The sequence below is a fragment of the Crassostrea angulata genome, chromosome 3, assembly GCF_025612915.1.
Source record: "Crassostrea angulata isolate pt1a10 chromosome 3, ASM2561291v2, whole genome shotgun sequence".
NCBI lineage: Eukaryota > Metazoa > Mollusca > Bivalvia > Ostreida > Ostreidae > Magallana > Magallana angulata.
This window is the reverse complement of record NC_069113.1, coordinates 18,625,664-18,766,712: the sequence shown is the minus strand read 5'-3', so window position 1 is coordinate 18,766,712 and position 141,049 is coordinate 18,625,664. Positions and strand designations below refer to the sequence as shown.

General features: G+C 32.3%; 12 protein-coding genes across 24 annotated transcripts in view; 2 read left to right on the top strand and 10 right to left on the bottom strand.

The window, feature by feature from the left end:
* Window positions 1-2,029: 2,029 nt before the first annotated feature.
* Window positions 2,030-20,636, bottom strand: LOC128175154 (elongation of very long chain fatty acids protein 4-like). 3 transcript variants are annotated; one of them, XM_052840581.1, is made up of 8 exons: window positions 20,480-20,636; window positions 18,121-18,181; window positions 5,838-6,025; window positions 5,489-5,572; window positions 4,438-4,494; window positions 3,915-4,029; window positions 3,695-3,822; window positions 2,030-2,432 (listed from the first exon to the last, which is right to left on the bottom strand). In XM_052840581.1, exons 2-8 carry the CDS (start codon window positions 18,176-18,178, stop codon window positions 2,253-2,255), a joined length of 810 nt encoding a protein of 269 aa, XP_052696541.1. In that variant the 5' UTR covers window positions 18,179-18,181; window positions 20,480-20,636; the 3' UTR covers window positions 2,030-2,252. The 3 variants fall into 3 exon arrangements, with proteins under 3 accessions (XP_052696541.1, XP_052696540.1, XP_052696539.1); XM_052840580.1 differs by lacking the exon at window positions 20,480-20,636 and adding an exon at window positions 18,586-18,606; XM_052840579.1 differs by lacking the exon at window positions 20,480-20,636 and having other exon boundaries at window positions 18,121-18,223.
* A 6,896-nt stretch (window positions 20,637-27,532) lies between these two features.
* On the bottom strand, window positions 27,533-29,900 carry LOC128176153 (bcl-2-related protein A1-like). The gene is made up of 2 exons (XM_052842256.1): window positions 29,198-29,900; window positions 27,533-28,651 (listed from the first exon to the last, which is right to left on the bottom strand). The coding sequence occupies exons 1-2, from the start codon at window positions 29,762-29,764 to the stop codon at window positions 28,535-28,537; spliced, it is 684 nt and encodes a 227-aa protein (XP_052698216.1). The 5' UTR covers window positions 29,765-29,900; the 3' UTR covers window positions 27,533-28,534.
* Window positions 29,901-29,985: 85 nt separating this feature from the next.
* On the top strand, window positions 29,986-34,272 carry LOC128176154 (uncharacterized). The gene is made up of 2 exons (XM_052842257.1): window positions 29,986-30,152; window positions 33,505-34,272. The coding sequence occupies exon 2, from the start codon at window positions 33,508-33,510 to the stop codon at window positions 33,934-33,936; it is 429 nt and encodes a 142-aa protein (XP_052698217.1). The 5' UTR covers window positions 29,986-30,152; window positions 33,505-33,507; the 3' UTR covers window positions 33,937-34,272.
* Window positions 34,273-43,270: 8,998 nt separating this feature from the next.
* Window positions 43,271-45,787, bottom strand: LOC128177830 (uncharacterized protein DDB_G0287625-like). Its single transcript, XM_052844700.1, has 6 exons — window positions 45,640-45,787; window positions 45,209-45,268; window positions 44,883-44,960; window positions 44,745-44,786; window positions 44,360-44,629; window positions 43,271-43,413 (listed from the first exon to the last, which is right to left on the bottom strand). The coding sequence occupies exons 1-6, from the start codon at window positions 45,704-45,706 to the stop codon at window positions 43,328-43,330; spliced, it is 603 nt and encodes a 200-aa protein (XP_052700660.1). The 5' UTR covers window positions 45,707-45,787; the 3' UTR covers window positions 43,271-43,327.
* Window positions 45,788-49,492: 3,705 nt separating this feature from the next.
* LOC128178166 (uncharacterized) lies at window positions 49,493-51,843 on the bottom strand. The gene is made up of 5 exons (XM_052845208.1): window positions 51,717-51,843; window positions 51,229-51,291; window positions 50,706-50,948; window positions 50,119-50,346; window positions 49,493-49,624 (listed from the first exon to the last, which is right to left on the bottom strand). The coding sequence occupies exons 1-5, from the start codon at window positions 51,784-51,786 to the stop codon at window positions 49,542-49,544; spliced, it is 687 nt and encodes a 228-aa protein (XP_052701168.1). The 5' UTR covers window positions 51,787-51,843; the 3' UTR covers window positions 49,493-49,541.
* Window positions 51,844-53,917: 2,074 nt separating this feature from the next.
* LOC128177093 (tripartite motif-containing protein 2-like) lies at window positions 53,918-56,234 on the top strand. The gene has a single exon (XM_052843643.1). It carries the CDS (start codon window positions 53,924-53,926, stop codon window positions 55,841-55,843), a length of 1,920 nt encoding a protein of 639 aa, XP_052699603.1. The 5' UTR covers window positions 53,918-53,923; the 3' UTR covers window positions 55,844-56,234.
* A 3,905-nt stretch (window positions 56,235-60,139) lies between these two features.
* Window positions 60,140-74,177, bottom strand: LOC128177905 (uncharacterized). 2 transcript variants are annotated; one of them, XM_052844814.1, is made up of 15 exons: window positions 74,092-74,177; window positions 73,369-73,494; window positions 71,531-71,644; window positions 71,021-71,092; window positions 69,205-69,320; window positions 65,971-66,054; window positions 65,613-65,705; window positions 65,333-65,446; window positions 63,815-64,016; window positions 62,026-62,178; window positions 61,806-61,891; window positions 61,438-61,508; window positions 61,253-61,350; window positions 60,690-61,047; window positions 60,140-60,579 (listed from the first exon to the last, which is right to left on the bottom strand). In XM_052844814.1, exons 2-15 carry the CDS (start codon window positions 73,478-73,480, stop codon window positions 60,501-60,503), a joined length of 1,752 nt encoding a protein of 583 aa, XP_052700774.1. In that variant the 5' UTR covers window positions 73,481-73,494; window positions 74,092-74,177; the 3' UTR covers window positions 60,140-60,500. The 2 variants fall into 2 exon arrangements, with proteins under 2 accessions (XP_052700774.1, XP_052700775.1); XM_052844815.1 differs by having other exon boundaries at window positions 74,088-74,135.
* A 3,638-nt stretch (window positions 74,178-77,815) lies between these two features.
* On the bottom strand, window positions 77,816-80,006 carry LOC128175787 (uncharacterized). The gene is made up of 3 exons (XM_052841627.1): window positions 79,991-80,006; window positions 79,819-79,896; window positions 77,816-79,608 (listed from the first exon to the last, which is right to left on the bottom strand). The coding sequence occupies exons 1-3, from the start codon at window positions 80,004-80,006 to the stop codon at window positions 78,980-78,982; spliced, it is 723 nt and encodes a 240-aa protein (XP_052697587.1). The 3' UTR covers window positions 77,816-78,979.
* On the bottom strand, window positions 79,892-92,079 carry LOC128175139 (uncharacterized). Of its 3 annotated transcripts, none has more exons than XM_052840561.1 (14): window positions 91,729-92,079; window positions 91,428-91,555; window positions 91,119-91,232; window positions 90,869-90,940; window positions 87,801-87,916; window positions 87,542-87,625; window positions 87,283-87,375; window positions 86,977-87,090; window positions 85,945-86,146; window positions 85,425-85,580; window positions 85,226-85,311; window positions 84,738-84,820; window positions 84,014-84,102; window positions 79,892-82,558 (listed from the first exon to the last, which is right to left on the bottom strand). In XM_052840561.1, the coding sequence occupies exons 2-14, from the start codon at window positions 91,537-91,539 to the stop codon at window positions 82,212-82,214; spliced, it is 1,668 nt and encodes a 555-aa protein (XP_052696521.1). In that variant the 5' UTR covers window positions 91,540-91,555; window positions 91,729-92,079; the 3' UTR covers window positions 79,892-82,211. The 3 variants fall into 3 exon arrangements, with proteins under 3 accessions (XP_052696521.1, XP_052696523.1, XP_052696522.1); XM_052840563.1 differs by having other exon boundaries at window positions 84,750-84,820; XM_052840562.1 differs by lacking the exon at window positions 91,729-92,079 and having other exon boundaries at window positions 91,428-91,706.
* Window positions 92,080-94,533: 2,454 nt separating this feature from the next.
* Window positions 94,534-110,497, bottom strand: LOC128178484 (uncharacterized). The gene is made up of 15 exons (XM_052845679.1): window positions 110,469-110,497; window positions 109,648-109,771; window positions 109,366-109,479; window positions 109,160-109,231; window positions 108,722-108,834; window positions 108,503-108,586; window positions 108,276-108,368; window positions 108,000-108,113; window positions 107,344-107,545; window positions 106,784-106,939; window positions 106,591-106,676; window positions 106,045-106,115; window positions 103,986-104,077; window positions 98,365-98,698; window positions 94,534-95,427 (listed from the first exon to the last, which is right to left on the bottom strand). The coding sequence occupies exons 2-15, from the start codon at window positions 109,760-109,762 to the stop codon at window positions 95,349-95,351; spliced, it is 1,725 nt and encodes a 574-aa protein (XP_052701639.1). The 5' UTR covers window positions 109,763-109,771; window positions 110,469-110,497; the 3' UTR covers window positions 94,534-95,348.
* Window positions 110,498-116,541: 6,044 nt separating this feature from the next.
* Window positions 116,542-128,418, bottom strand: LOC128178481 (uncharacterized). 6 transcript variants are annotated; one of them, XM_052845671.1, is made up of 15 exons: window positions 128,360-128,418; window positions 127,159-127,282; window positions 126,880-126,993; window positions 126,662-126,733; window positions 126,204-126,313; window positions 125,951-126,034; window positions 125,720-125,812; window positions 125,495-125,608; window positions 124,809-125,010; window positions 124,241-124,396; window positions 124,036-124,127; window positions 122,523-122,593; window positions 120,344-120,435; window positions 117,230-117,563; window positions 116,542-117,113 (listed from the first exon to the last, which is right to left on the bottom strand). In XM_052845671.1, exons 2-15 carry the CDS (start codon window positions 127,271-127,273, stop codon window positions 117,035-117,037), a joined length of 1,728 nt encoding a protein of 575 aa, XP_052701631.1. In that variant the 5' UTR covers window positions 127,274-127,282; window positions 128,360-128,418; the 3' UTR covers window positions 116,542-117,034. The 6 variants fall into 6 exon arrangements, with proteins under 6 accessions (XP_052701631.1, XP_052701634.1, XP_052701637.1 ...); XM_052845674.1 differs by having other exon boundaries at window positions 117,261-117,563; XM_052845677.1 differs by lacking the exon at window positions 124,241-124,396.
* A 2,223-nt stretch (window positions 128,419-130,641) lies between these two features.
* The window catches only part of LOC128177081 (uncharacterized), a 10,984-nt gene continuing 576 nt past the window's right edge, over window positions 130,642-141,049 (bottom strand). For 2 of the 3 annotated variants that reach the window (XM_052843614.1, XM_052843615.1), the window contains exons 3-17: window positions 140,847-140,960; window positions 140,605-140,676; window positions 139,680-139,783; window positions 139,429-139,512; window positions 139,219-139,311; window positions 138,580-138,693; window positions 138,080-138,281; window positions 137,497-137,649; window positions 137,180-137,265; window positions 136,939-137,009; window positions 136,736-136,863; window positions 135,950-136,063; window positions 135,435-135,548; window positions 134,981-135,112; window positions 130,643-131,116 (exon numbers count right to left, since the gene is read on the bottom strand). In XM_052843614.1, the coding sequence (XP_052699574.1) occupies window positions 131,106-131,116; window positions 134,981-135,112; window positions 135,435-135,548; window positions 135,950-136,063; window positions 136,736-136,863; window positions 136,939-137,009; window positions 137,180-137,265; window positions 137,497-137,649; window positions 138,080-138,281; window positions 138,580-138,693; window positions 139,219-139,311; window positions 139,429-139,512; window positions 139,680-139,783; window positions 140,605-140,676; window positions 140,847-140,960 (1,592 nt within the window). In that variant the 3' untranslated portion in view covers window positions 130,643-131,105. Of the gene's footprint in view, window positions 131,117-134,980; window positions 135,113-135,434; window positions 135,549-135,949; window positions 136,064-136,735; window positions 136,864-136,938; window positions 137,010-137,179; window positions 137,266-137,496; window positions 137,650-138,079; window positions 138,282-138,579; window positions 138,694-139,218; window positions 139,312-139,428; window positions 139,513-139,679; window positions 139,784-140,604; window positions 140,677-140,846; window positions 140,961-141,049 lie in introns of all 3 variants that reach the window. The other variant, XM_052843613.1, reaches the window with a different exon arrangement.

Here is a 141,049-nt window from a genome sequence, read left to right as displayed (position 1 = left end):
AATCGTTACACGCGTGTTAATGTTTATTTTAATGAATGGAATGAAAAACGATTGAATTCTTTTTAAAACAAAGATAAGTACTTTGTTTAAAAGGTGTGATCCCGTTTTGAACACATTTGATAATTGGGTATAGAACAATAGGTGTGATTTGTGTTGTGATAGCAATTATAGTCTGTTTTCAGTCAAAGATTTTACCTGGATTTTTACTTGTATTTTATCATTCATTCATCAGCGCCTTGAAACAAGAAGAATATAGATATTTTGTTGTGTTTTAGTCTTATAACTAATTACTATCACCTTTTTTTCATTTGATAAAATAAAGATCATATTAATATTTTTAGTCTTAAATTTCTGCTCACTGATAAAAATAATAAGGATTAGATGATTTGACTTTCAATTTTTTTGCCCATTTACTTTATATATAAAAGTCAATGAATTGAGGAAAAATTGCTGGTCCCAAGCCAATTGGAAGCCAATTCAGTGAATAGTCATGTAATAAAGGGGAAAAATACACGGACAGTCATATGTGCTACTCCGTGTCTCTTTTTACAACTTACATTGTAGCTGCAAAATATGTAAAACGCGTGTTTATAATTGGTTGTTTGGTATCAACAGAAAGATTATTAAGAAGAGAAACAGTAGATCTTATGATCGACATCACCGCTTTAATATATTGCGGGTCACTTTTCTAGTTTTTCAAATCAGTAGCTCAATTAATTCCGACAAAAATGATAATTAAAATATTGATTCGATATACCTCAAACTGAAGAAGGTTGAAAATGTATGAATTAGGTCGACAATTGATAGGTTTTGTGAAAAAATGTTTTCAGTTTTGAAGCATAAAGGCCCATGCATATAAAATTGCCTATTTATCATTATATCATCATACAGTTTGTCTATTTTCTTCGATTATTCAAGCCACAGCATAAATGAAAAATATTTAGTAGCGTTTTCACTAGACACATTTCCTCCCTATATGTCAGCAAAAGCAATTAATAAATGTTAATATATGATATTTTCTCTTCAAACTTGTAGCGTGTACATGTCCTTCCTTAAGGCAGGGAGATAAACAAAAGGACTACATACACAACATTTTTGCAATAATCTGTTTTGTTTAAAGAAATTAATGAAATTGTTCATGACCAAAATCGATGTTTATAATTAAATTCAAGAACATGGATGTCAATTATTATGTAAATGTGCATATTTATATTGTAACAGAAAATAAATGTACATATCAATCGAGAGTAGATATGTTTTATTTATTTCATTGTCAATTGCTCTTACAGGAACTGTGATATAGACTATAGCAATTAAGCAATTATCTCACCTGGTCAAATTTCCGTTTCGCACACATTTTTTCGATACCTAATTTTCAAATGTGTGCAAAACGGGAACAAACCGTTTAAAATTGTTACTGTGTCAGTCTTTAAATTATAGTCTGTCCCAAGATATCATGAATTCAGATTTTGCTTAATTGCTTGATATTTATAAATACCTAAGGGTTAAGACGATGTTAATTCAAAAGTAGGAAAAATTTCCAAGATTTCTCAGTCGAAACGCCCCTGTTAGCTTATCAGATTTCAATATAATGCTAAAAAATGTGATGTCTACGGAGCAAGCCCGGATGATACCGTTGAAAAATTGCGCAGTGTATTTCGAGTGTATTCCGAATGGAGAAAAGATGTAAACATTCCCCATTATAAATTTCCGTAAGGAATCTGTTTTTGTTCCTGTGAATTTTTCAGAGTGAAAGATGATAGTGTGTCAATGAAATTATCTAGGAAATTATCCCTTTCAACTATTCCAATTGCACTTCTTTCACAAGTATGTGTATTTTTATTAAAAATCGTCCAAATGTGCTGCATGAATATCTTGGGACAGACTATAAATATGAAGCTCCGGCATTCTTATTTCGACAGATGTCAAATACAGTGCTGTAAAGGCAAAGAAAGAGATTGAATTATGAAATATAATGAACGTCCTTATAAAAGAAAACAGGAGGGAAAAGACAATATCCAAAATCAAGTTATTTCAAATATATGTATTGAGCAGATATTAAACACAATTTAAGATCCATGCATTCCAAAAAAGAATATACACGTACAATGTAATCTCATATCTATTTTAACAGTCAAATAGCGATAATTCGGAGAGTTTGAGCATAATGACAGAAAATTCACAAAACTCGACTCCAGAGGTATGTAGCAGTATCAAGTAACATAAGATATGCAGGGATCGCGGCCCATTCCCTACTTTTGTTTCCCCGTTTCCGTTTTATTTGATTTTGTATAGGTCTGTTGGTAAAAGTTAAGGAAGAGAACAAATTGTGAAATAGTAAAAAGGCACTGACACACAATGTACGCTCTTGGAAACCCGCATCCTACGTATAACACTTGTATACTATGAAGAAGAAACCAGGCAAACTGCACCTGTAATGACAGCGAAAAAAAATTAAATATTCATAAGTCATTTATTTGTTTTCTGCTAGAAAATTGATTGTTAGATAAAAACTCTCATACATTTAGTCCAAGTCTATGGGAATTTAATCTTATATTTGATAATAATTTATTAACTCGTGTTTGTTAACTTGGGTTTCCAAATACTGGTTAATAAATCATCACTCTTGTGTTTGTTATTCATTTAGAACAATTTGTATATAACACCATCTGTATTCTGAATTCCACCATACATTCAAATTTGCACTTCAATCGGGTAAAAGTATAAAAATGAATTTCGAGAAAATATTTTATCTAACCTAGTAATTACATTCTTTTAAAGATACAATGATTTTGTGATGGTATAGTCACAATGTAAATTTCAAATTTAATGGATGGGTGTAACTACAAAATTTACAATATGACAGTATTCTAACATCTGAATTTAATTACCCGTCACCATAGACAAATCTATTGGTATTTCTAGACAAATCTATTGTTATTTCTATGTTACGTAGCTTCATACTATAGTATATCAAATAGTTCAATTATAGGATATTGGTATATACTGCTATATGTACTAGTTATACTGTATTACATGTAAATTATAAATGCATAACATCGACCGTGAACATTATTTAGCACTGATCAGATTCCCTATATTAAATTCGTAATACAAAATAATACGGTTGTCCCTATAACTTCTTGTGCGATAATCGTAGGAATATTAATCAAATATATCAACTGTCAAATATCAAGTAAAACGAACAACGTCATTTGGAACGATGTTTTTAATTAGAGCCATTTTAACAAAAGCTTGGACTTAGGGCAGTACGTGACAAACTCTGATTTGATGAAGGCAGGGTTTACTCATGATAAACTGTCCAGTCATTGGCTAATACATGTATGAATACATTGAACGCAATAACATTTGTCCGACTTATATTTCAGCTGAAACAGTGTCAATTTCACACAGCAGAGCAGTTCGTTGGAATCATAACTTTCTGGTTTTGACAGTCTGTGAATATTAATGAGCTTCTCCTAGGGAATTAGAAGAAAGAAGGTCAATATTTGACAGCTTATTTTGATGATCAAACTAGACAATAACGTCTCACCGAAAAGTCCAAGCTCTTGTTAAAACGGTTCTTACTTGATATTTGGTCCGGTCAACCTTAGTTCAATTTGTAGTTTTTACTTGAGTTTGTGAGTGGGATTGGGTATAATATTGGCATGGGGTCTAAGACGTGTTCCCTTACCAACTGTAGCTTTGTCATGTATTTTTTCCACCATAGATATTTCTGCATGGACGGCCCAAACGCTGCCAGCAGGTAATAGGTGTACATGATGGTATGTATGAAACTATTTAAGCTCACTACAAGGTAACCTGTAATGACAATTAAAAAAAAAGAAGGGGAAACATACATTTTGAGTAAAAAACAGAGAGATAGACGTTTCCAACAAGAAATAATACTGTACTCTCTCCTCCAGGAACAAATTTCGCTCCTAGCCAGTACCAGAAAGGCATAGCAGCATGGTGGTAAACGTGAAGGAAGGTTACCTGGTTGTTTTTCTTCCTCAAAACGAAGAAGGCCTGCAAGTCGATTATATTCATTATTATTTCTTAAAACCAGATCACAGGCACATGTACACGAGTTACAATATTCAAGGTCATATTTTATCAATTAAATGTTATTGATTAGTTACGGTAATTATAAGCTTACTATAAAATACGGAAAAAAGTGAAAAATATAATTCAATTGTATATGAGTGAAGAGAAAAAATTTGAAAAAATTCGGGTACATTAGTACATATGTAATACATTAAACATTTTCTAAGGTTTTAGACACTATCGTTGTATCCCGTGGTATAAGTTGTTAGCGATTAAAAACCATTACTTTGGCTAACTTAATTGTTTCAATATTGTACCATATTGTATACCTATCAAGGTAAAAAAAAAATTCATTGGCTTTTTGTGAATTATTTGTTCTTTTTAACTTACCGTATCAAGGAACTCGACTAGTTTAGATATATAGTAAACCCAAATTACATTGGCAATCTGCAACATAAAAAATCAAAATCTCTAACAGAGTTACATTTACATATAAATGAAGTTTTTCTCAAATGAATAGAATTTTTAATTTTCAATTTGTTCCAATTGAACACCAAGAAATTGTTTAAATCTTAAAGCGTATCAGAATCAGCAACTCAGCACAAGTCATTTAATGGAGATTTTGTTTAGATCCTTACTCAATATAGAACCTAACTCCAATCAAAGATAATTGGTACATAAAAGAAAAGAGTTTGCTTATGATTAGTTCACTGAAATTAGATGGAAATGTCATATTTTTTGTTAGCCGATAAACTTTTCATCTTATTATTTATTTCATTTTTTTCCAATGAGAGTCTTGCATTACATATTCAAGGAATCTCGATTTTAATGACGCAACTTATGACGTAAAGAGTATATGTAATCAATTTAAATGAAGATAATCTCGTTCAAAGGATCAACAATTCAAATACATATAAAGAAAATGAAGCATTATTACCAACTTTAACAAAATGGTTTATTTAATTCAAGATCATACAATGTTGGCAGGCAGCTTTTCAACAATGACCAACCGTATATCCGTTTTTTCTTTCCGCGTATCAGAAAATTTGCAATAATGTGGAAAATGTGTAACATTTATATATTTTGCGTGTGTCATTTTTTTTTGCGACTTTAGAAGTTTTTTTTTAAAGGAAACAATACACGATATACTTTCTGCGTATTAGATATTTTGCGATGTAAATGTGGTCGCGAAAAAAGCGAAGAATTACATCATCGCGAAAAATACCGGATATCCAGTGCACCAGTGGATGCACTTTAGACGTAATGTTTAAGAAGAAAATTAATGTTTTCAACATGCAATTTTATAATGCATTTTAAACCTACTTGCCTTTCAGACAAACCTATCATCACCAGAGCGTTAAATTGATGTGAATTACATTTGCAAGAAAGCTACATAAATCGTTAAAAAAAAATTAAAATAAATACTTATACATGTACCTACTCTTAAAGCGTTCGGGTCATTGGAGTAATCCATTGGTTGGCATTGCTTACTGAAGTCTGTATTGAACCATGCCGCCATTAGAGTCTAAAATGAAACATGTTTGATGATGTTTGCTTCTATATGATTTAAAATACCCGTAGGATAATGAAAAAATAGAGAATCATTTACTATATCGTCATTTTTAGACATTGCTCTAACACTTTTTAGGGCGGAATTTATGGTTTCGTTTTTAAAAATTGATCCAAAAAGACAAAAACGATTATATTTTTATTTTCATATTTCATGCACTCTATAAAAAAACATAAATGCGGACATATAAAATATCGACCTGTCATCACTCAAACTATACCTCATAAAACATATACATGCTTAGCAGAACCATGCAGCAGTTGTAGACAATCATTGGATTTTTTAGATCGTAGGCCTTTCTTGATTTCATCCAAACGGGGCCCAGTTTTACTAGGTAAAGATACACGCCAATACTTAGAAGAATCGGCGCCGGGGATCGAACCATGAACCAATCCTGTGTACGAGGATCTGTGATTGTAAAATAACAAATATTTGGGAAAATAACAAATATACATGGGAAAATAACAAATATACATGGGAAAATAACAAATACATTTAAACAATAAAATGCTTTCTTTGGGGATTCATTCGGGATATGAAGGTAGTGACATTGCAGAAAAGATACATAACCTGCGTTAGCGGGTTATGTAATTTTTTTAACTAATTAATAAATTGATTATGAAAAGTAAGTAAAATTCACTAAATTACTGTTAATGTACATAAGTACGTGAGATAAAAGAAACAGCCAAATCGTCTCCTGTGAGACTTTGAGTCTGATATCATCATGATTATTTTGTGCAGTCCGTGATTTTTCTTAGGTTGCTGATGGCTTTGACCAATCGATAAACAGGGCGTGTCCATTTTATTCCTGTCAGTATCTTGTCAGTTTCAGCCGTTGTAGATTTCGACCAATCGATAAACGGGGCGTGTAGATTTCAGTCTGGCTGTTTCTATAGAGCTATGAATTAACTATATTTATGTTTCCGTAAGAAATAGAGGAAATAATGTGTAGTAGATGTAAATATATACACAAAAAATTTAATGCATAAAATAATACATACATGTAAAGTCGAAAACCAGTATACATGATACAGTTTTTGGTTTGGGGAAATTTTTTTCATGTAATTGTGAACGCCAAGAATCAACGCCATGATGTCATGCACCTTGTGTTCAATTCAATACAGTTCTTTTGTTGCTTTACATTTTACTAAAACTTTAAAACGAAAATTCTGTTTTCGTTTGACATTGTTTTATCACGTTTAAATCTAGTATTCATTGTGATTCTAGCTATATTTGTGTGCAAAGAACTCGTTTGTCTTATTTCCTTAATACTTGATAAGAAATCTCGTTACAACTGACTTTATTGTTTTGAAATTAATTGCTGTGAACTTGTAGTATCACAAAGGTTGATCGTTTATATTATACGCATGACGGGATGGCAGTAAGCGGTAGACATCTCCTTTTTTGTCTCCTATCTTTTGCATCTTGTTCAAGGATCTGGATGTCGCTACCTTGGGATTTAAAGAACTTTTCGAAAAGTTAATTGTCAACGAGGTTAATGGATCAAAATGATTACTAATAAATTAATTGGCTTTACATTGGACACAGCCCGATCGCAATATGTCAAAACTTTAAAGTCATCAGAAGTTGAAACAAAAATTGGAATTTTAAATTCTTTATCTACAATTCTTGTACCTTTTGATCAAAGAATTTGACGACATTGCATATTACTGGTGCTGGTATCTGGTAAGTTAATAACCTCAATTTATCGACCTTGGGGGGGGGGGGGGGGTATTGACACATCTATTCAAGTTCAAATTCATTCAAGATTTGCATGCAGAGCAAATACTTAAGTGTGTTTTTTTTCTGCAATGATCGCTTAATTTTTAAAAAATTATGAACTATCAAATAAACCTTTTTAATATTTATATACTTTTCTCTTTGACTCTGTCTTCAGTTAAAGGGCTAAATTAACGTCATTGTCGTTCAGTTCGTTACATTGAGGGAACAGCCAGTTTTTCCATACATGGAAAACTATTACGAGTCCGTGTAGTTCGTTCTCTCAATAAAGAACACTGTGCCGGATAATTATGCCAGTGCCAAGGTGGCATTTTTGCGCCCGCTTAAGGCGCATTTCTCTAAAATTTCATTTATGTCAAATGATAGACCATAGCCTAGAGAGATAATAACCACCTTTGACTCAGGTGTACCTCACCTGACAGGTGAGATATTCACCTTTAAACATAAATATCCCATAGGAAAAAAAAAATTCCCCTAGGAGAAATCATGTTCCTGTGGGAATTTTACAAAATCCTATAGGATAAAGACAATTCCTACAGGATTTCAAAGTTTTCCTGTAGGAAATTTTCCTCCTGTGGGATATTTATATTTCCTATGGGAAGAAAAAATCCTATAGGATAAAGAAAATCTCCCATGGGAAAAAGAAATCCTATAGGATATTATAATTTCCTGTAGGAAAAAAATCCTCTTTAATATTTCCTCTAGGATTTTTTTCTCTCCTACAGGAATTAGTTGGCCACAGTAACATTTTTCTGTACTCCTATAGGAAAAGAAAACTCCCATGGGACTTTTTATAAAACATTAATTATTGATATATTTGTCAGGCTGTTTTACTCTACAAGATATATTAGCCTCTATAATTCACAAAAATCTTCAACAAATATATTATTTCCAAATTTCATTTTGATGTGGCAATTATTTATTTTTTTATAAAGACGATGCCATGGGATTTATAATTATATAGGGTATTTACACCATTTGTTTAAAGGAAAAATTATTAATATTTTGCCTTTCAATTAAAATACTCACAATGCTGAAAATTTAAGGTGGTGTTAACTAAACTAATTCAAGCACATAAATCAGATTCTCAATGATAAGTTACTCGAGACTGACTTATAAATGTTTGCATTAGTTCAATGTCTCTAGATTTTCTCCAACCGGCTTTGAAGAATAATCCATTGATGGTGGCATTGTCTTCCAAAAACATCTCTTTTTCTTATGACAAGTGTGACAGTCAGCACAAGAAGGTATGCACTGTCTCTTTCGTGTGCCTAAAATATTATAGAAATTTTGTAGGTAAATCATATTAAGAAGTAATATCTGAATTAAACACGATCCTTGTCCTGCTTAGTGCACAACTCTTCAAAAACTGACAGGTTGTATATAAAATTGACAAATAATTAACTGTTCAAAAACAAAAGTATTGTTTGTATATACCAACATTATATAATCTTATTAAATAAGACATAAAATTACGATAGATCTATATGCGATCATACACTTTAGATTACACATTAAATCTATTAGACAGCTCTCCGACACTGTAATTCGAGAAAATTCGGACCACAAATAAATCTCGCTTTTTTTTACTATAAGTATCTATTTTTCATTTAGCATTCAATAAAGAACAAAAAGATGTATTTTAGATTTAGAGTGCAACTGAGTTGCAATCAGTTGAATTACCTTTAAAACTGGACAGAAATACAAACTTCGCAACACAAGTTTGCCCGAGTTGAAAACCGGATGTAATAATTTATTATTACAGACAAATCGGGGCACAAACGTTTCGGTTAGAACAGTCGATCTGTGGTGTTCTATAAGAATAATGCCATTCAAAAAACTTGAAAATCTGAAGAGTTACTTTCTTTGTCCATATGAACACCGTAATATTATCAATTTTACATCTATAATTATGAACACGATGGATTAGGGGTAGATCGGGGGGGGGGGGGGGGGGGGGGGGCTTTAAAATAGCATATAACGTTACATGCAGTACCAGAGTGTGTAATGCTTCATACATCTTTATAGTAAAACCAATATTTAGTTCTAATTGACTTTAGCTACTTGACTTTTGATACTATTAGTATTATAAATATTTATACCTTGATCTCAGATGGAGAGAACTAATATAGGCTAGTGTTGCCTGCTGTTCAATCCAGATTCATTTATATACTTATATGTATATTTTTGAATAAAATACTTATTTAACTATAATTGACTTTAGCAGGAGGTTGTTACATTGCGTCCGCGGCAATATTAAGGTATAAATATCGGTATAAATATGTTGAATTATCGGGGGAAAGGGGTGTGTGTGGGGGGGGGGGGGGGGCAGGATACTTAATTACTTGATGGATTTTTGCTTTTCATTAGAGTGTTACGATGTGAAAATAGATAATAGAATGCTCAGAAACTATTATAAATAGATTACTTTGAATATAAAATGTTTGAAGTGAAAAAAAAGATATCATGGCTGAAAAAAATTACTTATATACAGAGGTGAAGCAAAGAAACAAAGCCGATCCGAGGCGTGTGACAATTTAATTTCAACACGTGTATATCTATACGAGGATTGTTAGAGAAGTTCGTGGACAAAGTAATTTACGGCAAAATTACTGTGTACAGGATGAAGTATGTTTTATGAACTGCCAAATGAAAAAAAAAAGTCTGCAAAAAAACACACGAATTTTTTCACACTTTATTTTTTTTTTTACTTTGCATGATTTAGATTTAGAACTTGTCTGCGAACTAACAATTCTCATGTGTATATATATATATCAACGGAAGGCTGTGTATACTACATATTTCAATGCATGCTTGAATTTATTTGTCAAATTTGTATCGAGCCGAGAATTGAGAACTGTTACTGGGCATTGCTGGATTGATATAATTCTGATTTTTGTGGCATTTTACAGAAGTAAAATTTGGAGAAAAATCAACGCCGGCAATGAGAATCGAACCTACGACCCTTGGGTCCGTAGGCGCACGCGCTACCATATGCGCTACGGCGCAGTTTATTATGGCATATGTAATTAAATATTTGAATGATATCATAAAGGACCATTAACTGATTATTGAAAAAATGAATGTTGTTGGGTTTTTTTAACTAGTAGATTTTAAAATCCCATTACCTATTTTTATACTCATCAGTTATGATTTATTATTTTATAATCGTTTCTCGTTTAATTACCCAGGGGCGTCGGAAGGTACATGTATTCATACCCGGGCGGTAAATTTTAGGGGGGGGGGGGTTAAACCGAATTTGACTGGAAATGCATGCATATATTCTGTATTCTTTTTTGCTTGTTAAGATTTTCTGGATGAGTCTGCCCCGATTTTCAACTACGATGCTACGAGTACGTGTCTGTACTTGTATGAATATTTTGTGAGATCCAACAATTAAAAAGACATAAATTAATTAAATAATGGCTCTGAGTGCCGAATTATTTTTTAGAGGAAATGGGTGCACTGGTCAACAGCGATACATCTTTGCAGAAAAATCCGACGAAGGCCATACAATAGATGATCAACATAACATGTCGTTCAACCATTCAAATATCGCTCTTTTTAAAGTCCCTATATCAAGAGGGTGACCAAAAGGAGAAAAAGTTCAACTAAATAAATACTGGAATTAATTTCAATCGCATACTTGTACCAAGTACAAAATTATTTAAAAATTTAAATCTACTTCCAACCCCCATTGCCTTAAGGTGGAATAACACACCTTGAAAAAGTCATTCGAATTAACTTTAAATTCTTTGATTATGAAAGATATAATGATAAATAAACTATACATATGTCAAATAAGCGAACAATTTGCAAATTGGGGATAAAAAAGGAATATCTTAAAAAATCAATTCAGTAAGTAACAACAAAAGCCCCTAGCTGCGGGATTCGAACTCGGTATGTACGGATCACAAGCCCGACACTTTATCCACTCGGCTGTGAAGTAGGTTACATGATGCCGTCGATAAAATCCTTTTAATAAAACAACATGTCGTTTTGATCAGAGGTCAGCCATTTTATGACGATGTGTTATTCCACCTTAAATCCCAATCCCCAATTCAGAAGTGATATGCTTACTGATCAGAGCCGTTTGGATTTGTTCACAAATCAAGATTATATGAAAAGGTCAAAGTGTGCATATTTTTAATATCCATTATGAATGCAAGTCTAGAATGCGTCGCCCTTTTCATGCCTGAGATATCAAAAGCTAGAAGTCCATTATAAACTACCCAAAATCACGAAAATCTTAATCCGTGGGGGAGGGGGGGAGGGGGCGGTAGCGCGTAGTCTCCCTACATGTATAAAACTTCATTTTCTCTCTTAATTTCTTTATTTTAATTCAATGATTAACATACTCCCAAAAAAAAGTGGGGGAGGGGGCGGGGGCAACTCCATGATAATTCAATTTTAACAAAATCTTTGCTGCGAGAAAAAGTGCCCCCCCCCCCCCCCCATGCTACGTGCCTGATAAATAAATTGGTGATGATGAAATAATTATGGTACGCACACTGCAAGAATGTGATTGTGACTTACATGTAGTAAATTAAAATTGGAAGAAGGTGGTCACTTTCTCTTTTCTCATATATGTACAACAATTAATTCAATAGAAGTGTATAAATCATTCTTTTTTTACAAAAGGGTATTGTTTGACATCCAGAGTAATGGCAGACCCCCCCCCCCCCCCTTCAATTACTTCGTTCCTGCTTTCACGTGCACTGCTCGATCGGACACCTGTTCTCACGAGTCGTGTGTATGTACCTTTGCTCTGTTGATTGTAGCATTAGGAGAACAATAGGGTGGTTAATTGGTATACACAGAACGTGCCCGTTACAAAGACACTTAAGAATTCTTAGTTAATTGCAAGGTCTGTGAAAGAACAAAAGGTACTAATGAGGTATACACAGTGTGTCTCCTTGGCTTATCTCAGGCAAGCCCACTTTCATCTACGTAACAAAAACACCCAGGGCTACTAATTAAATTATTCAATCAAACACAATATTGAAAGACAAATGTAAAATTATCAAAACGCACATGGAGCTATTTCTTTGCTGCATTTTCCTTCATTTGGGAAGGGTCTATGGATTTTTTTTAACTTGTTTACTCTAATTATTTAGATATTATAAAGGTACAAACGCCAAATTCTGCACGTTAATTTCACCTAGGTCCACTTTTCAATGATAGAAAATCTTAGATTATTAGAATATTAGACTATTTAAAGCAATATGAGCTGTATTTTTTAGAGATTTATTTTACTGCAAAAACCTGTTAGTATAATAAGTCTGCCTGTAACTTAAACTTTTATGATAAATAAGATTCGTGAATATCATTAATTTTTGTCAGGAGAAATATTTCACTTATAAGGAATATATATGGCAGAGCAATTTTTGTACAGGACGACAATAATTTAATTTTGCTCCAATTAAGGCTTCTTAATGGCTTTTCCTAAAAAAAACAGAGCTTACAGAAATTTAAAAACCATGATATTTTTTTGTCATCTTTGATACATGTATATGCTATCATACAATGCATTAATTTGTAGTGATGAGGTTATTTCTTAAAATTATTAATATTTTCATAATCTAATTATTTATATATAATACTATAAACTGACCAAGTTAAATTTTCAAAAGTCTATAAACTTGATCAGCTATAATTAACTAAGATTTGCATGTATCTTTAGCTTTATTTGGGCACACAAAATTGTAGATCATAATTAAACACATACTTTTTGCAATAAAACAAAACCTCCTATATGCTATTATGTCAGGTAATCAGTAACAGGCTATTGGTGAATTTGGATGGTACATGTAGATGAACATGTACATGTATTATCACAATAGAACTTCATAATAAACTAAATACTTGTCACTCAGATTTATAAAATTGATATTCCTGATTCATACCAGTAGGATTACTAGATAGTGAAATTCAAATAATGACTATGCATGGTTTTATCCATTAAGTAAACATACATGTAAATGTCAAGGAGAAGGAAAATACATTCAATGACATAGTGGCTAGCTTTTTTATCAATCTTTTTAGTTGTATTAATACCAATCAATTTAAGGTACTTCATTTTTTTAATATGAAGATTGAAATTTGTAACTACCGGTTTTAGAAGTTCTTGATCAGTTAAGTTGTATTTGATAATTTAAATATAATTACACCTCAGAATATATTAAAGAATATAAAGGGTTGTCTGAAGCAATCTACATTTAACTATACAAGTATATAGAACTAGTTGTACTTTTTTAATACAGGTATAATTTTATCACATACATCATATATACATATTGAGATACAATGTATGTAAATTTTCTAAATACCACTGTGACAGTTTTTTCTGCTGATTAAAGAAATGTCAATTAGATATACATGTAGTGGCCCGGGTAGTGTATTCTTACATGTGCGTTGGGGGGCAGGGTTGTTAAAAATTGTTAAAATTGTTCTGCATGCAAAGGTAAACATAGTCCTGACTCTTAAGATTTCCATATGATTACATTTACTAGAAGAGCCCCATCTCAATTTGTTTTCTAAAAATTTTACATTTTTTACCTTTCACTGGCAGGCATGAACAAGCCCCAAGCAACTGCTAGAAGCAACTGTTCTCTGGATATTGTCTACCCATGCAAAACCTATCGATTATTTGAGGGGACCCATGCATCCTCTTTTTCAAGCACAAATCCAGAAGTGAAAATTTTGACAACATTGTTACAGTAGCATTTTCTTTCCCTATTTGATAAAAAAAAACTACCAATACTAAAGTGTAATTATACCGGTATATTGATCAACAATGGACATGTGCCCCACTCCCCAACAAATGATTGCAATTAATTAAATTTATATGTATGTTTTAATGTTATTTTTTTCCTCATGTAACATATGTTTGAAATGGTTTTGAGCGAATAAATGAACTGAACTGAACAATAATTAATATGACTATATATGCCCCTAAAGTAAACATTCAAATGTCAGGTCCCCCCCCCTTTTTTCAAAAATTTGACCGGTCTTTCACACAAAACTATAAATATCCACTGCCACCTTTGACATTTAATTAGTCTTTCTAACAAAAACACTTTACAATCAGAAAGCTAGGTTGTGCAATTTAAAGTAGAAATTTTTAAATTTGATCATATTTAATTGAAAAATAAAAAAGTTAATTTAATTCTGATTTAGTAACACCCCCATTCCCGGCTGAACCAATCACCTTGTATGATTAAACTGTTTCTGTAAGGTTTTCAGGATAATAATGACCACTTTTAATTATTCAAAAGTCATTTTTGTTACAATCAGTTATATCAAGAATTCGTAAATTCCTGTAAAAATGTAAAAACATTGACTATTCCCCTTCAAATGAAATGTTTCATGTTATATTTTACCCCTTGTCTGTAATTTAATTGCAATGTCACTGTGTAAAGCCAACACAACAGTCATAGCTGCAAGATGAAAAGTTTTCCGGTACTTTCAGGATTCTCATGAACTTAATATTAGTCATTAGGGACCCATATGTTGCATACCAATTTCAACAGAAGACATCTCTCTAACTAATTATAATCATTAAAAACTATTTCATGACTTTTAGCAACACTTATTCTTCACCAAATACAGCTAGTTATTAACATGTATAAATAATCCGAAACTGACCCTTGCTACCTTTACCTTACACTAACATCCTATAAAAGGGAATTTTGAATAGAATAAGAAAGCATATGCGGTTCTAAGAAAAAGTAAACACCATAATTCCAATTTCATTGAGGTTTAAGAAAAAATATAACCATTTAAGTGAACCCACCATCTCCACTTCACTAGTATATACACAGATTCATGAGGCTTTCCTTCAGTAAAACATTTTTAATTAATAATCGTTAAGAGGTCAATTGCCATTCAGTCTCCTCTGATAAGAAACCTGCAATACTGCAAGTATCTTCATGATATCATTATGATAAAAGCATCACATCACAAAGAAATACCCTTGCATCAATACCCTCCCTGTATCTTTTGATTTTCATAAAGTGCAGTTTAATAGTGGTTAAAAATCTTTCACATATAGTATCATAAAACCTATGGCAATTAGTTTCCTTGAATCAGTTCTCACACATTTTTGAATATGATCATCAATACTAAAAATTTACCATAAATTTTTAATAAATTGGATGATTTGTAGCATTTTCAGTGAAATATATATATTCCATGAAAGGTGAGCCAACAATCATATCTATTGGATATGTTATCGATCTAAACTCTGGTTTCTAGTACTTAATTCAATTAAAACTCAAACACACCCCAGTAGCCATGGTAGCTGGAGATTTGGATTGGGGGGGGGGGGGGGGGCGCTGACGATTTGGAATGGGGGGGGGGGGGGGGGGTTTAAATATTTTCATTGGGGTTTTCCTCTTTCCTTTCAACTTTGGTATAAATACATGCACTTACACTAGAGTGGAAAGTACGTAAAACAGGGTTTTAAAGTTGTAACCTCTTGCTAAAAAGTAAGATAAAATTTTACACCTGATCAAATAACAGAATTGCACGAGTGCAGTTATTGCTAAAATATATCCAATGTGTAAAATACCAGGTTAATTGTCAACATACGCTAACGAAGTATGACTCCCTCTTCACGTTTGTGTATACAACAGAGTTCATAATCGCATTTTGCTGCTCCAGCCCTGAACAATGAATACACTGCAATAGACTAAGTATTCTATAATAAACACATGTAATTTATGTAAAAAAAAAAAAATATAAAAAAAAAAAAAAAAAAACAACTGTTTTTTATTACGAAGACGACGAACGCCGCTGCTCTCCCGACGCCTTCGTGACAATTTGTTCATTGATTATTATGATATTTTAAAAAACGAAATAACTGCAAAACAGATAGTATCGTGCATTAGCTCCCCCAATAAAATGTTCGGATTTTAGTCAACACCTGTCGTAGTCTTTTAAGCGCTTACTGTTACGTTATTATTAGTCTGGAAAGAACGATCTGAAACAAACACGATGCAATCTTCTGACACACTGTCAACTGTTTGGACTGAATCATGCATTTGTAAATTGTTTCTCGTGTTGATGATTTTCCGAGAATTTAATTTTCGATGTCGTGAATCAGTTCTCTAAACATCACCAAATATAACTCATTTGCTGTAAGTATTTTGGATCTTATGGTATTGTAAATGTAAGACACATGTGTACTGAATAATTTGCAAACTTTGCTTGAAGGATTGTAGAAACTTGGTTTCGTAGTTCATTCTCATAATATCATGGGTTCATCATCTTGATGGACAGAAAATCTCAGACACTATGAGTAATTCCGAAATATCTGTTGTTTACCTGGCCTTTTTGACGAAGTTGAAATTTACTTTCCAGGTAGGCCTATTCCTGACTATTGAAATAAAAAAGCCACGAAAATGTAAGATATTTCGGACTAACTACTAGTATCTGACTATGGGTATGCTGTAGTTGAACATTGCATAATTGACCCAGTTTCTTTTAGAATTAAAAAAAAGTGTTTTCCTTTAGAAATATTGTCTTCTTTATTTAATTGCCAGCATACTTTTTTATTGCAACACTACAGACTACATTTACTTAGACAAAAACTTCAATGAGATATATAAATTGTCCAATTTAGGACTAAGTCATGCTAAGGATGTATAAATTAACCATGTACATCGTTGGATAGTATAATAATTCCTATAGGAATTTTTAATTTCCTAAGGGAGAATTTACTCCTACAGGATAATATTTTTCCTATGGGAGAAAAAAAATCCCTTAGGAGAAAATAAAATTCCTAGAGGAAATTATTTTCCTACAGGAATATATTAATATCCTATAGGAAATTATTTTTTTTAAACTTCCTATAGGATTTAATATTTTCCTACAGGAGAAATATTTCCTACAGGATAACTTAAAAATCCTGTAGGAAATGTCTTTATCCTATAGGATTTTGTAAAATTCCCACAGGAACATGATTTCTCCTAGGGGAATTTTTTTTTTCCTATAGGATATTTATGTTTAAAGGTAAATATCTCACCTGTCAGGTGAGATACACCTGAGTCAAAGGTGGTTATTTACTCTCTAGGCTATGGTCTATCATTTGACATAAATGAAATTTTAGAGAAATGCGCCTTAAGCGGGCGCAAAAATGCCACCTTGGCACTGGCATAATTATCCGGCACAGTGTTAAAGCTGAAGTTGTCGTTCGACCACGCTTACTCTATATACATGTACATCATCAGTAACATATAAAACGCCAGTAAAAATGTATTCAATATCTATTATGGGTATTTGAATAAGAGGCTCGACTCGAACAAGTAACTAGAACCATTTTAACAGGAGCTTGGAGTTTGGGTAGTTGGTGTCAAACTGCAATGTGACGTATGCCTGTCTATTTCATTGTAGGCCACTCAGCCATTGCTCGTTGAAATCAACAAGATTTGTCTGGCTTTTGAGCTAAGACTACTCAATCGGTGTATATTTCACCTGAAGCCAGCGTCATTTTAACTTGTTTTGACGCAAGAAATAGATAGTTACGTCCTACTGAAAGTCCAAGGCCTTGTCAAAATGGTTCCAAGTATGCTCATATGCACACAGGTTGATTCAAACGGGTTAGATCACAATGAATTTTGTCAGTAACTGAAATGTTTAATTGCGAGAAAAGGCTCAGTGGTTACATTTATTTATTAGGGACTTGAGATAAGAAGAATAACTCTAACTTGTTGTATTATATTGGATAGTCTTGAGAGTTAAACATGTTAAAGTTTACTTACCACTCATGTCGTCCATGACGTAACGGTAAAAACGCCGGACTTCAGTGATGGTGGTCATTTTCTGTCCATTAGTGCAGAAAAGAAAAAAAACCCAGATATACATGAAATTACACCAAATACATGTTATATATCGACGTCACTTACACAATTTTGATTTTTATGATGATTTCACATCAGAATTAAATTCAATGCACTAGGAAAACAGTTTCATTAATGAAAATAAATAACAAATGAAACAAAAGATTTAAAATCACAGAGGACAATCTAAAAGAGGAAATGATACTTTTATAACAACAATTTCAGCGCACTGAAGAGCGGTTTACGTTTCACACAACGAAAAGTGTTGTGTGAAACGTAAACCGTCTTCAGCGCACTAAAATTGTTGTATCATTTCTGCTTGAAAAGGAAGAAATTACGAATTACGTACGATCATTACTTTAACTTTACAGCTAAGACCTTACTTACCATTCACTATTTTACACGTTATAAAGAGTGTTTCAATGGGAAGTACATACATGTACATACAACATGCATACAGATGTCACGTATTCAAACAGGATAAGAAAAAAACAAGAAACGCCTTCAATAAGTACATAAATAAATAGGATTAGAGAGAGAGAGAGAGAGAGAGAGAGAGAGAGAGAGAGAGAGAGAGAGAGAGAGAGAGGGGGGGGCGTTGATGCATAGTTAATTGTTGCCATGCGTTGAAAACTAATATATGAACCGTTTATTATCAGGCTTCAAATTCTAACTGCTTTGGGATATCATACATGTCATGCATATTTTTTTCTATCGCAAATTAATGAGTAAGGTAAATTATATTTGTAAATGATAAATTATTGTTCCGGATTCTCGACTGAATTTGAATTGTATGAGCGAACCCTGACCTTGAATTGTTCCTGAAAGCCATATTAAAAGGTTGGGCACATTTTCTGATGAATTCTGCCGTTCAAAATAGCAATCCCGCAAAACCATGCAATACCTTCACCAATGAACATGCTTCTTAAATTGATTATTTTTTCCGAATGAATTATGTCGAATTAATACATGTTAACTATTCGTATAGTTTAAGTAAGAGCGAGTCAATTTAACAGCATGAGAGTTCGCCTTTTATAGAAAACCAATACAACCAGCAGAGAAACGTTTAATTAAGTTAATTTGTTTTCAAATATTTAATCAATTTCTATAGATATAGAATGTTGTTTGAAAATATTTTAATTTAATAAGAATTAGGTCCTAATAAGTTTTTATGCTTCGTTATTCATCGGTTATAAAGTGGCATGAAAATGAATGTATATAATTCGTGAAATCATCCCCCCCCCCCCCACTACCACCCCCCCCCCTACTCGTATTGACTGGTGAGGTATAAATACTGTTCTTCTTGACAGATACATCTACTAGTTCATGTACATGTATGTATGGAAACTGATTGTCGGAGTTTGTAAAATTCATAAGAATTCTAACTCACAATGGTGGTTTAAATAGATAATAATTTTTTACCAATCTTTTTTTGTATGTAAAATACGGTGATAAGGATTCGATATTGTCAACGTACAGTACAAATATTGGCTATTTTGCCTGCTGCTCAATCGATATTAACCGTAAATACTTATGTATATACATGTACATGTAAGAAGAATAAAATTCTTCTTAAACTATTCTGTCACTGATCCCTCAGTGCCTTTCAATATATATCTTTACAAATTGGTTAAACATATTACTACTGTCAAGTCTGCCTGCGTATTAATTCACTTTAAACAGGTCACATATTAGTATTCTTATCTTTAAAAAATAACTCAAGCACACTACTAGGCCCTGGGTCAATAGTTTGAAAACATATACTTTTAAAGCTACATAAGGATTAAGAATTTGATGTGCGCTGAAAATTAAAGAGCTGAAAATTCAAAATAGTTCTGTGAAGTTTTGATGATCTACAATGCGATGGAAAAAAGTACTTGTATTCAATTCAGGTATATTCTTGCAGTTGGATGCCATATTTGCATACATGTTTGACAGTAAGCAAAAGCGATGTCTGTTCATCAGTACATGTACTTCGTTTGATATTTAAAACAAATTACTGTGTATGTTGAAATCGAACTTGATAAACTCAGTGTCTAGACGTAGGAGATATTTTTTTCAATCAAAAACATCAAAAAATAAATTGTGTCCTTAGCGTTAAGTCGAAAAATAGAATTATAAAGACTTCATAAATCAATAAAAACATTGCTCGTTCACAAACATGATGGGAAAATCCGGCAATGCTGATATGTGTATTTTTACCATGTCTAATGCCAAAACAATTAAAACAACACGAGAAAAAAACCCCAACAAAAACGGTGGGAAATGTTTTTGTACTTACTTTTCCTTCTGTCGGAAGTCCGTTCAATTCAGTTTTAATTATGTGTTTTATGTTACTGGAACCAAATTGACGTCGAAAACACGTGCATTGCTCGACTTTTCTCCCCCATAATTTGAATTTTTAACACGACCCGATCGAACAGTTCGACCCGTATTTAAATACCGGTGATCAATTGAGTATTTAAACAGCACAAGCTGAGTTTACATTTGCACATTTTATTACTCAGGCAGAGCTCAGGACCCGAGATGTGATCGATATTTTCGAACTTCTAATTTTATTCTGTTGTGAGCTAATAATGTTGTTAATTATTATGATGCTGATGTTTTCGTAGATATCGATTTTTTTTTCCACTGTAGAAATCTTAAATACAGTGCAAGGTTCAGAGAGTCCCTGTATGATTAGTCACAATGACATTCATTTGCAAGAACCAGATCTAGAGTACGTCCGAAAGGAACAATACGCAATTATTTTCCATTGCAGATGTACGTCTTGAGATGTGAAATGAGTTCTTTAAACGCAACGATGAAAAAATCCTTTTTGTTCCATAATATTTTTTTTTTCAAATCGATTTTGCGGTGTACAATTATTTTTGTGATGAATATGATATTGACATATTGATTTTGCTGTTCCTAATTTCGATCCAGTTTGTTATTTCCCTTTTCGGTAGTCCCTTTTTATCTTCTACATCCTCATGTATTTACAAAGTATACTTTCTGCAGAATAAATTGATTATAAACCGTAATTATACTAATTGTTAAAGTTTGTTAATTTTTCTTTAAACATATAATATAGATAATTCTTTGCATGAATTTCATGCATACGAGGTAATTAAAAAAATCTTTTTTATCGAAAAGAAAAATATATATGTATTTGGGTCACTTACTAACTGTTTCAGATTCTGGTCAAGATTTTCTTCAAAGATATATATGTAATAAAATTACAATACTTTAGCAATGAGTAAGCATAGACAATACAAAAGGTCCGTGATAAAAACAGTAAGGTATATCAAAATATAAAGGGATGTACTTGTAAATAATATTCATTAACTGCATGAAATATCATTAATGCATGCAGGTAGCATGCTTTTTTTTATGAAATGAAAATCTTATTCCGGGGGGGGGGGGGGGGCATAGCGTACCTATACCTTCATATAACATCAATTTCACTATTAAATTTTTATTTTCCTTCCTTTCAATTCAACTTCTACCATTAAAAAGTAGGGAGGGGGAGGGGGTGGGACAACTCCATCTCAATTTACTTTTTATTGGTAAATTTCAAAAAAGTATTTGCCGCAAGAAAAAAAAGGGGGGGGGGGGTCAGTAATATATCTGAAGTGGTTTGTATTTTAAAGGAGAATAACTACGTCATGTGCGTTTCACAGTAGCTGTAAGAAGCTGTCAGGGGTTGTCTTTCTTTAACTCTGCCTGAAACAGTCACGTGCGGATGACGATGGGGGTAGCGGCTCCTGACTTCACACGCATGAACAGTGTATTCTCAGACACGGGAATGGGGTCACACACATATACCTGAAACCTGCAGCTAGCTAAAAAGTAATAACTAAGAAAGATTTCTGCTGAGGTTAATCGATATTGTTTAGTATTATATCGCCTATATTTCGAAATAACTACATAAACGTAAAACCCCAATCATCCCTCCTTTACAACTAAGCCTGAATATCAAACATATATTTTTAAGCAAAAGCTGCATGATGGCAAAACTGGGGGGAGTATCTTTGTGTTTGTCAAATTTTCTAAGCCTTTTATTGAATAGTATTCTCATTTAATGTCATTATGATTGGATTGTTAACGCGCATTACATTTAAAGTCTGATCGAGCACCTGCAACTACATGTAGCTCCTCCCCCTCTTCGCGACATTTTTAGGCATGTTCACCCCCCCCCCCTTCACCACACATTTAAGTGTGTGAATATGCTACTGATAGGGCCGTACATTATCTGATGGAATTTTGAGTTGAATAATTCTTATTAAAATGTAGATCTATACATGTGTAGTTTAATTGAATTAGAACAAATATTAACAAGAAAAATTTTGTTCTGTTCAGCAAAGTGGGTTTTTAAGATTTTTTTTTCAAGCAAGGGAGACTAAAGCACTAATGTAATCAAACTATAGTAGGTTAGTATTTTAACGTTTAACCAATTAATATCATTACAGTTCACATTTAATAAACTTTAGACGAGTATTTCAATAACATAATAATTATATCCCAAGTTTATGGATACTCCTTGAAGTGAAAAAGAATACATACATATCTATACAAACTATGAAAAATAATAAAATGATATTTTCATTGAAATATACAGTTGTTCAGAATTTTTTCTATCAATATCGCTATCCAATTACATCGTTAATGCGAGCCTACCTTCTAATCTAAGTTACCAAAGCCAAAGAATGACCCAGCCAGTACGGACAATCTTTATGTAACAACTATATACGTGAAACCTAACAGGTTCCCTATATGTTAAATTTACAGATGAAGCATGGCAGAAGTTTGGCAAACAATGCATGGGACAATAAAGGACACTTTAAACAAATAGTGAACGAGATTTAGGGAACGGACCCCGGGGTCCATCCACCTACCCAGGGAAGTCAGCTGTTAATTAAATTATATACACCGCTCTAGTGGCGTATTTCTCATTACCAATCAAAATAAGTGAGTATATTTTCGATTCATTTCAATTTATTGATTAACCAAACATGTCGCCACGAAACCATGTTGGTGATGTTACAAAGCATCTAAGCAATGTTTTGTCAAATAACAATTTGACAAATGGGTATATATATCCCTCTAACTATTTTTAGAATTTGATACTAATACTATGTACAACAAAGCAGTGCCTTTAAGCAAAATAGTCCCTATACTTGCATAGTGTATATACATTTATTGGGACATTTTAAATCAGAATGCTTGACACCTGTCAAAAAAGAAGATTTGCAATTCTAAAAACAAGTGTCAAAATTGAATTATCATTTGAAGAAAAGAATTGAAATTGTCTGATGTACACCCTTTCCAAAACTGAGAAATTCCCTACTTTTACTTTCATTTTCAGAGTTTTTCAATACAGACACATTTTGCCGGAAAACGAATCTGACTTCAAACCACGAAATTTTAACAGGAAAGAGACAATTTGATGAGCTTTCATTCAAGAGGTCCCTCGTTGTTGAACGAAAATTAGGGCCGGAGCTATGAACCCTAACGTTAACATTACCGCCTATGGAAAATGCACTAGTACTAGTGGACTATACCCAAATAACAATTTGACAAGTCCTATAAGGATGATATCTGTGTCCGTAGATCAAGACCGTACCTGAATAAGCAATACAGTCATGCATTCATTTTCAACAATAGTTTTATTTAATAAAAAGTCACTTAAACGAGATTCTTTTGGGATATATGGTTTTGAATGTCCAGATACGTTGCATCGTTTTTGAAAGGGGACAGAATCATCCCAAAAAATTTGACAACCTAAAAAAAACCCAAAACCACCCCCCCCCCCAAAAAAAAATAAATTAATAAATGAATAAATGAATAAATAAACAAACCACGTCCCAAATCATGAAATTCATTATGGCTGGGGGTAGCACTCTTTGTCCTTTAATTTCATATCAATTTTGACATATTCCCAGAAAAGTAGGAGGGGGGGGGTGCAACTCCAAAATAATTCAATTTTAAGAAAAATGTTTGCTGCGATAAAAAGTCACCCCCCCCCCCCCTTTCTCAGTTTCAATGCATGAAGGATATCCAAAAATTCTAAGATATGCTAATTCATTTTTTTTTTTATACATGATATTGAATTTAATTACTTTTGTAATTCATAGTTCTTTCTAATTTGTCTGTAAGATAATAGTTTTCCAACTGTTGGAAAATTTGATGTTCTTTTGTTGTATGTTAAAAATTTTTGATAACTTACTTTTAACTGTTCAATTGATATATATATGAGCTGCAGTTTTCATGTCCAATATATATATATATATATATATATATATATATATATATATATATATATATAGACGTGTAATTAACAACCTTTAAAATGATCAACAACATTTATAGTAATTAGTAATTGTTAGAGGCTCGAATTGGGGCAAATTTTTATATAGTCCAGAACAAAAATGTATTTGCTATATACTAGTTTATCATTATACAGAAATCTGTATTATGATAAATGTTAACGATTTGTTTTCATCCTATGTATCAAAAAGTTTGAAGTTACATGCAGAATTATCATACTAAAAAACGTTTCGGCAGCAACATAAAATCTCAAAATTACACCTCATATCATGTTTTAACTTAGCAATCTGCCTTCATACCAATATTCACGAGATAGTCGTCTTCTAAAATATCTTTTTTTTTTAAAAAACCTTTTTCTTATCATGACTAGTCATTCTATTTTGATATTAAAACGTTTTTTAAAAAAAGCTTTGCTACAGAGTCAGGCATGAGGCATCGTTTTTAAAAGTTATGCGGAGGCAGACTTATTCGAAAACTTGATAATCAAAATAAATTCCACTAAACACACAGAAAATCTTCGGAATACAATTTTCCATGTAAAAAGAAACAGTGTTGCGTGAAGACGTTCGGAATGGAGGGGACAGGACCCCTGAATTCTACAGGCCTGAGAATGGAAGAGTTCCTAGCGTATATCTAAATGCTAAGTTTTAACATTTGTTTTAGTTTTTGTTTTTTGTTTTGATTTTTTTTTTGTTTTTGGTGTGTGTGTGTGTGTGTGTGTGTGTGTGTGTGTGTGTGTGTGTGTGTGTGTGTGTGTGTGTGTGTGTGTGTGTGTGGTTTTTTTTTTGGGGGGGGCGAGTCTGTACAATAAAAATGTATTAGAAGAGATTCTAAGTACATATGTATGTTGTTTTCTCTCGATATCATTTCTTTTACATGTAATAAAAATCATGAAAAATACGTATGCTTCATTATCACGCTTGAATTCCCGCTGCTCCTGGCGCCTTCACTATAGTCTATCCGAATTCAAGCGGAGCCGAATCTCAGAACGTGATTTTGCTGTTAATTGATGTCAACAGTTTGAGAAACACAGCATGGATGGAATGATTTCCTTACATCAGTTATCCTATGTTTTACTATCACATGAACATTTTAAAAGTGGTCATTAGTTCAAGTAATACATGCAGAGTAAATGATGGAGACGAAGGGCGTGGAACTTTGAGTACGGACAAAATACTTGGTTTTTTGTATTATGTATTATGGTATCATAACCCAAGGAAGGAAGATTTGAAGGCTCTAAATCAGTTGCAAAAGACTCAAGTAATTGATGGCAAGAATATTAGTCTGGTACCCTTCCCACAATTCCGTTCGCGCACTCTCTACATCTCAATGTAGAGAGTGCGCGAACGGAATTGTGGGAAGGGTACCAGACTAGCAAGAATATAGGATCAGAGACAGCTGACGTTAAAAATATTTTCTTTCATGATAATATAATTCCCTGCATGTACTATAATAATCACAAGTTATTATCTTTAAGTAGTAACAATAAAAAAAAAACAAACAAGAGGCCTAGAGGCCTTGACGGTCACCTGAGTACCATACTGACATACATGTAGTCCTCAGATTGACCCGTCAGAGGGAATCATTTTTGCATTTTAAGCTTTATTTTGGGGTCTAAATACTAATCCAAATTTAAAGTTTGAAATCACTTATTCATCAGGGGAAGTGAAAGAATCTGGGATTATTTAGCTCCAGGTACCCAAGATTGTAAACATTAGGTAAAAAGAGACCATCGTGCCTTTATTTGTCAATCTTTTATAATTTTCGTTTTTGTTTATAACGCACACAACACGCATAAATAATTATAATTATTATAATAAAAGTAGAAAAGAAGATTTTCTAAGATTGAATACATTTTCACTATACGGTCATATTGACCGCACTCTATGAACTGAAGGCCTGACCCAGGGACCATGACTTTCACAATTTAAACAGGAAGCTTCATGCTCATCATTACCATGCATTTAGTTTTTTTTCAAGCGTACATGGGAGTGGAGAAGTTTTTTTAAGATTGAATACATTTTCACTATGTGTCCATACTGGTCCCGCCCTAGGACCTGAACTTCTGACCCAGAGGTCTTGAATTTCACAATTTAGGTAGAAGGTTCTATGGACATCATAACCATGCATTTAGTTTTTCTCAAATATATATGAGTTGAGGAGATGATTTTCTCTGATTGAATATATTTTCACTATATGTTCATATTGAACCAACCCAAGGGCCTGAACCCTGACCCAGGGGCCATGAATTTCACAATTTTGGTATAGGGCTTCTTTGATAACAAACAATGGATAATAACAGACAAAGACCAATTGCAAAAGGTCACCCAAGTGACCTTAAAATATAGTTTTAACATTAGGTGCTTGTGCACTGTTCAATCTTTATTAAATCCTCTGAAAAAATAATAATTAATCTTAATATTCAAACAGATGCTCCAGCATTGCAGTTAGGAAAAAAACCCCTCAAACATGTACAATCTCCTGTCAGTGTATTTTAAATACCCAGTAACATTTAATTTCCTCATAACTCCTAAAATTGTTTTTCCCATTCTTTTTTTAAAGTATAAAAAAATCCCCGTGTCAAAAAATTCAGCAATTGACTTCCTGTTCATTTTCCAAAAATCTACGTTTGCTTTACCCTGCAACTGTATATAATGGAGCGTCATTAATACGAGTGAAACTTAACATACTTTTTTCGTAAGATTGGACAGATCTATTTTGAATAGCTCACAAACAAAAATATATTTAATTCACTTTCTAAATCCTTCTTACTATACAAATTCATAAAATTATCACAAAATTAGCGTATTTCCACAAAACTAAAAATAAATCCTGTTCTTAATGCTGTAGTTTACTTCCTATAATTTCCCATTCATTTAATCATGTTGATTGGCAACCATCTAAATTTAACTTTTCCCAAAGTTCTACACTAAAATGTCATTCAGATTTCTATCATTCAATTTCCTCTGAGCTTCCCACTTTCATTATATGTATGTTTCCTCATCTGCTAATGAACACACAAGTAAAAAGTTTTCAAAATTTATTTGGATTTACAAAATATCTATTGCACAAAATAAGATGCTTTTGAACATTGTACAGCATCAACAAAAAACAACATTTCTGGTCTGAATATTTTTTTGAATTTAAGTTCATGTTCTGATATTACAGTTCAATCTTCTTGAAAGACATTAAAATAAAAACAGCTTAAACATGTTAAAGTGCTCAATCATTTCAGCTGTTTATCGTTCAGTTCAAAACAAACAAAAGAGAGACTCATGCATACATACTGTTACGGCTTGTTTACAATCGAGAGATCATTTTTATTTTGCTGGTTTCCATCATTTGACAATTAACAATAACATTCTCTTTTAAACGTCACATTGTACAAAGGTACTTAAACCTGCCATTATGTAAAAGATGCTGCTCTTTGTATAAAATACACATCATTAATATACAAGTCTTAAAAATCCCAACGTTGGAAGAATAGCACTATTTCTCAATGCCATTTCAACCACTAATATGATATACTGAGAGGCTCCTCTACGTTTTCAAATTCTCTTTAAATCTAAATTTTAACTCCATAAAAACCTAAATTTTTTTTTTTTGTAGATAAACCTTTCAATCACATCATATTAAATGGTCTATTAACAGGCATACATCAAATTAGTTTGGACTAAAACCAATCACTAACATAAAATCATTTACATGTTAACTTTGGTTCTCATACTTCTAGATGTTTATAAATAATCCACAAAAGAGTCTGTTAAGTGCTGACAACACTTGTCCATTTAAAATTCTATACAATTAACCAAATTGTTGTTGAGTAGAGAATTTCAAAATATGGATTTAAATCATTTACAGGAACAACCATTAGACAAAAATCATTAAATATCAAGTGTCCTTCAATATAAGATTGTTCATCTCCAAGACTCGGGACAGTATTCTCATCCTTGGGGAGGATGGGTAAGAGATAATCGGTTGACTAGATGTCGAAAATCCCTGAACATTTTCAATTTGTGTCGAAGGTTCAACTCCTAGCAACCATGGTTCCCAATGTCACGAGACCTACTGCAGTGAACATCAGGCCCTTCCAAAGCTTGTCCTCTGTTGCTCCTTGCTCGGGAAAATAATCAGAAAACGCATCCTGTTGAAAAAAAAATAAAAAAAAATTGATATTTAAATGTACAATTATGACACACAAAATTACTCAAAATCCTGTTTCAATCACATGACATTTTTGGGCAATAAATTCTCTTATACATTGGTCCATTTAATCAAGATATTTAAATTCCCAAGTTTGCCAAGCTGTAGACGAATTTTGGCACATGAATCACCATACTTGTGGTAAACTAATGCATGGTGGTTAAACATGGAATTTGGAACATTGCCAGGTTCATTGAGAATTCAATACACGTTTATGGCAATTTGCCAATGAAAATCCCTTAGGATCATTATAACTATTTCGAGGAATATTTTAATTTCTTCTTATTTTTTTCTTGTTCCTAATCATTTTCTTTTTCATAATCTAAATTCTTAACCCCTTCTATAGAATGTTTTGTTATATTTTGTATTAAAAGTGTCAAATTACAATATTATAAATAGTTGAACTGATTTAAACTATAACAGCATTCAACTTTTGTTATACTAATGATCTCTTCAAGTTACAGTTGACATTCAAATCAATACTAACCCATCCCCCATTATCCAAGATCCATTTCCCCAATTTGCTTGCCACATATTTTCCTGCATAGAGTGCTATCCTTTCTTCTGATTCGGGGTTATGTTTTTTACAATGGGCTGCCAATCGTGAAGCAAAAGTGTAGACAGCAACGATTCTCCCCCAATTAATTGTCCCGTCCTCAAAAATCTCATCCGCAACTGATACGAATGTTGAGAAGGCATTAGTGTCATTCACATTCAATTTCTGCACCATAGATTTAAAAGCGATATTATGTCGGTCGGACATTTCTTTTACAGTTCTTCTCATTGTTTTACAGTATCTGTTTTGTGGAGTTTTGGTCGAATCATCTTCAAATGTGGCAATAACATCAGAAGCTATCACCTCTGCCGTCTGTCGGACTTTATCCATCGGTGTGGTACTGCCAGGAGTCTGTGTTTCTTGGTCTAATTTTGTCATATCTTGCCCTAATCCAGCAAATCCAGGAAGAATACCAAGCTGCCGGTTAATTTCACTGAATAGACTTCCTTTCAGATAGTTTCCACTGGAATGCTTTATGTTTTCTAATTCGGTAGCCATTTTTGTTTCAAAATTCACTGTTTTCCTTTCAAATAAATGTGAACCAAAATGAAGAATAAACAAGTAAACAAGAAAAGTCTTTCTCCCTTCCCTCACAATATGGCCGAGCTCAGACGGAGTGATTCACGTGGTTACAATACTGCCAGATTATTGGTCTTGGTCGTATATATCGTTCTCGTCTATTTTTGGAATCGTATACGTCAACATTCAACAACAAATCTCATTGGCTAAAACTTGTGAAAGGTAAAGGTGGAATTTCTTTTCCTCAAATATCTGTTGAGATTTTCATAGTTTTGCAGCTTTCGGAATTTAATTTAGAATTCAAGAATTTACCGTTTCCGTATCGTTTGATCAGTTTCAGAGACAGGAAATCAGAAGATTCACATGGGTATGTCGATTTTTGATTTGTTTATAGAAACCGAATTTCCTCGGTGTTATTTTAAGACCAGAAACTGATATATTTTTATTGTAATTTTTAAAATCAGACAAGTAATATATTTTTTAAAGTGTATATAATGCATTTACGTTGTAGATATACCAATTTTAAGTTATTGTATCATTTTAAGTATGTGTTAATTCCAGAAGTGGATATCTGACCCACATAGCCTATTTGCATGATATCCATATGGATATAGGCCTACGTTATTCCAGTCCATTTCTCTATGGGGAATATTTGATATAGGACCTACATGTACTCTTTTGAGAAGTGGGCAGGTATAGTCTTCACCAACGTCCACTTCTCAAAAGAGAATAATTTGACGACTTTTAAGTTACTCATAATGTAAGGAAGGAAAGGACAACTTTTCAAATGAGGAGCTTGAGGATATGGTGGATCTCTTTAAAAATAAAAAATCAAGGACGCTTGAGTTTTAAAGGGGCTAGGACAGATTTGATGCTCATAATTTCAGAACTTTTCTGAAATGATATGACGTGTATGTTGTTAAAATAAATAATTTGTCAAAGGCAGTCTTAGTATTTTTTTCAATGACAAATTAGAAATTTACAGCTGCAAAAAATTTAAGAGGATGTATCTCTGAAATATGGTTTTTCATTGTTATTTTATGCACTCCGAATGGGCATAAAAATGCTGAAAATCTATTTCAGCCGCCTTCCTGGTCCCCCCAGCAGGGCTCTGCCATGCACCCGCTGGGGGCCTGTAGCGGCCCCCAGACCCCTGGTTATCTTTCCCATTTTCTCAAAAAGAGTTGTTTCCCCTAAAACCTAGACTAATCCCTGGTTAGTAAGTTATATATAATATATGGGTGAAGCCAAGCCGTCTATGAGAATGATCTACCCAATATATTTCTGTAGTCAGCCAGTAACAAACCTAATAAGTGTTTTGTTTTCCTGAAGACTATCGAGTGAGACATTTATTCACAAAAATTGATCATCTATGCAAATCCATGTAAAAGTGGCCTTACATCTGGTCCAATTTATTCACAATCAAACTCTTCAAAATTATCATTCTCCCCTTTTAAATACTGTAGATTGCTAATTAACCTCGAGGAATTAATTTCTGCTTAAAATGGTGAGAAGCACCCCTCGGGGATTTTAAAATCTCGCTATTATTTTCTAAGAGATGAAAACTTTAAGAAATAAGGATGGAAATTCTGTGTTTGCGATTTTATATTCTCAGGATTTTATGGGAAACCGCGAGATCCCAGAATTAGGTACTCGCGTAATATAAGGAATTTACAGTACTCTTTGAAAATTTTCACCTTGCCCTTGTTTACACTTGTTTTGTTTTGTTGATATTCAATTTTGAAAATGTTCTCCCTTTCCTCCGCAGAGGTTTGAGCAAATCTTGTGCTGCCATATTAATTATATATTCTGCACAACAATGTGATGTCAATTCAGAGGGAAACTACTCAATTTAAAAAAGTAATTTCAAAGGGCAACTACTCCAAATCTTTTTAAACTCACGGAATGCGGTTTCTGTACTTAATACATTATGAAATGTCGAGATGAATAGGTGAAACGTTGGCCTTATTGTCAAATTTTAATTCTCACCAGACAGACATAGAGATATATCCAGCAGTCATGTGTCATGTATATATAAACCAATGAGGCAGCAGCTTGTGTTGGAGAAATTCCACTTTTAAATAATAAGTGTGCTCTTGCCGACACAAAATCAAAATCAAACAAATAATATGTACCCTGGACAATGCAAATTTTAAGACATGTACGTGACTGTAAAAATGATAATGCTTTAAAGACCCTTTCCTTTTTAGCTCACATCAATTACATGTAGACATGGATTTTTTTTTTTTATCCCATTCCATCAAGTGTCTGTCAATCTGCCTGTTAACTTTTCACATTGTTCAACTTCTTCACTAGAAGCACTGAGCCAATTTCATCCAAACTTGGCACAAAGCATCCTTAGGTAAAATGCATTCAAATTACTTTAAATGAAGAGCCAGGCCCCCTTCCAAAATGATTAAAACAGATTGTAGATAGGTATGAGTATTTTAAACATTATAAATTCTTCTCAAGAACCAAACATATAACTTGCTTTTCCCTTTGCGTAGTTGCATTTATTATTATATGCATGTGGACGTATGTTAGAGCTTTGGTTTGTTAGTGTAAAAGGCTTGTTCAATGTTGGCAAGATTTCATATCATCCTGTTATAAAATTTAATTCTTTGTTTACAAACAATTAACTCATTGCACATTGATCACTTTAAACTATTGAATATATATATAGACATACATTGTGAATTCACCCTTTTTGCATATCTTTAAAAAATTACATTGTGACATCATTTTATTTAACCCGGCTTCAGAAGGATACAAGGAAATTTACACCTGACTTGTTAACCAATCAGAAGTCATTAAAATAAATTAAGCCGCAGTAGGTAAAACCTATTTGCATCCTGTTTGTAAGCAAAACAAATAGCTTCCTACAAGCTAAGTAGAAAATAAGTGACCCCAAGATATATGGAATCCAACCAGGGGTAAATTCCTGTTCACCATTGATTGCACTTAAATAATTAATAAAATAGGTTTTTCTTATGGTCCTTTTGATCTCACAAATGTCTGATTTGATAAAATTTCTAAACTAAGGACACATTATATCTGTTTAAAAACATAAAAAATGCTATACAATGTACCAGTGATAACTATAAAATGTAGTTAGAACCATTTTAACAAGAGCTTTGACTTTCTGTGGGATGTTACTATCTAGTTTGCTCATCAAAACATGGTGTCAAATATTGACCTGCTTTCTTCTAATTCGCTAAAAGAAGCTGATTATTGATATTCATAGACTGTCAAAACTGGAAAGTTGTTTTCCAAGAACTGCTTTGCTGTGTGAAATTGATGCTGTTTTAACGAACTATACATCTCTGGGTGAAGTCGGGCGAGTGTCATTGCGTTCAATATATTCATATCTATTAGCCAATGACTGGACAGTTACCCGTTTTCATCAAATCGGAGTTTGTGACGTACTGCTCAAAGTCCAAGCTCCTGTTAAAATGGTTCTAGTTATGATTTGATAGGTTACAAGAACTCAAAATTTAGACCCCAGTCAGATTCTGCCTGCTTTCTTCCATTTAGTTATTAATAAATTAAGATTAATGTCGATAAAGGAATATTTTCTATTTCGGTGTTATAATTCGTGAATACAGAATGTATTATAGATATCTTAGAAAGTGTCTCTAAGTACTTTTAAGTGTCTTTAAGGATTTGATGAAAATTCAACTATTTTGTAAAAGGGTTAAAAAAAACTTTGTTATTTTCAGGACATGGGAGCTGACGGAATGGAAGAAGAAGAACCACAACGTTCTTTGCCCCACCCCCAAAACAACCCTCAAATTCAGGTGACACGTGCTGAAAGTATAGAGAACTCTCAGAGTGATACAGAGGAGAGTAACGAGGAGAGAATTCGACTGAGTCAGCAGTCTTCTGAGCGCAGAGGATCTGTCCCCACTGGGCTAGTTGAGCATCACCTCAACCCCCAAGCGCATTCTATATGTGGACAAATTCTGAGAGTGATGGGGGATGAACATTACTCTAAAGGTTTAGGTAAACATTTAAGGTACATGGGAGATGAAATGTGTTATTCGTATTTTCTAAGGAACAGATACTACTCTTCCCAGCAGAACTCTTCCCCTGGCCTTACAAGTAGCCATTCCCTTCCAGATTTAAGAAGAGAGTACGGACCTGAGCAATAAGACTGAATCCTTTTATTCTTAGGAGACAGGCATTTATAGTTGTTGTGATATTCCTGCAGTCAGAGTTCAACGAGACAGTGAAATACCATCATATAGACAGATAAATTGACTCTCGAATTGGTTGTAAGAGCAAATATTTGTATCATGTTCTGAGGTTGAGTACCTGGAAGGCATATATACTGCCGCCCTGCTGTGAAATGAATAAAACTAAAGAAGTTTTTACTGTATGCAAGGAAGTAGTTTGGATTTTGATGATGACCCACTTTTGATAGGACAGTGTTGTACACCTAGGTGAATAGTTCTGAGGTTGTTGGTACATTAAATGATGTCATTTTCTGTTTTTGATGGATCAGTTATTTGTTTACCATTAACTGCTGAGTTTTGATGTAAACAGACATAGTCACATACAATAAACATCTAGATCAGCAGGATTATTAACCAACCTTGCTACGTTTAAATACCTATAGACATACACTGCTTTTTATCACGTAGACAAATCAATAATGTGTTTTAAACACACAGGTAACAAACATGTTTACCAAAGAATGATGTAATGGTGTTTTATAATTTTGTAACAATTTTAGTTTTGCTGATAAGGAGTGTTAACTTCTCAGTATAAATGTAGGGAGGGGTCATTTACCTGCAAGAAGCCAGACAGAAAAGTTTAGCTAAATTCTTGGTCTCTCTCCAGATTTAGCAAGTTTATTGATCTGACTTCAAGTTTTCATTCATATATTTAAGTTCAGATATTTTTAGAATTTAAGTTCTTTGAGAATAATTAACAAATATTTGTTACTTTTAATCCAGAAAAAGAGATTTATGATTTCAAAAGTATGAATTTTCTTTTAAAAATTTCCGAAAAGGTGCCTTATAATTATATACGGATACTGGTATTTGATATCACTCAAGTATCGTTATGTAATTACTATGCTTTTCAGCATTGAATTCAACAAAGTATTTATATTATATTTTTACATAATTATCTGATTTTTTCACCAATGTTTAGAGTGATCAAATTCTAAAGACACATGGTCTCCCAAAACCTACAAATGATCTTTATTTTCTGAAGATGCCTTAGACATTTACCTCAGACTCACAACGCCAAATATTACTGCATAGTGTGTGATGATCAATACTACATGTATATATTTGTACATGTAGTGTTTTTTTAAAAATATGTAATATTGATTTTAATCATTATAATAATAATAAAAAGAATATTCTTAAACAGGAGCATGTTTTGAATTTATGAACACTACCTAATGTTCATGTTCCATAAATCACCACACAAGTTATGGTTATTGTAATATTGATAAATTAAGATAACGAACAGATATAAATCATAGTTAATTAAAGTAATATGATGAAGAAATAGTGCACATTGCCATTTGATGCAACAACATGTACCACAGTATCCTGTCTCTAGTTCATTAAATAGGACAGACCATTCATAGATACTGCCATCATTACTCATTTAAAATACTTAGATCTAATGTGATGAAATTCAGAAAATCATATGAAAATGTTACACATTTGAAAAATCATTCTAAATTTTTTTGTAATATTATTGATACAAGTTTTGATATTCAATGTACATTTGCAACAGGTGTTTAATTACTACAGGTGTTGAATATGTCAGATTTTTGAACTTTCAATCCAGAAATTATCCTTCTAATGAGAATTAATTTAACTACAGATATTGTATCTACATGTACTTGATAAGCAGGCCATTCCATGAAGGGGTTATGCACAAAGACATTCTTGAAGGGTTTAATGGAGTATTCATGCACCCCCAACCCACACACATTTTTCGGTGTAAGAATGACATCAGCAGAGGTTGACATGTTCAACACCCGAATAAGTACAGGTATTTTACCTACAGTAAATACCTGTTCATAAAAGGACATTTGTTTCTTAATAAGTTTTTATTGTGATTGAGAACTTAAAAAGGTTGAATTTTTTTGACAGTCTAAATCTTAATTACAGTATGTTGGTTTGATAAAGTTTGCTAATTGTGTAAAGATGCATGTCTTATTATTTGTACAATATATATGTGGGAGAAATTGCAAAAGGTAGTTGAATGCTTATTTTTTTTATATGCGAGTGACTATTTGTGCAGCACTGATCTAGCAATATTAGACTTTGGTTAAGCAATAAATAATGCACTGCAACAGATGTTCTTTGCATTAGTAACAGAGGTATAAATAATGAATTCATGTACCTTGCACATTGGCAGATTATCAATGAAAGTTAATAAGCAGTGTAAAGGATTGTTCAATGAACTACATGTATATCAATAAGTGCTCATATCTTATCTTTGAGCAAAATGAGTAGTTTGTAAATCTCTATACGGAATTTTGTGTTGAAATTGTTATACATTTATAAAATGAATATGTAAAACATTATGAAGTCTAATTTATATATGTTATATAAAAGTCAGCCATCTTGATGTGCAATACTGGTTTGACTAAATGTTATGAATGAGTTATTGTGATATATTTAGGTATTAAATTTATATGGTTAGAAAAATAGAGAAATATATAACTCATGGAGTGAAGTTTTTCCTGTCTTATAAGTTATGTTGTAATATACTTTTTTTTGTTTATAGTTTATAAAATTGATAAATTTGTGTTATAAAATTGACAATACAAATGTTTGCAATTAACAATGGCACCATAAAATGGAGTCTTCATTTAATAATAATAATATTTGTTTAGTCAGAAGAAGTAGAAACTCTTCTTTATTGTGTAATGATAATGGGTGGGAATATAGGAGTGCTATGATGCAATATTGTGCAATTCAATGTGTAATCGTTACATGCATGAATTTTGCTGCTGTATGGATTAATCCCATCTAGATGTCTGGTGGCGACACCTCACACACTGTGTACATGTGTCACAGATGATAGACGACACACACAGTCTAAAATCGCTCAACACTTAATCAGCTGGAGTTCGCTGATAATTAATCACGACATGTGTTGTAATTGGTCTCCATTTTTTTTTTTTGGGGGGGGGGTTGTGATAATTGTATTTTAATTTATTTTTTTTGGGGGGGGGGGGGGGTTGTCGGTCTAAGAAGTTTTAGTTTGGATTTCTCTTTTGTTATAACATATACCTGTTCAATCGATTGATATATTTAATAAATTAATTGATAGGTTCACTGGGTTTTGCTGATTTTTTTTTATTTTCCACGTTTTAGAAACGAACAATTTCATATATAAGATAGCTGCAGGTCCGTAGCTTCCGGTCTGAATAAATTCGGATGGACGATTTTTTTCAGACCGGGAGCTACAGACCTGCAGCTAATATATAAGATTGAAATATTTATCTTTGAATAGCATAAATGGCGGATATATATAATTTCAAATTGGCATGAAAGCATTTTCCATGTTTTAAGCATACTTTCTCTATTGTACGCATATCAAATAATATGGATAGATTTTACGCATGTAGAATTTTCCTGCTTTTTTGTCGATTTGATGGATATGAACTTATTAGCGAGAATGGAATATGTAAACGTAAATAAGATGCCATTGGTTTAAAATCGTAGTGCAGCTAGGAATATGCATCCACACACTCTTTCAGTTTCAGAATTATAAATAGATAACTTCTCGCGGACACCTCTTGTATGTAACGTGTAATAGAGTACAGTGTACATAAATGAATATTTTCCAGTTACATGCATCCTAGAGAATCGCGATTAATTTGTGCCATTAAAAAAAAATATAGTAATACAATATTATTATTGATAACGAAAATTGGATATGCATCGGTAATATTGGTATTCTAATATCTGAAATGAAAATAATTCTTCCCAGCTATAACCTGTGAATATTATTGGAAATTTATTTGCGGATAAAATGCAGGCAATAAAATTAAATGCGATGTTGTTTGTGTAAAACGAAACGCAAATTCATATCAGACAATGAAAAAAATAAGGAAAAGAGCTGTTTATACGCAATAAACGCACTTCTAAGTCCAAAACATTATTGCAATAATACTATTTGACAAACTGCATGAAAATCAATAAATATACTACATTAGGGGGCTGTATTGTCAACAAATTAGCAATCAGATCTATCTTATATCTTAAGATATGATAAATATAGCCAAAAGTTTTAGAATTGGAATGTCTTTCTATTTTTTTATACTTGGCTCTCTTTTTTAAAAAATCCTCTAGTTCTAGTCTAGAAGTAACCACGACCATCCGACTCTCTTAAAAGCCAAACATTGGATTATCAAAGATATCAAACTTATGAAAAATGTATGTTTTTTAAGTTTAATTTTTTTAATTTAATTAATTTTAATTTAATTTTAATTTAATTAAAAAACCCCCACAAAACTCAAAAGTAGTTTTCCTGTAGGTATTAATCGACTATTTAGTCACAGACGTTTCATCCATTATATTTATAAACTCTCTATTTACATGCATATATTGACTTGTTATTAATTTTAGCATGACAAGAACACGAGGAAGTTACATATGATACTAGCGAAGATGATGTTTTTTTTTACAACGATCACCGATGTATCATTTCCTTATGATTTACAGTTAGGATACCACTACGAATGATTCCATTGTTTTTTATATACGGTACATTACATACACGGAAAACACTTTTTTCAAATTTTTTATTCAACGACCTACGAATGATTCCCTTGATTTTTATATACATTACATGCACGAAAAACACTTTTTTCAAAATTTTTATTCAACAACAATTGAAGTCATCTATAAAACAAATGATTAAGAAATAACGTTAATTTTAACAACCTTTTTATTTAAAAAGTTGTTGAAATTAACGTTATTTCTTAATTACTTGTGTTAATCCGTACTTTGTTTACAACCAACAAACAAACAACTATATAGATTTACAAATCTATGAAGAACTTACAATGTTAAAGACTTTAGTCACGTAGATGACCAACTTAAAATAGATTGTACATATATTTACTTGTTTACCAAAAGGTGATATCAACAACCTTTTTATTTAAAAAGTTGTTGAAATTAACGTTATTTCTTAATTACTTGTATTAATCCGTACTTTGTTTACAACTAGCAAACAAACAACTATATAGATTTACAAATCTATGAAGAACTTACAATGTTAAAGACTTTAGTCACGTAGATGACCAACTTAAAACAGATTGTACATACATTTACTTGTTTACCAAAAGGTGATATCTAATTGTTGTTTTTTCCTATAAGATTATAGAAGATTTACCTCTCTCTCTCTCTCTCTCTCTCTCTCTCTCTCTCTCTCTCTCTCTCTCTCTCTCTCTCTCTCTCTCTCTCTCTGTATATATAAAAGAAGGTCAATTGCCTGAAAACATAGAGAGGGTCTTGGCATTCTTGGTCTCCCTCCAGACTTTTCATTGATCGTTTCATTCATGAGTTGAAAATCCGGATCCGTTTTTTTTTGGCACTTAGTTCTTTGTCATTGATAACAAATAATTTTAACCCCTAAAACGGAACATTAACCTAGTGAGGAAACAAGAGATGACCGTTTGTTAACACCTGCAAATGTTGAAATGTAAAAGTATCACCTGCACCTGGTGAAAATTAATGAAAGGTGTGTATAAAATCACTCGAATGCCTCTTAAGATAAGTTCAAAATACTAAGATTACATATCAAGAGATGTTTAGATTGTTTTATTCCGATCAATTAAATGGTTTACTGCTCTAAATTCAGGGTGAGAAAAATTCACAAATTAATGTTGGCGAAATACACAATACGTATTTGCATCATTAGTTACATGTAACTATGCGTATCTACATGTATGTAATTTTTCAAATGCTTTTTCAAAAACAATTTAATTGACTGTCGAATGTGCCCAGAGATAGTTTTACAAACACGTTTCACAGAACATGTGACCAATGAACACAGTTCGTAATATAGTTCAACACCATATTTAATTTTTCTGTTTTAAATAATTGAAAACTGTTTTCAAAACTTTTATTTCTTATCTGTCTACCCATAATTAAAAGATCAAAAGACAAATTTAAAAAAGATTAATCAAAATATAATTTAGCAGTTCTTTTCCTTTACAATTTATATGATAACAAATATTTGCTTAACATTTGCTTAGCTGCAGGTCTTTATCTCCCGGTCTAAAAAAATCGAATGGACGACCTGGGAGCAGCAGTGCCGCCCATTAAAAAATTGTGTTTTTATTACGCATAAAAACGTGCGCTAGTTTTGGGCGGATTAACCTTATTTATACGCCCATATCTGTGAAAAAAATTAGTACCATTAAATTTTAATTTGCAATTTACTACTGATATCGCCCTATCTTACTAATTGTTTGTAGTTAGTTATGCAAGAAGACCAGTAAATACTTCAAAAATACAATCACTATTTCTTACAAATAGTATGTAAATACTTATTGCTTTGAAATAACTTTCTTTATCACTTTATCGAACACGTGCAAAGTTCTTTTCATGTGATGCACAATGGTCCTCGAGGAATCGATGGAGTCTGATTTTTTTCTTCTGTATCTGTACTATAAACTTCGTTTGAACTATTAACTCGGTTAAAGCAGAAATCCAAAGGTATGAAAAATAAAGTAATAAGTCATAAGATGCGACCTTGTACAGATGTCAATGAAATTTTACCAATTGATCATTCTTATAGATCTAGGCGTTAGGTGGCGCAACCATCCACAGTGCTTGCCTACACGATGGATGACAGCGCGATCAAAGTTCCATCATTCTATAATTTCGAATTCCCGTTTAATTACTCACATGTGTAGAAAAGCTTTTAACTTTAGTGAAAGAGCAATATTTCTAAGTTGTATTTGAAATTGTGTCGTATTACTTTATGCTATGATCCTTACGTAATCAGAATACCTACTGTAGTAGAAAGATTAAATCATAAAGAGTCAGCCATTTGCTTAAATCACGCACATCCTTTAATTATTGAAATTAACATTATAGTCAAAGTTCATAAACGGTGTATATGTACTTATATATACAGTTATATATACATGTATATACACACACTGTATCTTGACTGTACATTTATAGTATCAAGGATTTTGAACAATATAAACACCCACGCGAGTAAATTTAATGATAACTTTTGATTAGATAATCAATTGCCTGGTCATTTCGTTATGTTCATACCTAACAACTTCGTGTACGCACAGGAATAGATGAATATAATTATATGATGACAAACTTAAGACAAGAAAAGATCATCAACCGCAAAACTCTCATAATCTGTTTCAATTTCCATTCCTAATCAATGACAGTCATAAAGCACTGGTTTCTTTTATAACCTCAACAAAACAATCATAGTGTTTTTACATGTACATGTAAAATGGGTTTGAATTAATAATTTTAAAGTTTCAGACCAATAGACTTATATAATGATAAAAGTTTGAACAAATACATGTAAGTTTTATTTGAATATATACTGTTGTTGACAATGTAATTTTTATAAGGTTGCTGGTTTAAAAAAAAATTAATATCAAACTGTTATTTAAAACAATATGATCTCTAACCTCTAACACACACGCGCGCGCGCGCAAGATACCCATCAGGTCACATACCACTATTTTTTACCCCGTGCTCATTGACGCAAGTAGTTCCATTCTAAAAATGTATGTATTATTTCAAAAATTCCTAGGGGTACTAAATGGTCGAATTTGGTTCCTTTTATGGCATAGATGGAAAGAAGAAGGTTTGAAAAAAAATACAGGCAGGAAAAAATTTAGAAAAATTATCTTTACAGGCGCAATAGAAAGGGTGTCAAGAGGCCAATGTTTACACAAATTCCAAAGTGAAAGTGAATTTTTCATGGTAGGGGTTATTTTAGGGGCCATATCTAAGTCCCCTCTTGATTGATTGTCCTGTAGTTTGGATATGTTGTTGGACTAGTGTCATTCTTTAGGTATGCTGTATTTGAACTCATTTGAGCCGGTGGAATTTTTTATATGATTTATTTTTGTATAAAGGAATAAGAGGGAAAAATAATTGTGGTCTGTGTCCATCACAATCATGTAAACAGACTAGATGTTCAGCTCTGTTCCTGTATCTCTTTCTCTCCTTACCAATCTGGTATTCTTCAATATACATGTAGTTTTGAAATTGTATGGAAAATGCTGCATGATAGTGAACTTGCTACTCCCTTTATTATGTTTAGGTAAGAGCATATCAGTTTTATAAACTTTTAAGAAATTTTGGGCGGGGAGGTCCAATTTGCAGTTGGATTTTGGTACGTCGCATTCTGCTTGGTGTTTTGCATATAATTGTCGCATTCATTCTTTCTGTTTCACTTTAGGGGGTAAGCAGTTTGCATAAAGTTTTTCTCAAACTTTACAGAGTATATACTACTTTGTTTTTTCTAATCAATGCTGACCGAATTGAATTGTTTCCCTTTTCGTCATTTACTTTAATAAATGACATGTTATTCATTTCTAATGCTCCATGTTTTTTTTCATATAACATAAATACACCAAATGCAGTTTTTGAATAACTAAGGGACACAAATATCTTAATTTTGTCAATGAGAACCAACGTGAGCATAGGATGCCATGTCCGTGCTCCGGGGCCAATCATATGTAAAACTGACATGCCTGTAAAATTGAAATGCATGTAAAACTGACATTGTCCACAAACAATCTTACTTTTGGTCTCAGTGTCACTGTGACATTAAACATGTAGAATAGGAGTAGTGATTACATGGAGAGAGAGAGAGAGAGAGAGAGAGAGAGAGAGAGAGAGAGAGAGAGAGAGAGAGAGAGAGAGTTGCTTCAAAGTTATGGTACAATGACTAGTTATCTGTTTAGTGTATATATATATATATATATATATATATATATATATATATATATATATATATATATATATATATATATATATATATATATATATATATATACATGCGCAAATTAAATAGATAAACGATCGTTTTCGATGTTGACCTCTGTTTAGTGGCCCCTACAATTAAATGGAATGATATCACACGATCATGGCGGAACAACTCTGTATGTGAAACATGGATAATTTTTTTTGCGTGGAAGATAGGCAAAAACATGCAACAATAACCCTTAACTCTGCATATTTGTATGTATGAATCTAAAAACATCAATGAACAAATTACATAATTGAAAATATATAATTATATATTATGCAAAGAAACAATGGTTCAACTCTTGTGTAACTAAGAAGTCACAAAACCAAACAGCGTATTCAAAATAGAAATTAAATTTGAAATCTACCCCTTCCCCCGCGCCCTTTGGAACATAGAAAAAGAAACGAGGTTGATAAACAACTCTTTGTAAATTACTGGTTAATTATTTTTTCTCATTAATAAATCACAAAACACTCTTTGTTACTCACTTTAATTTTCATATCTTCATATCTTGTTCTGCATATACACAAACTAATATGTTGCATAGTCTGTATCATCAGTGTCGTCATTTCCGACATCGCCATTGTTGGATTTCAAATTATTGGCAAGATCCAAGCCTACAGTTATCGAAAGCAAGTGGAATGTTTATACTAGTATATCATATTGTAGGGTTGACATAAAATTACTTTTAGATATGTTCAATTCGACGATGTTAATGTTTTTCGTTTTAAGCTCATGGATTTGAATTTTGTATGCTCAGCAGGCAAGGTTATGAATACATTTGTGCACGACATTTTATCTGAAAAAACCGTATATCCGGGCTTTTTCACATATAACAAAATTTGAAAAAATTGGGAAAATGTATAACATTTTTAATTTGCGACAGTCATTTTTTTGCGATTTCTGCCTATTCAATTTGCGATGTAAAAAAATGATCGTGAATAAAGCAAAAATGAGATCATCGCAAAAATCGCCGGATGTACGGTAATTCTAAAATATATTTTTAGGAGTAACATACTAAGTTATTTTCATTTACTTTTTCTTTTAAAAAATGAAGAAAATACACATTTATTCACACTATATACAACAGAAGTTTGAACATACATTATCAAAAGAATATAAGATACAACCTCATTGAAAGTGTAAAATATTGATATCCATTTTTGCTTTACATCAAACTATTTTTCTTGCTATTCATCCATTTAATATGCAATACTAGTATGAATACAATAAAACGTTAACAGCTAAATTTTGATTATGTGTATATAATAAATATATATAATTTTATTTTATTACAATGTAAATATATATTAAAGTACACCACCTTTTGCGTTAGATAGAAATAGAGGACAGACATAGGGAATTAAAGGTGGCACTTTATGGAGATGGTCTTGAAAATCTTATATTTATATATTCATTGAATTCGTATCCTCAAAGTAAGTTCGTTTGTGTTTTATTGGGTCAGGTACTAGTATTAAGAAAAGCAAAAAAAACTATACACTTTCTTTTAGATCTGCCTTATGTACTAACAGTCCAATGAAAATGTAAGTATGTACCACCTACCAGCGTTGACTGCATTCAGTCCTGAAGATGCTGCATCCGCGATGCCCGAAACAGCGCCCCAACCACTCCCACCTCCAGAACCATTCGAACCTTTACGTCTGGATCGTCTGGAACGTCCACGACCAGATTGTCTGGAACGTCCACGACCGGATCGTCTGGATCTGCTACGACGAGACCTTCTAGATCCTCTACGGCGAGAACGTCCGGAACTTCTACGGCGTGATCTACTTCTTCGGCGCAGACCTCGTGTTTCTATCTCCTCAATTTCATCTGCTCAATTTTCCCCGAAAAGCAAATCATGTTTAAATACAGTTGGACAGATTGGATAAAAACAAATGTTTTACTACAATTATGACCGAAAAGTGAAAAAAGAAAATATTGTTACCCTTAGAAATCTGTGCAATATTTTTATCAGTAGCTGATCCATCTGCTAAAATATAAAGAACAATTGTAGCGTTGCTGTTAATGACCAAAACATTACTTTAAATTCACATGCAGTACATTTAAAAGTACAATGTTGTACCCTTTAAAGCAGCCTCAGTATCGGCATCTCGCTTATTCCTGTTAAGGATCGATTTGGTCTCTGTGTCGTAAACTGCTTCTGAAATTACACAGAGATAATATACTCTCTCTCTCTCTCTCCCTCTCTCTCTCTCTCTCTCTCTCTCTCTCTCTCTCTCTCTCTCTCTCTCTCTCTCTCATGTTATCGTTATCATTTAACTGCATTAATTTACTGTTCTTACTTTGCGATTTACCACTGCTAATGTTTTTTGTTATAATTCTTATTTAGTTTAAATCAGAATTCGATCTGTAAATATTAATTGTATTTCTATGTTCGGATTTGCTCACCTAGATCTTCATTCCTCCTCACATTATCATCAACCTCTTCAATGCTCTTAGAAGATGATTCTTCGTAAATGAAATGAGAAGAAAACTGTATCATAGAGGTGATTTATTTAAATTTCTGAGAATATCAACCGTTTAAAAAAAACATTGTGACTTTTTTTTTTTATATCAAAATTGAATTAATAGTTAAATATAACTCAATGAAATAACCCCCCCCCCCCCCCAAAAAAAAAAAAAAACAAACAAACGAAAAAAAAAAATAAGAATAAAAAAATAAATAAAAAAACAAACAAACCAATATGTATACACACAATGATCTGAATCTAATTCTTAGCGTCAAAACTTTACGACTTAACGTTAGATCGCGCGCTTATACGTTCAATCTTTAATGTCTAATTTAATTTTAATTTAACAAGCACAATTCATATACTTACTCGTCACCAATGAAGAAATAACTGCTACAATCAACACGACCAGAACGCAGAACCTCTCGGGAGCCATTTTAGTTCTTTTTGAATATCGGCCACTTATCAAGTTTTATATACTATGGGGGCATACACCACCTGTAAGTGTATTTGTATTTGGCAAACCCACTGGATAAACCTGTATGATAATTTTGAAATAGAACTACCTACTTTGCATTATCAGAGATCTATTAACTTTCAGTTCAAGATGTTACAAACAAAGTAAATTTAATTAACAATAATTTTAGAGAAAAGTGTGCTCTTTAACACTTTTCTATGTATTTAAAACCATCTGCGTATAAAAGTAAATTTATTGTTATTAACATTTATTGGTTTTCAGTCGTAGTTATTAATATTTTATTTAAGTTGTCACATAAAGTGAGGACCAGATCGGGTATCATCCAAATATAAGAATAGAGCGGTTTTAGAATATTTGGTCATACAGGTAGCGGAATCTTAACAGTGCATACAGTGGTAACAAGGTTATGGTTGACAAGCCAATCGTGTTTAATAGTCCGTGTACTGTGGGTGATCGTTCGTGTAACGTGCGGGATCGTGCGTGTATCAGAAAAATGGTTTTGCGTTTTTTACCGTACGTGATCGTGCGTAATCGTGCGGTTTTTTCGTTTTGTAACTTTTTTACGGAATGACAGGATTCAATCTAAAACCAACAACGAGTAATATTTTTAAAACAACGCAGCAGTATAAATTAAAAATTGTTTTTATTAAAGAATATTGACAATTGTTAACATTCATGTATTATGTAAGCGCTAATTAAAAAAAAAAATTCTCGCTTTCGTCGTTATGCTAATAATAAGTATATTTCAACAACTCATTTAATTCTTTGATCGATCGAGTTAGTTTGTATTATTTTGTAATCAGTCTATATCAAGCATCCATAATATCTTGAAATAATGTTAATTATATTAGCAAGAGAGACACGTTAAAAGAAAGAGGTCAAGCTTACTTATTCCCCGTTCAAAACAATTATTTCCTAAGTTTTCTTTCAAATGAAAGTACGTCACATATGCATTCCTCTCTGTTACATTGTATAATCATTCATTAGAATTAATTTATTAAGATGGTTTAAAATTTAGAATAAATAGAATTCAACCCATTGTGTACCGTAAATTATGGAAAAATGGGATGTGTAAAATCGAATTTCTTTGGAACAAGGTAACAAATTTAAACATCAACTTAAATATAAATAATTTCGTGTAGTTTATGCATTATCTCTATTTCTTTTACAACTAATTTTCTTTGACTTGTGTTAGAAGTTGACATTTGTTGGGGAGACAAAACAATTCAATTGGACCCTATCATATCGTTTACTCATAAAAATAAAACAGGGAATGGCTACTGTAAATGCCGCTTTTCAATAAAACACAAGCATAATGTTGTAAAAATTAAAGCAAAACGTTTTTTTAATGATGATCTTAAATATTAATTCTAATTTTGCGTGTTAAATGATGCAGAATCGTTTGTTGGCGTGTTTTTTTCGTTATCGTTTGTGTATCGTGAAAATTCAGTAAGTAAGTGATCGTCCATGTATCGTGCATGATCGTTCGTGTATCAGAATCGTGCGTGTCGTTTGCCAACAATAACGTTGCTACCACAGTACTAGCAACTGTTTTAAAAACCATTTTAACAAGAGCTTGGACTTTGGGTAGTTGGTGTCAAACAGCAATGTGACGTAGTCCTGTCTATTTCACTGTAGGCCACTTACCCATTGCTCTTTGAAATTAACAAGACTTGTCTGGCTTTTGCGCTAAGACTACTCAATCGGTGTATATTTCACCTGAAGCCAGCGTCATTTTAAACTTGCTTTGACACAAGAAATTGATAGTTACGTCCTACTGAAAGTCCAAGGCCTTGTTAAAATGGTTTTAAGAGGTTATATTAGACATGCTGCATGTAGCATTATGTACTCGCTGTGGTGTTCTCGCTCTTGTTGCTAACGTGTTAGTGCGAATCAAGCAATATCATACTTCAAAAACAAAATTTATTCAATCCAAAGAACCGTATAAAATAAAGAAAAAAAAATTAAAATAATTTAATAATGAGTGTTCTAGCTACGATTCTAAATAATTCATTGAAAAATGCCTGTTCAAAAATTGATACTATGTGTATTATTAGTTATCCAGGTCCATTCAAGGGTGTACGGGGATCTACCCTGGGTTGTACAAATACAGCACGGGGTAAATCCCCTTACACCCTTGATTGGACCTGGATAACGAATTTATTTCCTATACGTTAAACAAATTTAAAAATTATATAGTTTTACAATTTACCAGTGCTTTGCAACTTTAAATCAATTCATTATACTAGTTATTGAAATTGTGCTGAAAATAATTTATTCACACCACTATAATATTAAGAAAGACGGGTTTTGACAAATAATTTTTTTGTTTACTTAATTAAAGTTTAACGTTACATCACATAGGCGTCGGAACCGGGGGGGGGGGGGGGGGGGGGGGGGGGCTAGGGAGGGGCTAAGCCCCCCCCCCCACTTTTTTTGCAAAGTTATACTTAACCATTAGGCAGATAGCATGATGGAGAGTTCAGCGCCCCCCCCCCCCCCCCAGTTTTTATCGCAGGAAAGATTATTGTACCTAAATTTACCTTGAAAGATGGAGAAGTTAGATTCACAGCCCCCCCCCCCCCCCCCCCGGATTAGGAAGTTCATGATTCGGGGGAAAAAAATTTTTGGTATAGGGAAAGTATAAGTATTTTTTAAGTATAGGTATCTTTCCCCCCCCCCCCCCCCCCCCCCCCGATTAGGATTTCCATGATTTTGGGAAATATTTTTTTTCTCAATATATCTGAGGATTAGTCTAGCCCCCCCACTTTCAATTTGCTTCCGACGCCAGTGCATCATATAGCGCAAAGATCTTAAGGTGCACTTGTAAACAAGAATTGCATTGTGACGTCACATTTTATTTTCAGCAGATGGTACGGAAATTTACACCTGGTTTGTGAACCAATCATTTCTTGCGTTATAAGCGACATAGGAACTAATAGGATATATAGGATATGCTGGGCTGCGTTTTATAAAAGAACTTACGACAGAGTCGCAAATATTTTCAGTCTCATGGAATGATACTTAAAGGGGCATGGTCACGATTTTGGTCAAAATTATTTTCCCGATTTTAATACTTACAATGCTTCAGTAAGGCATTTTTAACAGGCAACCAAAATTTAAGTGTCATTCGTTGAGTTATAAGTGAGTTACAGAGCTTGCACTTCTTTGCTATGTAAACAAAGCTTTTGTTTACATTTTGAACGTTGAAGTGAAAACTCCAGTTTTAGACCAAAAGTGAATGTGGTAAACGTTAAGATATGTTTATTTATGCTTAAAATGAATATGAAGATGAAAAATTCAGCGTGAAAAAGAACTTTTACCGGTAAATTGAACTAATGTAAACAAAAACAGGGCACGAGCCTTGTTTACATGACAAAGAATTGTGAGGCCTGTATCTTGCTTATAATTTCACTACTGACTCTCCGATTTCATTTGGTCATTGGAAACGCATTTCTAAAGCATTGTAAATAATTAAAACAGAAAAATAGATTTTGACCAAAATCGTGACCATGTCCCTTTAAAGAACGAAACTCAGACAGAACCATATTTATACAACTACTCTGATGTCCATGATAATATTTTACAGCCATGTGAATGAAACATATTGATTAGTTTGTTTTTAATTAGCATTCATTAATTTGGTCGTTAGTCGTAAGTTCTGTTGTAAAACGCAGCCCTAAATTCTAGCTTGACCCCTGTAGGGACTAACATTACTTTAATTTCAAATCTATGACACTCAAGCATTTGACATTTATTATTTATTAATAATTATATATTTTTCAGTTACATTTTATTCTGTAACGTCTGTTTCGTCTGCACTGTCATTTTCGTTATCGGCGTTGTTGGCTTGCACAGTATTGGCAAGATCCATGGCTGCAATGAGAAAATGTTTATAGTGAAACCATGCATGAAGGAATATTCTTTTCGGTTGAAATGTTGAATCACTAAGATATTATTCAATTTAGTCTATTAATTGCCAAATCGTCCTTAAATAAAATTTGAGATCAATTTGCGTTTTTATTTCTTTAACGTACTTTAAATCATATCAAAAGCATTGCAAAAAAACAACAACAAAAACTCAATCTCAAAGTGTTTCCTTATAATACCGGTATAACAATGTATGTGATACATGCAAATGATTCTACAAAGGATAGGTATACCAAATAACACTCATACAATTGATAAGCTTTCTCAATTTCTCAACACTATATATTCTCTAAAGTTTTTGTCTATATAAGAACCTTAATCAGGAAAATACCTTATTAATTAGTGAAGGTATGCTTTTATTTGGAAAAAGTGAAACAAGGCTTAGCTTGATAGAAATATTTTTTGAATGGCTGATTTAGACCTGAGCATGCGCTACCCACCAGAACCGGCGAAATCTAGCCCCGAAGCAACCCCCGTTAGAGCATCCCCTACTCCGGATCCTATGGAACCTTTTCGGCGAGACCGACTAGATCTGTTTCTATTTCTACTTCCTGATCTTCTTGATCGTCTGCGTAGGCGAAAACGTCGCTTCTTTCTCTCTATGTCTTCTGCACTGTCCCTTTCGTAATCGTCGTTATTAGCTTGCACAGTATTTGCAAGATCCATGGCTGCAAAACGCATTGAAGAATGTTTATAGTGAAACCATGCATGAAACATGATCAAAGAGAAAAGGTATCCTCACTTACACTGAAATTTGGATCAACCAAGAAAGCCTATTGCCAAACAGTCCTCATAATGTAAATCAAAATTGAAACTAACTTGCATTTTTTTAATTTACTCTAAATCATGTCCAAAGCACTGCGAATAAAACTGTCAAATCAAAGTGTTTCCTAATAATTTAGCAATGTTTTCTGTACATGGAAAGGGTTAATTTGTTTATCTCTCTAGGATCCTTCATCTGCCAAAAAAATACTCAGTAGGACATTTTATTTTCAGGCTGATTTTCACCTGCACAAGCGCTACCCACCAGAACTGGCTACATCTAGTCCCGAGCCAATCCCCGTTAGAGCACCCCCTATGGAACCTTTTCGGCGAGACCGACTAGATCTGTTTCTATTTCTACTTCCTGATCTTCTTGATCGTCTGCGTAGGCGAAAACCTCGCTTCTTTCGCTCTGCGATTTCATCAGATGATGAACTCCGTAAGATGGCGTCATGATCTGCATCGCGCCTGTCCCTGCCGGGTGTCCGCTCGGCGTCGTACAGTGCTTCTGAAACATTTGAGACACTGTTACATAGCTGAACATGTGTACATGTAATTAGACTGAAAATTATTTTCAATCTGCAAAATAGCTAGTGATGAATACCAATGATTGCATGTGTGTTTTTAAAGCTGATGCGTATGATTGTTTAAACGAAATCATCTTGAAATAAAGAATAAAGATCAATATTCACAAAATTTCCGTAATCTAATAAAAAAAATTGATGTAATTCATCTTACATATACCCGTGACATCATGCTTGCTTGATTTATTATAATTGTTTACTTACCTGAATCTATCGAAGTGCTGACAGTGTCATCAGTTTCTTCAGCAGTGCTCTTACCTGATGTATCTACGAAGAGAGGTATAAGGTTATATTCTCATTTAACGAGGTTTTTTGTTTATCGCTGTCAGATTTCGTCGTGAATTTGGCTACTGTAAACCAACTTTAATTCGCGACCATTTTATTTCGCGATTTACTGGGAATAAACTATATTTTGCGGCAACTATTTTTGGGGTCAAGCCTTATCCGAAGTGTTATTTACACCTGTAGGGCACGGACCAGTTCGCGGCGAGAAACAGTAGCAGCTGCCTGGTTCCCACAAACTTCGCTTAAATTTTCTCGCACGCGAATAAAAGTTAATTTACAGTAAATTAGATCAAGTTTCAAAATTTACATTGAATTTCAATTCTATATCGTGAATCTGAAAAAAGAAAATAGGATGGGGTGAGCCGAAAGAAGATATACTAGTATATTTATTTATCTTAAGTACTTACGAGGCAGTAATAAAGAAATAGCAGCTACTGTGAGCACAGCTAGAGCTAAGAACTTGGTCGGATGAGCCATTCTAGATCTCTTTGGAGCATTAGTGCAATATCAGCGGGGTTTTTATACGCTTTAGATGTATACAGCACCTGTATTTGTATTTGAAATTGACAAACGCATGGGTCAAAATATTTGGACTGTGAAAATAAAATTTAATTAAAAGGAATAGTGATCATAAATGATAAAGATCTGCTCTATAGCAGTTTTGTGGTATAGATAAATGTATTTGATATTTGACATACCTGCTTACACAAGGAAACGGACGGGTCATTTCAGTTTCAAATTATGTGTGTTTAATCGACTTTCGATGCTGATGATGTTCATGTCATAAAAGCTGTTACAAATAAAGTAAATTCAGCAATTGCACATTTTTACATCTGCAATAAAAATCGTTCCCCACCCTTGAACCGCAAATAAAACAGGTGTGTGTAAGGTACAAATTAAAGTATCATATGATATACCATCATTATTTGCAAGCTATAGATTTTGAAAAGTGTTTTATGGTACTTTTGAATTCCTCGAACGGAAAATACGACGATAAATTCAATTTTGTTAAAATAAAGAAAATTTTTGAGAAAAATAAAGATTTGCAAGCTGCCAAAAAAATATTAAAATTGCTACGGCCTTCATATATATCAGATTCCAATTTGAACTGAATGCACTAGATCATTAATTTGATGAATTATTAAATACATGTAAACTATATATAAAAAATTGTATTATGTATACATCATGATATATATAGATAGAAAGAGGATGAATTATACTTTAAGTACAAATAGAGTTCTCTTTTTATGTGCGGATCAATATTTTTTTTTTCGGAGAGGCGGATCCGTGATCTATTTTAGTTAACTTTACAATAAAATTTGTTTTGCCTCGGACTAGAATGTCGCGACGTCATTGGATGAAACGCGTCACGTGGCTGCCTTACAAATTTCTTTAAAAGGCAAGCGTCAAAATTTATAGCGCAACATGGCGGACGTAACGTTATTTGAGCTGATTTTCTACACAAACGTTTGTTTACATATCAAACTTTAGGTCCTCGACAAAACAAAACACTTATTAGGTTTGTTACTGACTGTTTAAAGAAATTTGTGGGATCGGTAAAGTCCATAGAAGGCTCGGCTCCGCCTCGCCTTCTATGGACTTTACCGACCCCACAAATTTCTTTAAACAGTCAGTAACAAACCAATCTGATTAAAATAAGATCTTTGATCCGCTCTGACAAATTCGATGTCGCTACTTTGTGTAGCGACATCGAATTTGTCAGAGCGGATCAAAGATCTTATTTTAATCAGATTGGTAACAAACCTAATAAGTAATAATATTTGACTCATTTATCATTTTATATTATATTGAATGCAAGAAGCTTTTAAAAATAGATTATGTCGACATTCTAGATAATTCTTAGATTTAATATATATGCATTTCTTTTACTTATAAAAACATGTAAAAGCTATTGCCTTTTTTGTTCAACGGTGAGTTATTTCTGCCACGTGAGTGCCAATGTATGACATTCATTGAAAATGCTTTGAAACAAAGACGATGGCATTAATTCAAATATGAAAATTTTCAATAACATTAACTTCTCAATATGATGCAATTATAACATTGAGCAATTCGTCATGTAATATAATCTATATTTATTTAAGAACAATGTGTGTGGCTGCTGTTCTCGTTTTGATCATAGCAACATAGCAAAGCCAAAAATGACTAATTATCGATGTTTTTCAGGTAAGAAATATTTTGTATATAAAAAATTTGATCATCTTGATAATTTCAGAGATGACTTGGAATTTTTATTGTGTGCTTTTGAAAAAAATATATATTCATTAGTAATGTCAATATGTTGAATCAAGGGTGAAATGCATTTTATAACAAAGTCTGAGTCCAAAGAGAAATAACTCTAAAAATTGTCATCAATTGATGAAGGAGTTTATATTTATATTATTTGGAAATTCGGTGTATCCGTAACGTTTAATTGTGTATTATTCTAAATGTTTTATCTCTTTCATAATTCTAAAAATTTCGCAGTATGAACTGTCACAGGGTCTTTTCGACAGAGCTCTGCTGGAAAGGTCCGAGAAGTAATTGTGTTACTAAATAGAATCGGGATCGGGATTTGAAAATGATATCATTTTCTATTTTCGCTTTGAAGATGGCGGGAACAGTGGTCACCGACAGCGACTACCACCCACTAAAGGAAACAGTACATGTATGTCCAATATGTTTTGAATCATACAAAACACCACGGTTTCTACCATGTCTGCATACTTTTTGCCACGCTTGTCTATCATCATACATAATGTCTTCGTGTCAACAAAAAAAACGACCCGTCGGATTCGGGTGCCCCCTGTGCAGAAGTTTTGTTCCGGCACCAGTGTATAATAAATCACCCGAAAAATGGGCTGAAAATTTTCCGATAGATAAACCATTAGAAGCTCTGTGTGCGAAAGGTAATGAAATGAATTACTGTGATCCATGCAAACGCATGAACGAAAAAGTAAGGGCGACAGACTGGTGTAAAGAATGCATGGAATCGCTGTGCTGCGCGTGTGCAAAAGCTCACGGCAGGAGTCGCACAAGCCAGAACCATAAGCTGCTTACTCTGATGAGTGAAATGGGTGCTGAAGGAGGAGGACATAGTCATGTTGACATTTGTAGAACACACACAAAGAAAAAGATCAAGTATTTCTGCCAGGATCACCTGATTCCTTGCTGCACACAGTGCATTTGCACTGAACATAGAGGCTGCAAGCAAGTAGACTCTATCTTACATGAAGCCCAAACTCTTTTTAAAGCAAAGAAAATTGACAGTTTGTTAGTGGAAATTGAGAAATATGGAAAAGCTGTTAAAAAGCTAAAATCAGAGAGGGAAGATAATGTGGCAGAGCTTGACAACTCATCAGACACCATGCTTCAGAGTGCCGATGAACTGAGAAATAAAATCATTTCCCATCTGGATGCCATGTTAGAAAAACATAAGAATGAAATCTCAAAAACTATCAAAGTCTGCAGAGAGAAGCAATCAGTTGCAATTGAATGTTTTTCTGATCACCAACAACTAGCCGAGTGCTATGCAGGAACTCTGAAAAAAGTGAAAGAAGGAGGAGCCTCTGTTGAACTTGTGGTGGAATATCACAGGATAAAGCAAGAATTATCAAAAATATTAAATGAAAAAGTTTACTCATCTACACTGAAACTGTCACAGAAGATGGATGAAAACCTTCAGGAGATCTTGAAAGTTGCTGAATTTGGAAAATTAAATCTTGATGAATGTTCAAAAGGGTTTGACTATAATCTAGCATTATGCACAATGAATTTGATTTTTGAACTCGACCTATCTGATGGTAATGTTACCGGTGGCTGTTTTCTTTCCAATGAGGAGATTCTTCTTATTAACTTTGAAACTGATTGCCTCGAACACTTCACAGCAGATGGAAAACTTTCACACACTCTTCTGACTAATTTCTTTCCTGATGATGCTTGTTTGAAAAACTCCACAATGAACACTCTGTATGTGACTTGCTCTGATATTTCTAATGAGCATTGTGGAGTCTATATGGTGAAGTTACCAGAGACTAACGAGGAAGCCATGGAAATTCTTAAACTGCCATTGAAAAAATCTTGCTATGGAGTGACATACATGTCTGAATTTTTGTATGTAGCTTGTGATGATGTAATCATTAAAATGAACTGTTATGGGGATATTGTTTGGGAGTTCCAAACTGAGTATGAAACCTACTCTGTTGCTGTGAACAAAAAAAATCACATTGTCTCTTCTTCATGCTCTTCACACAGTGTTTTGGCCATTGATGAGTTTGGACAGAAATTGTTCAAGTACAAACATCCAGAACTCAAGTATCCCTATGGCTTAGACATGGACTTAGAAGGATACATTTTTGTAGCTGGAAGAGACAGCAACAACATTCATATCCTCTCTCCAACAGGGGAACTGATTAAGATAATACCAGCACTCAAACCAAAGTGCATCAAGTTTAGAAAAGACTCTCGAGTATGTCTTATTGGAAGTGAAAAAGCATGCAAAACAAGGTTGTGTGAATTTACATGTAAGTAAGGTCTGATTTAATAATGAATGGTTTTCAAAAGTTCAGAAAAACAGTGAGATGTGTGTTTGAAATGTAAAAAAAAAGTTATATTTAAGAAAGCTACATGTAGCCATTTGAGAATCAATGTTCATTCTTTATTGAAAAATAACAAGAACGATTCTTTTACCGGTACATATAATTTTATAAGATATTCAGATCTTCTTGGTACAGTTTTTCAGTTAACTAATACAAAGTATTAATCACAAATCACAAAGGAATGTGATTTCTATTGTCTCAGTTTCGTTTAGGGCAAAGGATGACAAGCCATGTTAAAACTTGTTAACTTGTGTTCATTGAATGTAAAATACATGCATTCCGTTAATTTATTTGTTAAATAATTATATAAATTCTGGTACAGGCTTTCTTGTTGTTTATTTCTGGGCTTTTTCATTTCAGTTAAAAATCTTTAGCAATACGAACTAAAGACCATTCAACTTGGTCAGATGATGCATTCAGGTAGAAGATATGTCACAACAGGTTAATGTAGCCTCATTTTGGAATTTTATGGCTATTTCCTTAACAAACGATGAGTATATTAGAATGACCAACAAGGCATTTAAAGTCTATATTAAGAAAGGAATTTATTGTATCTAATTTCCTGTTGTGAAAACTAAATGCTCATCATCACAGGAAGGTGGGGGATAAGATTTTCAGAGAGGATATTGTAACATTTACCATACTTGTACTTAAAGGGCAATGGTGAAGCAATTGTCTAATGTTTTGTCACCTTACGTGAACATAGAACAACTATAAACCAATTTCAATCAAATTTTGTGCAAATTATTTTTATGTGAATGTTGGATAAAATTGCTCAAATGGTGCACTCATTTCAATAAGGAAATACATGTATGTTAAAAAGTGTGTAAAACAAACTGTGGATTTATAAAAAGAGTTTTGAATTGTTATAATTAAATGCATGCCAATATCTACAAGGAAACTTCTTAACGAATTAGTAATTCTTGTTTTAATGGTGACCCACCCATACCAATGATGGGGCCCTAGGAAGGGGCTTAATATTACAATACATCAAATGTCTGAAACTACAGTGTTGGAGTTTGTGGAATGATGTTGAGTGCAACATGATTAGATACATTCAAGATTGTCGAAACTATGACCTTTGAGCAAATTCTGGCCTTGAGGCTATGAAGGATTTTCAAGTTTGCTTATACCTATAAGCCCCACATACGAAAGAGATACTACACGTTGGGAGAAGGGCTCATGATAAAGAATTCAGTATTATCAAATACGTGCGCGGATCTAAAGGGGGGGGATACGGACCCCAATCCCCTGCAAATTTTACATCATAAAATTACCAAAAATATGCCTCAGACACCCCCTTCTCCCGGAAACTCAAATAACTGTTGAACCCCCCCCCCCCCGTAATTATTTTCTGGATCCGCGTATGAAAAAGTTTTGATGGAGAAAAGTGAAACTTTAAAATGTGGCTGTAAAATAATTGCAAGATTGACGAATTTTCCAGTTATGTATTCATAGGGAATATGGGCGGACTGGTGTGTGCGTATAGGGGAAGGGGGAGGGTGCAAGCATATAGAAAAGTCAGATAATGGTATTATAATTGCTGCTAAGTTAAGTAATGCGGTCCATGTGCAGGGTGTAGCTGCCACATGGCACTTGATGCACTTGCTTACAATTTTTTCAGAGACAAGAAAAAAGGATATTTACGAAATCAAGTAAAATCATTAATTAAACTAGATTTTAACCTGTGCACGCACATGTTGACCGAGTTAAATGAACAGAAATTTAAATTTAAAACAGAAGATAATTAAATTAATGCCGAACTTGATTTTCCGGTATATTTATATAGAAGAATAGATTTATTTCATGTTCGTTCTTTGCCCAGTCGTTACAACACAAGTCTAATAACCGGAAGGCTAGGCTGTAGAATTTTGCGAACCATGATTTTTTCTGAATAGTTTGCAAATGCTTCATGTACCTTAATCAAAGCTGGAGAAAACACCAAGCCAAGCACTTCATTATTTAAACAATTCAGTCCTTTGAATAGTTCAATGGTGGCATTTCTCTGCCCCTTGTGTGCAAGTTATTTTTCTTTTAATTATGTCGACATGCAAGATAAAGATGTTGACTTTCAAGATAGTTATATCAACATGCAACAAAACTATGTTGACGTGCAAGAAAACTGCAATTAAATAAGAGTTATAAAAAATCTCAAATATCGCCAACTTGTGACATCCAAGATGTTAGATACGCTACATATTGATGTCAACACGCAACTTATTTATGTTAACATGCAACTTCTTTATGTCGACATGCAACTTATTTATGTCGACATGCAACTTAGTTATGTTAACATGGAAGATAGATATGTTGACATGAAACTCATTTATGTTATCATGCAACTTCTTTATGTCGACATGCAACTTATTTATGTCGACATGCAACTTAGTTATGTTAACATGCAAGATAAATGTGCTGACATGCAACTTATTTATGTTAACATGCAACTTCTTTATGTCGACATGCAACTTATTTATGTCGACATGCAACTTAGTTATGTTAACATGCAAGATAAATATGCTGACATGCAACTTATTTATGTTAACATGCAACTTCTTTATGTTGACATACAACTTATAAGCTGCATGTCAACATATTTATCTCGCATGTAAACATAACTAAGTTGCATGTCAACATATTCATCTCGCATGTCAACATACGTAAGTTGCATGTTCACATAAATAAGTTGCATGTCGACATAAATAAGTTGCATGTCAGCATAATATCTTGCATGTTAACATAAATAAGTTGCACGTTGACATTAAAAGGTAGCATCTAGCATCTTGGATGTCACAGGTAGGCGATATTTGAGATTTTTTGAGATTTTGTAAAATTCTTATCTGATTGCAATTTTCTTTCATGTCACCATAGTTATGTTGCATGTTGACATAATCATCTTGCATGGCAACATATTTATCTTGCATGTCGACATATTTTATAGAAAAATAACTTGCACACAAGGGGCAGAGATATGCCACCATAGTACGAGTTCACAGTAATGCATTTTGATATTTTTTTTAATATTGTCCTGTGCATTTTTATAATCCTTTTTCGATACACTTTATGCTTTTGTAAAAAATATTTTTACAATATGGCACTATCTTTATGGGAGATGTAAGACAAACGCAGTTAAGTAACGAAATGATAAAAGTACATTTTATTAGATTTTGACAAAATAAACAAAACAATTTATCTTGTAAACATCATACATGTAATCAATTTATGAAAATAAAATAGATCGCTGAGAAACAATAACGTTTAATAGCATTTTTAAAGAAAAACAGGAAATCAACGCTTAAGATCAATAATTTCGGCGGTGCATTGAAATATGTTTTCTGTAATCTGAAAAAGTAACGATAATGTGGGCAGTGCTTCGAGGCGATTGCTTCAAGGGGAGACATAACCAAAGAGTGGGCATTGAATTTTACCAAAATTATGACAATTAAAGAATAAATAAATATTACAAGAATACAGTAATCGAATTTTGATGAAGAAAACACGATATATTAAAGTTTGTGTAGCTGACTCTGCGTGGTTTCAATTGTTTCAATACTTCGATATTTACGCACAAAACCTGATCAGACGTTTTGTAGCATGCTGTTCTAGATGTCGGGGTATATTCCATGTTACATTAAAAAGTAATATTGATTTCATGAGAAATATTTTAACCTTTTTTCATAAAATTTTACTCCTAATGCACGCTAGTAATTTGTAATTTATATCGTAAACAAGCAAAGCCCTCAAAAAACGCCATTTTTTTTTTCATTTTTCTAGTGTGGCGGTAGAGAAATGGTTAGTTCACTATTTCGAAGCTATGTACCGGTATAGCATAAACTCAACGAGCATTTCATTTCGACACTCTAAGCTATGTCTACATAAACGGTGGTCTGTTTCGTCGGACGCCAGCATCAATTTCAACTTGTTTTGATTGTGTTCTGGCCTTTATAAAGCTTATCAAAAAACCGTTATGCCTTTATTCTCGTTATAACGCCCTTTTCGCGGTTTAACTCTTTTTTTCATTTTCCAGTTACATAAATGCAAGGACTTTCGTTTGTTATACACTGTCTGCATAACTGACGACAAAAATTTACTTTTTGACCAAACAAAAATTGTTTAATATTAATATAAACATTTTTAATATGAATTTTATTCACTCCCCCCCCTCCCCCCCCCCCCCCCCCGGGCTGCAGCGCTCATCTTTGAGGCAGATTATATTAATACATGTGATTTAAGCTTTCCTTTATTAGATACAATACAATCATTTTTACATCTAAATAACACATCCATATTAGTTATCGCAGGAACATTTAAATGATATCCTTCATGCTTTTTTTTTTTTATATTATATGCTATTTGTTTTTGTGATATACATGTATTGCAAAACCAGTTGGGGGTCTTTTTCTGATCCATAAAGTAATAGTACATGTAAGAAAATAAAAAATAAACTCATTTGCTATAATTAATGCAATGCTTTCATATCAGTTAAATATCTCCTTCTTTCAAAATATATCCTGAGTAAGGCTCACTAAAAACGATGTAACACAAGGTAAAATATAACAGTGACAAATGTGACATCCAACAATGAACCCGTCAACTGAGACGTCTTATCTCCTGCGACTCTCGGCTACTGATGTTGATTTGAATCATCTTAGACAGCACCACCCTATACCTAAAAAAAAAATCGCCAAACAAATAATTGAGAATATATTTTCAAATACAGGCAAAATTATCATAATACATCGTCAACCATTGAAGTGTTCAGAAATGATGTGTACTTACAAATCTCCGTTTAACCTCACCAGAACTGTGCCCCTGCTATTTTTTTCGTAAGCCTTTTCGATTTTATCATTTTCAGATTTTGGATAGGAAGCCCAATTGCCTTGTCCATTTCTCCATTGCCACACATCGTTATTGTCCTCATTATTCAAATCTGTATCCTCCCCACCCCCAGAAGCCTCGTCTTTATATTCAATTGCCCGGCTTTCTCTCCTAGCTTCATCTGACGAGTCATTCATTTCTAACACGTTTTCAGAAGCTTTTATTACACGGTCGCCAGTTTCCACCATCCCCCTGCCAATGCCGATTGTGATTGTCAGAGTATTGTTTCCCCCTTCTTTGCCGAAGCTTATTCCTATACCTGTATAAACATAAAACAAATTACGCAAGCTATTAATGGCAGGAAGTAACCAGATAATTTCACGCGTTTTCTTTAAATTACAATTACTACAAGTATAAATATTTACATTTAATTATGCATTCCAATATATTGAATGTGTCAACTGCAGCCAATAATCTTCTCAGAATTTTGTGTTTTTACAATATTGTACTAAAACTTTACTCGCCATCATTTGACACGACCTTCTTTGAATCATTTATTATTTTTTGCCAGCCTTTTTGTTGTTCTTCAATTCTTCTTCTAATGACTTCGTCAAATGGGTCACTGATTAAAAAATTATGACAAAAATTATTATAAAATAAAAATTTACTAAGTTAATTTCACGTACGTATCGTGTAAATCATCGAATACCAAATTGAAACATCATATTTCCCATCATATCCAAATCTATAGTTGCTTTTGTTTCCATTAGGCCATCGTACCTGTGAAGAATGAGAATGAGAAAATTGAGACAACAGTAAAATTGACAGCTGTCAGGAAAAATCTGTAAGGGAAATGATGTTTTTCTCTAAATTCGTTTTGGTTTTCTTGTGAAATACGTCATTTACATAATCGCAAAATATATCCCTTTTATGTCTAACTGTTGCTGTAAAAATCTCAAATCCAAAAAAGTCGTTTTTCAAATGTTTTAATAAAGACATGTTTCAACATAGGTATATATTTACAAGCTTAGTGAACTTTTCTTACACAGTGTTTTGCAATAATACTATGGACATTACATGAACAGTGTTGTCTTTTTTCACCCTGTACACCGATCCAATATTATCCTCTCCTCCATCTTGGTCAAACCACTTCCAGTCTGGACCTACATTATGTAGCAGAAAAAATAAGCAACTATATGTACATGTATTTTACATCATTGAAGTAAAACACTCGGAGTTCCTTTTCTATGAAATATGTATCGTTTATGAAGTTGTGAATTCTTTTCAAAATCTCAACCTCTTTGAACAAGACAGCCGACGGCAATCTTTTCTCTTTGTAGTATTCTAGGTTCGTCACAGACGACAACATTTGATCTTCCAAGGTCACCATCCGTGTCAAAGTGATAGGGAAAAATCATGCCTGTGTCCCACTCTATGGACAAATTGAGATCTGAAACAATTTTACTTCACTTGTATTTAAAAAAAAACTAAAACAAAACTGATTAAGGTAAATCATCACACATACATAAAAATAAGTAATGGATTTGATGGGATATATGTGGAAAGCTAATCTAACAATTCTAAAAATAGTAGTACCTTATAATAAATTATGATATTGGCATTTCTACATGGTGAAATCATTATTTTATGATTAATTGATAAAAACAATTCTAAATTTGAGCAGATTGTCGAATCACAACAAAAGTACAATATGATAATAGAATTTTCAATTTTTTTTTTAAAAATCAACAATTTAGTGCTTTATGAAATATCTATGGTTTATTGTAATTTTCTTGGCCTTTAACGAAGATACTGCAATAGGAATATTCCTCTCAGCCATATTTATGGTATTTAAAATGCCTTCTGACAATGTCTGTTTTCAAACACCGGATAAGGAATATATTTTGTTGATTTAGAAACATCAACAGATAAAAATCATGAAAATATTTCCTTATTATTTTAATCAATGAATATATTGTACATACATGTATACTAGTACATGACACAACATAAAACGTTAGAATTTCGCAACTTATGTACTTTCAATTAGAAAATTTAATTTAAAACATTTGACCAAAATATATCAGTGTTTTCTTTAGTTAGTGTTTTACTATTTTATTTAGGAATATACGTGAGCTATTTCTTGCGGCATAACGCACCAAAGTGGCTATATACATGTACAATGTGCTACCTAATTTGTCAACAATGATATCTAAAAAAGTAAAACATTCAAAGTTTGGCGTAGTAACGAATTTTAAATAATGTTTCTTATATATATATATATATATATATATATATATATATATATATATATATATATATATATATATATATATATATATATATATATATATATATAACACAATCTGAATAATACGCTAAATTTCTACTTAAGCCAGCCGCTTAATTATTTTTATCAGTAGTTTTCTAAAGATTTGTTCATTACTATGATTGCACGTTGCAAACCAAGTTTAGTATACTTTATTCATTGCTGAAATTTGTTGCTTAGGAGAACAGTATGGGGCCAATGAATTTTTAGCAAATTTATTGCTATGCATAAAGCTGCATGGCATGAATTTAAAATTACGCGTTATTCCTTTTTGATATCCGACGAGCTCCATTTAAAAAAAAGCTTTTATTGCCTTTTTGCTACACAATCGCGTTATAAGTGCAAGAATACTAGTCATGCAATACGGTATTCTGTTTTTTTAATAGCACGAAAACGTTACATTTATTATAACGATTCGTAGAAACACGTTTTGAAAAAAAAAAAATCATAATTTTGCTTCCGGTATACTGGAAAGGATCATCCGATGAGACATTCAACACAGGCTCACATGTTTCAAAAGTCGTCGTAACAGAATCCGTTATTTTTTACTGTGGTGACGTCGCAAATGTGCCAAACATTAACTGGAATGGATTGTGCAGAGACTCGGTGTTTATTGACGATACCGAAAAAGAAATGTTCACAGGTTGTGACCTTCTTGGATTTTATTATTACCGCATTTACACAATATCATTAAAAAGTTCTTTGAAAACCAATATCAGAATGATTTTAGTTACTGCAATTAATGCAAGATACTCACCTCTATGGTTGTGTCCAACGACTGTTCCACACGTATTGGAGTCCTGGCCATTATATGGCCAGTTAGGAGCTCTCCGAACACGTGTTCCAATAGGTGGCAACTTAGGATTCCCTTCACTATGTAAATCTGTCTCAATTGTATCTCTTGAGAAACTGTTTATCTGGTACATATGTCTGTGTGTCAATATTTCATATATATCGTCCTGTACAGGAAAAAAAGGAAAGCCTGGACATATAAGAGAAGTCATTTTAAACCTAAAATTAGTTTAATGGCTTTACAATAATAACATTCTTTTAGCATTATTTGAGCTATATCAACGTTTGTGTTCATTAAAATTATCTTAACACATCCTAACTTATTTGAAGGTCAAGAATATCAGAATTTACAGTTTGCAATGATACAGCTTTCTATCCTCACTATGTTTTGCATATCTCAGTATCTTTTTATAAAACCCCGATATTTCCAATAATAATGAAAGTTTAATACAGATATAAAATATCAAAAAAGAAACAACAAGGATAACATTTTTCACTCCATTAATGTACAAGAGGCCCATGGGTCTCTTCACACACTTGAGCAACAATAGCCAAAAGTATATCTAGTTAAGTATTGAGCTTCTTATGTTGTGTCAGCTTTTGGTAATAAGATTGTAACCCCCCTCCCCCCATTTTTAGCTGCATTTTACCCCGGGGACCTTGATTTAAATTAATTTAAGTCTACACTCCCTGAAGATACTTAAATACAAGTTTTACTTTTTCCTCACCAATTGGTTTTTTGAGAAGAATTTTGAAGATTTTATACATTTTTTCTATATATTCCTATTTTAAAATTTGCCACCTCACCTTACACAAGGGGATTTACAAACTTGAATTTACACTACCTTAGGATGCCCTACACAAGTTACAGCTTTTCTAGACAAATTATTTTTGAGAAGATTTTCAAAGATTTTTCTCAGTATATTCCTCTGTAGAAATTCGACCCTCCTATTGAGACTCCAACCTACCCCAGGGGATCACGATTTAAACACATTTGAATGTACACTACCTGATTGTGCTTCCACACAAGTTTCAGCTCTTCTGACTAAATGGTTTATGAGAAGATTTTTGAAAAATATTACAAATTCTTAATCATCTCTCCTTTAAAACGGGCGTGACACTCCATTTAAACAAACTTGAATTATCTTTACCAAACAATGCTTGGTGCTAAGTTTCGTTGAAATTGACCGAGTGATTTTGAAATGATAATTTAATAAGTTTATGACGACGGTAACGACAAAGATCAGAAAAGCTCAATTGAGCCTCCGTGTCATATGAGCTCAAACACCAATGATTTTCTGCATTGGCTGTCGCTAGCATATTATTACATAAGAATAGGTAACTGTCAAATCTTTACATTTAATGCCAATCATCTGGAAACAATATCAAATTTAATCGTCAAAAAACAATGATTTGCACTCATCAATTCTGAATTACAGAATATTTATCATTTTATTTAAAAAAAAAATAAGTTGATATTTACCACATCCTTCTTAGTTATATTTCGGGATCCTTCTAAAGCCTCTACTGCTGCTTTAACGTCATCAACAGAGTAACCTGTTGTTGGAATATTGCCAATGACTTCAGATGCGATTACCTGGCGAAATGCAATCACTTATAGTTAGTTTAGCGTATATGTGTACAAATTAATTATTTATATTATAGCTGAGTTGAAGTATTGTGTTGAAAAGCGAATTCGGATGAGACGTAAGAATGTGCGTCTTAAAAAAAATAGTGATGACGTACTTGAAAACGTATCTTACCATATTTGATGAGTATTTTGTAAACTGTACCACTCCCTCTGGGCTTAACAGTTTTCCAGTTTTAGATGAACATGCTAGGGATTCTAAAAAACACTTAAGAAAAAAAAAATTCTACAAAATAAATTATGTCTGAGATTATTCAAATCTGTAAATTTCCTTTGTAAACATAACTCCAAATAACTTCAGCGAAAGCATGAGCAAAAATAATTGTATCCCTGTTTGTACATTTTCCCCCATAATCTCTCTGTGTATCTGTTATATACTTTTAGACTGTTGTTTAACAGTTTTAAAGATGACACTTGATTTAAAGACGGTACTTGATTTAATATCCTAATAATCAGAAAAAAAATTTCCCTACTATGTCTGGATTTGTACCAACTGGTATACAAATAATAGGATGTCGTGTTCCAATTTGTCCTGCCAAATGTACTATCTTTAGTTTCTGAAAGAAATGTATTAAGGTATGGATAATTATTTAATGACTGGTAACAAGGTAACAGTAGTCTGTCCGATACTTGTAGCATTTATAACTTAAACGTGAATAGAAATGAAACAAGAGGCCCAGGGGCCACATCGCTCACCTGAGCAACAATTGCCTTAATTCTGATCAAATTAGCATTACAGTATCAAAATATCTTGACAACTGAGTACAGTAGATCTTGCTAAAATAAATGAAAATCTGCCAATTTTTATCCACCTCTTATTTTTTGGTAAATACCAAGCCCCTTTTGTTGTTTTACCAGTAAGAAGATTTTTCTCTACTCCTATATCCCCCCCCCCATTTCGTGGCCCCACTTTTCTCTAGGGAATCATGATTTCATTTAACTTAAATCTGCATAACCTGTGCTTTCACACTAAGTACTGAGTTTTGGACAGAAACTTTCCCAGAATATTTTTAAAAATTTCTCTATATATTCCTATGTAAAAATTCAAACCGCTATCACGGTCCCGCCTTACCAATAGGGACTGTGATTTTGCAAACTTGAATTTACACTACCTGAGGATGCCTCTACACAAGTTTAAGCTTTTCTGGCCAAATAGTCTTTAAGAAGAAGATTTTTAAAGATTTTCTCTATATATTCCTAAGTAAAAATTCATCCCCCATTGTGGCCTCACCCTACCCCTGGACTATTATTTAAACAAACTTGAATCTATATGATCTGGGGATGCTTCCACTCAAATTTTAGGCTTTCCTGGCCTAATAGTTTTGAGAAGAAGACTTTTAAAGATTTTCTATATATATATATACAAATTTATCCCCCATTGTAGCCCCGCTCTACCCCCAGGGACCATGATTTGAACAAACTTGAATCTACATTATCTGAGGATGGTTACACGCCAATTTGAGCTTTCTTGGCCAAATAGTTTTTAAAAGAAATTTTTTAAAAGATTTTCTATATATATTCCTATATAAAAATTTATCCCACAATTGTGGCCCCACCCTACCCCCGGGAACCATGATTTGAACAAACTTGAATCTACACTATCTGAGGATGCTTCCACTCAAATTTAAGCTTTCCTGGCCTAATAGTTTTTAAGAAGAAGTTTTTTAAAGATTTTCTCTATATATTCCTATGTAAAACTTGATCCCCCTATTGTGGCCCCACCCTACCCCCGGGGACTATGATTGGAACAAACTTGAATATACACTTTCTGAGGATGCTTCCATTTTAATTTGAGCTTTTCAGGCCTCATAGTTTTTGAGTAGAAGATTTTTAAAGATTTTCTCTGTATATTCCTATGTAAAACTTGATCCCCCAATTGTGGCCCCACCCTACCCGCGGGGACCATGATTTGAACAAACTTGAATTTACACTATCTGAGGATGCTTCCATTTTTATTTGAGCTTTTCTGGCCTAATAGTTTTTGAGAAGAAGATTTTTAAAGATTTTCTCTGTATATTCGTATGTAAAACTTGATCCCCCAATTGTGGCCCCAATCTACCCCCGGGGACTATGATTTGAACAAACTTGAATCTACATTATCTGAGGATGCTTCCACTCAAATCTGAGCTTTCCTGGTTTAATAGTTTTTGAGAAGAAGATTTTAAAGATGTTCTCTATATTTTTCTATGTACAACTTGATCCCCAATTGTGGCCCCACCCTACCCCCGGGGACCATGATTTGAACAAACTTGAATCTACATTATCTGAGGATGGTTACACGCGAATTTGAGCTTTCTTCGCCAAATAGGTTTTGAGAAGAGGTTTTTAAAGATGTTCTCTATATATTTCTATGTTAAACTTGACCCCCCTCTTGTGGCCCTCCCTACCCCCGGGGACCATGATTTGAACGAACTTGAATCTACACTTCCTGATTATGCCTCCACACAAGTTTAAGCTTCTCAGGCCCAATAGTTTTTGAGAAGAAGATTTTTGAAAAATACCAACAAATTTTCAATAATTCTCAATTATCTCCCCTTAAAAGAGGGCGTGGCACTTCATTTGAACAAACTTGAATCCCCTTCACCTAGTGGTGCTTTGTGCCAAATTTGGTTGAAATCTGCCCAGTGGTTCTTGAGAAGAAGATGAAAATGTGAAAGATTACAACAACGACGACGACGACGACGACAGACAACGGACAAATTGTGATCAGAAAAGCTCACTTGAGCTCACTTAAAGCTCTCTCTCTATATTATATTGTCATGAAATAGGAAATGAATTCTCATATTGTGATAACCTTTAATGAAAAAAAAATCATTTGGACGATTATCTTATAGGGACATGGTCACGATTTTATTCAAAAAATTGTGGGTTTTTTTTTCGTTTTTTCTTGTTTGCAATGCTTTAGTAAGACCATTCCAATAGTCACCGAAATCAAGTCAAGTTATAAGCAATACACAAAACTCACAATTCTTTGTTATGTAAACAAAGCTCATGTCATTTTTAAGGTCTTCCGCTCGGAAACGGAAGACCTTTCTATTATTCTGAAAAATTTTCAGATTTCTTCTTATTTTTTTTCTTCTAGACGCCATGGCATTTTAGTTCTTCCAGTTAACTTTCCAGACAGCATGTTATTATAAATTTATGATTTTGTTTGTTAATAATAATTCAACATCAATTATTAATTTACAATGTACACTCTAGTACGCTAAAACACAATCTTGTTGCGATAAACCCCCCCCCCCCCCCCACCATGATACCTATTTTTTTTATCAGGATTACACACGTGCTTGCATGTGGCAGAAGACAAGCTGGAACTTAACTGTTAACTATAAGTTACCGATATCATGTCTTTGGAAATGTATCTCTCCTTAAGTAAGTACGTGTAGTAACTGATACATGTAATTGTGAAAACCATCGAGGAATGCATGCATGATTTGCACACAATAACTGCTTGATACAATACATATTTCTTTTTTCCAAAATGCTTTAAGGCAATGATAATATGAAAATATATGCTTGATCATTAAAAATGCATTACTTGTATTGTAAACAATATAAGAAAATAAAATTTGACTAAAATCGTGACTACGCCCTTTAAAACACGAAACATTTTGATAAATCTTACACTTCAAATAAGATAAACACATTTTGAATTCACATTTTTAATTTCATAAACTATCAGATTAAAATGTATGCATGTAACTTACTTCGTGTCTATTCTCTCCCATGTACATTACATCGTTCTTATCTGCTACTCTCCCCTTTGACATTATAACTACTTTTTCTCTTATACAGAAAGGCCCGATACTGCCGTGGTTAAGCACTGTAAAGAATTTAAAAGTGCAATGCAAATAAAAAAAACAACAACAAAAAACAAAAAAAACAAAAACAAAAAAAAAAACAAAACAAAAACGAACCAACCCCTGGAAAGTTCAAATTAACTTTAGAAGGAATGGATCAAGTTAATTTAAAAGTGAAAAAAAACCCAAAAAACAATGGTTTAAAAAAAGATCATTTTAATTTGATTCCAATATTTAACTACCATGCAATGACTATCCAGTCTTCAGTATATTTATCAAATATTAGTTTATACACCATTTTGAAGTTTAAAATACTACGAAAGCAAATGTCCAAACATTTAGAGCTGACTTCCGAGATTTTTTATTTATAAGTTTACATACGAGCTTTTAACCGCGCGCTCTCTCGTTGCCAATGTTCTCACGCGTTAAGCTATGTCCAAGCTTAACGTCTGGTATCCTCTGATGGCAAGAAGTACAGACATGTTTTTCAATCTGACCAAAATATTATATAAACAGTGCAGATTATGGAAATGACCAATGGTCACGTAGTTTAAGCTCGTGTAACATTTGCAAATTCAGCCCGCATATGGTCAGAATCGATTCAGATGGTGTTGTGTTGCAAATTGCAAATACTCAATTGATTGATCAAAAACGTGACTTTTCTTCTATTATCTTTTATTTATTAACGATGCTATACAGGATTATCATTCTTTTTATTTTATGGGAGTGTGCTGCATATTCCATACCAAGAGTGATGATTTTTGTCTGCGCTGCAAGAGAGAACACCCAAAATTAAGATCCCCAGAATTAAAAAACGAGAAATCATCCAACAATGCAGACACTAGGTCGATGGTCTTTAAATTCTTACACCAGGTATATTAGAACTACTTTGCAAGTGAAAAAGGATGCAAAAGGGAAATTGGGTTTTAAAAAACCCGGAATTTTGTTTTGTTTTAGATTTTTTCGATGCATATGTGTATATATCTATTATTGTGGTTAATATTATAAACAACCCTTAATCTTCTTGGAACTCTAGTGATCAATTGGGTATTACTAAACACTTGTTTAGCCTTTTTTATGCCCTTATTTAAATTAAATTCATTAAAACTTGGGCAATGTAATATATTATATTTCAAATAAATTTGTCAATTGTATCTATTATCATGCATTTTTTGTGGTAGTTCAGTTTCAATAACAGCTAACCTGCCAGTGCCATGCTCTCCATGTGCTCTTTTTACCCTGCCGGGTTCCCCTCGGGGAAAACTTTAGAAAATTTGGAATTCTGTTACTGGTAATGTATTGGCCGTGTATGAGTCAGCTCAAAACCTTCTGTGCTCTCCCCATGGTTTGTTTAGTTTTCATTCTGAATCATTAGATCTGGCAGACCCTGTAGGGCTCCTCCGGGGGTTTCTTGCCATAGTTCTTAAAATCAAACTATCCAGACCCTGCCGGGCTCCAACAAGGGTTCTTTGATATTGTTTAGGTTTGTTGAGAAGCCCCAAAAGCCAATTTATTTTATAGAAAGAGCATTTTGTTTTGAACTTTGCTTTTTATATTAAAATTGTGTTTTTTTAAATGTTCATTTATTAGTTAATTAAGAAATAAAAATTTCAGTAATTTTAGTTTTATGTTGCTATGTAGATTCATATGCTGCCAAATATCACATGGTAATACACGTATCTATCAGGTCTGGAAAGAAGTGTGTATAAATTTCCCGTATTACCTGTAAACAAGACTTCTATAGCTAATTCCAATGCCTTCATTAACTGTGATGGTCCCTCACAAACGACATCATCTAAAATCAGTTTTTATTTGTAAAATAAACCTTTTTCAACAATAAAGCACATAACAAACGCAGAAATTATAGAAAAAACATACATGCCGATTATTACCACTATGAAAGGAAAAAGGAACGTTTTGCGCTACAAGGACAATTATAATTAAGTGTGCGAGACTGCTTTAAAGCATGTAGAGATATCACTTTTAAAAGTATTGCACTTGCATGAGCTAAGTTCGTTACTATTACGTGAGTTTTAACAAGGAAACTAAATCTGTTTAATGTTTATTAAGATATGAACCCCCAGAAAGTCCAAAAAGAATGATTTAAGATAAAGGACGTTTAAAAGAAATTATACTTTTTGCAAAAAATTGGCTGGCTAAGATTAAAAGCACACAGTAAATAATTCAATATTTAATTAATATAAGTCATTTAATTAATTTTGAATTTATTTACCTAGTAAGCGTAGAATCCTTTTAAAATCATTAGAGTAGAGATGTAAAATCTTTGTTTCTTTTCCAAAACCAATGACAGCAACGCTATGACCTACATTGGATTGGTTTGCGTATCCTAAAAATCAAAATAAATTTTGTGGATTAAACCGTTACACGTACTACTACTACTACATAATAATGTAAAGTAACAAAGGACTAAGTGCGGTATCATGCATTTTTTGCCCTCAAAATCAAAGTTTTATAAAGAGCTTTAAAAATAAGGTGAAAGATAGTTAGAATCATATTGAAAATAAGGATGTAAAAGGTTATCACAACACTGACGTCATAATGTAGAAATGACGTCATGAAGATTGCCTTATTTTGATTAATTGATGTTGTGTAGCAAAATGTGGGTGTTTTCCAATGGTTTTTTGTCTGGTAAACATCGAGCGCAGGCTTGCTCAAGTACAATAGTTTAGTATAATGTGTATAACTATCTGAAGAAAAACATATGTTAAAATAGTACTTGAGCAGACCTGCGCTCTATACTTCCGAATGCAAAATATAAAGCAAAACTGAGAATATTTTCATTTGTTTGCAAATTTGCGGGAATAAGGTCATTTTGGTGACGTCATAGATAAATAGAGGATATCTATATTGTGTGATTTTATATTTGCTTTATCCAACGATATATTATGAAGCTTTTGAGACAGTCCCTTATATGACCCGAATTTATGACCTTGCGCAATACAATTTAGTACGTCATTTCTGAGATAAATCAAACTGTTTTAATGTAAAGTTTCACTGAAATAAACCTTGAAATAAATTTTTAGTTCTAAATTATTTTTCTTAGAGCTTATTCATTTGATTAAATGGAAATACTGATCAGAAGACTTGAATAATCAAGTTTGTTGACATAACGTTACACAAAGTTGCGAATGCTCGTTAGTTTGAATTGACTCGATCGAGGAACAGTTGCTAGTTGTTGATGTTTATAACAGAAACACCAGCCTAATGATTAGTGATTGAAAATAGTGAATAAAGATGCTTACTGGTGGTGGAATCAAGGTCTTATGAAACATTATTTCGGTAAGTTTTTGTATATAAACACAACCAGTACGCTCTGTTTCCATCGCGTCGTCAGGATGAACTCCTTGAGAGTTAACGTAATTTGCAGTTTTATAAACTACACAAAGCAAATTGAAAGTTTGAAGAGGGCTAAACTTATAAAAAAATCTTGACAAACAAAAAAGGTCTTTTGGTTACGGTTATGTATAACTTTGCAAAAAGAGTTTCGGGGGGGGGGGGGGGGAGGGCAAGCCCCCCCCCCCCAATAGCCCGGGTTCCGACGCCTATGCTACGCAGTTATGTGTTTTCCTTCATGTTTGTAAGTAATTGAAGTCTTTGACAAAATCCATTTTATATTACTTTTTGTAGTAGATATAGTAATATTGAAAGTACTAGCAAATCTTCGAAAATATAGGTCACTGAAGCGTTGAAGCGAAGGGCTGTGTCAAAAATAGTTCGGACCGGAAGTATTTGATCAAGCATCACCCGTTTGATATAGCAAAGGTTTATCACACGGGTAATATACACCACACGTATGAGATATACAGCGAATGAGCAATGGTGACTAAAATCAAGACTTAAGTGATAGACATCCTCTGTAAAATGATTTATGAAGATTTGATTTTTATACGATACTATCTAAAAAGTGGTGGAAATCGGGGGCAGATATTTGACCATACCGCACATAGCCTTTTTGAATGTTATCAAAACGGTTGCTGACATCAACACAATGTAAATAATACGATCACGTAATTATGACATTGCATACAATTCATTAACTCAAATGTTTACCTTGGATCATAGATAGAAAGGCCTCTTTCATTTGAGCAAATCCTTCTCCTCTCATACTTCTTGATGTATCAAGAAGAAAAACAACGGGTACTCCTTTTATTTGCCTTTCCATTGACAGCTGGTTTTCTTTAGATAATTTGAAAAAAAAGGCAAATCAAACGTATCAAGTTATTCAATGTATAATTATTGGATATTGTACAATTTTGAATCATTTTGAATAAGTCAATATGTATCGCTAGATAACAGTAAAAGTGAAATAAACCAATTTCACACAACTGACAACATCTAAGAAGCCGGTCATTTTGCACCTTTGACTTAAAAAAAAGTTATCTTCCCTTGATGAAAAGAAGAAAATTATAGTTTTATCAAAGTATTTGTGGTTAATACTTTAAAACGCTCATTCACCAGGGATTTGTATTAATTTCGTTACCTTTTACAGCATATTAATAAAACTTGCGCTTCGCGTCAAATTTAAGGGGCAATTAATTAGACACAATTAAACCTTTGATAACACCTTAATGATATCACAATTAAGAATACTGGGCCTTTTTTTTTATTGAGTACAAAATGTGGTCGTTATACATTTAATGCCTAAAGATGAATAGGGGTTTTAACAATTTTGAGAGTGAGAAATTTTAAATGATAAATAAACAACAGATTATTCCCAAAATAATGATCTTCTTTAGTTGTTTTTTTACAGATTATACGTAGTAACATACCTACTTTTAATGAATCCAACTAAAATCTATCATTGAACTTGACAGACACGTTTTGTTGAACAGCAGATACATTTGAAATCGTGATATTTCCTTGTGTGTCTAAAATTAAAATTGAAATACATGGAAAGTTGGCTGATATCCGGTATGTCAAATCGCTAGCTCATAAAATAATATGATAGGCTTAATATTAATATGAAACAATCACAAAAATCTGGTCTTTAGCTCAAATTTTCAGATATTGTAGAATTTGATTTAGACGGCACCCATATAATGGATTGCTTTAATCACATTTCTCTATTGGAACCTACCTTGGTGTTTTGTATTTTTCTGACAGTTGCTGATTACGTGTTTCATAATTCGTCATTTATTGCTAGACTAATTTTTAAATCAAAAAATATATAACCCTTTACAATATCTGACTGACCCGTGTCAGGATAAACAGTTAAATCTTAACTAATAGACAAATTATAACAAGCCAATGAATTCTACAATTTTCTATCTATTTATTTGGTTTTTGAAAAATTCAACATCAAATTTATTTCCTTATTAAACAGGGATTTTTTTAAATGCAAAAGTGTATTACATTATTGGAATTTTTCTCTCTTCCTTTATGACTTGCTATATCTATAAATAACAATGACATGAATGTATTATGCAGGTTTTGAATTTTTTTATGAATAGAAGCCTAAAATAATACGTTTTAAAAATAAAACAATATTTAAAATACTATTTAAATTTTTTCACAATCTTTGTGAAGATGAGCTATAAAAAATAATGTGCTTAATGTCTTCATTTTTCCAAGGGTAGAAATCATATTTTACATGAGACCTTGATTTACATTTGTACAGATAAGAATTACGATTCAAAATATTATTTAACAACAAATAATAAAATTCACTCAGTATTTTGAAATACATGCTTTTTACCCTGTTTTCATAAATATTTTCAAAAATATCTTTCTAATTTTCTCAGCCAATATACAATGATTTATTTATTTCAGATTGGTAGTATTGTGGTTTGAGTTTTTATGAAACAAATTTTTCTAGTAAAATTCATATTTCACATTGGATATTACTAATGTTCCCCTTTGAAAAGCAAAAACGTTTTCTTTTAGTATTCTAAAATGGAAACAATACTTTATATCAAAAAATTTAGATTTTGTCATCATTTTCTTTGAAATATTGCATTCACTCAACAAATTATTTTTTTTCTTTAGATCGTTTGAGAGATCTTCCAGTGTTTTGAATTCACTCTTTTTGTTAAATAAATCTTTGACATATAGAATTTTACTTATACTCCAGTTCTTGAAATATATTGATTTCCCCTAAATGTCACAGTGTTATTTCGCAATGGTTGTTGTGCAGATTTTACTTATGAAAGTTACAATATATTAATCAACCTTTTACATTCATTAAACCAACACAACATTTATAAATACACAATAGGTATATTTAAAGGGGCATGTTCACGATTTTGGTCAAATTTGTTTTTTGTTTTTATTATCTAAAATGCTTTAGGAATGCATTTCTAATGATCAAATGAAATTTGAGAGTCAGTTGTACAGTTATAAGCAAGATACTGGGCTTACAACTCTTTGACATGTAAACAAGGCTCATGCCTTGTTTTTGTTTACATAGGTTTAATATACAACTAATAAATCTTTGTTAAGCTGATTTGTTTATTTTCTTATTCATTTTAAGCATAAATAAACAGCTCCTAACGTTTAACACATGCATCTTAAGTCTATAACTTGATTTTTCACTTCTACATTTAAAATGTAAACAAAAGCGTTATTTACATAGTTAAGAATTGCTCTGTAACTGGTTTTTAACTCAACGAATGACACTCAAATTTTGGTTGCCTATTAAAAATGCCTTAATAAAGCATTGTAAACATTAAAATCGGGAGAATAATTTTTGGCCAAAATCGTGAACATGCCCCTTTAAAACACATCCAAAATTATTAAATTTTTAAAGGTATTGACAAAAAATAACCAATATCTGATTTCATATTTTTAAGATACCCTCTAAATATTTTATTATGCATAAATGATTCATCTACAAGTCCTTTTACTCATGGTGCTTAAGTTTAAGTTCTATATCTACCAAACCAAAACCTCAGTCTTCAATTTTTCCAATGATTGTATTTTTATGTCTAAAAAATACTATATTTGACTTTTTGCAAAAAATCTTGGGATCTGGAAAATCGACCATATCTTCATCTGTTTTGAAAAAAAACTGGCGAGTTTACTTTACGAGTTTTCTCAAAAATAGTAAGTTAATCATTTGCCCAGGATTCAAAAAGGTTTTCCATATCATTTTTTTATCACTTTTTTAAAATTCAAATCAAAACCATGTCCTTTATCATGTCTTATAAAAATTCCAAGACATATTAAAGCATCATTTTGACATGAATTCCGCCAACATTACAATATTTATCTTTAAGTTTCCGAAGAAATGTACATTGTGTTAATGTTAACTCTGCATGATTACAAAGAGATTTTTACTGCTTCAATGGCTTTGTCTTTAAGCACTAAAGTAACATCATCTGCATGTTGTAGATTTGCTCTTTCTATCTTCATTTTGGCAATATTTATACCCATTATATCATTATTGATTTTTTGAGTTTTATAGCTAAGATTTCTGCAAGAAATTAACACAATAAAGCTGCTTTTATTGCTAGATTTTAAAATTCATTAAACCATGTGTTGGGCACGTGACAATTATTTATAAATAAATTTGTTCAATCTGATTAGATGGTATGGGACACTTGCCGATATTGATATTGATTAAAGTACACAATCAGCAAAATACTTTTACCTGTTAAGAAGTTTTCAAAGGACTATATATGGTTTGAGCCTAAAATGGCCCCTAAAATGAACATTGTCATTATACTATAAGTCTTTGTTTTATTTGTACAAATATACACTTGAAGTTTTTTCATAATTTTCATTTTGATTTTAGTGCCCACAATTTAAAAATATGACATCATAAAGTTTACCTTTTCCCGCCATTTTCGCATTTTTAGCATAAAACGGCTTGTTTTGAGGCAGTTTTTCTTTAAGGAAACATTGAGCGACTACTTGAACAAACAAAATATTTCCACCAAAGATGTCAATTTTTGGTTGATTTTGATTGAATTATAGAAATAGTGTCACTTCTGACGTCATATACTGCCAGTGAGTGCATATGAATCAAATAAATAGGTGAAAAACATATTTTATGTCAACTCTTTTATAAAATAACACAACAAATTAATGTACCTGAATCATTTTAAAAATAGCGGTTATTGGGGGCCAAATTTGACTAATATCATATATAGTTCTTTCACAAAATTTGACCAAAAAATATGTTTTTAATTTTTTTTGGAATGGTAAAAAAAATAATAGCCCTGGTGGGATTCAAACTCATGACTTATAGATTCGTAGTTAACGCTGTAACCCATTACGCTACGCTGTTTGGTAACAAAATTGGGAAAGATAAGATTTTTTAAGTTATAAAGTTGATTTTACTCTTTATTTCGACCGGAAATACGCCGCAATATTGAAGTGTCCCCTACCACTTTAAAGTAAAATATTCAGTTTTCACGCTAACTTACTTCAAAAACGAGTAGCAGGAAAGCTAGTGGATCCAGAATAAAACTTAAGTTTGTATATCTTTATTGAATATCTGATCCATGGCAATCAGAACAGTACTTAGCATTTTTTCTATAGTATCTGTATCCTGTATATTTGTAATTAGACATGTATATATACAAAAACTTTGTCAGTGAACTTTTAACACCCTTGTTATTTTGTTGCTGTGTTTGAATTTTAACCATCTTTTCATGAAGAATCTGTTATTCCATCATTGAGGTAATTTGAATGTTCAAACACAAGACTTTTTTTTCTATTATAATGGTATAAGTATCCATATAATCATTATCATGTATATATTGAACTTTAAATATATGCATGTACATTGCATTTAATTTCTATGGGTAATTAGCTTTAAACACCATTGATATGTATTCAGTTGGTGTTAGAAATCTAAGTAACTTTTCATCAGTTATTGAAATGTTGCTGTTATTTGATTGCTCAGTCAGAACAAATGTCTTAACCTCCTTCTTGAATGAAAAGAAAGTAAATTGTTATAGAATTTATTTCAATACAGGCTTTTGTCAAGATGAAATGCATGTTTGTCAGTAACAAAAATCAAAAACAAATATATCACATATCATGACCATGTCACTGTTTAACATACTTTGATTGTGTTCCAATAAATTAGATAAATTAATAAACTGAGTTTTTATTTAAAATAGGATTGATAAAGCACTAGTTTTTATTCTGTATTTTCTAAATGATAATGTTATAAAAATATCTGAATCTTTTCTGTTATTGACTTCATATTTTTGAGAATGATCAAACATTACTTTCAGATATAAAAAAGAAAACTTGTGCTTTAACAAATGAAGGTGAATACAATATCACACAAGATATACACTGAAAAGTTAAGAGTTCAAGTTGGCTGTGAGGGCCTTCAGTGAGTGACGGAGTCCAGAAGACTTTTTCTTTGGTTGACTGTCTTTGGCCAGCTCATTACGTTTTACTCTTGTAATGGCATATCCTCGGACTGTCAAAAATAGGCACAAGATGTCCTCAAGTATGATACTTTGAACAATGTCCATGTCGCCATCAATGTCGCCAAACAGTTTATTACAATAATGTTTCACCATGAAAGACTCTAGCACATGTTCTTTAAGGTTGTCACATAACAAAGTTTTGGCAGACAAGTTATGTAAGTTGACATGTTTTCTGATGGACATCTCGAACTCTCGAACTAGGAGGAAAAAGTCGTCACATGGGTAAAGCAGGCCACCACGGTCTTTCTTCGACATCCAGTTGCTGAAGCGGCTTATGAAGGTGGAATTGGGGGACATGAGCACAAGTATTCCAGGCACTTTTTCTTCTTCGGGCAAGCACTCTTTGATCTTGAGTAACGCTTCTTCAACGATCTCGCAATAAAACCACAAACATAAAACAAAATGTTCTGGTCACTGTCTGAGATGGTCTCGTGCTCCGATGCAGCTTTCTTTAGCGCCGATTCCGCTCGCTCCTTGATGAGGTTCCCCATAAGTTCCATCAGCAAAATGTTAACGAAGTTGCAAATACCCTGATTGGTAAAAGTTAAAGTCCCAAATAAAAGCATGTAACCACAAGTAAAATCTGCGCTCACTGTGGTCTGGTGGTACTTCTGAAACATGTACTCCCTGTCCAAGGTACTACACAGGGTCCTCCCCACAGAGAAAACGGTCATGAAGGTATCCAGGAAAAACTGGTGTACTCCCGACAAACACAACACCACACGAGACAACAAAGTGACTTCACTTTCACCGAACAACTTGTGCATGGGGTCCTTGGCAATGCTCTTCAGGGTAGCTTCAAAGATAGCAGGAAAAATATCTGCAATGGAGGTGTGAAGATCTGTGGAGGTGGTCTTGGAGATAGGATTCTCAGCCGTGTTGTTAGCCTCATGTTGATGAGCTATACAGAAGTAAAATGCTTAAAAAAAATAGTTCAGGTGCAAACATACAATTTTACCAAATGGCCATTCATATATTATATGAAATGAATATGATATGAATTATTATTTTTTATAGAAGAGCATTTAATATGAGCGTTTTTGATAAAAATAATATAAGAAATAGAGTTTCCATAAAATCTGTATATTTATATTTAGAGATATATAATTACCTTTGAGATGGGGTTTTTCATGTTGTTTGGTGACATGCCCACGGAAACCGGCTATGGTTTTCAGGACTCTTTTTTGGGCTTCTTGTGTTGCACATAGTTGTCATCGTCCTCTGAATAATCTCCCAGCAATACATCAAGATCTATATCATCATCCCAAGAAAGAAAGTCTGACTTAGACATTTTACCATGTGGACGTTCAAGGCAGAGGTGGTCAAGATCAATTATATTTTGCGTAAAAATATATTAAAAACAAAACAGAGTATCTAAATAATCAAAATTATCTAAACATACCTTAATTGATGCTCCTTTAATTCACACTTCAAAGGGAAGAACCATATCTCGTCCAAACTGCATCATCGTTTGTGAAGAAATTAACTAGTGTGATTAGGCCTAATTAACATTTGTTTTTTGTAGCGTACGAACATCAAAGCCAGATATTGGGCCCCATTAAAACAAATTCCAAACCATTTATAACGTTCCTGCATGATGCGAGACAAAAGATAATATATATATATATTTGTCCCATGGCACTAAAAACTAAATATCATGCTCCAATTATTGGCATTTTAACGAAGATTTAATAACGGTAAGTTTTGTTTACATTGTCGGTAACCGCCATCTTAGATCTCGCACAGTCCGAGAACTGGAAATTACGAACAATAGGGACCTCGGGATTTCGCGAGATTTCGATCATTTGCCAATCTCTGTTATTTATGTCTCTGCCGTAATTTTCTTTTTGTTAAGTGTACAAAAAAGGATTTGTTACGCGATGCTAGTCATTCATTAACAAATCCCTTTAACACCCCAAATCCTTCATCGACATTGTCTCTGTTTGGAATTACCAAACATTTCTTTCATTTATGCTACTTTCTGTTTTGTTTATATATGCACGACTTTTGCCAATTTGTGAAATTGTCGAAATCAAGAAAGTTTATGTCATTACCCGATTTTGTCGGGTATAAGAGAAAAGGCAGATGATAATTTTTTTTTGAAAACTTTCAAACTGCAAGTCCCAAAAACCACTTCAGGTAACTTCACATATACGGACTATTCATTTAAGGTATAATCCTTATTATAAGGGATATTACATAATATATAATTTTATATAAGACGTTCATTTAATGGATACAACAACCAAATTGATCCTCGATTGGTTTTTTTTCTTTCGACATTTAATAAAACAAGGATTGAAGATTATCTAGTTAATTCGTCGACTAAAATTTGTGGTTACAATAGTAATTATTCAATGACTGATGTACTAGCTTTAATTTTTATAGACACATGCTGCACTGCGAAACAAACTTAAAAATTAAGATCTTTGAGAATAATGTGTTGGTTCCTCCTGAGGTTCTGGATCTTGGAAAGTGACGAAGGCCATCTCAAACAAGATAAACACCTTATCCTCTTCTGGACAAATACCATCTCGAATAAAGAGTTGTGTATAAGAAATAACACTATCCCTCTATCTCAGCATATACGTACGAGAAAATGGAAATGGCTTGCCGATGTACAGTTGTATGTAGAATGCACTCAAGTTTCATCCAAAATGGTAGCAATGAGGTGGGCTCCAATGGAAATAAAAAAAGAGGGAGACCTAAGGAGACATGAAAGAGATCAGTAAAGAAGGAAATAGGGGATAACAACTCTCCATGGAGATCGACTCAAGACAGATCAACATGAAAATCACAGATTGACATCCTTAAGCGCTAAACCAACACAAAGAGTACTTTGTAAGTAAAGAAAGTAATTATTTCACTCCACAAAGTCATATTTTTAGAACAGAGCGGAAATGTACATGTAACTGCTTATAAACAGAACAATAATTAACATTTCTATTTAAAAAAATGTACGGAGTGTTAAATTTGATTGTGTAAAACAAATGATCATTAAAATAAGGAAAATGCGCCGGATCATTCTTCACTTAGTTAGTTAAGATAGACGTAACAGTTTTTTGGTTTTTAATGATGACACGACATTGAAAATTAGAAAAACACAACAAAAGAAAATAATATTACATTTGAGAGGTCTTATCAAAAGTATGCATGATCATTTTTAATGGCTTTTTAATATAGATGTCACATAAATCGTTTTTAAATGATATGCTCTGTATATCATGCATTTTAAGAGAGCTACATGAATAACATTTAATGCATATAAGTAAAGACGAAATGAAATGCAATCCTTGACGGCATCGATATAAAATCAGCTGAGGCGTCTGATTTCTAGCGAATCTCTGTTGCTGATATTGATCTGAATCATTTTGGAAAAAACCACTCTATATCTTTAAATAAAATGAAAAATATTAAATTATAAAATTTGAAAAAAATCATTTCAAGTATAAACATTTCTAATAAAATTTCTAATATTTCTTATACAACTTGGAAAACGTTTACTTACAAGTCTTCATCTATCTTCACCAGAACAGTACCTTTCCTATTTTTGTCAAAGGCTTTTTGAATTTTATCGTTTTCTGATTTTGGAAACGACACCCATTTGCCGTGTCTAGTCTTCCATTCCCAAGAACAAGGTTTATCACTAAAGTTACAATGTGTTGCATTCTTTCCTCTCAAAGCTTCGATTTCATACTCAATTGTTGGACTGCTTCTTTTACATCCCTCTGCTGACTTATCCTTTTCTGGCAAGTTTTTACCAACTTGCGTCTTTTCTTTATTCTTGTCTCTAGGACTTTTGCTAGACAATGCATTTACTAGACTTTCTTCGTTGGTTTTGCTTCTAGTACCTAGGTTTACAATTTAATTTAAGTCAATACTCAAAATGACACTTTATTTTGACCTCATTCTTTGGATGTAGATCAAATTGGACATTACCTGACCGTGTAATCTGTAATTTCATTAACATTACTCATGATCAGGAATGAAATAGAAAATATCTAAAATCTTCAGTTTGAATTATTCTTATTATTCTAAGAAAAGTAATTGAACAAGAGATACATGGGCGATATCGCTAACCTAAACAACAGTTCTTGTATCTTTTTTAAAATTGTTGGATATGAAACTGTTCAAAAAATATTTAAGATACTAATAGAACTCACCTCCCCAACAATTTATATAAAAAAAAAACCTTTATCGACGTCATGTCCTAAAATCTTATTTGTATCTACTCACCAATGTTAATATTCCAGGATAACAAATTTTGAAAATGAACTATAAATAACTATGAGAAGTGTAAAAAGGTCACTGTGACCTTGATAATATGATATGATGATTACGGATATTTGTATAGTAATTTTACAAATTGTAGCTGTGTAGTTCCTGTAAAAAAATTAATGACACGATTTTATATAAATTTCTTTATTAAACATGAGTCCCTCTTTGGACTCCAGTATTGGCCTTTGGGTTGGGAAACGATTTTAACAACTTTGAATCTACTCTATTTGAGGATCAATGAACAGTTATCTCACAAATTGTGGCATAGTAATTCTTGAATGTTTAAAAAAACATTTTCACAATTTTTCCATTTAATATCTTTGGACCCAATTTTCGGCCACAGTATTTGACAAGGGGTCAGGGTTTTAACAATAAAAAAGATGCTTGCAAGGGGTCTTAGTTTGAACAATTTAAAATAAAAAAATATTCAAGAATGCTTGTATACGGTGGTATTCCCCCAATCGTAGCATTGTAGATCTTAAAAAGAAGACTATAAAGCATTCTATGTTAAAATTTAAAGCCGGGCACTCATTATTAGTTTGAGTATTTGCGGTTCTAACAATATAAAAATATTACAAGTTTTGGTGTAGATATTGGTATTTGTTGTACATTGGTTCTTGAGGAGAACATTTTTAAAGACAAACACCTTTTTTCACTGTTTTGTGATTATCTCCCTTAGCAATTTTGAAAATCCCAATAATTAGGATGCTTTGAACCATTTTTGCTTCAATTTGAAACAGTGATTCAAGAGAAAAAGTAAAATATGTACAATTTTACAGACAGACGTACGGACAGACTGGTGGATGTACGACACGCAATGGCTGGTTCGTAAAGCTCACTTGAATCTTCAATTCAGGTGAGCTAAAAAGCCATGGAAGGGCTACGAATTCCAAAATAATTGACGAGATTGTTGAATAAACCTTTGATAATAGATGAAAATATTATTTGCGGTCAATAAAATATATAAAGTGGTGTTGTGATGATAAATTATTTCTATAATTTTACTCTGTTTTTTAATTAACACTTACCATCATTTGCAGCCACCATTTTTGAATTATCTTTTCGAGAGTTATGTTGTTCTCTCATTCTTCTCAATGTAGTTTCGTCAAAAGGGTCGCTGATTAATAAAAATAAAGCAAAGTCTAACAGTCGCATACATACATGCATGCCTGCATGCATACATGCATACATGCATTTATACATACATACATAATGTGTTTTAAATTACTTCTTTTCTTGAAATTGTGACTTTTCGCGATTTAAAAGGGGTCACGGTATTAAAACAAATTAACTCTTATCATACTTGCTTGCTTTCATACATTATCCAAAACGCAACACTTTTAACTTTCAAGAACTTTTGTTCAATACATTTATTGTTAATGTATAATGAGATTTAAACAGCTTTGCAGCCAGACAAGAGAAAGCCAACGTTAAAGTTTTTGGTCACTTTGTTTTCTGAGAAAAAAGATTGTGAAACAGTTCACGCTAGTTTTATTGTCTTAATTATTATTTCGACTTGAGTAAGGCTAAACAACCTCGTATAAACTTAGGTTTTTAACCTTTTATTGCAGTGTACTAAACTTTACCGTGGTTCTATAGAAGCAGTTTAAGATTTTAACAAATTATAAACGAACGGAGAGACATACAAGCAGGTTAATAGATAATGTTACCTGTAAAACTGTTAGGGTAAACTTTGAAACCTTGTACGCCTGTATTGAATTTGTATTTGATATTTATAAATTCAATAATTACTTAATAACAGACCATAATGAAACATCATATCTCCCTTCGTATCCAAATCTGTAGTTACTTTTTTTACCATTAGGCCATCGTACCTGTTAAACGAAAAAAATGTTTTAAACAACAATTTAAATTTTGAAAATGCAAAAATAATTTTAATTTTCATAAAATCTTAATACATTGTATTATTTCAAAAACTAAATGTTAACTACAAATGTTTATCATTATTGTTTGTCAGTATTTATTTTTTATCTTGCTAACGACGTGTTATGAATGGAATCAGTTTTTACTTGTCTATAGTGAATTTTAATTTACAAACAAGTTTAATATACTATTTTGTTTGAATCCTGTGTTCATGTACTTGTATTTATACATGTATTAAAATTAAATTTATCATACTGTAAACATTCCTATGCACTGTATGTTGCTTATAGTTCACACGAATTTTACGAAGTAAACTACATTACGCTAATCTAATCTTTGCTTTTGAGTGACATTACATGGACGGTCTTGTCTTTTTTCACCCTGTACACAGATCCAATATTACCCTCCCCGCCATCTTGATCAAACCACTTCCAGTCTGGACCTGCATAAAAAAGTGTACATAGAAAAGGGTTGTTTTGTGCAAATATCTGGTCAATCTAAATGATTTCTTAAAGCAACCTTTTATTTTGATGTAACGTTAAGTATATTTCTCACCCCTTTTAACAAGACATCCAACAGCAATATTCTCTCTTTGTAGTAGAATTCTAGGTTCGTCGCAGACGACAACATGGGATGATTGATCATTACCATCAGTGTCATAGTGGTAAGGAAATACCATGCTTGTATCCCACTCAACAGAAACGTTATGATCTGCAAAAGTCAAATTTCACTTGATTTTAAACGAAGACCCACGCTAACACACATACATACAGACATATTTTAATGCTTTATGTAAATAACAAATTGATAAAATGATTCTATTTTCATCCCTTTCAAACTTGCATGCTCTAATGCGAGTGCTCAGCAGTTCATTTATTGAAAAATAATTGTATCACAGTGACAAGATAGTGGTAGCTTTGACAAAATAAAACATCTTCAAATTCTAACTTTCACTGCCCAGTAACGCTGTAACTGTTTTAAATGTTTAAAACTATTCTGAATTTTACGGTTTAAATACACAAATCTTGAAAAATGTTATCCGCAGCAATTGCTTCTTTCAACGTAATTTACTTACAATCAGGCCTATGTCCAATGACTGTTCCAGACCTATTCGAATCTTGCCCGAAATATGGCCAATGTAATCCTCTTCGAACACGTGTCCCTATGGGTGGGAGCTTAGAATCCTTCTCACCGTATAAATCATTTTCAATGGAGTCCCTTGAGTAGTAATTCATCTGATATGCTTCTCTATTCGTCAATATCTCATATATATCACTCTGTGTTAGAGTTAAAAAGCAGTAATTTATATTTATTTAGAATGAATTAACGCAGGCATCGTTTTTGAAAGTGGGGGCCAGACTCATCTGTTAATTTTCTTATTTTCATTTCGATTTCTTACATCTTCCATGGTGGGAGAAACTTCAAAGCAATTCAGTTTTTTAAATGTAAATTTAAGAAAAAATGTTTGTTAGGGGGGAGGGGGATTAATATAGTCAGCCATGCCAAGTTCAGTGATATTTCGTATAAAATATACTGCTTACAGTAAGAATTGTATAGTTTTTTGAAATTTTAGCACATAATAACATCGATATACGTCTGCGTTTGTCTTATTTGGCATATACACTCCATTAAATGCTGACCAGTGTATATTAAAATTATTACTCATCTGTCAAGAATAATTTGCTTGCATTATTTGTTATGTATGACAATGAGTTTCAGTATTAAAGTATTTTGTACTATATTCATTTTCTTCTTACGAAATATCGTGTTACAGTTTTATAAAAAGGTGGAAATAGCGATGGGTAAACCCTTACATAAAACAATACCGGTAGTTTTTTTCAGGAGCACATTAAGGATGTTGGATGGACAACGAATTAACCACTTTATCTCCCCTAAATTTCAGATATAATTTGTTTAGTAAAAAACCAAATAGTTTTAATTAAGAGTTTTGATGATTTGCTATGTTTTTATACCGACCTTTTCTTATGAAACTAATTTCGTCAAAAAATGGACACGTCCAGCCTTCTTAAGTGACCCAGGAAAATTAATTATGTATATCTTCAAATGATAGGTAAATAATATTTCTAAGCTATAAGTAATTGTTTACTAAATCTTTCTCTGTTGTGACTCCGGGTCCCTCTGAGGCAATCACAGCTGCTGTTACATCACCCATAGAATAATCAACTGTTGGCATTTTGCCAATTATTTCAGATGCAATTATCTGTAAATATAAACTTTGTATATAATAATGTTAAACCTGTAAGTGTTAAAATCAATAGAATCAATCAATTTATTTGATTACATTTATGTTGTGTTTAATGTCTTTTTATATGGATTACACTAAAAAACATTATATAATACCATATACTACATGTGAATACGCATTTGTTACTTGTACGTATGTATTCATTACCATATTATTAGAATATCTTGCAAACTGTGCAGTTCCTTCGACATTTAAAAGTTTTCCACACTTTGATGAATATACCACTGACCCTAAGAAACACTGTGTAGAGAAAAAAGTTATTAATGAATAGTCAATGCTACAATGTAAATCTACGATACACATTTCTAATCTATTGTGCCAATTAAGATTTCACTTACAGGAACGTATGAAAGCATTAACTAACTTAAGTTTATCATAAATATCCGAATTAATAACCAATAAATACCATGTCTGGATCTCTTCCAACCGGCACAGCCACTATGTGATACACTTTACGCAGACTTCCTAATAATTGTAGTACAGCCACTTTCTGAAATGGAATTTTATATATTTAAACTTTAATTGCTATCAAAACACATAAAAACCATTCATTTTCTTCTTAACTTATATTGACTTAATCTTAGCTGAATTTGGACTAATTATTAAATGTTCCAAATTAGATATTAATCGTCTAAATTCTACTAAATGAAAGTGCAAAAATATACTTCATCTCTTTCGATTTCACTGTCCATTGTGATATCCTCAGTGGTTGTTGCATGTCCCCCGGTCATGATAACTAATATTTCCCTAATGGAAAATGGTCCAATCAAACCTTGGTTTCCTATCGAGAATATTCAAATGCACAATCAAATGAATGATAAACAAGAGGCCCAGGGGCCACATCGCTCACCTGAGCAACAATTGCCTTAATTCTGATCAAATTAGCATTACAGTATCAAAATATCTTGACAACTAAGTACAGTAGATCTTGCTAAAAAAAATGAAAATCTGCCAATTTTTATCTACCTCTTTCTTTTGGTAAATACCAAGCCCCTTTTGTTGTTGTACCTGTAAGAAGATTTTTCTCTATTCCTATATACCCCCCCCCCATTTTGTGGCCCCAATTTTCTCTAGGGTATCATGGTTTCATCAAACTTATATCTGCATAATCTGTGCTTTCACACTAAGTACTGAGTTTTGGACCGAAAAACTTTCCCAGAATATTTTTAAAGATTTTCTCTATATATTCCTATGTAAAAATTCAAACCGCCATCACGGCCCCGCCCTACCACTAGGGACTGTGATTTTGAATTTACACTACCCGAGGATGCCTCTACACAAGTTTAAGCTTTTCCGGCCAAATGGTCTTTAAAAAGAAGATCTTTAAAGATTTTCTCTATATATTCCTATGTAAAAATTCATTCCCCACTGCGGCCTCACCATACCACTGGACTATTATTTTAACAAACTTGAATCTATACGATTTGGAAATGCTTCCACTCAGATTTGGGCTTTCCCGGCCTAATAGTTTTGAGAAGATTTTTTAGATATTTTCTCTATGCATAAAAATGTATCCCCCATTGTTGCCCCGCCCTACCCCCAGGGACAATGATTTGAACAAACTTGTTTTTACATTATCTGATCATGGTTACCCGCCATTTTGAGCTTTCTTGGTCTAATAGTTTTTGAGAAGAAGATTTTTAAAGATTTCTCTATATTTTCCTATGTAAGACTTGATCCCCAAATTGTGGCCCCAGCCTACCCCCAGGGACCATGATTTGAACAACTTGAATCTACACTACCTGAGGATGCTTCCATACAAATTTGAGCTTGCCTGGCCTAATAGTTTTTGAGAAGAAGATTTTTATAGATTTTCTCTATATATTCCTATGTAAAACTTGATTCCCCAATTTTGGCCCCACCCTACCCCCGGGGACCATGATTTTAACAAACTTGAATGTACACTACCTGTGGATGCTCCCATTTTAATTTGAGATTTCCTGGCCTAATGTTTTTGAGAAGAAGATTTTTAAAGATTTTCTCTATATATTCCTATGTAAAACTTGATCCCCCAATCGTGGCCCCTCCCTATCCCCGGGGACCATGATTTGAACAAATTTGAATCTACACTACCTGTGGATGCTCCCATTTTAATTTGAGATTTCCTGGCCTAATGTTTTTGAGAAGAAGATTTTTATAGATTTTCTCTATATATTCCTATGTAAAACTTGATCCCCAATTGTGGCCCCACCCTACCCCCGGGGACCATGATTTGAACAAACTTGAGTTTACAATATCTGTGGATGCTCCCATTTTAATTTGAGCTTTTCTGGCCCAGTAGTTTTTGAGAGGAAGATTTTTAAAGATTTTCTCTATATATTCCTATGTAAAACTTGATCCCCCAATTGTGGGCCCTCCCTACCCCCGGGGACCATGATTTGAACAAATTGGAATCAACACTACCTGAGGATGCTCCCATTTTAATTTGAGCTTTCCTGGCCCAAAAGTTTTTGAGAAGAAGATTTTTAAAGATTTTCTCTATATATTCCTATGTAAAACTTGATCCCCCAATTGTGGCCCCTCCCTACCCCCAGGGACCATGATTTGAACAAACTTGAATCTACACTATATGAGGATGCTTCCACTCAAATTTGAGCTTTCCTGGCCTAATAGTTTTTGAGAAGAAGATTTTTAAAGATTTTCTCTATATATTCCTATGTAAAACTTGATCCCCCAATTGTGGCCCCTCCCTACCCCCGGGGACCATGATTTGAACAAACTTGAATCTACACTACCTGAGGATGCCTCCACACAAGTTTTAGCTTTTCAGGCCAAATAGTTTTTGAGAAGAAGATTTTTGAAAAATACCAACAAATTTTCAATAATGCTCAATTATCTCCCCTTTATAGAGGGCGTGGTCCTTCATTTGAACAAACTTGAATCCCCTTAACCTAGTGGTGCTTTGTGCCATATTTGGTTTGAAATCTGCCCAGTGGTTCTTGTGAAGAAGATGAAAATGTGAAAAGTTAACAACGACAACGACAACGACGACAACGACAACGACAGACAACGGACAAATTGTGATCATAAAAGCTCACTTGAGCCTTTGGCTCAGGTGAACTAAAAACGAGTATTTTTTTTAGAATACCTAATATCCGATACTTTTTGCGATTATCTAATTTTCGTTTTTTTCGCGATATCTTTTAAATCGCAAAGTTTTAAATACGCAGATATTATAATCTGTATTATTTTATATAAGAATCTTTTTAAATGACTGGCGTAAATTAAAAATGCTACACTTTTCCCCCATTTTTGCAAATTTTGTGACACGCGAAAAAAAAAAGGATATACGGTAATATGAATAGTTATTATGAAGTCAAATAGAAATCTACTTCGAACAAAATTACAATTGTATTTCAACTCAGAATAACAGTTTCTTAGATTGTTTTGCTTTCAAGTTCTTTTTTGCAAATTTCGTATTTTGAATAATTCTGGGTAAAAATTCATTTACATGTAAACTGATTCAATAATTTATTGAGCTATATATATTCATAAAGTTTTAAGAAGGCTTATCCTCAGATTTCATTAAGCTCCTTAAAATAGCTTTTTGTAAAGATATAAGAAAATATTCAAGTTTTAAATCGTAAGTATTCATAAAAATGAAGCATTTTTCTTAACTAATTACAAATGTAGAGTCGATTGCTTGAAATTTTTATCAATTGACCATCCAGCCTCCCTGAAGCGCTCTTTAATAATAAATATTTCATATTGGTGAGTAAATTTGATTAATTGCCTGTAAACAAGTCGTTGGCAGCTAATATAAGTGCTTTTCCTAACGGTGATGGTCCCTCACATTCTATGTCATCTGAAATAAGTTTATATTAGAATTTAAACAGTATATAAACGTGTAAAATAAAGGTGTTAAACAATAGTTTAAAAAGCTCTGTATTTTCTTTTAGAATATACCTTCAGTAAAACTGCCACAATGTCAACATATATATTTCCCTTTCATTCATTAATTTATCTCTTTAGATAACTCATACCTAGTAAGTGTAAAATGGCATTGTAATCATTGGAGAAGTTTTGTACAATCTTAACTTCTCTTCCAAACGTTATGACAGCAACCCTGTGGTTGACAACGGGTTGATCTGCGTAACCTAGAAGATACGAAAACATGTATTTTTAACTTTACATGATAATGTTAAAGTTCGCTATTTATACAAATATGTATCAAATACAAAAAACAAAGAATATATAGATAGCCATGATACAATTGAAACAATGGTGAAACGTTACACAGCTTCCTAAGATTTAGATCATAATTAAGTGTATATTTCACAAAATCACCTTACCCTTAATTATTGATCGAAAGGCCTCCTTTATTTGAGCGATACCTTCCCCTTTCACGCTGCTTGATGTATCGAGTAAGAATACAACAGGCACGTCATTATTACGCCGTTCCATATCTCATGCAGAAATTCTAAATTAAATTGAACCGAGCAGCTATTAAAATATATTAATTTTACAATGTATTTGACCAAGACATATTTTTTGAAATTACCCCAATTATTTGATAATTTTCAGAAGTGTTTTTAAAGTTAACATCAGATTGACAACATCAATTTTGTACGTTTTTGTAATAAACATACTTACTTCGGATTTTCCTAAAGGTTATTATTCACCAGAACAACGAGATGTTGGATTGCAAATATATACAAAGTGTAATATTTCCTTATGTATTTTGTATCTAAATTTGGAATATATAATCGATGTACATTTATATAGTACTTTTAATCTCTGCAATGCTGGCTGATATCCGGTTATAAATTTCAATCAAGCTGTGGTTTAAAATAACATTTTTAAAAAATTAAGAGCAAGCATAATTTGAAATGTAGATGTTTAATAATTTAATTGTTTGATATCTTGTGTTAGAGACATTATTGTCTTAATTTTTCTTTTTGGAAAATATTTTATGTTGACTAGTTCTCTTGCATTTTTATTTCATCTGCTTTAATATTTACCTTCTAACAAAATACATGGAGTTTGTTTGATGATTTTATGCAAAAACTTTAAGGATGTCCCAGATATATGTAAAGAATGTTTATATGTAGGTTAATTTTTCCATTCTTTTGATTGTCATACTGTGTCCACATTGATTTACGAATGTATATCGTTGGATGTTATCTCGTTCTGTCATGTATTATCTACATGTTGATAATTGAACATGTGTGTAAATACTACAACACATGTATGTATAGCAAGACTGAAACACCCACTTCCCATTCAAATCAATAACGTGACAAAACTTGAAATCAAGAAATTGATATTTTTCTACGCGTGCTTATTATAACTGTCAACTTTGTGCGATTGACAAAAATCTTTAGTGACAGTAAAACACTTTTAGATTGGCAAAATAAGTATTAAGGAAAGAGCCAGAGTCGTTGGAGTGATGCTGACTGGATTGCTCCTTGGACAGGTTGTACTCACTTTAAAACTGCCACTGTAAACGTATTTTCTTTTGCGTGGATACTGTTTGGCTGTATATTTTTCAACACGTCAGCGTTGACTTGATTAAGCACACTTTTGAATGTACCTATTCATCTACTTATATATTTGACATTTGGCGATTTACTTGAAGATCAGATTCAGCTTCAAAGTATGTTAGGCCCGTAAATGAAGTATCCGTAGATGTACTATTCAATTCAAGCAATCTTTCCTCCTTTAAGATGGTTCTTTTATTTGGTCCAAAGCATTGGGCTATGTCAAAAAAGGAAATGATTTAAGGTATTTAATCACCATATTTTAGATACAATGTAAATCTCATAGTTTTCTAATGAAGTGATTTATTTGGTTCAAAGTCGAGAAGACGGTTTATGATTTGACTCCTACAGATTTGTTAACATTCCTTAGAGGGATATCTTGTTTGGCCAGCTCATCTTATTTTTTCAATTTCAAATAACTATTGTATATTTGAAATATTATTATGGTAATTAAACTGTGTCTTTGCAGGTTGTCCCGTCCCCGTTTCCAAAGATTGTAACTCTGTCACATTCATTAGTGTTTAAAGAATACCATAAAACCATCTAGTATATAAAAATCAAATCCCAGAATTTGTGCTTTATAATTATTTTTTCAAAGTGCCTTAAGTGAATCAATAACCAAAAATGTTGTGGTACTTTTATAACGCATGAACGAAAATGTGTTAACTTGCTTTCAAATCTAGAATATTTTTCAAAAAAAATTAAATCTTACGAGCAATCTCTCTCTCTCTCTCTCTCTCTCTCTCTCTCTGATAACAAATCATTAAAAAAATTAATACAATAGTTTCATTTTAATAATTAAAACTTATGAAAACACGTTAATATAATGCTATAAGTATAAGCCAGTTACATCTATGACGTCACACATTGCACCATTGCTTTCAATATTATATCGATATATCGAAAAATATCGATATTATGCATATCGTGAAATTTAAACTCTGATGATTAAGATAAGTGCTTAATCGGCGTCAAGAGCAATTATTTCAACAACAAAAATTAATGGACATTTATTAGATATGCATGAACCAAGGAATATTTTCAACCATGGTTTGAAACCAGGGAAAACATTTTAAATTTTCTATAATAAGTCTTTTAAATTATTACCATACCAAAAATACAATTCCACTCGTAGATTTAATTATGTAAAGGTAATAATTAATATATGAATTTTTGTATCATTGTGTCAAAAAAATGACGAATTAATATTGTCTAAAAATTCCTAAAAAATGTGTATACTTTTCTTAGTATGCGCCTGGTATCTAGGTCTATGTTATTGTTATCAAATATGTGGATTGTAATCAGTGTGTCTAGATTTATAAATTTATAAACAGTTTGTAATAAGTGTTCCTAATTAATATACATTTAAAAAAATATTTTACAAAACCAAGATAATGAGGATCAATTGAAAATCGGAAGAACACGTCATCATAGATGGTACAACTATATACTGGTCACAGATATATTTTACTTAGGAAACAAGATCACTGCAGGAAATGAGGATTCAATGACTATTTTTCTAAATCTAATTTCCAAAGCTACGGGAAAATATGCTGCATTGCAAAACATTTGTTATCAGTAAAGATCAACACGAACACTAAATTAAGGATTTTTGAGATTAATGTACTGCAGTCCTCCTAAATGATGTTGAATCTAGGAAAGTGACGAAAATCATCTCGAACAAAATAGACACCTTCGAAACTAGATGTCCTCTCAGCACCATACGGTATTTAATTATGATATGTAGAATGCACTCAACTTCAACCTCAATGGTAGCAATGATATTGACACCAAATACAAAAATAGAGAAGACAGAAAAAGACCTGAGGGAGGTCAGTTAAGAATGGAATAAGGGACAACAACTGGACATGGGGATAGGTCCAGAGACTGACTCAAGATAACCTACATGGAAGCCACTGGTGATGGCCTTATATGCTAAGGAGCACGAAGCACATAACACTGTCATATTTTATAAAAACAGAAAAGCAAAAATGGTAAGTACTCAGAACAATAAAACCTTTTTGTTTTTAAACAAATATTTAATCATTAGCAAACACTCAGATAATGTACCGAATGTTAGATTTGATTGCATAAAAACATATGACGATTAATATACATGAATTATAAAAGTGCGGTAAAACTCTTCACAAAGTTAGTTTAGATAGATTTAAGATTTTTGGTGTCTTTAATGATGACACAACATTGACAATTTGACAAACACAACAAGAGAAAACATTACATTTGATGGATCCAATGCAAAGTGATTTCGTGACTGATGCAAATGATTATTTTTTATTGACTTTTGTGCTATCACATAAATTTTATCTATAATTACCTATTGTATAATGCCAACCAGCTTTTATTCACGACAACATTATTTCGCGATTTATGTTAGATGATGTGGTTCGCGGCAAAAATTTTCGCGACATAGCCGTATCAACACTAGTGTTGATATTAAATAGATTGGAGAGGAACTGGTTCGCAGCGAGAACTGGTTCGCGGCGAGAAGTATTTGCAACAGCAAGACTCTCGCGAACCTTCAGAAAATTTCTAGCACGCGAATAAAAGTTGGCTGGTTTAGAGAATATTCGTAGCGCTACATTGAACATTAATCATATTCAAAATGATGTGCTCTGTAGATAATACATATTAAGGGTCTCAGATCTTTATAAAATACATTTAATGATTGTAAAAACAAGACGAACGACAATTGATCACGGCATCAAGGTAAAATCAGCTGAGGCGTCTGACTTCTAGCGATTCTCTGTTGCTGATATTAATCTGAATCATTTTAGACAAAACCACCCTATATCTTAAAATAAAAGAAAATTATTAAACTATAAAATTTGAAAAAAATAATTTTTATGATTTATAATTTTAAATTAAAAAAAAACCAGATAATAAAACAACTTGAAACAAGAGGCCCATGGGCCACATCGCTCACCTGAGGAACAATAGTTATGATAAAATCAGCTCAATGGAGTCATAATACAAACTATCTGGACAATGTACAATAATACATGTAGATCCTGTATAAATAAAATCCATTTTCCCCTGGATATTCTTATGTTTATAATCATTAGTCCCTTTTCTAACAGGATGATTTTATAGTCATATCATATGTTGAGTATTGCAGTTCTCAAAAAGATCCCTAACAATAGTTTATATACGGGATATAAACGTACATCAAACTCTGAACCTTCTCATGAGGCCAAAGAATTGTCCTGGGGCCAAAGTCTTAACAATTATAAAGAATCATCTGGCTGATTAGTTTCTGAGAAGATTTTTAAAGATTTACCCTATATATTCCTTTGTTAAACTTTGACCCCCCCCCCCATTGTGGCCCCACCCTACCCCTGGGGATCATTATTTTCACAACTCTGAATCTACACTACCTGAGGATGCTTTCACACAAGTTTCAGCTTTCCTGGCTGATTAGTTTCTGAGAACAAGATTTTTAAAGATTTACTCTGTTTATTCCTATGTAAAACATCGACCTCCCATTGTGGCCCAAACCTACCCCCAGGGGTCATGATTTTCACAAATTTGAATCTACACTACCTGAGGATGCTTCCACACAAGTTTCAGTTTTCCTGGCTGGTTTCTGAGAAGAAGATTTTTAAAGATTTACTCTATATAATCATATGTTAAACTTCGACCCCCCATTGTGGCCCCAACCTACCCCCAGGGGTTATTATTTTCACAACTTTGAATCTACACTACCTGAGGATGCTTCCACACAAGTTCCAGCTTTGCCGGCGGATTAGTTTCTGAGAAGAAGATTTTTAAAGATTTACTGTATATATTCCTATGTAAAACTTCGATCCCCCATTGTGGCCCCACCCTACCCTCGGGGGTCATTATTTTTACAAATTTGAATCTACACTACCTGAGGATGCTTCCACACAAGTTTCAGCTTTCCTGGCCGATTAGTTTCTGAGAAGAAGATTTTTAAAGATTTACTTTTTATATTCATATGTTAAACTTCGACCCCCCATTGTGGCCCCACCCTATCCCCGGGGGTCATGATTTTCACAACTTTGAATCTACACTACCTGAGGATGCTTCCACACAAGTTTCAGCTTTCCTGGCCGATTAGTTACTGAGAAGACGATTTTTAAAGATTTACTCTATATATTCATTTGTTAAACTTCGACCCCCCCCCCCCCCCGATTGTGGCCCCACCCTCAGGTGAGCTAAAAAGGTTAAGTTTACAATTCAATAAGTTGGTTTCTGGAAGAACAGACTTTGAAAATTTTCGTAATAAATATTGACAATTTTTTTACTTTTTTAATCTGTAGCTTTTATATCTGTGTACAAACATAGAATTGTGAGCAAATCTCTGTATCTTGCTTATAATTCGAAGCTTAACACTCAAATATGGTTAGTAAATAGAAATTGTAGGGTAACAATTAAACACAAGAAACATGCACTAGCTACATGTATAACAAATAAAGAACACAATTTATTTTTTCGAAATGAATCATATATATACATGTATATACCTACATATTTCCGTCAGCGATATCAAAATCTATTTAAACTGAATAAACTCGAGAAAATGCCGAGCATCTCAACAAAACCTATTGCATTAATCTACCATTACGCAAAAGACAATGCCGAATTACCGATAGAATGAATTGTACTTCAGTACCCCTACATCAGATATTGCTTACTTTGCGCAGGTAAACTGTTAACTGTTTGATTTACCGAAGTCTCTGTTTTATTTGATACGTAAAAATCACGAAATACAGACGATAGTTCCCAGGTTACAAAGCATAAATAATGAAAACGAAACGAAAATCAGAACAAGCTAACACCAACGTCATGTGTGAAAACTGTCAACGCATTGAAATATTTAGCCTTAATTTACTTCACAAAATCGGCACCAATATATTTTGCATGTTTCAAAAATTTCCCTTCATACGCGAACGGTTGCATAGCAAGTAAATTCATCATAGTCAGATCGACCCTTTTTCGTATGATGTCATGGCTGCTTTAAACAAAGAACCTCGTTTTAGAAGTATGGAATACGAGTCTTGGTAAAATGGGTATGCAAACCCAGGCCGTGGCAAAATAAAAGCCGGGGCAGATCGGCAATCGTCAATTCCAAATACGCATTATTTTGCAGCAATTTTTACAGCGAATACAAATGTACTGGTCCATCAAATATCCCGAAATTTTAATGAGATTGGCAGATTAATACCTGCCAATCTTTTGTTTTGCTCAGACCAAGTCTTGCCTACCCATTTTACCGTAGGTAATTCTTACCGTATGCCGAGCCCGAAGCTATTAAACTGATTGAAACACGCATTTCCTTTATTATTATTTTCGTAATAACTCAGATTTGAATCAGAATTAGCACTTAATTTTTGCAATTTATATTTTCCTTCCCATAAGGATAATTTATGCTAAACTACGTTGAATTGAACTAATTAGTTCTTGAGAAGAAGATTTTTAAAAATGCACCCCCCTTTTTCTACAGTTTCAAGGTTTTCTCCGCTTTGAATACAGATCGGACTTTTATTTCTGCAATTTATATTCGCCCTCACATAAGGATGCTTTGTGCCAAATTTGGTTGAAATTGGATAAGCGGTTTTAGAGAAGAAGTTCAAAATGTAAAAAGTTTACAGACGGACAGACGGACAGACGGACGGACAGACGGACGGACGGACGGACGACGGACAAAATGTGATCAGAATAGCTCACTTGAGCTTTCAGCTCAGGTGAGCTAAAAAGGTGTACTTACAAATCTTCATCTATCTTCACCAGAACAGTACCTTTCCTATTTTTGTCAAAAGCGTTTTGTATTTTATCGTTCTCTGATTTTGGGAACGACACCCATTTGCCTTGGTTAGTCTTCCATTCCCAAGAACAAGGTCTATCACTGAAGTTACAATTTAAGGCATTCTTCCCCTCTAAACCCTCCTTTTTATGTTGAACTGGTGAACTGTTCCTTTTACCTCCCTCTGCCATCTTATCCTTTTCACAAATTTCAGTGTTTTTCTTATTTACATCTCTAGGGTTTCGTATGTTAGATGCTGCACTGGCAAAACCTTTTTTGTTGTATTTGCTTCTTGTGCCTAAGTATACAAGTAAAAAGCAATTTCTAAAAAAAAAACCAATTTCTTTATACATTACATGTATATATTTGACCTCATTGTTTGAATGAAGATCAAATGTGACATACACTTATATGTTTTTTCATTATAATTACTAAGGAATCAAATGAAAAATATTTTTAATATTCAATTTGAGAAAAACACCAAATGGTCATTCTTATTCATATCAGAAAAGTAGTTAAAGAAGAGACCCATGGGCCACATCGCTCACATTAACAACATTTTTGTAACTTTTCAAAGGTTTTTAATATGATCTCTTCTGAAATATTGTTAAAATCACAAAATTCTTTACTACATATAGTCCAAGAATTGATAATCCATAAAAAACAATTCATGAAAATAAGGTTTCTCTTGGGGCATCATCATATTTTAGGATTTAAAATGCATCAAATGACTAATTTTATTATCCTGGGCCTACATGTATAAGGGTGAGAAAATTGAAAAATGATTTATGAATTATTTTTAAAAGTGTAAGAAGGTTAATGTGACCAGATATAAGGAAATTAATATATGAGGATATTTGTATAGGAGTCTCGCAAATTGTAGCATTGTAGTTCTTGAAAAGAAGATTAATACGGTAGTACGAAACACTTTGAACATAAATTTCATGAAATTTTTCTCAAATACTAAACATAATGGCTGAATTTTATGCCAATGTTAATTTCAATTCAATAAAAAGAAAAATAAATCTGCAGATTTATTACTAAATGCAAAAAAAAAGAACAAAAACAAAAAAACCCCAACAAAACCCTGTGATACAGCGTATTTCTATGATTGAAACCTACACTTTTGCTTTTTGTACAATTAAGCTTTTTATCATAAAGACATGTATGAATTGTGTTCCTTTCATAGTAACGCAATCAGTCTTTATGCCCATTAAATTTTAAGGTCCTAGTGGAATGTCAAAGGTCTTATATGATGGCGTCATCTTGGAGTTTCATCAATTTCACCTCCGTCAAATATACTTGAACCACAATTTTTCTAAAACCAACGGTAACATTTTCAATATTTTTGAAAGCCTATTTGAATAACGAAGTCATGGCAATTATACTACTTTCTCTATTCAAATTTAAATGGTATAATTTTTTAAGAGACCTTACAAATTTTTACCTTAAAGGATAATTTATAAGCGCCATTCTTATTTAAATTACATCAGAGACTATGTTAAGTTACCAGTTAAAGTTTATTTCAGCGTGATGAAGTAACATAAATATGTCCTGTATAAATAGCAACACAAACATATGTTATATCTTAAAATGTAACTTTGTATATAAAAAAAACAAAAAAACAAAACAAAACAAAACAATTTTACACCCCACGACAGGAAATTCAAATTGTAGGTTTGAGGTGATATGTGCGAAAATTGTAAGATTCGATCAAAAGATGTATAAATATTTTTAAATTTCATTCCAAAGAACAAACTATTGATATTTTCAGAAAAAATGAATTATAGGAAAATTTAGTTACCTTTTTTCTGTCTTACCTTAAACATTTTCCCTAAATATATTTATCTTGAACTATGAACCCCCTTTTAGACCCTATTAGTGGTTTTGGGGTCACAGTTTTAACCAATTTTAAGTTTTCATTTTATGTACAATCTTTGCTGTATACATTGGCATTTAAAATACTATAATAAATGGTATGTTAACAACATTTAAGGTATATCTACACTTTATCTTAATAGAATGCGCAAAAACACGTGCGATAAAAACTAAAGTCGGCCTTCTTAACTCAAAGTTTGTTTACAGACAGACAGACAGACAGACAAACGGACGGACGGACAGACGAACGAACAGCAGACAGCAGGTGTAACGAAGAATTTTGACCCGGGTTGAAAATTGACCCGGGGGTCATTTTCCCACGTTGAATACTGAGACCAAAGGTGTTGAATAAAGACCCTAATCCGTTGAAAATTGACCCGCATCGTGGAATTTTGATCATGAAACCGGTTCAAAATTCAACAGCAAAGAAGCACAAATTAACGAATCAATATTAAACCTTGAGTTTATTTAATCATAAATTATCAGTTTTTATATATTTATTCTTTAGATATACATGTTAACATGTTTCGACGGGGGGGGGGGGGGGGGGGGAGGGGGATTAAGATGAGACTTAAATAATTATTTTTTGAATTTACATAGTATCCCTTTAAATATGTACATGTAATAACTATTTTATTCATAATAAACTTTTCGCGTATAATTGCTGTGTGTGATATCTATATATTTTTAAAGAAATATTTTTTTTTTGATAATATTAGTATACATGGTTACACGTTAAAATATTCAATTCAGTAAAACTCTTTTTTTTTTAATTTGCTGGAGAAATGTACAATATAAATAATTTTAAAAAATTACAATACGTCATATTATTCAATTTTGGTTTTACGTTCACCTAGTAAATTGAAACTTTGATATTGTTCATTGTAAATTTTCTGAGTGGGTGTAAATAAAAAAAATACAGTATGTCATATTGAGATTTTTGTGTTTGCACCCACTCAGTTTGTTAAAACTGTGACTGTCTGAATTTTGTATTCACATCCATCCAGCCAATAACAGTTTACAAAATGATGATATGCTAACATGATTGTACTCTTTCATGAACAATGCTGTAGTAACTATACCTTGAAAGCCGAATTTTGGTGTTTTATTTGTTCCGTTAGAATAACTTTTGATGTAACTAAATATCATCCAATCGCTAATTTTTTTAGGCATTAACAATTCTGCTTCATGGAATCTGTAGCAAGTTAGCAACCTAATTTTTGTACAGGATGACAATAGAATTTTGCTTTAAAGTTTCTAAATTGCTTTGATCACAAAAATTCATCATAAATTTACTAACAGTAATTGTTTTCGTCAATAAATTGGTAAATTGCATTTTTTGAATAGAAATAAGTAGTAGAAGATCATACAGCAGCGTTGGAGTAGATGATTGACCTTCCTATCACAGCCACCTACATTATTAATTTAATTTAAACGTGTTAAATGTGTATATTATGTGTATATAAGACATGAGGTACTTGAATATTAAATAATTATCTGAATATTTATCATGTATGATTGTATGACATATTGTTGGTAGACATGTTCACTCACACCCATATTAACAAACATACCACCTTCATTTATACCTGCAGAGATACAAACATAAGAATGAGATTTTCATGATCCAGCCCATTTGAAAAGAACAGTAAATAAAAGGGAACTATATATTAAGTAAATATACAGGTATAATACTTAAATAGGTTTAAACAGTGTACCTTAAGAGAATCAAAAACGCTTTGGAGATCTTATATAAGTATAAACATGGGAAACAATTTTACAATTTTATCTATATGAAAAATCAGAACTACCACAAAGTATATAGTTCATATAAAATGGTACACTAATGTCAATAAGTTGTTTAAAAAGTTCGTCTCTTTGTTGAGTGTATCTTGGATATCCAGGGGAAAAATCACATTTCCTTCAGATTCAGACCCACAGTATAAACATCGACTCACATCAGAAAAAAATCCTTAAATAAGTAAGCTTTACTCGCTTTATTCCGTAATTGACGTAAAATAATATTTCCTATTGTCTTAACTGAAAGGTTTGTAAACTCTAGGTATATTTTGTTTTTTAAGTTTTGACTTAATAGAAAGATAAAGTTGATGAAATTTTCTTTATTCCATAATTTACATGTAGACGGAGCAAAGCTATTGTAATAAGTATATAGTGGTAGATAGTAAAAAAGCTAATTCGATCTATGATTATATGCATGTTTAGTAAGAAAATATGATTGAATTCAATCTAACATATCTTGTGGTGCTAAACCATTTATATTCTTGTAGAATATAATTAGTTTATGGTTATCCCTTCGAGATTGCAAGGTTTCCATATTAAGCTCACAATATAAAATTATTTTAGAAGAATTAACTCTGATCCCTGTCACTGTCATGGTTGCTTCAATTTGTACATGTTTAAGCAATTTGGATTTTTCCTTGATACAGCTGCTCCAAACAACATATCTATCAGTTGTATACTTTTCGCATACCTTTTTAATGTGAATACCATTAATATAATTAGATCAACCATCCTCCAACTGTATATTTAGATGCAAACCTACTTTTTTTTAAAATTGATAACATTTTTGCTGTAGAGGGTATATGTTTTTAATTTTGAGAAAATATATTACGTCAGTTGCCCGTGTTTCTAATTTACAGGTAAATAATAAAATTGAAAACTCAAAATATTAGAAATAAATTGCATTTTAAAGAAGAACTATGACTGTATATGCAGAAAATTGGATGGTGCTTCAATAAAGTTAATCAGACAAGTTTATGAAAAATCATTTTTAAGTCGTAAAAAATTAAAAACATGTGTAAATATGTATATGCTGTATATATACGTATAAAAAAAACCCCAGTATATATGAACATTGTTGAATTGCCTTAAAAGTGACGGACAATATGTTTGTTAGATATATTTATCAGAGATTGTGACAAGTTTAAACTTTAAATTCTGTCACATGAGGGAATGAAAACCATGTCATCTATGTCAAAAAATATTCTAGCCCTACTCGCCTGCTCCATTCCGAAGCAAACGGTCATATTCTTAGCTTTTATACATAATAATGTAATGATAAATGGATATCATATTTTCAATCTAAAAACTAAATGATTAATTGGATATATCAGTTTAAAAGAAATTAGCCACGTCCGCATATGTACCGGACAGTATGTACATTTTAAAACTGAAACTTTCAGATATGTGCATGATTGTACATTTTAACCGTGTAGAGTAAGTTCCAGTTCAGATCAAAACTCTGAGGTTTCGGTCAATTCTCAACAGGATCAATTTTCAACGGGTCGAGGACATCAGAGTTTAGAAAAATCTTTCTCATACCGTTGAAAAATGACCCCGGGTATAAATTTCACGATTTTGGTCTCAATTTTCAACGTTGAAAATGACCCCCGGGTCAATATTCAACGTTGAAAAATGACCCCGGGTCAATTTTCAACCCGGGTCAATATTCTTCGTTACACAGGTGATCAGAAATGCTTGCATGAACCTTCAGGTGAGCTAGAAATCAATTTTATAGAATAAAGGACTTGATCATGTTAAAAAAATTAACGAAAATGATGTAATCATCCTTTGATAATAGACACGTTATTTATCTAAGACCAATGAAATATACGGGATTGTTTTGAAAGTTCACTACACACATTACGTTTATTTTCAATCAGAATGTAAGTTTGATTAACACTTGCCATCATTCGAAGCCACCATTTTTGCATTGTTTTTGCTCCAGTCATTTCGTTGTTCTTTCATTCTTCTCATTATATTCTCGTCAAAAGGGTCACTGTTAAAATAAATAAATCAAAGTTTATGATCACATCGCTCATCTGAACAGCAATTACAATTTAATTACGACTGAGCTAAAAAAAATTAGCGCATAAATGCATGTAAAAATACATAATTCTTTAAAAATTTACAGTTTCTATTAAAAAAAAATCATATGGTTACTTGTTACTTTTTATGTTACCTTATTTATATCCGTTTAGTATTAAATTCAATTTTGATCCTTGCATGTCCTTTTTGCAAAATATTAACATACGTTTGCTAAATTTTCAATTTGAAAAAAAAAGATGCGTTGATCAACTAACATGATCATCTATACTTATGAATTCAGTAACCGATAAACTAAAAAAAATGCCTGAATCAGCGTCACTGCTTACACCGTTTGAGTTCTCCTGATAAGTAATTGATGTAAAATAATGAAAAACCTACTTTCATTTCGAAAAACAAGCTTGAAATAGCAAAAATAAGAGTAAGGTGGTGGACACACTTTGGCGGATCCAAGTCAGTGGGAGTTAGCATAAAAATATATGCTTCCAATGAAATAATATTTAATGATTACCTAATTAATGAATACATTTATTAGAAACTTACTTGGATTATACATAGAAGTTGAGAGTTGACAAATGCTGAATAAATGAAGTAAGACAATTCGTTCCTTGAATGCACTTTTTTGTCTTGATAGATAGGAGCCAGCGACCTCTGGCAAGAGAAGGAAATAGAACTTTCCAGAATAGGTAACCAAGAACGCAATTTGACTAATTAACGCCATGGCGAAAAGTTTAGGAAGTACGGGTTCATAATGTATCGCGGGTAGTATTTATACCTTGGATGGAACATATTTGGCTATTACATAAAAGTTAATAAATGAAATGGAACAATTTGATGTGATTTAAGTTTTTATCAAAATAATTTATTTCCCAGGAACGCTGTTTGACTAATTTACATCATGGCGGAGAGTATTGGGCGAGTTAACAATCGGGCAGATACTCTAGATATGACAACTTTAGTTTTAAAAATGTAAATTTATATGCGTTCACAAGCGGTTTTTTTCATGCAATTTAATACCTCGACAGATTGGTGGTAATCCTTAAACATTAAATTGTAAACAAGGAACAGATTGTGTTCCAAGTCTTTATGAATAAATGATGTATGCATTAAAAGGGAAGTTAAATGGGGGGGGGGGGGGTGACCACCCTCACCGATTGCTTTTTTTATTCAGATTTTTATCTAAATTTATCATTTGGGGCAGTGGTATAAACTGTCGTAAAAGTTGACCTAAAGAAATGAATCTATAGAGATGACGTCCTAAATACCCACTTACTGGTTTAGAAAAATTTATTGCTATCAATTTGCAATCAGCTGCAACAAAAAAGAATTAAGGCCACGTACATGTATATATCCAATACAGTTTAGACTTTAAATTTCTCATCCCTCAGCTAAATATTAGGTTGGTTTTTGTTTTCATAATTTCAATTTTAAAGAATAGATTAAGAAAACAATTAAGAAAAAAATAAACACGGTATATACAAAAATGAATAAAAAATGGTTAAACAATTTAGCATTGTGTAAAAAATGTGTAAAGTGAGAATTCCCGCGCTTGCACGGGATATCATCTAGTCCTTATATTGTGTTTTAAATTGAACGTTTCCCCCTGAAAGTGGGGCCTTTTTGTATTAAAGAAGAATTATGATATTAACAAACTCAAACTTTCATCATGGTTGCTTCCGTATAAATTTGAAAAAAAAGTAGGACCGATAATATTTAAAACAACGGCAAACAGAGGGACAGACAAGCAGGTTAACATAAAAAAGTGAGCAGAAAAATCGCGAGATCGTTTAGCTTAGATTAAACCCCATTATAGTCATCAGTATTAATATATCATTGTTGATATGTATTTTAGTAGTTATGAATACTCATTGTTGATTTGTAATTTAGTATTTAAAATTTAATATTTAATCATTAACAAACCATAATGACACATCATAATTTCCATCATATCCAAATCTGTAGTTACTTTTTTTACCATTAGGCCATCGTACCTATAATATAAATGAGTTGCTTTAAAACAGCAATCCAAAGTCATGCATGAAATTCAATTTTCGTAAAATCATTAGTTACTTCAAATGCGAAACATTGATAATAAATAAGTAGACTCATTTATGGACATCGTTTTTTAAACAATTACAACTCAACAAAAGAAAAAGAATAAAATACCACAGATGATTAATACAATTTTGTTATCTTGTTAGTGCTGCAGTTAAAATATATTATCATTATTAACTTGCTTTTACCTAATTTTAATTCACAAACAAGCTGTAAATAAACTATTCCGTATCGGTTCTGTTTCCATGAACTTGTGTATGGTATTCAAATTTTGAGCATACTTATTTACGTTGCTACATGTACTACTGGTTATAACATTCCTAGGCATTGTATGTTGCTTATAAAGTATACGAGATTTAGCAAATAAACTATATTATACTTATCTAGTGTATGCTATTCAAGTGACATTACATGGACAGTCTTGTCGTCTTTCACCCGGTAAACCGATCCAATATTACCCTCACCACCATCTTGGTCAAACCACTTCCAGTCTGGACCTACGTTATAACGCTTACAATGAAACCACTCGCAATATGCAGATATTTGCCAATCTTCATTTTAACTTAATAATGCAACGGTTATAGGTTAAAAGGTTGAAGTTAACCTCTTTGAACAAGACACCCTACTGCAATCTTCTCTCTTTGTAGTAGAATTCTAGGATCGTCGCAGACGACAACATGGGATGCTTGATCATCACCACCAGTGTCATAGTGGTAAGGAAATACCATACTTGTATCCCATTCAACAGAAACGTTATGATCTGTAATAATTTAATTACACTTCATTAAAAGCATGCACTCACGCGTTTTTGTTGATAATACTTTAATTCAATATGTAAAATGTTCCATTTCCATCGCATTAAACTAACAAGCAAATGTTAAATCGTTCATAATGAGTGCATACATTCAAAATGGAATACTTAACAATGCATTGGATACAAAAAAGTGGGTCATGTTGTACAGTACAGGTATTGATTCGTTTCATTATATATCCAGCTTTCATTACCTAAATATGACTGGTTATATAGAACTGTGTTGTGTTTTATTTCGATATGTCAAAATGAAATGCTAAAGTATAGTTGTTTCCTGTAACAATCCGGTTTTTGGTGTAATTTCGTACAAAGAAGGTATGTATACCTCAGTATTGTCTAAACTTTATACTTACAAACAGTCCTATGTCCAACGATTGTTCCACAAGCTTCGGAATCTTGCCCAAAATATGACCATTTAGGTCCTCTTCGAACGCGTGTTCCTATAGGTGGGAGCCTAGAATCCCTCTCTCCGTGTAAATCACTTTCGATGTTGTCCCGTGAGTAGAAATTCATCTGATATGCTTGTCTATTCATCAATATTTCGTATATATCGCTCTGTTGAAGTAATAATGCAGTGATCTGTATCTTCCTTAGACAACAGGTCTTTTGATTTAGCTACAGTACCGATCAGACCCAATCTTATAGAAAACCAACCCCAACTAAACCTTGGGTCTGTGTGGACCAAGAGTAAAGCCAAAGTAAACTCCGAATCATTTTGTTGACCACCCAGCCTTATTAAATGTTCTGCAGACAATGAAATGTGTAACATTATATGTTCTCTCCATTAAAGGGAAGCTAATGTTGCAGGTTTATTAAAAAAACGTAAAAACGGTCAACTCTTAACAATCTTACCATTATCGAAACGATAATATTTATTTTAGAACTTCACGCATACATCAGTTGAGCCAGCTAAACTAAATATGTATCAATGTCTTCAAACTAGAGGTAAAACAATGTCTTAAACTATAAGAATTGGATCAGTGTTTGTAAGAAATAAGTAATGTTTTACCAAATCCGTCTCTGTTATGGATCCACCTCCCCCGATTGACAACACAGCTTCTGTTACATCATCCAAAGAATAATCAACTGTTGGCATTTTGCCAATTATTTTAGAAGCGATAACCTATCAAAAGCATTGGAATAGACATTATGTATTTGTTTATATCATCTTTGATGTTTTTTAAAAATAAATTAGATTCACACTTAACCTATTTAAACATCACATAAAACATGATATAGCAAATGTACAATTTCAATGGATACTTGTACATAAAAATCAAATTACCATATTTGTCGAAAATCTTGCAAACTGTGCAGCCTCGTCAACCTTTAAAAGTTTTCCACTTTTCGATGAATATGCAATTGCGCCTAAGAAACACTATGTAAAGAAGAAACCAATAAATATTCAATGCTACAGTTTTTCCTTGCATGATCTATAATACCACTTATTTACACAATTCATAACTTAATTTTTAGGTAGATCAAACATGTAGTTTTAAAAATAATAAATACCATGTCTGGATCTCTACCAACCGGTACACACACAATGTGAAACGCTTTGCGTATTTTTCCTACTAACTGTAGAATGCTCATTTTCTGAAATGGAATTTCATTTCAAACGTTTATCAGAAAAGAAACCAAACAAAATAGTATAAAATGCTGTAATCAAATGCTGTTAACTTAATTAAATCCCGTAAATATTTTGTTACTTATCAAGATGTTAAGATATACTTCATTTCTTTCGTTTTCAATGTCCTCTGTGAAATCCTTATTGATTGCATGTCCAACAGACATGATAACTAATCTTCTAATGGAAAATGGTCCAACAAGACCTCTTTTTTCTCCTGGGAAGGATTTAAATGTACAGTTTTTTAAATGAATTATACTTTCAAAAGATATAGTTACCGAAAAGAATACTGCAATAAATCTATTGATATTGCAATGAGATAGATAGATATTTATCAGAATACAGATCGCCCAGTGATAAAAACAATTTATATTTGGTAGGTAACATAATTATGATCGATTATATAGCAAAACGTTGATTTTCAATTGATTTTGTATGTAAAACACAAAAGAAGACAACTAAGTAAACAACAATCTTGATTACTGATATTTACAAAAGTAAATTATGTCGTTTTAAAATTATTGGTGTATGAATTCAATTACTATCTCTCAGGACGTCCACAGCTAATTCCAGGGCTTTGCCAAACAGTGATGGTCCTTCACATACTGTGTCATCTGAAATCATTTAAATCGGCAAAACAGTAGACATATACGGGAAATCAAGGTAAATTAAAACCAAAACATATACTCACACTGCTACAGTGTCTGAAAGTTGTAATTGTCATGAAACAATGGTAAATTACTCTTACCTAGTAAGTGTAAGATGGTATTGTAATCTTCGGAGAAGTTTTGTACAATATTAACCTCTCTTCCAAACGTTATAACAGCAACCTTGTGAGTTACCAGAGGCTGATTCGCGTAACCTATAATTTATCAATGCCTTCAGATACAATGTTATACATTTAGCTTTTATATGCATTTATTACAAAAATAAATAAAGAACGTAAATTATGAAGTCTTTTGAATTACCAAAATCCTTATATATTGTTTGATGAATACAGTACATGAACAAATAATCACATTACTTTTACCCTTAATTAATGAAACAAAGGCCTCTTTCATTTGAGAAAACGCTTCTCCTTTCACAATGTTTGATATATCAAGAAGAAGAACAACAGGCACTGATCCATATTTACGTTGTGTCATTGCTGATTTCTAACTCAATAAAAAAGTAGAACTTCAATTCAATAAATCAGGATAGTTAGATATATTTACAAAAATATCTAGTAACTTGGTTGCTCTTAAAAAAAAGGGGGGGGGGGGTCGGCTATATTGTACATACCGGTAATTATGTTGAACAAAAATGTTAACATTTCTTGAACTGACATGACTAATTAGACAATTAATATAAAATTTAACATGTTGTTTTTATGCAAATTGCGCCGCACACAATTACATAACAACGCTTTTTTAATCAGTCAGAAAAAGCTGTAGAACTGCAGTTGCTAACTAAAACTGAAGATTTAAAAATCTCAAAAATATAACAGGAGGCTATTAGTCTCCACTTTACAAAACATTTACTGAGGGAAAAGTTGAACTTAAATGTGCAAGGTTTAACTTTTGTCTTAACAAATGGTTGTACACAATTAACACTAATGACTTTCGTTCATATCTTTAAAGGTTTAATTTAAGAATGCAGCTACGCTTTGCTGTTTGATCTTTTGACTACAGTTTTCGTCAGTGTTTGGCATACACAAGTCAGTTCAAGAAATGTTTACCTTTTTTGTCTACATTTACAGAATGACCTGTCATCTCCCTTAAAGTGTTTTAAACATAAAGGGATTTTAACATTGAAATACTGTAAACCTTTATGTTAATTTTGATGAAATATTTATAATAATGAAATGCTTACTTTACACGTCTCCTATCGGCTGTTATATTCTATTAATGGACACGATTTTAATTGAGCATATATAGCATTTAAGTCTAAAATATATTTATTTCCTTATATGCTCGGTATTTTTTTAGAATTTGGATTACTATACAATATAAAGTTTGATCATTTTTGTTCAAGCAACACAATGTTGGCTAAAATCCGGTATGTTTTCCTTTTTACATTGCATTTATTTTCGGGTTTAAAATAGCATTATATTGATGATGAACAGCTTAAATCTAAGTTGGATTTGTTACTCATTTGCATTTCGACAATATCAGTATTAAACTACATTACATGAACAGCTATGGAACAACCATTTTGTCGCATTGTCTTTTATTTTTTTATTTGATGACAAGCTACCATGTACTTAAGTTAGGATTTCTAGGCCCCTGGATCATGAAGCAATCTTAGACTTAAGCCTTATATTGTTTACTATCTTAATGTGTCTTGATTAAAAAAAAAACAAAATTAAAATGCAATTAAAATTACCTTGATATAATGTTGTTAAATAACAATTTCAATCATCATTTAATGATAAACACTCATTTTATGACTGACTGAAATTTTCACAGGATGAATGACCATCTTTAAGCTCTTCTTAAAGATGACTTTAAGGTGCTTAATAGTAGCTTAAAGACGATCTTTAAGCCACCTTTAAGCTATATGTGTTGCTTAAAAGTGACTTAATGAGAGTGTAAACATGGCTTAAAGGCAGCTTAAAGTCTATCTTTAAGCAACCTTTAAGGACAACTTATAGGTCCTTAATGTCCAAACTTTTTTAAGCCACCTTTAAGCCACCTTTAAGCCATTACAATTTTTTTTTAAATTCAATGTTGTGCTTAGTTTAACAACAAAATGTATTAACTTTATAACAGAAAAGGTATTAAAACGGTTTTTGCTCTAGAAAATAAAATGAAAAAAATTTTCTAAACGCCCATGACGAGGATTGAACCCGGTGTTATATAGTGCCTTTTCCCCCTAGCCATCTCTCCCCCCCGGAAAAATGGCTATATAGCAGTTCTTCCCCCCGGAAAAATGGCTTTATAGCAGTTTTTCCCCCACGGAAAGCTGGCTATATAGTGGGCTTTCCCCCTTTTTATAGCCAGATTACCCCCACAGAAAGCCTACTATATAGTGGATTTCCCCCCATTTTTACTTTCTGGCCATGTTTATTGCGGACCATTCGTGACAATAATTTGCAATAACTGATATGATATTAATTTCTCACAAAAAAGGATAATTATGGCATTTATTAATACATAGAATAAAATACATGGTTTTTTAACCCCAAATATGAATTAAGGCATGCGCCTTTATAACATGCATGTGTAAATATCGTTTATTTCACCTGTTCTCACCCCTTTTTGGAACACCTTTTACACGGATTTCGGAATACCTCGAATCTTTTTCCTCTAATCGATGCTTATCTACAGTTTTGACTTCGACGTTATGAACACGTGAGAACACATTTGAGTAAAAATACGCCGGTTTGGAAATTTAATTTTTTAATGTATTACCATCAATATATAAGCTTCTCCCTGGGAACTAACTGACCAATCTTGACTTAATTTTATAGAGGAATGGAATAAAAAGTGGAAATGTATTACTCCCTTCGCCCAAAAGGCTATCAATTTTAAATTGATACCGTTAGAATTGACGATCCTAAAAACAATCATATATTTCTTCTTCTAAATATCAAACGGGAGACAGGATGCAATGATGTGACGAGAAACTGAAATGTTTTAGTTTTACTTTGATTGGTGGGATTCTAAATCATATGGTTAAGGGGTATTTTATTTATGTATTAAAAGCATGTGTAAAGTTAGTGTTTACCATTCCGTTTTAAAGTTACGCATATTCATAATTTTAAGCACATTTCTACGAAACACGAGATATTATGATGCTGACATTTTAAAAAACAATGAAATGTCTTCACAACCAGAACAATGTCGGTATCTTTGCTGGTTACCTTGGAAAATGTGAAATGGAGCCTGAACTAACTTTATGTTTAGATTGTTACTCACTATTTGCTATTTTTTTTTCACTTTTAAGTTTGCAACGTGATTTATAAATATACAATTTTGAAAACGATGCTATATAAATCAAGATATACGATTCGATTACCTAAAAAATTTATACTATTTGTTTCATATTTTTGCAATAAAGATTTACTTGTGTACCATATTATTTCTTCGAACAATTAAACAAGGGTAATTAAAAAACAAAACAAAAACAAAAAACAAAAAACACATAAATTGTGATGAGCTGACTTTTTTTTTTAAATATAAGCTTGTTCTTCTAATCAACGAACAAGTAAAAAAGTCGTATATGCGCTTAGGTTGGTTACTTATTTTTGATTTTCGGTTTCTCCTGTTATGAATAAAAGTTCATTGATTTATTTATCTAATTATTTATTATATCATTAGTCATCTTATTAATTTAATAAATGTTTTGAAGAATAATGAATGTTACCCGCGTACCTTTTTAAAAAAATTTGTTTGTAAATTTAAAAAAAAGCAGCGTAATTTTCAATCATTTTGATAAAGAAATATATGAGTGATTGTGTATTTTTAAATGATGTTTTTACCTTTAAATGACCGAAAAAATATGTTCATGTGGTCATCTATAGTTTTTGAGATATGGGGCCCTAAAAATACATATTCTTTAAAAATGTACATGTAATTGGATTTCAAACAATGGGCTCGAAAACAACAAAGGCTTCTACCCTGCAGGGGGGCTTAAATTTTCGGTGTCATCTACTAGTGGTATACCACTATGACTGTGAAAATATGGTTAATTGGTCATCTCTAGAATTTGAGATTCGGGTTCTCACTTAAAGAACACAATTCCATCATTATAATGGAGTTTTAATCATCGGGCCCTGAAACATCAAGGGCCCCAGGCCTACCCTGAGAGCTGAGTCATCTTCAAGGAGTAAACCACTGCCACTATAAAAATATGGTGATATGGTCATCTCTGGTTTATGAGACATTGGACCCTAAAGAATATGCACTGTAATTATTATAATAGGATTTTAAAAATCGGGCTCTGAAACATCGGAAACAAAATTTCTCTAAAACAGAGGTTTAGCCTGGATGAAATTTTCACAAACAGATAAACAGTCTGATAAATTTATCAAGAAATTCTTAAAACATTCTCGTTTAATACTATTTCAGAACACAGAATTATGCATGTAAGTGTATAACTTGAAAAACCTTTTTCAATAAATTACCTAAATTAAGTTCTATGTGTAATTCCATTACACACATGTTCAACTTTCAGCATTGTCTATAAAAATAATAAATCGGCAAAACGAAACTTAACCTTTACAGATGAATGCAGATATACTTGTATGTAACCTGGGAGTGTAGAAACATTGATTTTAATCCTTACTGGATTCCCATAAATATTTTGTTATAAAATCTGAACCAAAAACGTGAGGGAGAAACCCTACTATGGGGGAAAAGCTACTATATAGTAGCTTTTCCCCCCGGGGGGAGGGGAAAATAGTAGGTTTTCCGGAGGGAAAAGCTACTATGGGGGAAAACTGCTATACAACACCGGAACCCTTCGTTTACTACCATCACCTCACTCCCTCTTCGCCAGGGCAAATTACATATTTAAAGTGGTTTTTATATCCTATGAATTAGTGGCTATTGAACCAATGTAATGAGTGTGTATTTTTTACTTGAAAAGATTTTGACTTCCATTCAGTTTGTAACAATCGATTATATATAATTTATAAATTACATGCATGCATGTATTTAGAGTAAAATACGGAACTTGGTCTTCAGTGAAAAAAATATATTATACCTAAATGGAAACTGTTAGGCTTACTAGTGTAGTACTTATAGTTAATAAATCTAAACCGAGTAGATATAAGTTCACCTAATTCCTAGCTTAATGAAATGCAAAGAATAAGATGAAAGTATGTTTTTAAATGAATTGAAACTATTAGGGTATTAGTTCTACGCAATTTCCCGGTTTTCATGTTATCGGCGCCGTTCCTGCATGTATAATTTTAATAATATTGATTATTATACATTTACAACAAATCTAGAATAACAAATTAAATGATAAAGGCTATGTTTAAATAATTAATTGTATACATAATTTTTAAACTATCAATTCTATAAGAAAACAATATTACCACTTACCGGTGACGTATTTACTGCATCTGGCAATTGCAAATGATGTATACATATACATGTACATACAATTATATGATGTACTCGGCCGGGTATATATATATGATATATTTACCCTTATACATATATTTAAATAATTAACACCCATTTATGATCACCGATACAGTAATTAATTAGCCTCTAAATTTTACTCTTACATACATCTTTAATTTGCAGACGTAACATTTTTAAAACCCAGCAAATTAGTACATATGTTCATTTGAATGAGTGTAACGAATTAAATCTTAAATCGTTTTAATGATAAAAAGTATTTACTCACTATCAACAAATAACAACAACACATATTTATCTTGCAATAAGCTAGATTAATTTTTCTCTGTTCTGCCTCGGCACCCATTGGGTCTATCGAGCTAGAAGGTGATTGCAGTCTAATACATTCCTAACAATAACTTGCCGCCTATTAGTCAATACCTGATCATAACAATTTGTAAATCATGAATACCGCGAATACAACATTTTCCCGCTATACTGGCGAAATGCCGGAAAATACAAACGTATAAACGAGTGAGACAATCAAACTCGTGTTTCTGTTCTTTATGGGTTTTTTTTTACCGGAAATCAATGTTTGTTTTTTTTTGTTACATATCGGATACATTGTTACATGTATTTTCATTTAAGCAGCATGGCTTTTCATGAATTTGTGAATAAAGAAATAAGCTTCATTTGTCTATTCTCGTGTAAATAGACTTGGCACCACCCTCTTACAAAATATTATGCATATTTTATCATCAATAATCATAGAAGATTCTCAGCGTTGTAAACAAGAAAAGGTATCCAAAGAAAATGTTTTAATACAAAACAATAAACCGCTTCTGCTATTACCACACTTACCTAGGATGGATTTTTAATGATTAGTCCAGTTTTAGAAATGTTGATGGTTCCCTCATTACATACCAAAAATACAATCGTAGATTTCATTATGTAAAGATAATAATAAATATATGAATTTTTATATATTTGTATCAAATAAATGATGAATAAAAATTGTCTTAAGATTCCTCAACGTGTATACTTTTCTTCTGGTATCTAGGTCTATGTTACTGTTATCGAATATGTGGATTGTAATCAGTGTGTCTAGATTTATAAATTTATAAATAGTTTGTAATTAGTGTTCCGAATTTATGAACATTTAAAAAATAAATATTTTACAAAACCAATATATTGATGATGAATTGAAAATCGGAAGAACTCATTCTAAATGGTACAACTAAATACTAGTCACATATATTGTTTACTTAGGAAACAAGATCACTGCAGGAGATGAGGATTCCATTACTGATATACTAATTCTAATTTCCAAAGCTGCGGGGAAATATGCTGCATCGCAAAACATTTAGGTATCATTAAAGATTAACACGAACACCAAATTTAAGATTTTTTAGATTAATGTACTGCAGTCCACCTAAATGATGATGAATCTTGGAAAGTAACGAAAGTCATCTCAAACAAGATAGACACCTTCGAGACTAAAAGTCTTCTCAGCATCATATGGTATTTTATTTATGGTATGTAGAATGCACACTCAACTTCAACCCAAATGGTAGCAATGATGTGGACATCAAATGGAAAGAGAAAGAGAGAAAGCAAAACGAGACCTGGGTGAGGCCTGTTAAGAAAGAAACCAACATGAAAATTACTGAGGACGGTCTTATGTGCTTACGAGCACAAAGGGGACTTAGTAGGTAAAAAAGTAATCATCTCACACAGCAAAGTCATATTTTATTAGAAGAGAAAAGCAAAAACAGTTAAGTGCTTATAAACAGAACAACAATATTTTTTGTTTTTAGATAAATATTTATGTACATGTATTAACGAACCGTCAGATAATGTACTGAATGCTAGATATGATTGTGTAAAACATGATATGATTGGGTCTTCAATTATGACACGACATTGGCAATTAGACAAACACAACAAGTGAAAACGTCACATTTGACAGATCTGATGTGAGATCTGCATGATTATTTTTTTATTTACTTTTGTCTTATCACATCAATTTTATTTATAATTACTTAATATATACTGTAAACCAACTTTTATTTGCGACAACGTTATTTCGCGATTTATCTGAGATGACATTGTTCGCGGCGACAATTTATTGCGACAAAGCCGTATCAACACTAGTGTTGTTATAAAATGGATTGGAGAGACTCTGGTTCGCGGCGAGCAATTTTCGCGACGGCAAGGCTCCTGCGAATAAAAGTATGCTGGTTTACAAAACAATTGTAGCCCCACATTGAACATAATTGTTAAAGAGTCTCGGATCTTCATGAAATACGTTTAATGCATGTAAGGACAAGGTGAAATGCAATTCATCACGGCATCGAGGTAAAATCAGCTGAGGCGTCTGATTTCTAGCGATTCTCTGTTGCTGATATTGATCTGAATCATTTTGGACAAAACCACTCTATATCTTAAAATAGAAGAACAATTGTTGAATTATAAAACTGAAAAAAATCCATTTCTTTGATTTATAATTTCTTATAAGAAACGAGATCATAAAACAACTTGAAAAAAATGTGTACTTACAAATCTTCATCTATTTTCACCAGAACAGTACCTTTCCTATTTTTGTCAAAAGCCTGTTGAATTTTATCGTTTTCTGATTTTGGAAACGACACCCATTTGCCTTGTCTAGTCTTCCATTCCCAAGAAAAAGGCGTATCACTAAAGTTACAATTTAAGGCATTCTTTCCCCCTAAAGCATCAATTTCATGTTGAATTGGTGGACTGTTTCTTTTACCTCCTTCTGCCAACTTATCTTTTTCATCATTTTTCGTTTTTTTCTTATTTACATCTCTAAGGCTTCGTCCGTTAGACGATTCATTGACAAAACCTTTTTCGTTGTGTTTGCTTCGTGTACCTAGGTATGCAAGTAAATTAACATAAACTTAAAGATTTCTTCATACATTACATGTATATTTTTGACCTCATTCTTTGAATGTAGATCAGATATGACATACACTAATGTGTTATTTCATAATAATTACTTAGTATTTTTTAAGTATTCAGTTTTAAAAAAACCCAAACAATTATTAATTCTTACTCATCTGAGAAAAGAAATGAAAGAAGAGGCCCATTGGCCACGTCGCTCACATAATTATCATTTTGTATCTTTTAAAAGTTTTGAAATATGAAACTTTTTTAGAATATTGTAAAATTCACAAAATTCTTTCCTACATGTATTCCAAGAGATGGCAATACATTAAAAACAATTCATAAAAATAAGGTTCCTTTTGGGTCATCATCATATTCTAAGATCTAAGTTGCATTAAATGACTAATTTTAATATCCTAGGCCTAAACGTATAAGAGTGAGAAAATGGGAAAATAATTTATGATTTTTTTAAAAAAGTGCAAAAAGGTAACTGTGATCGGATATAATGTAGAAGGAATTTAAGATAGGAGATGATTGTAAAGGAATCTCATAAAGTGTAGCATTGTAGTTCTTCAAAAGAAGATTATTAAGGTAGTTCAAAACACACTTAAAATATATTAATGAAATATTTTCTCAAATACTCAAAATAATGGTTTAATAATATGTCAAACTTAATTTCACTTCATTATCTTCAATGAAATAAATATAAACCATACCCATTAATTACTTAAGGCAAAAAAAAACCCCTCAGGTACAGCGTATTTTTTATGATTTCGAAACCTACGCTTTTGCTTTTTGTGCAATTTAGCTTTTTATCATAATAACATGTATGAATTGTTTTCATTTTATTGTAACACAAATTACCACTACTGTTCAGTTTATATGCCCATTAAATTTCAATGCCATATTAAACGGTCAAAGGTCAAATGTGTTAACGTTTTCTAGGATTTATTTTATCAAATTCACCTCCGTCAAATGTACTTAAACCGCAATTATTCTACAACCAATGATAACATTTTCATTACTTTCATAGACATCTATTTGAATAACAGAGTCATGACAACCATACTGCTAAATTTTATTCAAATTTGAAGGACACAATTTTTTTTTAGAGACGGTTAATTGTTGCAAATTTTCATCTTGAAGGATAATTAACAAGCGCCATTTTTATATCACATTACATCAGAAAATACGTTAATTTACCATTTTGGATTTATTTCAGTGTGTTTAAATAATGTAAATGTCTTCTGTATAAATAGCAGCACAACATGTGTTATATCTTACAATTCTTAAAATGTAACTTGAAAAAACATAATTTTAGAATTATAGAAACAAGACATTGAAAAAACAATTGCTACTCCATTTTACACTCCACTGACAGGTAATTCAAATAGTAGGTTTGAAGTGATGTGTGCGTAAATTGTGAAGTTTGATTTAAGAACAAAATTTAATGTTTATAAATTTCATTTCAAAGAACAAAATATTAATATTTTCAGGAAAAAAATTATTTATAGGAAAATCTAGTTTATCTTTTTTGTACTATCTTAAATATGTTTTAAGAATATTTTTATCTTGAACCATGAACCTCCTTTTGGGCCCTAGTATTGGCCTTGGGGTCAGGGTTTTAACAAATTTTAGGTTTTCACGTGCACTTCACAAACAATCTTTGCTGTATACATGTACATTGGCATTTAAGATACAAATTTGTTAGAGGATGTTTTTAAAGACATCCACTCTATTTTGTGAATATCTTTTTAACAAATTGGAATTTTCCTCCAATCAAAATGCTTTGTACCAAGGTAAGTTAAATTTAAGAAAGTTAATTTGGTTTTTTTTTATATTTGCAAAGTTGAAAATCTACCATCTGGTTCTTTTGGAGGCCATCCCCAAATACAGGAACATTTACTATCGGAATGTATAGGAAATTGTCATTGAACTCACTTCGAAACAAATTAAAAAATACTACAATAGCAATATACTTAAAATTGTTATTTGCCATTAGTAATACTTATTTCTACTTTATATGTAAATATTACTAAATTGTGCCACCTGCTTTTTAGTGGGGCTCATCATAAAATATCAAAATGAACTAAATTTTGCTATATATATTTGAAGTATTACAAATGTAGATAGGTACAATCGACTCAAAAATTTTAAAAAAAGTAACTCTGAGGACAGCATAATTTTGTGTATAAAATGCCAAAGTCGTAAGTTTTTACTTTTTTAATGTCATTCTAATAACGCACTATTACAAAAGCTTCGTTTATCATAACGTTATTAAAGCACAATGACAACGCTGACCTACCACACAACCTAAAACTCATTTAAAAAGTATTTTTTCCTTTAAAAATCTGGATATTTTTTATCTGTATATTATGTATTTTGTGTATCGAAAAAAATATATAAATACACTTGATTTAAATTGAACACGCGCAATAAAAACTAATGTTGGCGTCCTTAACTGAAAGTATGTTTACAGACAGACAGACAGACGGAGGGGAGACAGACGGAAGAACTGACAATAGACAACAGGTGATCAGAAAAGCTTACTATCGGAAATCTTCAGGTGGGCTAGAAACCCATTTTTATTATTATATAAGGGGTATGATAATATTTAGAAAAAAATTAACGAGATTGTTGTAATCATCCCTTGATAATAGACACATTATTTATGTGAGAGAAATAAAATATACGGGATCGTTTTGAAAGTTGATTACATGCACTACATTTATTTTCAATCATTATGTAAGTTTAATTAACACTTGCCATCATTTGAAGCCACCATTTGTGCATTATTTTTGCGCCAGTCATTTCGTTGTTCTTTCATTTTTCTCATTATTTTTTCGTCAAAAGGATCACTGTTAAAAATAAATAAAGCATTGTCCATGGTCATTTTGCTAACCTGAACAGCAATAACTAATTTTTTAACACTAAAAATACAAAATTCTTAAAAGCTATACAGTTTCTATTTAAAAATTCATATGATTACTTGTTACATTTTATGCTACCTAATTTATATCCGTTTAATCATAAATTCAATTTTGATCCTTGCAGGTACTTCTTTGCCAAATATTTATTTACTTTTATTTAATTTTCTATTTGACAAATAAATGCGTCGATCATCTATACTTATAACTGAAGACTTTTGGCCAATGAACTAAAAAATGCCAACACCAACCTACATGTAACTGCTTACAGTGCACCTTTGATATTCCACGTGTTGTATGATATCCATAAGCTATACAATGTAGTTGAATTTTACCTGATAAGTATTAAACGCAATATTTTTTAAAAGCCTTCAAGTAAAATGGAACCATTTGATGCGATTTGAGTTTTGATCGAAAACATTTATTTTCATAAAGGGGTGCACAGGAACGCTTTTTGACTACATGTAATTTACACTTTGGCGGAAGTGTTGGGCGAGTCAACCATCGGGCAGATACTTTGGATATGATAACTTTGGTTAAAAAAATGTAAATTAGTATGCATTCACTACCGGTTTTTTAAATTTCATATATTTTAATACCACGACAGATTGATAGTAAACATAAGGCATTAATTTTTAAACAAAAAAAACAGATTGTGTTCCAAGAGTATATGAATAAATAATGAATGTCTTTTATCTGATATTATCATTTTGGGCTGTGATAAAAATTGTATTAAAATTTGACCTAAAGAACAAAATGACGTTCTAAATACCCACTCGTTTAAAAAAAAATCATTAATATTATATAATTAGTTTCCACTCAGCTGCAACAAAAAGAATTAAAATCATGTACATGTATATATCCAATACAGCTTAGATTTCTCATCCCTCAGCTAAATATCCAGCTATGCATTTTTTTTTAATTTCAATTTTAAAGAATAAAAAAGAAAAAAAAACTAAGATACAGTAGATACAAAATTGTAAAAAAAAATATATGGTCCATGTAAAGTGTTGATTCCCGCACTTGCGTGGGATATCATATAGTAGTCCTTTTATAATATTTTGTGTTTAAATCTGGACTTTTCTTCCCTGAAAGTGGCTTCTTAATCTGTTCAAAGAGAATTATGATATTATCAAACTCGAACTTTCATCATTCTTGTTAGCGTATTAATTTAAAACCAATGCAGGACCGATAACATTTAAAACAAGGAACAATTGAATGGGCAAGTGGACAAGCAGATTTTTAAAAAAAGTGATAAGAAAAATCGCTAGATCTTTAAGCTCCGATTAAACCCCAGTATAATCCTCATTTTTAATATATTATTGTTGATATGTATTATTATTAAATTTGTTACAAATATTGAAGAAGTCCTATATTTTGTGTATCTAGGAAGCAAAATCACTACAAATGAGGACTCGATGGCTGATGTCCTGGCTCGAATTTCTAAGGCCACAGGAGCATACGCTCCACTGCAAAACATCTGGAGTTCAGCTAAGATCAGCATAAACAACAAAATCAGTATCTTCAAGAGTAATGTGCTTGGGGTCTTCCTATATGGTGCTTAATCTTGGAAAGTGACGAAAGCTATCTCGAACAAGATCGACACCTTCTAGACCAGATGTCATCGCAGATTACTGTGCATCTTCACCAAACACCAATGAAGAGTTATGCACCAGAACCAACACCATTCCGCTACCCCAGGTTATAAGTAAAAGATAGTGGCAGTGGATTGGACATGTATGTAGAATGCACCCAATTTCAATCCTAAGGGTTGCAATGAGGTGGACATCAACTAGAAGGAGAAAGAGAAGAACACCAAAAGAGACTATCATATATCAGTGGACAAGAAAGTGAAGGAGAACAACTGGACATGGGGACAGGTTCAGAGATGGTCACAGGACAGACCAACATGGATATCCCTGGCCTTATGTGTTAATCAGCATGAAGAGGACAACGTATGTAAGTAGGTTGATATGTATTTTAGTATTTGTTAATTTAATATATAATCATTAACAAACCACAATGAAACATCATAAATTCCATCATATCCAAATCTGTAGTTACTTTTTTTACCATTAGGCCATCGTACCTGTAAAATAATTGAGTTGCTTTAAAAAGCAATCCAAAATTAAGAAATATCCATATGCGTGTAATTCAATTTTTATAAATTCATTAGTTGCTTCAAATTGATAATAAATAAGTATATTAATCATTTATGATGGTATTTTAAACAAATCCAAATAAACACTCCACCATTGCAATAGATACTCAACAAAAAAGGGATTCAAATATCATTGATGATTAATTTTTATCTTTATCGTGTTAAAGGGGGAGGAAAGTCAAAATCATATTTTATTTGTATTGATAAACTGGTTTTAATTATCGCATGTGGTCATGCTGTATTGAAAATAAACTACCTAATTAAGCTTTAATGGACGTTTGTATTAAGAGAAATCGTATATATTGGAGGCTGCCAGGACGTAGAGCTCTTTTGTATTAAAAACAAAAAATCATAATTATTTTGATGTGACACCATCTATTCCGGTTTAGTGTACATATACAATGTACACAAAGCTTTGAATAAAGCGCTGTCTTATGCCTTTTTGTTACTCAAATAATCGATTGAACAATTTGATAAGATGTTTAGGTCCACACGTCAATCTAAAATACAGTCTGCATATATATATATATATATATATATATATATATATATATATATATATATATATATATACACGTATGCATAAATATGTGCATTTTTGTTAAATAAATGACAGTTGTTAATCTGTTATCATTTGAAGTTGAAAAGTTGAAAATTACCGAGTAAATTCTTATTCCAAGTCAAGTTCTCCGCTAACTAAATAAGTATTTTATAAATTGTAATTGAGATGTTTAAAGTACATTCTCGAAAGTCGGAACTACAATGCTGAAATAACGACATCACACATTTTCTACGATACTTTTTGACGATGGTGTCAATTAGAAAGAAATCAAAACTGAAAGAACAGTCTCAAATCGCTATTGTTTTGAAATTTTAAGAACTTATCATTTAGAATGCTTAGAGCAAATATCATGAAACAAATTAAACCGAATAATTGGTGTGACGTCATAAATTAAAGTTAAATGGCAGCTCCCATAGCGGAAGGAAATTTCTATCAAGTGATCGATTTTCTTGATTTATTCACTGTTCTGTAGTTTTTAATGAAGATAAATACGATTTACAATTAAAGTAGATGATCATTAATTGATTAATTGTATAACAGATTTTTAGTTTCCTTCCCCTTTAACGCTGCTGATAAAAGATATTATCAGTCTTAACTTGCATAAGCTTAACCTTGATATACTTTTTTGTATTATTTCTGCTTTCATGTATTGGTGTATTAGTAATATTTCTATATAGAGCATACATATTTACGTTGCTACTACATGTACTAACATTCTTATGTATTGTATGCTGCTTAAAAATTATAAGAATTTTAGCAAGTAAACTACATTATACTTATCTAGTGTATACTATTCTAGTGACATTACATGGACAGTCTTGTCGTCTTTCACCCTATACACCGATCCAATATTACCCTCACCACCATCTTGCAATTGGTCAAACCACTTCCAGTCTGGACCTGAGTGATACATGTAAAGCTTACAATGAAACCACTCGCCATATGTAGATAATTGGTAATCTTCATCATAACTAAATAATGCAATGGTTATATGTTAAAGGGTTGAAGTTAACCTCTTTGAACAAGACAGCCTACGGAAATCTTCTCTCTTTGTAATAGAATTCTAGGTTCGTCACAGACGACAACATGGGATGCTTGATCAAAACCATCAGTGTCATAGTGGTAAGGGAATATCATGCTAGTATCCCATTCAACAGAGACGTTATGGTCTGTAATAATTCAATTACACTCCATTAAACGCACACACACATAGGTTTTTGTTGATAATATTGCAATTCAATAAGTAAAATTTCCCATTTTCATCCCTTCAAACTAACAAGCAAATATTTAATCGTCCATAATATTTGCATGAATTCAAAATGGAATACTTAACAATTCATTGGATACAAAAAAGTGGGTCATATTGTATCGGTAAAGATATTAAGTCATTTCATTATCTATCTAGCTTTTGTTACCTGAATATGAACTGGTTATTAAGAACTCTGTGGTGTGTTTTATTTCGATAAATCAAAATGAAATAAATAATAAAGAAGAGTTGTTTTCGGTAAAAATCTTTTTTTGGGTGTAATTTCATTCAAAGTAGACATGTATACCTCATTATTTTCTAAACATTATACTAACCATCAGTTCTATGTCCAACAACCGTTCCACAAGCATCAGAGTCTTGTCCAATATATGGCCAATTAGGTCCTCTTCGAACGCGTGTTCCTATAGGTGGGAGCCTAGTATCCCTCTCGCCGTGTAAATCACTTTCGATGTTGTCCCATGAGTAGAAATTCATCTGATATGCTTGTCTATTTACCAATATCTCGTATATATCGCTCTGTTGAAGTAAAAATGCAGTGATCTGTATATACCTGAAACAGCAGGTCATTTGATTTTGCTGCAGTACCGATCAGACCCAAACTTACAGAAAGTAAACCCCAACTGAATTCTGGGTTTACTTTCGGCGTTTACTATGTGTTTACTTTGGGTTAACTAGAGTGGACCCAGAGTAAACCCAAAGAAAACCCAAAGTTAATTTTGTTGACCACCCAGCCTCATTAAATGTTCTGCAGACAATGAAATATGTAATATAACATTTTCTCTCTATTTAAGGAGAGCTAATGTTGCAGTTTTATTAAAAAGGTAGAAACGCTCAATGTCAACAGTCTTACCATGACCAAAACGACATTATTTATCTTAGAACCTCACGCATGAATAAGGTAAGCCAGCTAAACTGAATATGTATCAACGTCTTCAAATCTTAGGTAAAATAATATTTTAAACTGTAAGAATCGGATCATTGTATGTTGTTTTTTTTTTACCAAATCTGTCTCTGTTGTGAGTCCTGGTCCTCCTATTGACAACACAGCTGCTGTTACATCATCCAGAGAATAATCAGCTGTTGGCATTTTGCCAATTATTTGAGAAGCGATTACCTTTTAAAAGCATTGGAATATAAAGTATCTATTTGTTGAATAATCCCTTTCTTTAATGTTTAAAAAAAAATTTAAATTTCAAAGGATACTTGTACATATAAACCAAATTACCATATTTGTTGAATATCTTGCAAACTGTGCAGCCTCGTCAATTTTTAAAAGTTTTCCACATTTTGATGAATATGCAATTGAGCCCAAGAAACACTACGTAAAGAAGAACAATTGTCCTGGTATGATCTTCACTTCCACTCATTTACGCTATGTTAAACTTTATTCACAGATCAAATAGAAATGCACGAACAAAGTCAAATATTTCGTAAATTTAAAAAAAATAACCAGTACCATGTCTGGATCTCTACCGACCGGTACACACACAATGTGTAATGCTTTGCAAACATGTCCTATTAATTGTAGAATACTCATTTTCTGAAATAAAATTTCATTTAAAACTGTTATTGATATCTTAACCCCCCCCCCCAAAAAAAAATCCATATTGATCATAAATTGTCTTTCTAATATTTGCATAGATCACTGATCAGATGCTGAAAATCGGATAAGATCGGATAATTTACTGAATCAAGACGCTAAAACATACTTTATCTCTTTCGCTGTCCTCTGTAAAATCCTCAGTGGTTGCATGTCCACCAGACATAATAAGTAATCTTCTCCTATTGGAGAATGGTCCAATCAGACCTGTATTTTCTCCTAGGATGGATTTAAATATGCAGTTTTTAAAGAGTATAAATTAAAAAAAATATAGTTACCTAAAAGAGTAGTAAAGTAAATCCATATATTTTGCAATGAGGTTGATGGATAATGCTAATTTAGATAAAACACTGATACACAGATTACAAATTACCCGGTGATAAAACTATTTCATCATTAGAAGGTAACAGATGATTATAAATCAAAGCGTTATTTTCGAATTGATCTTAAATGTATAAGTAAAAACGAAAGAATACAACTCAGTCAAATAAACACTCCTGAATTCTGAAATTTACACAAAAAGTAAAATATGTTGTTTTTAAATAGTTGGTGTGTGAGTTCAATTACTAGTATTGAAGACGTTTATAGCTACTTCCAGGGCTTTGCCTAACTGTGATGGTCCTTCACATACTGTGTCATCTGAAATCGGTCAAAATCGGTAAAACAGTAAGCATATATACGGGAAATAGAGTTAAAACTAATACCATTACTCACATTGCTACAGTGTCTTTATGTTAAAATGAATGTCATTCCACCATGGTAAATTAATTGTTATTTACTCTTACCTAGTAAGTGTAAGATAGTATTGTAATCATCAGAGAAGTTTTGCACGATATTAACATCTCTTCCAAACGTTATAACAGCAATAATGTGTGTTACGAGAGGCTGATTCGCATAACCTATAATTTATCAATATCTCCAGATACAATGTTATAACGTTAGTTTTTATATGCATTAACTACATAAAAATAAATGCCAAAAATGTAAATTATGATGTATTTTAAATCACCAAAATTCTTATAGTATGTATAATGAATACAATACTTGAACAGAAATCACGTTACCCTGAATCAATGATACAAAGGCCTCTTTCATTTGAGAAAAAGCCTCTCCTTTCACACTGTTTGATATATCAAGAAGAAGGACAACTGGCACTGATCCCTTTTCACGTTGTTCCATGACCGCTCGCTACAAGTACATACATGTACCTCAATAGAAACAAGGTCCCCCTGGGCCACATCGATCACCTGAACAGCATTTCCTTGTATATTGTAGCATGTGCTTTTTCCATTTTAAACTTTGAACCCCTTTCTGGGGCCCCAGTATTCGGCCATGGTTTATGGTTGGCTTTAACAATTTATAATCTACACCTTTTAAGGATCCTTGCATAGAAATGTTTCAAACTGTAACATTGTATTTCTCGAGAAAAATTTTTTAAACATTTTTCCATATATATTTCTATGCTAAACTTTGAACCCCTCCTCGGGCCCTAGTATCAGTCAGGTGGTAACAGTTATATCTATTTAGAGTTACATTGCATTATGAAAGGATACTTTCAAAGTAATCTCACATATTGAAGCATTGCAGTCCTTCAGAGGAAGACTTTTAAAGATTTTTCCTCTAAATTTCTATGTTAAACTTTGAATCCCTTCTGCTGCGCCAGTATTAGATCGAGGTCAAAACCTTTATAATTTAGAATCTACTTTGTTTCAGGATACCTGCCTAGTATTTTGACAATTTGAAGCATTGTAGTTCACGAGAAGAAAATCTTTGCACGTTTTTCCTTTTTACTATGTTAAACTTTGAACCCCTCTTGGGGCCACATTATTACTCCAGGGGTGACAGTTTTACCAATTGAAAATTAATAAGAAGTAAAAAATGTGAAAAGTGTACACACAGAAAGACGGACGAACAGACGATGGAAAACAGATGATCAGAAAAGCTTACTTGAACCTTTCTTTTAAAGTTTTAATTTAAGTATGCAGCAGTAAGTAATTGAAAAGGCACTGTCCTACACTTGTGTACAGAATTTGCGTCCAAGACAAAATGAAAAACCTCATTTTTCTTGGTTTTTTATCATTTGACAACAGTTTTGGCCCATGTTTAGCATAACAAGTCGGTTCGGGATATATTTACAATTTTAAGCTTACATATATAAGAAGAACGAACATTGTAAGTGCTTTAAAACGTAAAGAAATTTTATCTTTTAAATATTGTAAACTTTAATGTTAGTTTTGATAAAATATTTGTAATAGATATTCTTACTTTATACGGCTCCTATCGGCAGTTATATTCTATTACAGCGACACGATTTTGAGCATATACAATATATACAGTACGTCTAAAATATATTGATATGCAAACTATATTTCCTTATATGCTCTGTATTTCTAAAATTGAAATTAATTCACAATATATAGTTTGATAATTTGTAATATAAGTAAAACGGTGTTGGCTGATATCCGGTATGTTTTGCTTTTTATATTGCAATTATGTTCGGGTTTAAAATAGCATTATAAGGATTAAAAGCTTAAATTAAGCTGGACTTATTACTTGTTTGCATTTCTACAATAGCAGTAATAATTTACATGTACATGAACAACCATTGTTTCGCATGGTCTTTAATATTTATTTATTTGATGATAAGCTACTTTGGATAGGACTGCTAGGGGGCCGCCATAAAACTCAGACGAGTTCCCTTTTATCTCAGTCTCACTTTTACAAGGAATATATCGTAGAAAATTGAGACAAGATTTATTGCCCTGCGACTTGTATCTTTAAAAACTAAATGACATTGAATCATTCAATGGCCTAACAATAATATAATTAAGGATTTCTTTTTAAAACGAACTGCGTGTCATAATCTATGACCAGTAAGGTGGAATCATGCCGATAAGCATTAATTTTCTTAAACGGTTGTTGAACAGGTGCTATCTGTAGGCGGATATGTTGCTTTATATTTATCGATGTTATAAGAAGTGTGTCAGACTTTCCCCCTAAAAAGGGACCTGACATAGAGACTTCTTGAGTTCCCTAAAAAAATCCACCCGGATCCAATTTCACCCGGAAAAAAATCCCGAACATAAGAGTTCCCATATTTGAAAGCAAACTTTTGCCACTTTCTTAAATCCTTATGATATATTACATGTACTAGAATTCTCTGTTGTTAATTTATATCATATAAGTTTTAGACCAAAAATGAATGTGTTAAACATTTGAACTACTAAACTATATATATAATTAAAATGAGTAAAAAGATAGACAAAACAAATGTAAACAAAAACAGGGCACAAGCCTTGTTTACATGAAAGACGAATTGTGAGCTTTGTATCTTTCTTATAACTCCATGGTAATTATGTACGTTGTAAACGAAATCTTTAGTTTGTGTATAATGATAGGCAGTACAGCACTTTCTCTGTTTTTAAGCGATATTCTCCTTCCGAGTGTTATTAAGGTTGTGGATTTCTATCGCTCGATTAATATTTAGAATATAATGTTAATTTGTTATTAAACTCTCTCTGTCTCTCTCTCTCTCTCTCTCTCTCTCTCTCTCTCTCTCTCTCTCTCTCTCTCTCTCTCTCTCTCTGTTAGAAAAGGCGTACAAAAAACCACCGTACTAAAGTCCTTGCATTTTACTTCTTCTATTATGATAACTGAAAATAAATACTTCGACCGGTAATTTTCTTTCATAGTTATTTCAACTGCTATTTTTCCTATGCATGAATTAGATTTACGGAGCATTTTATAATTCCACGACACCAGGTTACGTCATACAACTGAAAATCAAATCTATTACTCTTTTTTCTAAGTGAACACCTTTCAGTTCCACCCACTTTCCAAGTCATTGAACCCATTTATAAAACGCATGATCACATCATTTTTTGGTCAAGTTTTTGTATTATGTCTTTTTTGGCATATATCATTTAGGTCGAAAAATCTCTTTCCATGCAGTTTTGACTTAAATTAAGGTATGCTGGGTAATAATTGTTAAAGCGCTTTGAAAAATGCATTGCAATTTAAAAGCGCTATATAAAAACTTGCAATTATTATAATTATTATTAATAAGGAAATATAGCGAACTTCATAGGTGCAAAATCAAGGTCATATGGGGGGGGGGCTGGTGTGCAAAAGCTCAAAATATCAGTTCTTCCATCTTTTCAACCTCTGTGATTCTAATTGTAGACCTTTGTCTTATAAAAAAAGCAGCATCTAAGAACATTTGGTCTTCATCGGAGATTTGCTTGAGTGCACACAAAATCAAATGAAGGCTCAGTGCTCCAAGATGTCCAGTGACGTGAACGTTTTTTTTACTCAGTTTATAAGCGTTGTTCGTCCAAATTCGGTGAAAAACACGATCAGAAATTTTTCAATTTTATTGAGAATTTCACAAAATGACCTTCATATGTTATTTTGATTTCATATAAAATATCTTTTGTTTTTATGCGCTTAAACGGTCATTATCTTATAAGGAGAAATGCGTAAAAAAACTGACATCCTCTGTGAAGCATATATTGTCAAAATAATTAAGCTGTTTATTATTTGGTGCATTAAAAAAATCAAATCTTTACATGTTTCTTAAAATAAGATTAAATCTGAAAGGTTTCGCTGGTATCATTCGAATAGCCCGCTCACAATCGAACTTGTTTGCGACCTTTTCTAACAACCCTTGTGAGTAAATGTATGTTTAATATAAAGAAAAACCAGTGTTATCATTTATAAATTATTCTTTTACATAAAAATGTATTGCTTCTGTTATTTGTTTATTTTCATTTTGTACACTATATAAATGATAGCACAAGTAACGATTATATTGAAATATTACATAATTATTCACAATTTACATAACATTCATAGGAAAACAAAATAGAAGTCATCTCTTTAATCAAATTGACGTAGATGCTGTGGTCACAATCACAAGCATCGGTGACCACATTGAGAACGAATCAGCTGAGAAGTCTTGTGTTCTGCAATTCTGTGCTAATGATATTAATACGACTCATCTTGGACAACGTCACTCTTCACCTTAAAGTACAAAAACAGAAAAAATACTAGATCGTTCTCGTTGCGAGCAACGAGTGGGTCTTCCGTCCGATTTTTGAATAAATGAGATATAATCCTTTACTTTTAAGACTAAATTGTTAATCAACGCAAAAAAAAATTAGGAAAAAAATTTTCGGCACCCGAAGCTTGAACCCGGGTCGCCTGGGCACATGTCCACGACTCCAACGACTGAGCTACTCAGACTCTCGCTTCAGGACTTTGATGCTTAATATCTCAGGAACACATCAATCGATTTCAAAACAAATTACATATTCTGATTCAGCAAAAGAGTCTCTATCAACCCATTAGAAAAATATATTTAAAGCAAAAAGTTGAAAAAATCGATTTTTTATATTTCCTTCCGGTCACGACCGGAAGTGACGGCAGACGTTTTTATGACCATGTTGCAACAGGTAAAAGTGATGTCTATCTTCACTGAAAATTTCAGCCCTATATCTTTATTCGTTTTTTAGATCTCTAGCCGACAAAATTGACTTTTAAAAATCGTAAACGGACGATAACTTCCGACCGGAAGTGATTATCAAGAAATTGAAACGGAGGTACAAACTTCAGATGCCGACACATCATCGCGTAAAATTTGAAGAAAATCGAATGAGCCACCTTCGAGAAATCGCCTGCACAAAATTTGTAAGACAAAAAAAAATAAAAAGAACTAGACACGATCTCGTTGCAAGCAACGAGGAGGTCTTCCGTCTGATTTTAGAATTTGTTCTATCTTGATTTTGCTATTTAACAGTTAAACATGATTTAGAATAAAAAAAAAAAACAGGGTCTACACACTAGGGGGCCAGATACTATTTTGTTACAGGTGTAAGAGCTTTGTTCAACAAGTGTTTAGAATTCGTCACTGTTCTTGAGATATCTTAGAAGAAAAAGTTTTAGGGGCCGGTCCCTTATCTCCTTATTGGAGCTGCTGAACCAAATTTTGAAGATTGCATGTTGTTAAGTACATCATTTTTAGCATCTTTTCTTCTAAACTGCATTTCAAAATATTTTTTCTTTTTGAGATATAGGTGGTCATAGTTTTGGACTCTTGACCTCTAAAAAACACTCATTACATAACACATGACATTACATTGCTTGGATACATAATTGTAAGATAAACATATTTGCTTCTATAGCCTTTCACAAAATATCCCTCAGTAAAGAGCTACAGATGAAAGAATTAAGAGCCCTTTGGTCCTCTAATTTGAGGGGCCAGCCCCTTTTTCTTGATATCAAATAAAAGGTCATTTAAATTTCAACACATTTTGTTTAACAATTGTTAAGAGATTTGTTACCGTTCTTGAGATATAAAGGAAAGAACGTTTCAGGGGCCGATCCCTTAACTCCTTATAGGGGCCATTTAACGAAATTTTGAAAATTGCATATTATTTAGTACATCATTTTGACTATCTTTACTTCTATACTTTATTTCAAAATATTTTTCTTTTTTGAGATATGGGTGATCAAAATTCTGGACTTTTGGCCCCTTAAAACCCCTAATCACGTAACACACGATAAAATCATTACATTGCTTGGATAAATAACTGTAAGATAAACATATTTGCTTCTATAACTGTTCACAAAATATCCCTCAGTAAAGGGCTACAGATAAAAGACTTTGGAGCCCTTTGGTCCCCTAATTTGAGGGGCCAGCCCCTTTTTCTTGATATCAAATAAAAGGTCATTTAAATCTCAACACATTTTATTCAATAAGTGTTTAGAAATTTGTTACCGTTCTTGAGATATATAGGAAAGAACTTTTTAGGGGCCGATCCCATAACTCCTTATAGGGGCCATTTAACGAAATTTTAAAATTTGCATATTAATTAGTACATCATTTTGAGCATCTTTACTTCTATACTTTATTTCAAAATATTTTTCCCTTCTGAGATATGGGTGATCAAAATTCTGGACTTTTGACCCTTAAAAACCCCTAATTACGTAACACATGATAAAATCATTACATTTATTGGATACATAACTGTAAGATAAACATATTTGCTTCTATAACTGTTCATAAAATATCACTCAGTAAAGGGCTACAGATGAAAGACTTTAGAGCCCTTTGGTCCCTTAATTTGAGGGGCCAGCCCCTTTTTCTTGATATCAAATAAAAGGTCTTGTAAAAATTAATCTTTTTTGCATTACAAGTGTTAACAAAATATTTTTCAGAAAAGAGACAAACTAAGAAAACCAGTAAAAATTACGACTTTTTTTAGTCTCAATTTTTGGGACCAGGCGAGCTTAAACGCCTTTTGAGCATGACAAATATGAACGCCAAATAGCACATCTACAATCTCTTGTCTACAATCCCTGAAAGTTTGAACTCAATATCTTTTACCGTTTAGGAGGAGATCCCTGGACAAGCTGACCCTCTGAAAATCGTTAAAACGTCATTTTCTCAAGAACGGAAATGACGTCATCAAAATAAAAAAATGTATATTAAGTTCGGATTAATATCTATTAGATCTGAAAGTTTCACGAAAATCGGCTGAGCCATTTTCGAGAAATCGCCTGCACAAATTTTGTAAGAAAAAAAATAATAATAATAGGGAAAAAGAAACCGAACGAAAACAATAAGGTCTTCCGTTGGAAAACGGAAGACCTTAATAACTAGATACGACCTCGTTACGAGTAACGAGTAGGTCTTCCGTCCGATTTTTTTTTATAGATAAAATGATACCATGAGATATCGATACAATTTCAAAATTACCCCCCCCCCCAAATTTGAAGATAAAGAATAAAAACCCTAATTACGTCAGACATGGGCCTGACGATGACTCTTTCAAACCGATAATGTAGAGATCAACAACTTTGATTTTTATAATGCATAACAAAATTTTTATCGTTTTCAAGTTATTCGTAATAGAATTTACGAGTCTCTTGGTCCCTAATTAAAGGGGTCAGCCCCTTTTTCTTGATTTTATTGGATAGAGCTTTTGATTCACTACTACTTTTGTTCTATATGTCTTGTCAAAATATCAACTGATAAAAAAATACTGATCAAAACATATGGAAATTTTGATTCGAAATCTGTACCCCATTTTTGTGCCTAAGTGAGCTCCAAGGAATAACGCCACTGGTGCAAAACAACTAAATAGTGCACAACTTCAAACCATGCTCTACCTATCCTAAAAATTCAAAGTCATATCTCTTATAGTTTCTGAGATCAACTCTGCACAAAATTGGTCGTAAAAAATTACAAAATCGACCGTAAATCCGGACCGGAAGTGACGACGACAAAACATTCAAAAACATATAAAATTCAGATAATTTCCCATCATCTGTGAAAAAATTGTTCAGATCGGTTAAGTAGTTTTCGAGAAATCGCGTGCACAAAATTTGGAAAAAAAAAAATAATAATAAACAGTACGAAACGAAACGGAAGACCTTAATAAGAAAAGTGAAAAAGAAACAATAGAATAATAGTAGGGTCTTCCGCTGAAGACGGAAGACCCTAATTACGGACTAAATAAGAAGTGGGCCTTTAAAAGCTAGATCTTACAAAAAGCTTTAATTATTCATTTGAATTGCTGTTCACTTAAAAATTCTCTTTTGTCTTTACAAGAACGTACCCATTCGAGGTTTCTATTAAGTTTGTTGTTTTTTTTTTATTTTTTGTATGTTTTTATGACTTAACATAACATTTTTGATCATTGGCTAAATCGGCTTCAAGCTTTAATTATTTCAACATAAGATATACACGAACCAAGGAATATTTTGAAGATTCTTTAAACACCACAGAACAAATTTTAATTTTTCTTCTATAGGCCTTCTAAATTTCCCTCTCTCTGAATATTAAAAAGATACCAAAGTTTTCTTCGCATTATCATAAATTACCTTTAGAGTTCGGGTCATTCTGTTCTTCATTATCCTTTCCTGAATTCTGATTTTGCAAAGTGTTTTTCTGAATTTTTTTACCTTCGTCTAACTCATTCTCACTCTCATCACATTCATCCTCTTCTTGTGAGCCTTACGAACAAATTGGAATAATTAGTTGAGTTTATCAATTTTTGGATAAATCTGGATGCATAAACATCTACTTAAATGACAAAAGGCAATTAATAAAAACGTATGAAAAAAGTTAATATAATACTAGAAGTATAAGCGAAATGACATCTATGACGTCACACAAGAGAGTGTGCAGCATTGCTTTCAAATTATGCATATCGTGAAATTAAGACTGATGATTACGATAAGTGTTAATCGGCGTCTAGAGCAATTATTTAAATAACAATCGATAATAGACAAAAATTAGGTATGCATGAACCTAGGACTATTTTTCTAAAACTACCTTTAGAGTTTGAGTTTTCCTGCTCTCCATAATCCTCTCCGGTATTTTGATTTGTCGAAGTGTTTTCCTGATCTATTTGACCTTCGTCTAACAATTCATCCTCGGTTTGTGAACCTGATGAAAATATTGAAATATTCTTTGAAATCATGAATTTTAAACTTTATTTCTAATAGACACATTAACGCCTAAATATTACCGTTTCATTATTGATAGTAATCAATACGTATAAAACACTTAATATCACACCAGAAGCAAATGCAAGTAACACTGTTTATGTCACATTAGATGGAGTAAAGCTTTTGTTATAATATTGATATCGTGAAATTAAAACATATATGATGAAAATAAGTGCAGTATTGAAAACAATATTCGATTTACACTAACCAAGGAATATTTTGAAGGTGATTGAAACGAAAAAAACATTCTTAAATTCATCTATGAAAAGCCTTTTATTCTTTTTTCTCTATCTGAATAATAAAACGTGTCAAGTTTTTGTTCCTATTATCAAATATTACTTTGAGAGGTTGAGTCCTCCTTTTCTCCATAAGCCTCCTTTGTATTTAGATTTGTCGAAGTGTTTTCATTAACTTTTAGACCTTCGTCTAACAATTCATCCCATTCTTCTGTGCCTTAGAAAAAAATGGAAGATTAGTTGCAATTACCAATTTTTGAATATAATTGATACATAAACACCTAAAACTAACAAAAAGTTTAATTATAGTAATCAATATGTATGAAAACACAAAAATATTATACTTGAAGAAATGCGAGTGACACCTATGACGTTATACTAGATGACGTGCAGCTATTGCTTTAAAAATATGCATATCGTCAAATTCACACTTTGATTTAGTGTAGTGCGCGGCCAGCGCGCTAGCTTCTGTTCGTCATTGAAAGTAAGATATTTATTGTCTTGACGGGAAAATGGATAACAGAGTAGCCGCTCACTGCTAGGAAGGTGGGTTCCAGAGGTCGTGAGTTTAAGCTTGGGCTGAGGCAAAGTCGGAGCTCCAAATTAGTGAATATTATTTATTATTATTATATATATTTAAATATATTATTTATATGATATCAATTTCAGTTGATTAAATAACAAGAATTTCTATTTGACACAAATCAAATAGTCTTGTAAATTGTGATACATGTATAGCAGGCATTATGATTACAACAATATCGTTAAAAGTATTGTAATACAGTAGTTCTATTTTTTTTCAACAAAATCATACTTGACTTATTAGCATTTTAAACATTTGTCGTTTTCTACGAACTACCAGATTACGGTTAGAAATAATTCACATTACCCTTTTTCAGAGTCTCTGCATGTAAGAACATTAGGTGGAAGACTGGAAACCTTCTCTTCAAAACATCCGAGTGCCAATCTCTTTGTTGATTTTCAAGTTTTTTCATAACATTTTCATCAAGAGGGTTACTTAAAAAGAAATTTAACAATTTTTTTTTCAATCATCTATTAAGTAACCTTAATTTTACGCGTCATTTTACTTACCAGACCTTAAGGTCATATTTGTTATCATATCCGAATCTGTAGTTTCCCTTTGTACCATTAAACCAGTGTACCTAATAAAAGAATCAAAAAAAATTTTGTTTTCAAACACATACGATATCTTCATGTATTTCTATTTGTAATAGAATCATCAATATGTATTTCAATTTCAGTACAATACAGAAAATCAACCACGTGTTGCTGTTGGTCAGTAAAATGTTTGACAATAATATATGAAGGTTACAAAGATGGTGTTGTCTCTCTTCACTTTGTAGACCGTCCCAATATTATCATTCCCGCCATCTTGGTCAAACCACTTCCAGTCTGGACCTGGATGATAATTATATAATATTTAAACATTCCTTGTACACTTCTTACGAATATTATCTTATCTGTTAGAAAAAAAATACCATTCAAAGTTCAAAAAATATTGATAACAACTGTAGTTCACCAAACTTTGAAAAATGAGTTTTATGTAAATAAATTAGCATGTATAGGATCACTTCTCTAACAACCAATTCTTTTTCAAGTTTGCATTGTATAGTTTTCATATCGTAGAACCTCTCTGAACAAGACATCCTACGGCAATTTTCTCTGTTTGTAGAACTCTTGGTACGTCACAGACCTCCACATTAGATATTTGATGAAACCCATACTTGTCAAAATGATACGGAAATACCATGCTTGTATCCCATTCAACTAGTAAGTTTGAATCTGTAACAGTTCATTTTAAGCTTTATTAAACTAAAATGAAATCCATATACATGTTTGTACAATATTTAAAAAAATTAATGAATCTATATTTGAAACTATAATTTTTTTATTTGAGAACTAAATATAATTGTTGTTTGACATTTTTAAAAATAAATACATGATGATATACATATTTATCATTGACTTAACTTAATACTGTAACTTGATAATACATATCAAAGCAAAAGAGGATTTCTAGTTAATGATTCATCAAATTTATTTAATGCTCTCTTCTGATTTTCGTTGATGATGTTAAAATTAATTGGTTAAAGTTCAGCACTCAAAAATTATTTTTATTCCAAACTATTAGAATAAAATTAAATATTCAAAAATATCGGTTAACAACACGATAAACGTAAATACATGGTTATTTTTATGTAACTGTACTTACAACCATTTCTATAACCTATGACTGTTCCAGGCATGCAGGAATCCTGGTTGGAAAATGGCCAACAAGGTCCTCTTCTGACACGCGTTCCAATCGGTGGAAACCTAGGATCACCTTCCAACTGCAAATCATTATCAGTGGAGTTTGACTGGCAAGAAAAAATCCCATACGCATGTCTGTTGGTCAGAATCTTAAAAATGTCACCCTGTATGGAATATAAAGATAAAACTGATGCGATGTTCTCTAAAAAAAAGTATGCTAGAAACAATAATTTACATTTCAAATTTTTTGGAATATCATTTAACCCGCAGCAAATCTTTGCATCTGTTTAAATATTCATTTCAATGTTTGGTTCACAATTTGAAACGTTTGCAGCAATTAAAAAAAAAAGGTAGAAGTCATGAGAACTAATATTAGGACACATAATACAATTACATGATACTTTTCAACATGAGTTCAAATGAGAACGTGAAGCGTTTTATCTTAGAAATGAATGTTTTTACTATATCCTTCTCTGTTATTGATGCAAACTCCTCTTTAGACTTCAGTGCTTCTCTTACGTCATCTACAGAGTATTTTGTTGTTGGAACACTGCCAATAATTTTTGATGCGACGACCTTATAAAAGAAATTTGAAAAGTTGCATATAGTGTGTTGAATACTATGCTTTTGTATACTTATTCATTTTACAACTACATTGGTTTTGATTTCCTTCATCTATGGTCAGTGAAATTCTTGCAGGTGTCCACTCATATTTTTTCTCCACCCTCTCGGCCACCTTTTAATTTGATTATTTATTCTAAGATTTTCCAGGAAGGAAACTTATTCTTGAAGCAAAACAAAAAAGCAACAAGTTTTGGCAATCTCTGGAAGTGACCAATTAGCGTATGGTCATGCCTACTTCATTACATGTATAATCATTCTTTTGCACATGAACCTCCACCCCATCTTCTGTATATTAAAGGGCTAGGCATATATATGGATCGCTTTTGTATTGCGAGAATGGTTTTTTATAGAACCTTTAGTATTTGTTTATAAATTGCATTCATTTAAGGTAATGAAACATTATTCTTGTAATATATTTACTAATAGATAAATGCATTTATGTATTAAATGAAGTAAATTAAAACAGGAAGCCTTTACCATATTTGCAGGATATCGTGCAAACTGCGGCGCCTCGTAAATATCTAAAAGCTTTCCATATCTCGATGAAAATGCAATTCCACCTAAGAAACGCTTAAAAGTAAAAGAAAACTAAATGTACAAAATGTTCAGTTAACAAAATATAATAATAAGCGTATTCGGATATGGCTTATCTTATTTCTAAAAAAAGAAAAAAATAGATAAATATACCTTGTCCGGGTTGTCGCCAACTTGCACACATACAATCGGATTTTCTGAGCCAATTAGTCTAGCCATAGACAGTACTTCCCGTTGCTTCAAATATGATTTTAAGTAAATAATCCGATTTGAAAGTGTACAGGAATTACTTTTTTATGAAACATACGCCCACTGGCTTAGTTGTTTTTATATTTTACTGAACGAAAGTAAAACTTTAATGTAAGATTCTGTTCAAATTATCATGAAAAATAGCTAATGTATACTTTGTCATTTATTTCGTTTTCGTCTTCGCCGGATACATCACCCCCCGATATAATAACCAGGTTTGCATTGATGTAGAATGGACCAATAAAACTCCCATTTAATCCTGTAATAGTTCAAGTGTGTTTAACAGAATTCTATAAATATAAAAGCATATAAATAGATGTGTTAACTATGACAAGGTTTTCTCTCTTATTCGATGGCCAGTATTTTAGATTTTTTTTTCAAATTACATTTTTATTTACAGTCTTCGTAACATTATACATAACAAAAGAAAAGCTGTAAATGAGACAGCGAAATCGGTTTACTTTTGTGTGAACAGTATCCATAATCCATTTGTAAACACTGAATTTTTGAACGCTATCTATCCAGAGAAATGGGATACATGAAATATTATTGCCAAAAATAATTAAGTTCAACAGCTGGGTTTTTTTATGAAATATATAAAATCAAGTTCCTAGCAATTTGCACACCTCTAATATATGTACAACTTATCCACAAAAAAACCTTCCTATCTTGAAAATTGTAGGAGGGGTTATCCGGACAATAAGGGTACCCTTTTGGCAGCCACCCGCCCGCCATTTTCACCATTTAAATAACCTGCCTTTCCCTTTTGAGAACCCGGTTAAAATTCAGAATTATGAGCATAGAAAAAAAATTATATAAAAAAAAAGATAAAGAAAAAAGGTCGAATCAGAATACCGATAAACGGTATAAAATATGTTTAATATAAATATTTTATGTTGTGGTATTGTTTGTTTATAACAAGCAATTATACACATTGAATAAAAAACTTAAATTGTAATAAAATATACACCAATTTAAGTCCAATGTTTTGAAAAATAAAATTATGAATAATTAAACATCTTCCATATACAAATACATGCACAGGTTTATTATCTGCTTAAATAATAAAACAAATATTGCCTGATCTTAAGAAGGGGTACGCTGCCATAAGTGCTTGTTTTAATGATGACGGTCCCTCACATTCTATGTCATCTGAAAAAGCACATTATTTAAAAATTGTTTAAAATTGGGCTGTGAAAGTAATCGAAATTAAAGAAGTACTTTTTGAACCTAACTGTTAACGATATAGTATTAAGTTTACGTTTACTGTGACATGATATAAATGTTGATTGATAAACCATACATTTTACAAAATTTCTCACCTAAGATGTGCAACATATTGCTGTAGTCATTTGAGTATTTTTGTAAAACTTGTACTTCTTTTCCAAAGCTTATGACAGCAACACAATGATCTATTGAGGGCTCATCAGAGTATCCTGAAAATTCATTAGATTTATAACTTATTAATATGTGTATAATATCATTAGATAGATGAACTTATTATCATTTCGTTTTTGAACAAATA

Coding starts and splice junctions, on each gene's coding strand:
- LOC128175154 (XM_052840579.1), bottom strand. CDS start 18,223: ATGTATATCTGGGTTTTTTTTCTTTTCTGCACTAATGGACAGAAAATG. Junction 4,030..4,437: donor TAGTCGAGTTCCTTGATACG/GTAAGTTAAAAA, acceptor ATCGACTTGCAG/GCCTTCTTCGTTTTGAGGAA. Junction 2,433..3,694: donor ACATGACAAAGCTACAGTTG/GTAAGGGAACAC, acceptor CTGTCATTACAG/GTGCAGTTTGCCTGGTTTCT.
- LOC128176153 (XM_052842256.1), bottom strand. CDS start 29,764: ATGGCTACCGAATTAGAAAACATAAAGCATTCCAGTGGAAACTATCTG. Junction 28,652..29,197: donor TCTTGGATAATGGGGGATGG/GTTAGTATTGAT, acceptor TTTTTTCAACAG/GATGCGTTTTCTGATTATTT.
- LOC128176154 (XM_052842257.1), top strand. CDS start 33,508: ATGGGAGCTGACGGAATGGAAGAAGAAGAACCACAACGTTCTTTGCCC.
- LOC128177830 (XM_052844700.1), bottom strand. CDS start 45,706: ATGGCTCCCGAGAGGTTCTGCGTTCTGGTCGTGTTGATTGTAGCAGTT. Junction 45,269..45,639: donor TATTTCTTCATTGGTGACGA/GTAAGTATATGA, acceptor TCATTTACGAAG/AATCATCTTCTAAGAGCATT. Junction 43,414..44,359: donor ACTGAATGCAGTCAACGCTG/GTAGGTGGTACA, acceptor CGATAACTGTAG/GCTTGGATCTTGCCAATAAT.
- LOC128178166 (XM_052845208.1), bottom strand. CDS start 51,786: ATGGCTCATCCGACCAAGTTCTTAGCTCTAGCTGTGCTCACAGTAGCT. Junction 51,292..51,716: donor TATTTCTTTATTACTGCCTC/GTAAGTACTTAA, acceptor CTCTCTTCGTAG/ATACATCAGGTAAGAGCACT. Junction 50,949..51,228: donor CAGCACTTCGATAGATTCAG/GTAAGTAAACAA, acceptor CAAATGTTTCAG/AAGCACTGTACGACGCCGAG.
- LOC128177093 (XM_052843643.1), top strand. CDS start 53,924: ATGGCGGGAACAGTGGTCACCGACAGCGACTACCACCCACTAAAGGAA.
- LOC128177905 (XM_052844814.1), bottom strand. CDS start 73,480: ATGGAAAGGCAAATAAAAGGAGTACCCGTTGTTTTTCTTCTTGATACA. Junction 61,509..61,805: donor AAAAAGACAACACTGTTCAT/GTAATGTCCATA, acceptor CATTCTTCACAG/GTACGATGGCCTAATGGAAA. Junction 61,048..61,252: donor GAAGGTCGTGTCAAATGATG/GCGAGTAAAGTT, acceptor ATGTTTATACAG/GTATAGGAATAAGCTTCGGC.
- LOC128175787 (XM_052841627.1), bottom strand. Junction 79,609..79,818: donor TGAAAAACCCCATCTCAAAG/GTAATTATATAT, acceptor ACTTCTGTATAG/CTCATCAACATGAGGCTAAC.
- LOC128175139 (XM_052840561.1), bottom strand. CDS start 91,539: ATGGAACGGCGTAATAATGACGTGCCTGTTGTATTCTTACTCGATACA. Junction 87,917..90,868: donor TGCCAACGACTTGTTTACAG/GCAATTAATCAA, acceptor TATTCTCGATAG/GAAACCAAGGTTTGATTGGA. Junction 87,626..87,800: donor GTGAAATCGAAAGAGATGAA/GTATATTTTTGC, acceptor ATTCCATTTCAG/AAAGTGGCTGTACTACAATT.
- LOC128178484 (XM_052845679.1), bottom strand. CDS start 109,762: ATGACACAACGTAAATATGGATCAGTGCCTGTTGTTCTTCTTCTTGAT. Junction 108,114..108,275: donor CAAGATTTTCGACAAATATG/GTAATTTGATTT, acceptor TGCTTTTGATAG/GTTATCGCTTCTAAAATAAT. Junction 95,428..98,364: donor GTGAAGATAGATGAAGATTT/GTAAGTACACCT, acceptor TTTTATTTTAAG/ATATAGGGTGGTTTTGTCTA.
- LOC128178481 (XM_052845671.1), bottom strand. CDS start 127,273: ATGGAACAACGTGAAAAGGGATCAGTGCCAGTTGTCCTTCTTCTTGAT. Junction 125,609..125,719: donor CAAGATATTCAACAAATATG/GTAATTTGGTTT, acceptor TGCTTTTAAAAG/GTAATCGCTTCTCAAATAAT. Junction 120,436..122,522: donor ATTTATGATGTTTCATTGTG/GTTTGTTAATGA, acceptor TATTTTTAACAG/TGATCCTTTTGACGAAAAAA.